Source organism: Cyrtonyx montezumae, unplaced genomic scaffold (assembly GCF_038088225.1).
Source record: "Cyrtonyx montezumae isolate F1298 unplaced genomic scaffold, pur_monq_1.0 scaffold_2, whole genome shotgun sequence".
Taxonomy (NCBI): domain Eukaryota; kingdom Metazoa; phylum Chordata; class Aves; order Galliformes; family Odontophoridae; genus Cyrtonyx; species Cyrtonyx montezumae.
Window position 1 is genome coordinate 1,142,248 of NW_027071936.1, and position 144,179 is coordinate 1,286,426.

Below are 144,179 nucleotides of genomic sequence, written 5' to 3' on the forward strand. Positions count from 1 at the left end.
GAAGGACTGCTGTTGGGCTGTTAGAAGGCATCACTGCTTGCTACTGTTCCAGATCCATCATAATGTAGGAATGATATAAAATCCTTCGTTGATTTTGAATTGTGTGCCAAAGCAAGAGGAGTCGTGAGTTTTAGAAAGCAAACACAAGGATGTGGCACACAGGCCTGCTCTGTTGCAGCAAGGAATCTGGGAGATTGTATTCCTGAGGGATCAGAGGTGCATATGGGAACGTACAGCAGAAGAGCTACTGCTTCTATCTTTTGCATTTTCAGAACAACGGGGAGCATCTCTGTAAGGCAAAAGCTGTCTCAGTGAGACATGAACACGTGCGTCTTGGTGGGATCTTTTAGCACTTTGTATTTGGAGCACACCAGAGACCACAGCAGTTATAATGTGCTGTCTCTTAGAGAACTAGGTATGCAAAGTGGAGCCCAGGGTTTTCGTGCAGCAGGATTGCTGCGTGTGTTATCTCCCCGTCCTGTAACACAAAAAACACTCCCTTACTTTTCTCATTCTTTCAGCGTGATTCTGATTCACGTGGGGACCTCTTCATTCCTTTCTGTTTTCAGACTGTTCAGCTTTCACAAAAATTTTCATTGCTTCTTTTCTTGATTATTCAATATCACTTGATGAAATTGGTCTCTGCTGCCCTATTTCTTTTTAGCTTCAGCCTGGCTGAGTTCCAGATACCTCCAATTCCTGTTGCGCTCTCGTGCAAAGATTTCCTTTACCCTGCAGAATGTTGATGATATCTCCTTGGAGTATTTTACATCGTTTCCAAGATAGCTGTATTAAAAGAAATAACTTTATTTCTTGTGATAGTGCTTACGCTCCTATTTGTGTTGAGTGTCCGTGCTTCATTTATCCGTCCTCTAATTTGAGATTTCCCTGTTCCTATTTCTCGTCTGGTGTACAGGTTGCTCAGGCTAACCTGAGGGCACGGGGAGCCTGGCTTGGCACAGAGGGAGCTCTGAGTCTCAGCCTGTGCACCTGCTTTCCCCTGTGAGCATCCTGGTGAGCCCTCCTCCTGCGCTGGTGTCCTGGTACCTAGTGGTGCTCTTAGCTGCTCAGCATCCTGCTCGTGGAGGATGGAGAAAGTGCCAGTACTTTGTTTATCATAGTGCTCCTCTTGCAGATGCTGAGAAAATCAATACGTTGTTATGTCCTGGAATGATCTCCTTGAATTAAGCCAATGCATAACATGGGTAGTATCTGTGACTTGGGATAGAGAAGAGACGGTTCCAATTTTGCTTTATATTTACTGATTTCAGGATTTTGCCCTGCAAAAGGGGAAGCTAAGCCATCCGACAGCCTCCTGAGGTTTTTATTGTGGTAGCAGCACCCATCTGGAATTTGTTTTGTCTCTTTGTGTATGGCTGCTGCATTTGGGGCATACCCTTGCTTGCTGCAGCCTAGGACTTTACTACTATACTGTCATTGTGCTTTCCATTGCAGTGTAGCGTTACGCAGGCCGAGGCAATGAAAACCACGATGTTTAAAATGAAGATTGTGATAAATGCAGCTCAGAATAATGACTAAGTGCTTTTCTTCAAGCTTGATAGAGGTTTCTTTGCTCAGTGAGGAAGGTTATCGGCCGTGCTATGTAACAGTCATGACAGGAGGTTCTTTAAACTCAATACCCTGCGATGCACAAAGTGAAAAAGCAGACTGTCGATTGTCTTACCAAATTCTACTATAAGCTTCTGGTTTTGTTCAGTGCTGTCAAACACAGAAGAAGCAGAGAAGGATCTTTCTTGTACTTCCATTTTTGTTGTCAGATGTGAAATGTAAGCAGCTGTACATAAAGCTGTTCTGTTGACTGGTGTATATAAATGCTAATGTGATCATAATAACCCACCTGGTTTAATATTTCAAGGGCATCGTACGAAATGCCCTCTTCAGAAACAAAGACTCAAGCAGTATGTGATGACTTCAGGCTGTATGAACCTAAACAATCCAGCAACTCCTGATGAAGCCAGCTCTTTAAACTGAAATTCCATGTGGCAAGATCTCTAGGGGCATAATCTTAACAGTTCAGAGCTCTGTAAGTGTACTAATGTTCAGAAGAGTTTGACAGCTCTAATTTTTTTTGTGGGTTCTCTGTGGTCTACGAGCAAGGTGATTCATAAAACAAATCAGCTGCAGTCAGGATTAGTAATATCTAGGCTCTTTTTCGATCACTTTATATAGAGGCAGATTTGCTATTGCATTTTAGGGGATACTCTTCTCAAGATACATGCTCCGCTACGCTGTAGACTGTTAAATCAGAGGACTCTGATTTATCACGTTTCACAATGTAATAGAATTTATACTGGAATGTTGTTTTATCTCAGGGCAAGCTGGCAGTTTCTTCAGCCCTAAAGAAGTGCATGGGACCGGATTAGAAAGATTGAGGTCGTGTCATTTCACAGCTTCTCGATGGACTGTTAAGAACTCCTTTTTACTTAGTATTTAGGGTCTTATTTTGCAAATAGAAGTCTGTACTGCTCTGTAGTTTCTTCATAATTCCATTCAGCATTTGGGTAAATGATAAATTATGAAAATAATGTCTCACTTGGGGTAAAACAAACTGTGCAAGACTGAGTTATAGTCTCCTCTTTCAATCAGAATGTTGTCTTTTTTGCTTGTAGCATGAAATTCAGGATCAATTCATTTGTGTGTAGCTGTGTGAGAGATTCAGGGAATGGCTATTGGTCTTGAGATGGGATTGTTAAAAACTTAAACTTAGGACTCTCAGTTTCTTAATGTATTCTGTATTTCTGGAAGTTTTTACGTTTCACAAGTTAGGCCACTGCTGTGACATTGTTATACGTGGCTGTTGCGCAAAGGAGGAATGCTGAATGTCTGATTGTATTATATTGGGTACTCTGGCCTTACGAATAGTCGTTGAGAAGTTAATTTCACAATATTCAATAAAGATCTTTTTTCTCTCATAAAATGAAGGCAGCCTTTCTTTGCTTGCCCTCCTGCCCTCAGGACCCCTGCATAGCTTTCCAATAAACATTGTGAGATTCATTTACTGGTCGTTAAACAGGGACGTTAATTTTGTACGTACAAAGCATGGTTGTAAACCATCATCGGGACAGTGACGGGCTGTCTAACCAGGATGGGATACCACGTTGGCCACTGGCAGCTGCTGTAAAACTTGAAAGAATAGAATACAGGTGGAAGTGAAATATTGTGGGAATGATAAAGTGTGGCATGAAAGAAAAAAATACAGTAGGCTATTAAATTGGAATAGACCCAGCTCTGCTAGAACTGCAGCCCTGCACCAGGTTCAGTGTACGGTTGGAGATGAAGGTAGTCTGTGGATGTACTTACAAGGGATCGTTTAATTTGAAAACTTAGATTCATCGTACTAAATAAAAAAGCAAACAAGATATATTATTCTTGTGGTTTCTGCACGAATTATCCATCAAGATACACCCAGTAACGACAGAAAGATCTGGTTCGTTTTTCCAATGCTGGGATAGGGTAATGAACTAGTTTTTATAGAAATAAATCACAGAAGACTATTGCCATGAAAGCATCCTTTAGTAACAATTATCTTATTCAGTCAGAAATTTAATAGCATTATTAATAGGATTTAAACTTTAATCGCTCCTACTCCACCTACAAAATGGCTCTTTTGAAATATCATTGTATATAAATACTGTGCTGCTGTAATGCCACCCCATATTAATTCTAGTTAAGGAAGCATAAAGGGCTTTCGTGTCTCCGTATTAATTATGTGTGTATGGGAAATTGGTGAAGGAGAAAAAAAGATGTGTGGCCTTTCCAACTGACTGATATTTCCCATGGAAAGGTGGTAGTAACCGTGAAACTGCAAGATGAACTCACGAGGTTTTTTAGCTGCTGTACAAACAAAAGTAACTGCTCATCAGAAGTGGGTTCTGAAGAGTGTAGCTAACCTAGCAGTGTCCATTTAATTTAGCTTCAATCATACAGCAGGCTTGATTAATAGCTAACCAACAGGACAGCCTTTACTGTGTTGTTTCTGCGTGAACAAGAAAAATATATCCCTAGATCTTACTCTTCAGTTAGACTTTGTTTCTATCTGGTATGACTAAATTCTCTGTGAAACGGATAAGAAAATATTAAAAAAGAAACCAAATAAAAATACAATGAAAATAATGAATAATTAATTTATTGTGAGATCTCGATGGCTTTACACTCAGAACTTTTTTTTTTTAATTCTGGTTTGCTAGGGGAAAAAAGCACACAGTGTAAGGTTGAGCAGTATTCTTATTGACTAGAAAACCTGACTATCTGTTTAATATTAATACGTGCATTGACTTCATAGTGAGTTCCAAAACGGAAACATCTCAGTTCATACTTTGAGCACAAGGCCAGTTCGCAGTCTGTAAATGTAGGTGTGTCAAATGAGGAAGGAGAAAATTAAACCAAATCTGGAGGTTAAACTGGCTAGCAGCGTTTATGCTGGCCTTAAGCTATTTCCAAATGCTGTATGGAAAATGGAGATAATGAAAACTTGCTGGTATGAGGAGACAGATTTTGCTTAAATATGACATGGCGGTTTTTATTCTGTTTTATATCTGTTTCATATCTGTTTCTTCTGATGGAAAATCCATAGCTGTTCTAAACGGTGCCAGACCAATCCTGACCAAACCGATCCAATCCTACGTGATCCGGGCGTCTCCCATCAGCCCCACGGTCTCTTGGCTTTGCTGTTTGCGCTCATTCTGTTCTCAAAGGCAGATCCTGCACAGTCACTTGTGCCCCCATCTTTGTTTCATGAGTAGCAGGCGTAGTTCTGAAAGCACTGGTACCTTGCCAGTGAGAAACGTGATGGCAATGGAAGTACGCAGCTGTTTAAGATAGTCGGGATGCTTGAAAACTGGTTCAGCACCCTGGGAAACAGAACTGCTAGACGTCTGAAAAATGGTTTGGCTGTGTTAGGACGTAGATACGATGCGGCTGATAGCGTGCACACAACTGTGAGGTAGTCAGCCTCCCTCAACGAAGGCAAAAATATGCTGGGAGACAGTGCAAGTATGGGAACTGAGATTTAGAGCTGCAGGCTGTTACTACAGCCTGACCGAGCTCAGGCAAAGGAAATATGACTCTCAGGGGTCGCTAGGGGGCACTGCTCTCCTAAATACATTGGGAAAAACGATCCTGAAGCGCAATCCCATCAGATTTTCTTGGTGACAGGGACATGGGTCTGGGTCTGCCTAAAGTTTTCTGTTTCTTAAGGTAAATGCTATAAGATAGAAGACATTGATAACTGCCCGTGTGCTGCATTTTTCTGTTTGAACTGATTACTTTCAGTTTAAAAACTGATTCTGGGGATTCTGGTTTCTATTTAAAAACAGAATTTTTTTCTGTTTCTTGAGGAAAGAGGACATTTAATATCTTTCTGATTTCTTGTCAGTCCTAGAAGGTGATTATTAAACATGTTATTCCTGCTCATCGCTCAGTGATGCCTCGCTACGTCTGTCACGTTCTTAAACTTCTTTGTCAGATGGAATAATTAGTTTAATATTAGTCCATCATTCTCTTATTCATTAAGTAATACTGTGATGTAGTATCATTTGTCTTAAAGAAACAAAATACAAAAGTTTTCCAAGTATTTTGTGTACGTTCATTGCTAACTCTTAGAACTCTTCATATCTTAACTCCAACGTGTTTTAATTCTCCGCAGGGACCTTGGCACTCTTTGTAGGACAAAATGTACTTAATTTACAGTCCGTAAAGCTAATTGGTAAGGCAATTCACATAGGGTTAGGGGAAGGGAGGAGTGAAGAAGAGGAAAAAAGGGGGACTGATTTCACTGTAAAACATGGAGCAATATTGTTAAGTCAGAAGTTGATTGCAGTGTTTGCATTTCAGTTTAGTTTGCTGTCACCTCTTAGCACAACTCATCCCATAATACGGCATGGCCTTAGAACAATGATCATGTTCATCAATACACACGTGTGGTTTTTAAGGCTGGGAAAAGCACGGAGAACAAGTTGTATTTGAACCACCAAGTTCTGTGAAGGGAAAAGCATGGACTGCATGTTCTGTGACTGCCTGTCTCTTTAGAGCTGCTCTCACACGGCCTAGGATCAGGGGTAATCAGATTCAAGCAATTTCAGGGGCTGGATTCTCAGAGACACAGACAATTATTAAGCTCCTGTGTTCATAATTCTTCCTCCTGCTATGAGTCAGAATGGCATGTGAAAACTGAATATCCACAGAGAGTCTGGAGCTGTGCTTGTTACCAGTGAAAAAACCTGGGAGGATCATCCTTGCTCTTCCTTGTCTTTTAGTTCCATTCTAACTTCTGGGATTTGGAGAGACTAGGCTGAATATTCTGAGTTTCTGAAACACCAGCAGCCTCATGGAGATGCACGTGGAGCTCAGGGGAGGCGCCGTATGTTACTGCTTTTAACCTATGGCATCGGGAAGTTCTGTGGCCTGTGCCTTGTCTGAAGGCAGGAGGAAGTCTGAGATCCTTGGTGATGTGAAATACTGAAATCTAAGGAACAAAAAATCCACAGATAATATTGAGAGATCAGCCTTGCTTGCTATTGTACTTTCATAGCTCCATATGGTGGCATGATGCACGTTGATACAGAAAAAGCATAAATTTTTACAGACAAATGTCTTTAATCCACGTTTTCAAACGACGCATTTAACAAGCGTGTTCAAGAACTGCGTGTGCTATTTGGTGTGGTATAGGTCTGCTTTAAGATGTGGTTTTCTAGAATCTGATTTAAATCTTCTAGAATGGGAAAGCCACCATCTTAGAGGAATGTAGATGTGAGTTTGGATTTATTTAGTCCTCCCCATATGTAGTATCTTGTGCCCTTTGAGCCATGCTGTCCTGAAGGAAAATCAACATGATGTGAAGGGCATGCAAGTTTCTTAACAGGTTTACAAACTGCTTTTCAGGCTTCTCATTATGTGTAAGGAATGACAAGTTTTTCACATTTTATTTCTTGCGTAATCTACCCTGAAAGTCTGTCCTGTCACTTTGTAGGAATTTCCATGTCTCTGGGCAGGCTCTGTGGCTGAACTATGGCTTCTGCAGTCCATCACGATCTCCTTTGAGGTTTGGACATACACCTGGGTCACAGAGACCGGGAATCTGATTAATTTTGTCTTTGAAATACAGCAACTACATATTGCAGCCAATTAGTTCTGACCAACCTGGAAACTTCCTGCTCAGTTAATTTTTGACAAAATTCAATCTTTCAGTTTGGTTAATTAAAGCGACTTTTGTTATGCTGTGTAAAAATCCACACTACGTAAGCAGATCTAGCATCCCGTAGGGGGGAAAAAAAGAGATTTTACAGGAAGAAACTAAGAACATCTATCAGAATTGTCTGTAGTGGGACCTGTAGCTAGGTCACCCTGTCCTAAATTCCTTCAGTATGTTTTATTTTTCTTTGTATGTTTTTCTTCTTTGGACCATCATGTTTTGAATTTTTCCATGTATTGAAGGAGCCAAAAAAATGGAAAGAAGAGAATGACCATATAGCAAAATATTACTTTAGTTCCTAATAAGTGTCTGATAAAAACACTAATAATTGTGAAACACTGCTGCCTATTCAAGATGAGGAAATGACAGCTCGATACAGATAGATCTGGCTGTATGCTGCAGTAATTTACAAACTGGTACCTGTTTGTTCTTCCCTATGGTTTCATCAGCCCCGGTCATCTGCAAGGAGAGACATAGTCTACAGCATTGTTTGTGCCGTGTCCTTCTTGTTTCACAGCAATTTCCCACTTCTGAAACAGATGAAACGTGATCAATTATGCATTGAGGTAAAGACACAGCCAAAGCAGTCAGCTGAGAAAAGTTGAGAGGAAGAAAGGATGGAAAGATCTAAATAAATAAAAGAACAACCAGGTGCTTGTGTCCTAGAATCACAGGGAGGGCAATGAGTTGGAAGGAAGTGACTCGGAAGGACGGAAAGAGGCAAAGATGAGAAAGGTTTAGGTGGTTTGAGTACATGATATTTCAGTGAGCAGGGCCCGTGAGGCAATACGTAATTGAAAGGTTCTGTCCTACAGCAAATTGTCCTCTTTTAAAATCGGGTGCAGGCGTCCAGAATTCTCTGAGTTATACCATAAAAATCCCACCTTAATTTTTGCTAGCTTTACGATCCATTTCGTTTAAAATCGTGCAGCAAGTTAAACAGTTGCAGCACATACCTGTTAAATAAATGAAATAGTTTCAAAGAGCTAGACTTGACATCTAGGCTATTTGTACAGGAATTGCACATAATAGCCCTGTCCTGACTCTAAATGATTTAGTAACAAGCTAAGATGTACAGCATGTGCAGTAGTGCCTGCAGCACCAAAACATAATAATGCCATGGACTCCAATGTGTGCTGACAATGAAATGGACTTGGCTCCAACTGAAGATGTGGTTCTGAAGAAGAAAACTATGGCAGTAAACTAAAACCATGTAAATACCAAATATCTTATGAAAGTATAGAAACAAAACCAAAGAATAGATGTGGTTTGTGAACAGACTGTGAAAGTCAGATCCATCTTCCTCTGTTGCAGTACAAGCTCCTTTAATGCTTACACTTGCTCTTAAATAAAACATAATGATGAAAATCATCATTTTCTTTTAAAATGCGGTCGTAGTAATAAATCTTTCTAATAGCATTCTCTAAATCCCAGTAAATTTCAGAGCAAACCTCTCTTGAATGCATGCAGTCCCTAGCGCTGTTCAAGAAGCGTTTAGATGAGGTGCTAAGGGATTTGATTTAGTAGTTGGGTAGGGATAGTTATAGGAGGATGGTTGGACTAGATGATCTTGTAGGTCCTTTACAACCTTATGAACCTATGAACCAATCCTCTAGACTTACATCAAGGTAAAGATCTGTTTTTAGTGGATGATGCATAGTGGCTTCACCCAGACTGGGAACTGCATCACTGTTGCTAATTCCACAGTTTAATTAATCAGCCTACAGTCAGTCAAATAAAGCATTTCAGTCAACCCATCGTCTCTGCAAGATACAGGATGCTTGTTGGGGAAGGTCTTTGTTCTCTTGCTAGCACAAGGAAATGTGCTTACGTTTGATCAACTAAGGTTTTGCTTCTCTTTTAATTCCCTTAAGTCTGATGTTACTCAAATTTGGGAAGGATTTCCTTCTTTCACAGGCACCAAGCCATGCCAGATTAGTAACTATTTTTTGTAGCTGCTCATTTTTGTTCTCCAAAAAGATATTCCTCGTGCATCTTAACTTTTATTTCATGAATAGAATTGTGCAGAATGTTGAAAAAAAGCAAAACGTTGTGATGTTAGAACTTTATCTGGCGTTAAATCAAAGCGTTGTTTGCCATCTCGTGCATAGGCCCCGGGCCATTGTTAAGAGAGACATTTAAGAATTTTAAGAACCCGATCTCCTCAAAATAAGATGTAAAAGCAGACAATGGCTCGTGGTCAGGGAGAGTAAACATGAGAGAGGAGATTAATTAGCATGCCAAAAGATCTTTGCGAGAATGAGGAGGCTACAATGGGGCTGAATGTCTCCAGCTGCGAGGAGCTATCAGGAAGGAGGAAAAAGTAGTAAATGCAGAATCAAAAAGGTCCCCCACCTGTTTGATCAGCCGCAATGATTAGAGTAATTCATGGATTGGGCCACGAGCAGGCATTTCTTACCGGATGCTAGTGAGCTCCGTTGTAAGGAAGAACCGGGAAGGTTGTTGTGCAGTAGATCAGAGGAGAGAAAACGGGGGGGAAGTCTTCTCTGGGTATGTCACATGAATTTTTCCTTTCTGCTTTCACTGATATTCTAAATCAGGAAGACCTAGCTTGCGCAGTACCTCCCTGGCGTGGGATTTGTCAGGAAGTGTTTCATTATATACTTTATCCTCATGTTTCGCTTGGAATGGTAAGCAAGCGGATGTGCAGCAGCGTAGCTCAACTCCACACCCCTTTTTCTAGCAGTTTTATAATGTATTTCAGACCCACTGCATCACAATTGGACTTCTTTTTTTAAGGAATCTGTTAACAATTAATTCTTCATGTCGTAGTTTCACCTACAGTATCTCTTCCTGAATGTAATTCCAATTATTGTTTCCTACCTCTGTGTAGAAAAGGAATCTGTTTTTTATAGCGTTGCTGGAATGGACAGGTGAGAAGTCTTTTCAGTTTATAATTAACAAACATCACCAAAACAAATCTGGCATGCGGACATGCAGGATCATTCTTGCCAGCAGGCCACAATCTATTATCATGCTCTTAATTTTAAAACACTGTAAGTTGTTTGCTGGATATGAAGAGCATTTTACACTCCTGGATATCTGGAAATACAAAATTTTGTTAGACTTTTTCCTATTGGTTTAACCTTAGCATTCACTGACAGTAACTGAAAATACTCGGTAGTTAAAGTAGAAAATGAAGACCCAAAGAAGATATTATCTTGAATAGGCTGATGTTGATGTAGAAATTAATGGGTAAATGTATGCAGTTTGTATTATCTATAAAGTCAGATCCTTCTGTGTTTAAAAGCCATGGATGATGAATTCAAACGTGTAAAACTGTGTGTGTGGAAGCTCGAGTTCCAGCACGCAGCTGTGTGAGCCACTGGTTCTTCCACTGCTGGGGCTGTACAGAGTTGCAGAGTGATGACATGAGATGCCAGGCAGGGATGTCGCATCAGTGAGCAGCTCCTCCCTTCTCCAGTTCTAAACATGGGAGGAATTAACTCGGCCCTGTGTCATGATGGTCTTGTGCCCCTACCCTGGATAAGCCCATCCATCAGTGCCTCATTCTGATGGCTACATAAACTGCCAGTAATATTGTATGGATGTGTACTTTGTGCTCATCGCCTGAGTTCTTGTGGTCTGTGGCTCCTCGTTTGTGCTTTCTGGCTTTTTGACAGTAGTTGTGTCAGTAGGGATGCACAGATGGTTAGCAATCCAATTATATTCCTGAAGAATGGGATCTGCGAGCATCTCAGAGCATTTACTCAAAAAAGGTAAATATGAAGGATTAGTTTGCAATAAACAGAATAGGGGAAGTCATGGAAGACTAGATGTGTTAAATTCTCGAGGTCCGTATCAGTCTGAAACTGAAGATGTAAGTCAGAGGATATTATTACTAGAGATGAATATTTCAAAGCACAGTTCAAGACAAGGGTCAGAAGCCAAGGTGAAGCTGAGATGTAGCCTGTAAAAGGTATTAAGGTTGGTGAGAAATCCTTAGGAACATTGTGTTGGTGGAAAGAGGGCAAGAGAGTGGGAGGTGGCCTTAGTGCAGAAGGAATGTAGCGAGCAGAAAACTGAAGGAACAAGTACTTAAAACCTGCGCACCAAAGGTCGGTGCTGGTTAGCAGTGACAAGGAAGAAGGAGTTTAAATGAGGCTTTGTAACAGTTCCGGGTTACAATTTTTGATGAAATTTTGATGAATGATGAAAAGAGCTATAACTCAGGGTTATAACTCTGTGATCGTGGCTTAGAATTATGTCACTGTTACCATTAGCACGATTCTCTTATCGCTGCCGCGGTTCTGAGCTCCCTGTCATATCTTAAAGATACCATTGTTAGGCACATCAGTGTGTAACGACGCAGATAGCTTTTCTGTGAGGAATGTACTTACATTTGAAGTACAGGAAGGAATAACTCTCCAGATACAAAAATTAGATCTTTGAAGAGTGGTGAAATTATTGAGAAAGAAGCAAACTTTGTAGTTGTGCATCTTCAAAATGCCATTTCAATCAAGCATCATTTTTTGTGCGCTTGAAGAAATGGAATTACCAGCTCGTGTGAAGTCCTTGATTGGAATGAGGCTCTTAAACCAATTATGTGGAGATCAGAGTGCTTAAAATTATGAGGAATACGTTTAGAATTATTAAAGGCTTCAAGTAGCTTGGTTCAGGCAAAATGACATATAACTGATCATTCAGAATGTCGGCAGGAGAAACTGCAGGCATAGGTGTGGGGGATCTCCTAGACAAACCGCAGCCAAACTTTGGTAGAACCCAGACCGTGCCTGGGCTTCCTTTGCTAAGAGTTTGTACTGCAGATAAATCCCAGCCGCTTTTATTCCTGCTCTGTGACCGCGGAAAGATGCACCAGAAGCTGAGGGACTGAGTAGCATTACCTTATCTGATCCAGAGAATCGTTAGGATTAGAGAAACTTCTTCTTGGGCAAAAGGGACTTGGAGGAAATTAACATTAAGATTGACAAACGCAAACTTGCATTGTCAGAAAATGATTGTGTAAGGGCCTGACTCCGTAACCCCACTAAGAGGACTGTTTTATTGATTCTTACTTAGCCTCTGTCCAGTCCTTCCATCCCTTATGCTTTGAGTTTTATGATTCATTTATTAGAAAATAGAATATTATTCTGGGTGGGTTGCATTTTCAGGCCGGCTCATAAATCGTAATCTTGCGATCATCCTCTGCATCTCTCTGGTGATAAGATTCTCATTGATTTTAGCGACTCAGGTTTGGGAACAGAATGGTGTGCATTGTGTAGGGTAAGATGCAGTGTGGATCCAATTCATGCTTCAGTACTGGATGAGGAGCAAAGAAAAGCTTGCTAGGATCAATCCCAATCTCACAGTCGTCTCTCTTCAGGTGAAGCGGCGTTATTTGTGCTTATCACATCTAAGAACGTCTCGACGGGTCTGGGAAAGTAGCTGGTGTTACTGTGCACCGCAGAACCGCAGCGGTTGGAAGGGACTGCTGGAGGTCACCGAGCCCAACCCCTGCCAAAGGAGGTCACTCATGGCTTCTCCTCACGGAGACGAGAAAGCGGGGGCGGGGCCGGGGAGCGGGGGCGGGGCCTGGGGTGGAGCGCGCGGCGCGGCGCGGGGCTGCGGACGGCGGCGCGGGCACGGAGCGGAGCGGAGCGGAGCGGGGCCGCCTTTTCGGCCGCGGCGAGGAGCGCGGTTGCGGGGCTCGCAGCAAGGTGATGCCGGGCGGCCGCCGCCGCTTCTCCCTCCGGCTTTCTCCCCCCCCCCACCCCGTCCTTCCCGAGGCCCCCTTTCCCGCTCCCCCTCCCGCGGGTGGGTAACCGCTCCTCGTGTCTCCTCTCGCCCAGATGCTGAAGGCGGCGGCCCTGGTGTGCGTGTGCGTGTGCGCGGCAGCCCGCTGCGGCTCGGCGCTGGCGGCGGCCGCGGGCAGAGCGGCCAACGGCAATTTTCTGGACGATAAACAATGGCTCACCACCGTCTCGCAGTACGACAAGGAGGTCGGGCAGTGGAACAAATTCCGAGACGTAAGTTCGACCTTGGCTGGGGGCGAGCGCGGCTCCGGCCCCGCCGCGCTCTTTGAGCCTTGAGTGCCCGGCGATGCCGGCGGGAGGAGGCGGCTCCGGCCGCGCTGCCGCCGCCGGGCTGCACCGTGCGGGGCTCCCAACGCCGCCTGCCCCGCTCCGGCTCGCTGGAAACCCGCGTTCCGGGCAGGAGGGCCGATGCCGTCCTCGGCATCGCTGCGTTGCTGGCTGGGATCCTCGCGTTTGCTCGGCAACTTCGGTGTCAACAGGTTCCCCGCGCTGCGGGTGCCGGGTTGGCTGCGGGGAATGAAGGCTCCGTGCGGGTGCGAGGCGAGCGTGGCCGGTATCGCTGGGGATGCGGGCAAGGAGAGCTGCCCTCGGAGCTGCAGGAGACCTGTTGCCGCGATGCTTCCCCTTACACGCAGTAATTCCGCCGTTTGACAACGCTCGCGTTAGCGGTCTGGTGTTTCTGTTTGACGTAGGTCTAAAACGCACGTGGAAGGTGCTTAGCGCGGTCTATTTGGGAAGGGGAAAAAACACAGCACGCAGTGCTGCGTAAACGCTTCAGGACGAAACGCTGCTGCCGAAAAGCACCGAAATAAGTACCCGAGTTAGGCTTTATAATCGGCAGGAGGCATTTAAATGCAAGGGCTGCCCTGCAAAGCTGGAGAGGCTAAGTGCTGTCTAACGCCTGTCTCCTGGGAGCCCGCTGGCACACACCGTGGTGCTGGATATTAGCCAGATAATTTATTCCGTGACAGGTAGGTGTCCCCAAGGGCTTCAGGAGTGACTGCTCTGACAGAGCACCGCGTGCTGGTCCTCCTGGAGCCACTTGCAGACGGGCTGCCTCGTTTCTTTCGGCGCTGGGCAACTTTAGTGAGGCCGGTACTTGTACTGCTTAAGCAGAATGCTTGCATCCCATTGATCGCTACTTGGGATGCAGCGATCCTCGCACTCCGCAAGGTTATCCCTTTTTGCAGCGTGGATGATTTGCAACAGCTCATGGCTGGAAAAAAATAAATAAGGGAATGAAAGCTATGAGCTAATCTGCATGCATAAGCGTTTGCTCTGGAAAAATGAATTTAAAGATGTGCCGGTCACGTTATCATCCCTAGATATGACGTGGTGGAGACGGTTTATTAACGTTCTGCAGTTTCAGATAGTTAGTAAATCTACACGTATGAGTGTGATCTGCTGGTTTTGAACTTGCTGGGAAGTAGCTGCCTTGCAGAGTTAAAATAGCTGCGTTAGTAATTTTATTCTCTGTTCCCTGAACGCTGTGACGTTTTGTGGGCTTTAAGGACCTACAGATGCCGGGGTGAGATGGAATTCTGGTGTGAAAAGAAGTGTTTAACGGCTTAACTTCAGACTTAACTGACAAGACTGATTAATGCGGGAGATAATGACCCTGACTTCTGGCTCATTGGCTCAGTTTCTTAAGAGTTTTAGGTCACGGTGAGAAAGAATATAGTTGTTGAGAAGGGGAACCCCTACGAAGCCTGAGCCAAAGTATAATACTTATTATTTTAAATTTAGAGCAAAACTAAAACCCGACAACCTTAACGTTCAATACTGTATGCCAGGGAACTTCGGCGTTAACAGGATGCTAATATTAGCAGACATCTTTTCAGTACTTTGTTCAGGCAAAACTGTGATGACTCTTTAGCTCTCTTGAAAGCTCCTGATCGTTCCTGCAAGTCTTTTGAAAATAATGAAGCCAATCTAGGCAAGGATTGGCTTGGCTTTGCTGGATGTGGATCAGTGGGAAGCTGGGTGCTCCGGGTTCTGAGTTTTGTTTCTTTTTTGCCCATAGATGCTGGGAAGGAAGGTATTTTAACCCTGTCTGCTTGGTCCTGCAGTGCAGTTGTTGAGTACCAGCAGCTCTGTGGTCTGTCACTAAATGAAGTCTCAGAGTTGATGGATTTTCTGTATGGCTTTTCAGACTGCCTGGTTAGGCTGCTTCCCCCACCAGTAGGATGTCCTAGCTCCTGTCTTTACGTTCCTTGTTGGGATTTGAAGTTCTTGGATAAATGCTGTGTTGAGAGGGTCTTATTTCACATTTTATTATATTGATAATGCTGCGTGCTAGTGGTCTCATCTATGAAGGCTGGACTAAATATATTTAATATTGAAAAACTGCCATTTTTCTAAAGTGGAGATTGTTCCTTCTCAAAATAGAATCGGTTCATGGTGTTGCACGTCCCTGTTCATGTTCTCTTTAGGAAGGCTGTGTCATAAGTGCCTCAGCTGCTAAGTTTCACTTGCTGCTGAAGGGGATTGTTCTTTTTTACTTGTCTGGTTTATTGGTGATTTTTAGTTGTTCATTTCAGCGAGGTAATAATTTAAACTTGTGAATCAAGGATGTGTTAGGTATTACGAAGGAAGACCTGCTTGTCATGTATAAACACACTCCAGATAACTCCACCATGGCACGGTTGCACAGGGTGACTGGTAGGTGCAGTGTTCTTTATTTGACCAGTGAAAACTGAAAGCTAACTTACATTGACCGCTTAAAGAAGCTGCTTTTCTTATAGTAGTAATGAATGAGGAAAAACTTCTTAAGGAATTTCTATTGGGTTCTTGTGGCTGTAGTGAAATATTTTTCTCCTGTGTAGTCCAGAAGGCTTCAGTCTGCCTGAATGCTGGCCCTCGCTTTTCTTTTACTGTGGGCAGTATTTACTGTTACTTACATATTACTTAGTGATTATGTAATATATTACTTGTGAGTGTAGGCTTCATTTGCATTGTGTCCTTTGGTCCAGGTCTGCTTTTTGTCTGTGACTTATTTTTTTTTCTTATTGCTTCTGTTGATGTTCTCCAGTCTGTCTGAGAAGATAATGGTCTTTTGATGCCAGTATGCAATTAATGCAGAAGGTGGTTATGTCATCAGATAAAAATGTTAGTTTCTTTAAAGGTACGTAGTGCTGAGCTTAGTTGTGAAACTAGCTGGTGCACAGTGTGCTCAGTGATAGACTAGGGTGAGAAGCTTTCTTCTTTTTCCATTTAAAGTAGATCTCAGAAAGTAGTTCTGCTGCTCCTGTCATCCAGGACGAAAATATAGCCAGCAGCCAGTTGTGATCTTAAAGCGAGCTTTTGCTTGAGAATAAAAGGATTGCATCTAGTTATGTAGGTCGCTAACATGCACATGATAGGAGGGAAAGGAGTGAACAAAGGATCATGAAAGTATTTCAGAGAAAGTCAGTCTTCAGGATTGGGTAGTACAGCACTCTCCAGTCTTTCGCTGCTAATGTTAACTCATTCATTAGCTGATGAAATTCGTTCACGAGGCTTATTTGTCCTGTCTTGTGGTTCGGGGTAAATGGAACATATCTCCTTCCCTGTTAGTGGGAGGTTGGCTCTTATACTACATCTTATTATGTATGTTTATAGAAGCACGGAACAGAAATGAGTTGCAGAGCAGGTATGATGAACTTTTCCATTAAGCTGCCATAGACACAAATTAGAGCAAGAGTAAAAGGATGAGCAGCAAAGCATTTCACGTTCCTTTTTTGTGTGAGGACACTGAGTCTCAATACCTAATTTTTCCACAAGTCAGTTGGTGATTTGACTACTGGTCGTCAGCTGTTCCGAAACGGTATCGGTCTTTGTGGGGTTTCCTGTATTTGCTTGTTTGCTTTCTCCTTGATTTTACTTTGCATAATCTTTTGTTTCTAATAACGTGGTAAAGGAGGAAAAACTTTTATCAACCTTGGAGATCTGAAAGGAAGAATGAGTGTTTCATACCTTCAGAAGTAATAACTACTTTTGAATGAGGCTCGTGGAGTAAGACTTGTCCATGGTTCTCTAATCTGTAAAATACAGGAACGTATTAGAAACTTGCACTAAAATTGAGGACATTTTAAGAAGCTTTTTAATTGTTTGGCACTTGTTAACTGAACTTGAGAAGCTGTTTTGGAAATCTTAACTTTTCATTCCTTCTGCACTTTAGAGAAAGGCTTCTGATTATTATACGTGTAGCTTTTGCTTGTTCTCAAATACGGATTTGATTTTTCCTGTTACCTTTTCTCTTTTTTGCTGCTTATTATTTGTCCGTAGAGTTTGCTAACCTCAAACTGTTATTCCTACTGAACTCGGTCTCTTGGAAGGCATTAGCTTGGAAGCTCTTTATATAGCTAACATTGAGGAGTTAAGTAAACTGTAATGTGCTTTTCCTTAGAGTGGCCTCATAATCTAAGGCAAAGCTGATAACATCGTTTCATCTTATCTTATCTCCTTTCTGTGAAGAATAATCTTTCTTTTATTTGCGGTAGGTTGTTTAGTGGCTATGGATACCCACTGTTCTCTTGTCTTAAATCTTATTGGCATTGACTGTATCCATCTGCGCTTATTATAGCGTAGTATAAATAGATTTGTAATGCACTAATAGGTTGTAACAGTAATAGCAACTGCATGCACTGCCTTTGCTTTATAATCAGAATGGAAGGACGGCTGGAGCAAGGGGTGTTCTGTTAGGGGAAGATGAATGTAGGGAACCACAGAATCAAAGTGCAATTGGAGCATCTTTGCTTTTAGAAACCACCTATTTTTTTTTTATTTCCCTATCCTCTGTTACTTCATGGTCTATGAAGCATTGGATACAACTAGCTATGGAAGGGAAAAGTCATTGTTCGGTTCGGTTTCTTTGCGGCTCCTGGCCAATTTTCTTGTTTAACTCTTTCCTTTACATAGGTAATTAAATTGAAGCTTACACCCACCAAGAGCAGCTGAGTGCCTACAGTGCCCATTCATTAAATAAGGAAAGCAATCTTCCTCCTGTTAGTGGCTGGCTATTTTTTTTCATGAGTACTTTTAGTGCAACTCCTGAATTTTCAAGCATAAGGAGACTTTTATTCTAACCAATGTGCTTGTTTCCTTTTCCTATCAGTACGTGAAGGGCACTTTCTTGTTAAATAGCTTCAATTATGCTTTATGGATGTCTTTCTAATGTAGGTATTCTTTAAAAATATTGAGTTTACAGTCAGGTTTGTACTGTTATTTAGTCATATATTTGAATCTGATATAACCGTCCTCCTCAGAGATATTCAGGAGCTGCCTGGATGTGGGCCTGCTTGAGCAGGGTTTGGCTCCAGTGACTTCCAGAGGGCCCTGCCAACCTCAGCTGCTGTGTGATTCAGTGATACCTGAGTGCATTAGTAGCCACAGATGAGCAGCTTGCATTTTTCTACATTATGGAAACACTTCTCTTAATATGTTGTGTACTAAAGGCTATCCAGGCCTTGTTTGTTTTTCTGCAGAAACTTCTCCCTAGTTAGCTGTTTCTTTTCTCAAGTAATCACTGACTCCCAGTAGACCGTCCACTCTCAGTCTGTTCAGCGCCTGCCCAAAAAGGTCTGCAAGTCATCAAATAATTCTGTATCTTGCACTTATTCCTCAAGCCTGCCCACAGCTGAAAATAAACTCCTTTGACATTTGCTAAGTTTGCACTGATGACAAAATCCATTCTGTTGTTAGACCTGCGTAGCTGTGATAAGGGCAGAACTTATTCCTCTGTAGATGCTTTTGCGGGTGTAAAATACCTCGTGTTTTGACAGCTATTTATTGAAACTGGAGAATCTGATTAATATGCAAAGTGTAGGAGGTGTATTTATTGATGCTTGTCTCTTTGAGGATTGGGTGGCAGTGAGTTCACTGTTGCAGAAAACCCAAACAATGGTTCTTGTAAACAGAATTAGCCCATTGGTATGCAAAGCAGGAATCCCTTGTGTAGTGTGCCCTTCCAGCCTCAGGCAGAAGGATACCTTAGGCAGTTGGGTCACATTTAGGAAGCCAGTGTGAAACGCCGAGAACTCTTTTCATTGATAACATTTAGGGCCAAAAGTTGGGAGTGGGAAGTTAGGGCCTTGGGAGTGATTATATACTTATGCCTGAATACAGCATCTCCATTAACTTACATCCAGACGTTGTATTAAACCTGGAAATTCTAGTTGGGCAAAAGTATTCCAGGCTTTGGGAGGCTGTGCGTTGCTGGCGTAGATGAAGAAAGCCTTGACTTGGAAGGCCTGCAGTGTCAGGGCAGTAGTGATCTAAGCAGCATGCCTATGACCTTTTGCAGCAGGATGAGGGAGAGTGCCATTTAAACTCATGCCAGCCTGATCTGACCTTGTGTGTGTGCGTGTGCCCTCACAGGAGCTCCTAGGCTGGGTTGGTGACCGGGGATAGGAATTTTACTCTGTCTCTCATGTTGCTGAGCACAGTACTCAATATTAGAAGTGTTTCCTGCATCCAACCTCATTGTGACTGCTAATCTTACTTTACTCTCAAGCATTTGTCTGCTGTATACTGAGAACGATGTTTATTTATGTTTGTGAAGTGCAGAATAAAATGGTAATTATCAGTTAATAATTCTGTGAGGCAGTTGTCTGAAGTAGCTTAGTAGTTGGCCAGAAGAAGTACCTTATTTCTGTACGTGTCGGTATGTATCGCATAAGAACATGACAAGTATGGCTATAAATATCTATAAAAGGTAGTAGGAGGTACCAAGTAGGCTTTGGTGAAATTCATTCAATTATTCTGTGATGCAAAACTGCACTTGGACACCAGCAGTGCTTGTCTGTTGTGAAGCGTGGTACTGTCCTACGTAGTTCGTGTCCTGAAATAATGTGGCTTGCTGTGGAGGCTGGCTTTTAACTTGAATGTGAAAGAACCTAGAAGTTTTAGGAAGAGTCAGACTGGCTTCCCATCCGTGTTTGACTGTAGCTGGACAATTCAACAGCATGAGTGTTAGGAGGCATTTCCTTACAACATGGCAAGCTACTGTCAAACATTAATAGTAAAAAAGCTCAGCGTGTGAATAACACCTTTATAGGATTTATTTGCTTGACTATTTCCACTTTAAAACCTTTATTTTAGTGCAGGCAAAGGATAGTAATTTGCACTCATTTAAAGGTCTGAAATGTTCTAGTGCCAGTAGCTCCAAGTCCCATGGATGTAAAAATTACGTACATGATTTATACAACTGACTTTGAAATATATCAGTGTTCAGCTTACGCTGGCATAAAGCATAACTAAGCTTGAAAATCACATAGATGTGTTTTCAGTTTTGACAGCTGAATTTTTCCAGTTGCTTTAGTTAGGTAGCTCTAGCCAAACAGCTTGCTCATTAGACCAAAAAACCTGCCAAGAGTAATCAAGCATGGGGATGAAACAAAAGACATTGTGATTTACTGTTTTGTGCTTGGCGTTTATAAGGACAAGTGCTTGAATGAAGGGAAGAAAAAAAGTGGAAAGAAAAAGATCTTCATAATGCGGAATTAATGACTGTGATAAAGTCTGAGTGCCTCAGTGATGTGCAGTCAGCTAACCCTGTAGTGCCTGAAGTGTTGTTGGAAGTCTTTCCAGCAGCGTCTTTTCAAGGAATTTGGCAGCGTGAGTCACGGTGAAGTTATTTTTCCTGCTTCTCTCAAGCCTTCATCGTGTATTTCACTGGGATAACGTCCCATTAAGTTGGACTACAAACCAGTTTTGGACATTGTACAGTGTGCTCTGCTTTACCCCTCTGGCTGAATCACACGTTGTGGTGTGCGACACACTGCTGAGGTTCAGTTCAGTGACAGGATGGCAATTTCTAAGGAAAAGGAAAATCAGACACTCTTAAACAAACAAAAACTCTGCTATGCATCACAAGATAATATTACTGAGACTAGATTTTCAGGCTGGGTTAGGAAGGCCATTTATATAGATAATATTAATAAAACTGAAGCTGAAGAACCTATTTTGTGAGAGGTATTATTTGCTGCATGGCTTAATCTGTGGCAAATTAGGAGAGTTCGTGGTGAAGCTCAGCAGTGGGAAGGATTTACCTACTTCTTTCTTAATCTGAAACGGATTTGAATTTTCCGGACTGGGTTAATCACTTGATAAAGTAATTCTGAGACGTCTGAAGTAAGGCACAAAGCTGTCGGCAGTGCTTTATTGACAAGTGTAGTACTTTCTGTGTCAAAAGTCTCACATTGACAAACAGCAGTGTACCACGAAATCAGAGGTCAAGATTCAAGGTAAGAAACACCGTGCTGTAATTCCAAGGGTTAGCATCCCAGAAACATGAAGCCTACTTCCTGTTCTTACGATGATGCACACTACATACTTCACTTAATTTCTGTTACACTTGTCCCCAGTTTATGTTCTTGCAAAGTAATTGGGTCTCTTGATGTCGTGTGGTTTAAACTTCAAGGAGGAATTCAGTTCTGGAGTATTCTTCTCTGCTGTAGCAGTAGCAAGCATGATGTTGAGGTCTTGTTTCTTCCCTTCTGCGAATTTAAGTTCCTTAAAGCAGGATTTGAATGAACGCTGTGCTTGTTTAAGTTAAGGTAACAAAAAGGTGGTGTTTTCCTTTGCCTGTGTGTGTGTGTAGGACTTTGTGGAAGGATTAGCACTTCCTGCTTTTCAGAACACTGTTGCTGTTCTGTGTTTGTGTTGTTTTCTTTTTAGGATTTACAATGTTATGAATTTCTGTTACAATCTATTACAGTACGGGGAAAACATCCTAAGGACAGCACAGGTTGTTCAGTGGGAAAAGAGTTTGAGCTGATCCTGTTATATGAGATTAAGAAAAGGTTAAGGGCTCTGCTCCAGCGGTGTGAAATTAGCTAAGGACATAATAGTATGATTTAGCTGTGTGATGTTTAAGTGATTTTGGCTTGAACAGTGGAAATGACTGGCATTACTGCTGCCACTAGATGTATGTGGCCAGGGAGAGTCCTGAGATGGTCTGCCAACACCGTGTTTTATTGTATGTATTATATGCACAGCTACGTTGCATCCTTAACTACAAAGGAGGAAGAGATCTAGCTGATGGTTAATATAGTATTTATACATTAAGATCCATCTGTAGTCCAATCTCACTGATCGATAGAATTGGCATCAATAGTAGAGGGCTTCTGCCACTTGGTTTCTGAGATGAGCCAGTCCATCAGTGTAATTGTGCCCAGTTACTTGCTAGGTGCAATTTGAGTGTGTAGGTATTTCTACACTATGAATGTGAATTTCTCATGTGCTGAGTACTCTGTTCTCTAGTCAGCAAAAGGATGAGGCTTATGGTTACCGTGAGGTGTAGAGTTTGAAGTCAAATGCTCTGATTCCTTTTCACTGAGATGTGTTGTCTGACCGGTGTGTGTGGGGGTTGTTGGTTTTCTTTCCTGTTCATTCAAATGATTATTTTTAGAGATAATTGTTGACTTCATTTGCTTTTGGTATAGATAAAGCTGCTGTTGGTGATCTTCAAATTTATATCTAATTTCCCTCTGTAAAAGCTTTAATAGAATCAATTCATTTCAAGATAAATGACACTCTAAATTATACTTTTTTTTTAAGTGCCAACATATTATGAGAATTCACGTGAGTTTTTGCACGTGCTGTTGCAGAAAGATGTACTGCAGTGTTATTTGGGTCTTTGTTCAGTCACTAACCACCTTTCTTAAGACTTCGTTGTGAATCCTGTGTTTGGAAGCTGGAAAGAAGATAGCATTGCATAGTCAACAGAGGATTAAACTTACAGTTCTCCCGTTGGCATTCTTAAGGTTTTGCTGGTTTTGGCAGTGTTTAAATGGTATTCTCCTCTTCTAGCCAAGGATTCATCTGTTAGGTGTTCTGGTGATGCTACCACACAGAGTAAGGTATCTGAAGTCTTGAAACTTCATGTGTTCAGTGAAATCCAACCTTCTTATTTTTTTGTTTGGGTTAAAATACATCCTTTATTTTGGTCAGTGGTTAGCAGAGCTCTGTTATAAATGCCATATAACTGTCCCAAACACAGAATTTGTGGAGGAATTTGCTGTATAGCTTTTTTGCCCTAGTGCTTGGTAATATGAGATCAGCTGTTTATAAAGTAGCAGATTAATTTATAGGTAACTGTGGATATACTCATCCTGGACAAATGGTGAATATTCAATACTTCTAGCTTTATTCAAGAGGATTATACAAAACCCAACTGAAAACACATGCCTTTCCACTAGTTGACACGGGTCATCTTATTAGGAACCAGCATAAGCAGTTATTTCTTTAGCTAGAGGTTCTTTGGATAGCATTAGCTGTCCATTACCATGTATGTAGAGGGCAGACATTCCTTGGCTGGAAGAGCTCACTACTGATACAACAAAAGTGCACAAAACCAACCATTTGGGAGAAGTGTTAAAGTGGTGTTAAAAATGTGGGCCTCCTTTGAAAGAAAATTCTTTGTTTAGGGAAACTGCTTTGAAAGGACAGAATTAGAGACACGCAGAAATATTTGAATTAATAGATCATTTTCATATGGCAGTATTTTTCTGCTTAGCTTGCAGCATTTTAAGAGAAGATAATCAAACAAAGTGACGTCAGGGAACCGTTCTTGGTGACATGGTTGCTGACTTGTATTTGCAAGGTGTGAAAGGAGGGCTGAGCTAGTTGTAGCATTGTACTTTCTAAAATGAATCCGTCCAGAAATGAAACAGCAAGAACGAGGTGCATAAGAGGGAAGTATTCAAATGAAAATTAGTTGGAAGAGACGGCTTCACAGTAATAATGCTCACCCAGAGAGATCACAGACTGCACCTGGGCCCATCCAGAAACTGCACTTTCACTGAAGGTGAGATGTTGTGGAACATGGATAATTGAGTGACATTAGGGAGTTGTGCTCTGAATGCAGTCCTGCAAGCTGCTGCCATCTGGAAGAAGAAATGGCCGTGGTTACATAAACCCTTTCAGTTTCTCTCTTTGTTTTCCTGCAAAAGATGTTAAGGATACAGAAGTGGTACAAATACAATGCAAAGACAAATTTGACACCTCTACAAAACCTTTTTTTCCAAAGCAGTCAAAGCAGAAACAGTGCAAACAACGCTTGCTAAAGGTAGTCATTAATCTAATAAGAGCCAGTCAGTCTTTTTATTTATGTATTTATCAATCTACTTATTTATTTTAGCATGGGTATGTCTATCTCAACATGAATGCTGTATTTTGAAGACCAGTAAAATGCTGTGTGAGTTTTTGAACTCATATATTCACCATGTGTTAAACTCAGTTTTGCTTTTCTAAAGGTAGATTGTTCCCATTTCGATGAAAAAAACATCGGTTATGAATGAAGAGGTGGTGAACACTTCAGAGCTGTCTGAATGCTTATGAATACCAGAGAAAGCCCATGGAGGTCACTGGCTCTGTTCTCAAACACTGTTGATAAATCAGCTGTGCTGCTGTCACATTTCTGTTGTTTCAGCTGAGACTCAATTCAGGACTCCCAAGGTTTGGGAGTGATTTTTATTCTTGTTTCTCTTTGAATTAGTTTGAGGTGGAGAAATAAAAGAATATGTAGATTGAGACATGAGAGTGATTCAAACAAACCAAGGAGAAGCATTGTGTTGAGATGCTAGTTACACATGCAGTGTATAAGTAATTTATCTGTTCAACAGCAAAGAGAGTGAGAGAAGCCTCTTCCCATCAGTATGCTGCTTCAAGGTTTTCAAATAAAAAAGGCAATCTCTAGGAAATAAAGACATCATGCTGATGTGGAAAAGCACGTCACTGGACATTGCTATCGCTGTTGTGTGACAGCTGTATGTAAATATTTAAGGCAAATGACAGGTTCCTTAGGTATGTTCATAATACTTCAATGGAATTGGTATTATAATAGGAATTACTCATCAATGTTGGAGTGACCTTTCTATTTTGTTAAAAATGCTCCTGGATGTTACTCTTTTCTGTTTTGTTTTTTTTTTTCCCCACTGTGAAACTAGCTGGAAACAGAGAAATTAAGACAGACATTTATCTTCTAAGCCTTTCAGCTTTGAATAATGTGATAGTTGAAAAGGGAGATAATTTTGCAAACGTTTCTATCTCCTGAAAGGTCGTCCCTTTTCTATGTGATTTGAGTTGTAATTAGAAGCAAGAATTATTTAAAAGGAGAATGAGCTTCTTGATTAAAAGGGCAAATCTGCTATCAGTACAAATTCTGCTCCCCAAGTGTCTCAGCTTCCTTTTCAAGAGACCTTTTCTCTCCCCTCCCCCCATTTGAGCCTGTTAGAAACCTGTGTAAGTTGCTTTTCACTCCAAATGAGAATACAGTCCAGGCAGGGGTAAATTGATAACACGGTCGTCCGAGGAATGAGAAGCCTTCAAGCTGTGTAGACTGTGTTGGTTTTGCTGACTGGCTGTTTCTGTGTCTGTCCTAGCTCAGAAGCTGTGGTTTTTGCAAGGTCTGTAGTAACAGAATTGTGTGAAGAATATCCAGCCTGAATAATTGCAGGCAATGTTTCCTGCAGTTCCACTGTAGATTGTTATTATAGTGCCAGTGTTGCCTTTCTTCATCCTAGTTGTTTTCTGTGGCTAGATTTTTCTTGGATCTAAACCTCAAGTGCTTGAGAACTTCGTTACGTGCCTCTGTGTTAGGAAGAAAGTGCCCAGTGGTAGGGCAACAGATTTCCTTTGTGGACATCAGGAAAGATACCTTGTTATGGCTCATGGCACTGTAGATCTGTCACCCTAAAAATCGGACAGTAGTGGAAAATCTTAGAGAGAGTCTTGTACATGCCGTGTATCTTTATGTGCTCGTTTTTATTCCTTTACTGAGCGAGAGACAAAGCTAGAGCATGATTTCCATGGCTTTGACTAGATTGGGAAGACCTTGTAATGCCAGAGCATTTATTGTGATTCTTTTAACTATCAGAAATTTCTTTCCCATTATTTCCCTTACCTAATTCCTTGCATTACATTTCTGATGTTTCTCTTCTCTAAGGCTTCTAAAAGGAGTGATATTTACACCAGACGATTGAAAAATAAATCTCTAATGTAAGATTTGAGACTAGACATGTAAACTGCCTTTCCTTAGGAATCGACAGGGAATTTAAATCAGGTATTGCCATATTGTAAGTGGAAATATTGATGCCTTTTGCCTCGATCACTCTTGTTTAAAACAACCTGTGACCAACACAGAGGTTACAGAAGTTTTGCACAAGCAGAGGTAGAAGCAGCTTTTATTTTTAGTGAATTGAGGCTGTAATCACCTGTAGAGCCTGCATGCCTATAGACTACTTTATATATTTCAACGATGCTTGGTGTTTTAGGGGAAAATATAAAAGCCTGGTATGTCACGTTACTGTGCAGTTAGCTGACCTTTCTGTAAAAGCTGGTATTCCTACAATCTGCTGAGGCACGACCTTTGTATGTCTGTACTTTTATGCTGTTCCACTTCAGTGTAAGGTTATTCCCTATGAATAAGAGAAAGTTTAAAAGTTGTGCCCTGCAGGGATGTTTCCAGAATGGCATTTCTTTTCTATCCTTTAACCGTGGCAAGATTATTGGTTAATTGGTACTCTTTTGTGACAACACTTGCGTTGGAGAACACGCATTGTATGCTTCCGACTTTCTAATTTTTTCTAATGATTTACTAATTTGCATATTCAAATGTGGAATGTTGCACGCTATTTTCTGTTTGGTGTAGAATTGATAGGACAGCATTGCTTGAAATTCTTGGAAGTCTGTGGAGTGCTTCAGTGAGCTTTAGCCTGGACCTCGCGAATGAAGTTCTGCTCAGTGCTTGCAGTTGGTCAGATGTTGATCGGAGTAACAAACTGCAAGATCAGTAGTAAATTCTATAGCAGATGAGGAAATGGAAGCAGATCATGAAGGAAAACGTCCTGGCTGTAGGATCCTACCTAAAATACTTGGTCGTGGTTTCAGGCATTGGTGACACAACGCCTGAAACTTCCGGACGTTCTTTATCCATCATCCAAAGAGAAGAGGCAGCTCTCTCTCTCTGAGTGTAACTGAGCTCTCATGCCGACACACATTGATGGAATTTGTTTCTTCTAGCAAGTCAGAAAGTGTTTTGTTATGCACGATGGGAACCTGCCTTCACTGTAGGCCACAGGGTAGGTTCGGGAAAGTGCTCTAGAAATAAGGAGTCAACACTAGATGGGTTTATATGAATGGTCTGTGTGAAATACCTTTTAAAAATCGTTTAAATGCATTCAACAGGAGCTCTAATTTAATATTTAATGAAATATTTAACACAAGGGAAGAAATGTTGAGCAGCTGAGTGCTGGTGAGAACTGACAGCGTCGCTCTGCTCTGTGCAGTTCTGTTCTGAAGACTTATGGAAGTAACGTTCTTCTATCTAGAGTGCTCATATCCTCTTATCAGCAACCTGGAAATTGAACTCTACTTCGTTAACGTGGGAAGTTTTCCTTTCTTTCTGTATACTGAATAGAAACTGCCTTTGTGCCTTTGTGTGTTTCTGTTTGGTCTCCTCCTGTTTGATGAAAAACATATCCTGTATCCTCATTACAGCCAGAAGTCTGGTATGGTTGTATGGTTACTTTGCTGCTCATGAAGGCTTTGTTCAAATTAAGCCACTTAGTGCCAGTCTTTTCTTTGCTTTTCTAGGGAGCCTCTTGTTGAGGCAATATAATTATGCAGAAAGGACGCTAATGACTGGGCTGCTATAAAACTATTAAAGGACAGCCTCAACTTTCTAAACGATCATAAACAGGACTAATTCCCTAATTATTCTAGGCATAATTACTCCTCTGTACTACAGACCTAAATTATTTCTCTTGTTTGTAAATATTTCAACTGTTGCTCCTTATAAAGAACAAAAGAGTTCTGAAATATTCCCAGTTTTACTGACACAGATGAGAAGTTTAACGGTTAAAGACATGCAGCGTGCCTGTTTTGTTTACAACTGTTTCATTACATTGAGGGCTTTTTTTTTGGCAAACAATCCTTGTGCCCATGCAGTAGTTCATCAAAGTAAGATCTTGCTGGCATTAGTGGCTGTGTTTGTTGTTAAATAGGACTATTTACTTCTACGTACCAGAATTGAGAGTGCTCCAACCAAGTCAGTATAATTTGTTCATGTTGCCTTAAAGTACTGCACAGGAGTTTTCTATAGGGGGAAAAAAGCCTCTGAAATAAATACCTGGAAAAAGTGCCTCTTCAGGGAAAATTGACAGTAACTGGGGACTTGTTACTTGGCACTCTTCTCTAAAATATATGCAGATAATCAGTAATGCCAGCGTGAACTCAGGGCCACTTTTGTATCTCACGTCACTGGCCCATTTATTATTCCGTAGCGTTGTAGATGAAGATGAATGCTGAAGGAGAGAACAGATGACTTTTGGCTCTGTGTGGAGGTTTCCTTTTCTTCAGAAGTTTGCTTCTATTCTGAAAGAGAACTTTATTTTATTTGAAGAACATCACAAACTCCTCCACAGAGGAACTGCTGGATTTCTCTTGAAGCCAGAGCAGTGTTTTGATCATTTTAACAAGCAGTTTAAAGAATAATATTATTTTGATGCCAGAATTCATGGCACGTTCAAAGAAACTTTCAGGATTAATAGAACAGCTTGTCCACTGATCATCAGTTTACAGTATGGACCTCTCTGAAGAGGGAGTTGGTAGTGTTTTGTTTATTTATTTTGGTTGTTGGCTGTCTGTTTGTCAGTTTTTCTTTCCAGTAGCTCTTATATATTTATTTTTACTACATGCAAACAAGATGTGTTTTATATATAAAAAATATTATGTGGAAAAAGAAGGCTCTGTCAAACTTTGATATCAGAAATCTGTTTTTCTTATGACGAAGGTTTGTTCATTCACTCCAGCGTATGCTAGAGTACCAAAGCTTCTCAAGATAGAAATGCAAATGCCACAAGGGCAATTATGCTGTCATTTCAAAAGAAGAAAACGTCATTTAAGCACAGCAGCTTATGTTACACCTTCATAAACATTTTACTATACAAATTAAAATGTTTGGCTACTGACAAAAGTGATACAGGTCCAAAGATGCCATTCATCTCTGATACAGTTGAAATGCCTGCAGCTAAAGGTAATTAGTCCATTGCTGTACTGACAGTTCCCCAATTCATCTATGAGGCACGTTGGGGAGGACCTTGTAGTTTTGGCAGCGTGCTCATTGCAGGCTGTGCTAACTAAGTAATTGGCTCAGTGCAGTACTAGTCCTGTTGTACTTAAGTCACTGCATGTACTTAAGTTCACTTAGTTGCATGTAAAGTCCCTTTCCTTGGCTATATTATAATGAATATGACTGGCAAATCTTGAGAATTATTACTTCAGTTGGTAAGTGAGGATTAGAGGGAAACAGACATCCTCATATTGCTTTTAGTCTTTTTCAAAAGCTCAGGCAGCTACCTCTGTGTGTTTGCTTTGTGTGCCAGGAAGAATTGGCAGCTCGAGTGTTTGCAGACAGAATACTTTTGTCAGACATGGAAATAATAGGGCTGTGGGATTGCTAGAGCATTCGCTGGATAAACTGCTAGGGTTAATGCCATTTACTAAAAAGGCAAGCTTTATTTGCTGACTCTTGAGTCCTCTGTTGTGAGTCCTTTCCAGTACTGCGATACTTGGAACTCTGTGCTGAAGAAAGCTCCTTTGAGACTTTGTCCGTGTAATTGGCCTCAAAAAGCAGTGGCATGCTCGTGGGTTTGATGATTAGTTACCTTGGTTCATCACGTGGCCACAGTAATCTGAAAGAACCACTCTGAAACAGCAAATAATTGTTTGTTCCCATTTTATATTCTTCCTTGGAAACTAGGTGCTCATCTTACTGCTGGCGTATGCAATCAAACCCATAATGTTTTACTTACCTTTTAAGGAGACAATTGATTAGTGTAGACACTGTTTAGTAGCTTAAATTGCTTTCTGTCATACTGTATTAGCACGTGTTTTAATTTTTCAGTTAAAGAGGTTTTCCTTTAAAGACTTCCCTTCCTATTTAACATAATTTTCTGGCTGATAGATCAAATATATATGTAATTAAGTGCATTTAACGTTGGAATGGAAATTTACAGTGACATATGGTTTTCTGTGTACCTGTTATTTGAAGTAGGAATTTGTCATCAGGTTACGTCCCTGTTTTAGGATAGGTGAGTGTATATCCTTTCTGCGATTGCTCTGGTTTATAACAAATCAAAACTGCCTTGAACATAACGTTGACAACTTGACCCTCAGTGACTTGGGATGTCTATTTTTTTCTCTGTGGGAAAAATAATCTTTTAAAAACATGATATTTTCAGATGATTCTGAACTATTTATTCTTCTGTCATTGTGAACATATGTTCGTGTGACACGGCATTTCTTCTGAAGGCAATTCTGTTTGTTTAACAAGCTGTCTTTGTTCAGTGTTTTCATTTTGGAAACACGCAGTCAGTGAGTTGCGGGCTGCACTTTGATGAATAGTTCTCTCGGGGAAAAGTGTCTTCATCCGCTCTGTAACTGCCTTTTGCTTCTGAATGGAATCAAATCTGCACTTGCACCTGTTCAGCTGTTGTCTCTCTCCAGTCTTCAAAGTGGGTCATTTTATATAAAACCCAGTTGGCCTATTTGATCTTTTAGAGCCCGCGGGGATTTAAAGTGTCAGGTGTTACAGAAGGAAAGAAATCTCCTCGCCGGAGGACGAATGCACGCGCAGGGCTGCCTGTTACTGTCACAGTGCTGGCTGTTGGCACACTGCTCTGGAGTCTTTCAGGAGTCACTTGCATCCATCTGACCTCCCAATAAAATGCAATTGCGCCTGATACCTCTGCAGAATGGTAGCTACAGTATCTGTCGTCTTTGGAAAACTTTCTCTCGAAGCAGCAGAGTTGAGTGAGGATGAGAGATTAATTTTGTGTCCAACCTTATTTTTGCCTGTCAAAGAAAGATATTCAGTCCTTGTACCAAACATTCTGTCTATACGTAATGTTGAGATTCTCATCAGATTGCTTGCAAGCTTTTTTGTATTTTGGTTTCTTTCAGTATATTCTTTGTCTTATAACCAAACTGTTAACAGTCACAAGAGGAATCAGATAAGAGACACGAAGGTAAAGTATATGACTTAACGTATGTCGTATTGAAGGGCTCGGGAAGCACAGCAGTACAAGACATCAGTGTTGGAAAACGGCTTTAATGTTCTTGACATTCATGATGTTCACATGACATTTTTAATAAGGGAAGCAGCAGGTGAGAAGTTGTAAGAGCAAATTAAATTGCAGTGGGAAATCTGAATATCATCTGTGCTTCTGTATCTAATGCCAAGCGTACAGACTGTATTAAAAAACTAATATTTCTTCATTAGGATGTTCTGAGTTGAAGTTTCTTGTGTTTTAGGATGCTGTCAACTTGTAGTCTGTGGCTCAACTTATAACCTTCACTGGTCTGTTAGAGAGTTTGCATGAGCATTTAATAGCCATCAAAGGTCTTTCTCCTTCCACAGTCCTCAAAGTAAACTCCTGGTATCAATGGTATGAAACAAATAATGGATCTTGTGTTACTGCTTTGCTGTGCTTGTGGAATTTTGCCTTTTTTATCAATGGACTCCTGCGTGTCAAGACTGCTAGTTCTGCTGTTCTAATTACAAATGAACAAGTTATGGGAAGACCTCTGTCCTACAGTGTAGTCTCCTTCTGATATATTCACTGATAACTATCCTGTTTGAATAGAGCAGCACTTCTTGTTGTAGGCTCATGGCTTTGCTTGTGACTTGATTGAACTAGACCCTGTCTGTTTGCACTCTGTGTACACAACTTCCATCTCTGTGGGTGTGCATCACTGACTTGTATTCTGCATTACTTCTTTCTTAATCTTGCTTCAGCTTTTTGCTTTGTTTGTTTATAGATATTGAAAAGACAGTAACTGTTTATGGGAACGTAATATCCGTAATATCTTACAAAGAAATAAATTGGATGACTTCCTGAATATAATTCTGTTTCTATATCAGGACTTTATTTTCAGACTAATACTGTCTGCTCTGCCACTTTCGTTCTACTGCAGTACCTCAATTAAAAGTCTGTTTCTTGTATCCTGTACATTGTAATAATTCAGATGTATGAAAAATGTAGAAATGATACACAAGCCAAGCTAAATGTTTGACTATCTCAGCACCTTATGACAGAAGGTGTGTGGAACAGCAGTTAAGTGCACAGAAGTAGTTGAAGATCCCTGAAATATCTTTTCCATTCTCCGATTCATAAATTCTTTAAAAAATATTAATTTTTAAAAATCTATATTGTTGTGGTATCTTTTCTATATTTGTGTATCATAATACAGCTGCTTTTATGAATGCTTAAAGAAAGCCACGTGGATTGCAGTAGACTGGATGTGGTGTTTATTAAATGTCTCTTTTGTACTTTCTCTTGGTATCAAGCTTTTTTGAATTGCTGTATTAGTGCTGCATTGATCAGGCTAAAGACAGTTTTTGAAACGTTGAGTCATTTCTTGTCTTGTTTCTTCCATGTGTGCTTCCACAACAAACTGCTAGGAAACCTGCTGCGAGAGGCAAGACCTTCATTCTGTCTGCAAGAGCACTTTTCAAACTTGGATTTGCTGCTGCAACCATACGTTGTTCCTGAGTGACTGAAGTCAAAGATCGTTCTTTTCAGGCTCCAGTTTAGCTTCTGATCTATAAGAATTAGATGATGAATTAGTGCTGAGTTGTTCCCCTGCGTGTGTATTCCTTTCTTAAAATGAAAACGTCTGAGTCATGTTTTGAATCCTGATGTGTCAAGATATGTAGGAAACACTGTGAAATAGTTATTTCTATACAGACACGTGCTGAATACTTGGAAGATGTCGAATTGAGAATGGTTGACTAAACTCTTCAAGAGGTTTGGAAATTATGCTGTTGGATAAGACATGAAGGTTTTTTCTTTTTTTTTAATTAAGATATCATCATAGCACATGTCCAGTCAGATTTTAACACTCTTTACAGCACAGCAAGGAAACGTCAGGGTACGTGCAGTACTCGGTGGATTCTTGCTTTACACCAACTTTGCCATTACAGAACAGACACTGGGAAACTTTCCCCATGAGGAATGGCATGTTGCAGTCATGTGTCTGACCAGCTTCAAGAACTTGTCCTTGCCATGTTCTTGTCTGTTAAGGTTGCTGTGTACCCTGATTCTTTTACCAGGAGTGCAATCCTACTAAAGTTGCAGTATTGGAGACTTGATTCTTTTCATTGTTAGCTGTGAGTTTTATTTATTTACTTATTTGGTTGGTTTTGCTGCTATGTATTCATAGTTCTAGTTTCAGCCGCTGCCTGTCAATGAACTGAAAGCACTGGAGATTCAAGGCTATGGTTTATAACTGCAGTTATAATATAGTGCTGTTGAATTTACATTTGAGCATTCTCAATAAATACATCTTGTATTTATGCTCTTTTTTTCTCTTGGCTATAACCTTGTGGGAGAATGCCACTGAGTGGAGGAGTGAGAGCAAAATAATGGCTCTGCTTCTTCCTGTGACTCAAATTTCAGTTCATTTTGTTGAACAGTGGTTTGGTTTTTGTTGTTTGTTTGTTTCCTGCAAGTCATCCATTAATTTGGAAAGTAACTTGTCTGAAAGCTATGATCTTTTTAGAAAGTAACTGTAGATACCATCAGCCTGTTTTCATTTTCTTTCCTTTAACAAAAAATCAAAAACACAGAACTTTGTGACAGAGAAGACATTAGTCTTTCAAGGACAAAGTGAAACTAGCTTTTGGTGAAGAGCCTGTTGAATAGAATGTGCTGCTGGAGAGAAAAGTTTTAGGTTTTTTTTTTCCTCCACTTTTGTAGATTAGTAGTCCTGCTCCAAGGAACAGAAGAGTAAAAGCTGCTCAGCCAACTGTGACTTTCACACTGGGCAGGCGTCTTCCAAAACAAATGGATTGAGACTACTATGAAAATTGCATATTAGTTTACGTCTTAAATGTTGGCTGACAAGTAAGAAAAAGGAAAATATGTCAAATTTTATGTTAGCAATGATTAAAAAGCAGTAGAAAAGAAATTGAAAGACATAGCTCCTGCTTAATTCTACTTAGTACCTTGTTCGTATTGTCACTCTTCTTCCTCCCTGTTGTTAAGATATAGTAGAAAGAGAAGAAATACTAAGAACAGAAGAATTAGTATGAAAAAAATGTGGATTCTCATAAGAAGCTGCTTAATGTTATAGGACTCTCCATCTGTAGGAAGAAATGGTGAAGAACAATCACTGGTCTGCTTTTTTTCCCCCTTTAAAAATTTCTGAGTATGTATGTATCTGCATAACTGTTCTTGGGGCTGATTGGAGATGGAGCCAGAAAAATATGATTTATAAGGGTGTGTTTTTGACGTTTATTGTTGTAGTCTTTATTTTTTAGTAAGTTATCCTCTGTAGGAGCATGATCAGCTTCCAGTGCAAAGCATGCCCATTTTGCCCTTGCAAGAAGTACTTTGCCTGAGGAAGTTTGACCGAAGGCCCACTGCTGTCAGATATGACAGTAAGCTGACTTTACAAAATCCAGGTTGGATGGCAGAAAGGAGCTCAGTGCACGCAGTGGTGATGAGTTCTTCATTTAGCAGTCATTTACTGGTACTGAATAAAATATAACCTTTGTTGTGGCTGTGAGAATTCCACAATCAACGGCTTACGTTAAAAAATAATTATACAAATTAAGATGCATATCCTATAATTATTTAGGGTGGAAAAGACCCATAAGGTCGTCAAGTGCAAACATCATCTGCCCATACCAAGTCCACCACTGGAACGTGTTTATAGATGCCACATCTACACAGCACTTAAATAACTCCAGGGATGTGGTCTGCACCTCTTCCCTGTGCAGCCTGTTTCAATGTCTGACATCTCTTTCTATGAAGAAATTCTTCGTGACGTCTAATCCAAACCTCTCCTGCTGTGACTCCAGGCCATTTCCTGAAATGAGAAGTCTTTAATATTTCTGGCATCCTGATTTGTATCTGTTAGATGGTATATAGGAGAGTTGATACTGTTCCATCATGTTGGGGATGGAGTGGACATTTTGGAGCCTATTGGCTGATATATTTTTGGCCTTGTTTCTTACTGTTTACTTTCTGAAGCATTATCCTTCTGTTATTCTGATCTTCCTCTGGTAAAACTGCAGAAAAGCAGTTGTGAATGAGGGCAGTGAAATATTTAGCATGCATTTTGTGCTGGTTTGTCATGGTAACTAAGATTGCGTCATATTGTAGCGGTGCTAGGTAGGCTCATGGTAAAAGCACAAGGATTTGTTTTGTAATGCTGACAGGCAACTAGTTTATTGCAGAATGTAAGTGACAGAGAAAGAAATTGTGTGTTATTTTCAGAGGTTAATTTTATGGTAGATGAAAATGCACTGTGAAATACCATCAGCATTGTGCTTCTGCTGCATTAAGCCATCATTTTCTACAATGATAGCAGTTTTTACTACTGAAATCCTGTCGTATCTTCTTTGTAATCGATAGCTGTGAAAACTGTGCTGCTTGTGAGACAAATCAGAATCAAATATTGTCAACGTTTGCAGGGAAGGTCACACTGAGAGAGCCTGATTCCTTTTCCATGCATGCAATGTAGCTCTTTTAGAATCAGAGTGGAGTTAAACAAATATAACGAGTTATCCATATTTATTTTTTTTCCTCTGAAACTTTTAGTTATCTCCATTTGTAGCTGTGAGGCTGTAGCTGGTTTCTGCATGAGCAGTCTTCCCAGTTCTGAGCTTTCCTTGGGCAGGGATTCTAGATTTGTACTGGCAGTCAAACGTATGATATCTTATTGAATTTGATGTGTCATTTTTTTATATAAGTTGGTTAGAAAAATGCTTCGTTTCAATAGTGAAAGCATTATAGAATGGAAAGCAAAGGAAGTGTCCTTTTACTGATACAAGTATAACCTAATTCTAAACTTCTAATAAAACAAATTTCCTGAAGAATTAAGCTCTAGGTACAGAAGGTCTGTGGTACACCGTATCTATCCTGTTTCCTGTAGTAAAAGATGAGGAACTTTTTGTGTTAAAATTCAGGATTATATGGAAGATATAACTAAACTTACACTGAACGTGTGAAAAGCAGCTTGTTATAATTAGTTACTTTCAGAGTCTCTTTTCCTGCTTATATTGAGTGCAACCATTTATATTACTTTATTTTCTAATATGAAAACTGATGAAGTCTAGTCCGAAGGTCAGGAGATCCTTTGGAAATCCTTTCCTTGGCTTTAGCATAATGCTCTAGAGGTACTTAGAGTAATAGATATGTGATAAATGTAGAGATTGGTTTATAGGTACTAAAAAAAGTACATTTAATTTAGTCTGATTTCCCTTTAGCTCAGCTTACGCTTTAAAATAAGCTTCAGTAAAATGCTACAGAATACTTCAGAACAGGAAAGAGAAAACTGCTTGGGAAGGAAGAGTAGACAGCATAGAGCACTTTGAAACAGGGCTTGATTCTGAAGCTAATGGAGTGAAAGAAAGGCTAAGACGGCTGATGTTCACAACCTGCCCTCTATTTGGAAGGGAACCAAAATCCATTGCACTGTGTGCTGTACAGCTGAAATGATCCCATTCTCAGACAGAATATGGCAGGTTTTAGTGCTCGTTCTATTTTAAGGCAAACTGAAGGTACTGACTGTATTTGAAACGCAGGGGAATCTCCAGAATACAAAATGTAATTTCCTAATTGAACATCAAAAAAACGAATCTTCCATTTTTATATGGAAAGAGTTATGTCAGTTGTAATTACAGCTACCAAGAGTTTAGTCAAACAGTCAGGCCTTCGGTATTAAGTCCCATAGAAGAGAAAAGGCTTCTAGCAGCACAGTCCTTTCTAATACACAATTTCAGCACAAGTTCAACGCTGACTTTGTGTGTCACGTACTCGAGCATCAGCAGTTTCCTGCAGCAGCTGGCATTATCCTTCGTCAGGCATCCTGGCACAGACCAAATCTCCTCAGTTTGAGATTAAAGGCAGTAGTAACCCACCACAGGGCCTGAGAAACTGAGATAACAGAATGCTTTTGTGGGTTGGAAAGTGATGATGTTAGGGTGCAGTAAGGTTGTGATATTCAAGACCCTCCTGGGCACCTTCCAGTGCAGCCTGCTGTAAGGGGCCTGCTTTGGCAGGGGGTTTGGACTCTATGGTCTATGGAGGTCACAAGAAAGACACTTGACAAGTATTTCTTAAGGGATGAGTAAAAGCAATTAAATGAAGGTCACGCTACCATTAGTGCTTGAGAATCTGAACAGCCAGACAACTTTTTGAGATGGAAAAATGTATCTCAATAATGAATTAATTAGTTAGCTGATGCAGAACTTTTATTGGGAAGAAAGCTGATGAGGCAAAGTTTATAGTAGGGCAAGTCATTATTGCTGGTATGAGTTTGGGATTTCGTTTTCACATTAAATATAAATTGAAAGATCAAATCCAAACCTTACTGGTGTTTGTTGAAAGAGTGGCACATTCTTAAGGCTGTAGCTGTGAAGTGCATTTCCCGTGGAGATGAACTAAAGCCTATATTTCTTGTTTGGCACAGGGGACATAGTTAAGCTTGCAATTATTTTTCTAAGGAATGGACTCTGGCTGCGTTTTCCTCAAACAAACACAAAGAAAGATGTGAAATTCCTTTTTGGCTGCAGAGTAGCTATTTCTTTTCCATGAAGAAGCTTATCTCCAAACTCACCTAGCCAAACAATGGAAGCCAATTCCAGTGGTGATGTGCAAGGTTAGAATACTGCTGTACAGTGTACACTGCTCAAATTCAGCTTTCTTAAACTGTGTGGTAAATGATTTTTATTGTACTGAGTAAAATGCAACTCATGTCGATCGTACCACGTTATCTAAATTTGCTAATCATTATTTTTTAGGGGTGCTAAATTTGTCATTCTCTCATTGGCAAGGAGTGTGAGAAAGCTGTCTGTGTCTCACAAATCAAAAGGGATGACTGAGTTGTTTAAAACACAGCTCTTGCCTTCTTACCAACATCAAGTGAGGCGCTGGCACAGGTTGTCTGGGGAGGTGGTGGATACCCCATCCTTGGAGATTCGTGAGGTCAGGCTGGATGGTGCTCTGAGCATCCTGACGTAGCTGCAGGCATCCCTGTTCACTGCAGGGGAGTTGGACTAGGTGGCCTTTAAATCTACTGATGAATGTGTTCTTAGTAATTAAAACAATTATAATATCAGAACGAGCGTAATATTTATATTGTATGTATAAAGACTATTTAATGTGTTTATATAAATATATTTGTGTTATTAATACAAAGCTATATACATCATATATAATATATGTGTATGTATATAGCTTTATATTATATATATAAAGAAATAAAGCAACAGATCATACCAAATATTCTTGTGACTAGTTATATCATCCTTGCGAACAAGTTTGATTGTGTTAAAATTTTGCCCATAGTGTACAGAAATAAGCAGTGATGTTTACTCTGAAACTCGGCAATGTGTATGTTCTAATTCCAATAAAATCAATATTTCTTTCTGATAACTGAAGGTTAGCTTAACACAGAGGTGATACATTCTGAGAAAGTAAGCAAAGTGCAGCTTTGGACAGCAGGAGAAAAACCATGTCTCATAGATGAGACAAAACAGTCAAGAAATAGCATAGTAACTGCATCAAAATCAGGTAGTCCACCAAGTGATAGCATCAAAACTGAGGGGAAACTGTATGACAACGAACTTCTTAGATCTCTACAGACACCTGTAGGCATGCTTCACTTTGAGGAGCACACTACTGGCTGTGTTTCAGCCGGAGATTAAAAATCCGTTTGGTGCTGAGGTTGTGATGGCTGCCACCAGGCTGTGCAGGTCTAACGAGTTCCCCCATTCTCTCCAAAATACACTCAACTAATTTGCCTCTTAACACTTGGTGCTGCAGGAGCAGTCCTTTGTCAGTCAGGCCCATCACCAGCTTGGATGCTCCTCGCTAACTTAGTGCTAAAAATTGCAAAGCCTCTGAAGAAAGCTTCATCTCCCCTCCACCCTCGCTTATGCCCAACAAACCTCTCTTTCTGAGCATAGATTTCCACTTGATAACTGAAGTGCTCTTAAAAATACCAAGCACGTGACTTTTGGTTGTGTAAGGTTTTCATTTATAACTGAAAATGGCTTTTTTTCCCTTGCCTCACTAGTTCAGTCCTGCGGAGAAGGTTCTTCCGTTATCGAGATTCAGTGTTTTTCCATCTTCTATAGCATGCGGTAGGAACAGTGAACTGTGATAATAAACTGCCCCTTCACAGGAGGTCTTCTATGAAAAGCAGGTTATAATAGATCAGGAATATTTATGAGTACACATTTAGTGTAGGAATCTGGCTTCATGCATGTACTCTCTCATTTTTTACCCTTTCTTAGACGTGCTTGATGCTACAAAACCTTGGCAAGACCTTTTTCTTACAGACACTGGGATATGCCAAACTGAAAACAACATTTAATCCTTGCACAGTTTTTATGACAGTATCAGTGCTGGTCAGGAGCTGGATCTTTATAAGTTTTGGTCTGACAGTTTCTGCTTCAATGGTGCAGTTAAATAGGGCTTACCTGAAGGTAGCATTTCTTATCTGCAGGGTAGTGACAGCAATAAAAAGATTCGTAATGCAAATATACGTATACATATATATATTTATTTATAGCCTTCAGTATCTTGTTATAGCCTTCAGTATCTGTTCTTGTACTTACAAGTGCTCTTCCATATTTTTCTTGTCCTTTCTGGGGGTCCTGGTGCAACCCTTCTTGTTTTTTACAGCAGCCTTCAAGCTGTGGTTTTCTAATCATCGAACTAATTCCAATTAACATGTCTTATTTACTTGTGTAGCTAAGTTCTAGAGTTGCTGGTTATTCCACTCTACAGAAGTGGTGATCTATTGGAAGATACCTATACATCACTCTAAAAACATACTTTGAGATATTACACGTAGAATGCTTTGCTAAATACTTACTAATTTATTTGTATTTTAACTTATGCCAACATCATTGGTAGGCTATCAAAATTGCTTAATAAAAATATGTTTCAGTTTTTACGGTCTTAAAAGTGATTGCAATTTCTTTCAAAATTGAGGTGCTTATGTGATGCATGTCTACTTTAATGTAAGTGTATAAAATTACTTAATTTTTCAGATGTTTCTAAATAGTGATAATCAATCTCCTCCAGTGTGCAAAATAGACTTTTTTTCCCCCCTTCTTTTACTGCCCATACTACTTTGCAGTAAAAGCAAACAAATATTAATCCAAGAGCTTTATGCTCGTGTTCCAGGTGTCAGTCAGTTCCTAACTACATTACAGCATTGTGTACCTTGGAGGCAACCCTTCTTTCTCACTGAGAGCTCAAAAGATCTCCGTGTTTGAGCCTGTGAACTTAATAATACAAAGGGATGGAGGGAGGTCTTAATGCAGACTGCAACTATTGACATACGTTCAGCCTTCAACCCATTACTCAACCTGTTCAGGGTGTTCATCTCTGTATCATTTGGGAACAGTAGCTGTTACTTAATGACTATGGTTGTCACTCACCATATTAAACCTTATTTTATGACTCACTGCAAAGGATGTCTTTCTCCCTGTTCTGGCCTTTTTCTGCTAACACCATTCTGCTGCTGCTAGAAAAATACTTTTCAGCCCAGAAGAAAACAAGTTATTCATCAGACAATCAAAATTTAGTCTCATGCCTCTGAAATGCATGTACTTTATATGAGTGGCTCTGATTTGGGAAAATAAATGTGTATTTCTCAAGTCTTCAGCTTCATGCTGAGAGTAGTACGAGATACATTAACTGAACTTATTATTTCCCCTTACAGCCTAAGAAAAATCTTTCTAATTCCTGGTGATCTCTGTCCCACACACTGATGAGGGAAGGACCTTACAAAGAACTAGCTTTTTCCTCTAAGTACAAACAGATGAGATCTACCTGAGTGATGTTGTTGAGGTTAGAACAGCAAAGCTGAGACTTTACTTCCTGCAAAACTCTTTTAAATGAGAGCTTAATTACTGCCCAGTGTTCATCTGTTTGCTTTAATGGAAGCCGTGTCCTTACAGTTTCTGGTGCTTTTCATTGTACTTGCACATTCTATGCTGTCTTAGGTCTGAACGTTTTGATTAGGAGCGGTGTCCTGATCTTTGAGTAATACCTAATATAATGACATTCTGTCTTGATTTGAGTCCTAAGGAGAAAAATAAATTTGTTTCTAAACACTGATTCATTTTAGTCCATCTTAATTAAATTCTCCTCTCTGGACCCGTTTCTCTCTGGGCTGTAGTTATCAGCCCAGTGAGCTGCCAGCAGGATTCTGTTGACTAGCAGCAACTGGAATCATTGGGTTCTAGCAAAATTGGCTTGCTCTTTTGATTTCCTTTTATTGTGGGATCTATTAATCAGTTAAAACCGGGCAAATGGTCTTCTTCATTCTTTCTGTGGTTATTTGTTGTATCAGTATGTTCACTCTGCTTCCTTAGTTCTAGTGGAGAATGCTGCATCTTGTTTCTTTCACAGAATGAGATGAAATAACACAGGTTGCTGTCATTGGGGATGCTTTATTTTAGATAAGGCAATCCATAGATAAACCTACCAGGAAACACAGATTGGATTCTGTCAGGGAATATATGTTCTTCCTCATAGACAGAAGTATCTGCCAGAAGAGTTTTGAGGGAGCTTTTCCATTTTTATTAACGTTGGTAGGAAGATTGGGAGTAGCAGCATGCTTGACATCATAGCTAACACAATTCAATTTAAAAATGCTCCAGCTCAGCCTTCTTATTCTATCTCAATGTGAATTACAAGCAGAAAAATTACAAGCTCTAGTTAAAGCTATAGAATGGAGATAGGCTTACAGTTGTTCTTGCCCTGTTGCCAAATCATTATCCTGCTGTCACTGTATTGGTTTTGTTGGAGATTAAGATACCGCTTCTAAAATGCACGTGCAGAATTTTTGCACTCAGCGTTCGCTGCAGATACACTTAGAGATTGTTTCTAAAACAGCAAAGTATTAGAGGTAAATAATTGAGTAACAGTGATCTGTGAATAAAACAGGATTGGGAAAATGTTAAATAGCATGTTTTGAAAAAGCCAGTACCAGTACAGCTCTGTGTTATTCTGATATCAGCAACTTCACTGTAAAATAATGAAATGCCATGTTTAACATATAGTTCTTGGTATATTAGCTGTGTAGACATATATACATTATAACAGTCCTGAGGTTGTTTTTTTTTGCTTTACTCTACTTAATGACTACATTGAAACTCTGATATCTGAGTTTCTAGGTCATGGGATTACGGGTTTGGAGCTCAAAGGTGTTAACAGTGCAAAACATCTTTCCACAGTGTTCTGGAGCTCTGTTATCTGATCCTCTTGAATTCCTTGCTTTTTTACATGTACAGCTATGCCTGTCAGGAGCAGTTTCTCTTATTTAGTTAGAAAATAAATTTGTTTCTTCAGTAACAAGGAGATAATGCAAAATAATAATAATAATAATGAGAGGAAAATGGTTCAGTAAGAAAGAGGCGGACACATTAATGAACAAAAATTTCTTTATATTGTGAATTCCAAGCTCTGTTAAAGAGAAAAGAAAAATGTAAAAGACAACGACATGCCTTCCTTCGTACTGAAATATGGAACCGTACTTCATGTAGGGCTTGGATACTCTTTACCATCAAGTCTTAAGTGTGTATGTACTTACATAGAGAAGCTAACTATTCAGTTACCCTTTGCATCTACTCCTCCACATAAAACCATGACAGCGGGTCAACTTTGGGGATGCTGAAGTGGAGCGTACTTATTTTTGGCACAGCCTTAGCATCTCAGGATGAGCAGTGGCCTGCAGACAGAGCTGTGTACTTCCACCTGGCGTTTCACAGGTGGTGGATAAGTACCACACCGTACAAACTTTCAGTAAATGCAAACTTGTCCTTTCTTTGTTACCCACGATGAGCACTGGGACCTGATTGAGTATAGTGTCAAAAGTTAAGAATGAGAATGAGGTGCTCAGATACCTCATTTTCTATTAGGCTGATTGGGTAATTTTTTACACTTAGATGTTAGAAGACAAAATGATCTTCCCAAAGACTTGGGGAAGGTGTTTGTCCTTTAAACAAGATGCATCAGAGTCAGTGCCTCTAGAATACCTACAGTAACGTTTTTCAATAACTGGAATAAGATAATTTAAGGATTATAATGGTATTTCAGCCATCAAATTCTTGTTGTGGTATGTCATTAATCAAAATTTATTATCATGTGTCTGATAATCTCGTGAAATGAGTTTATGTTCTTAGAATTCCCAGTGCACCTGCGGATTTTGCTTTTTTCCTTTTTCATTTCTGTTTATTAAAAAATACCTTCTTAATCTTTTATCTGGCATAAAATTCTGTTCTTATACATCTTATAAACCTACTGCCAAAAGAATCAGTAAAGCATATTAATAGCTTGCATCAGAAAATACATCGTTTCTGTGTTAGTAGTTTGATTACATTAAAACAGTGACATTTAATGGCAATTGAAGACAGTGCATGTCAAATGCTTATACTGTTTTTCATAGTCAGTGCTTTTTCTACACTTTTTAATTTGAATCTTATGTCAGCATCCTTGCTGATTTATGATATTCTTAAGCTTTTGTATTATTGACCATGTCTTTATGTAACTTAATTGCAAGTGGACCAGTAGGGGCAAGAGGGCATAAAAAGGCTTTGAACTTGATGGTTTTATTGATAAATTAAAATTACCTTCTTACATTTCATTTTTTAATAAACAAGATTTTTCAGTTTTCTGGAGAGCACCCTGATGTGGTTCATCATAGGTGAGAGCCTCACAGTAATGTTGGCCGTTTCTTACAGAACAGTTGTGTGAGTTGTCTCCACTCTAACAGAAGTGATAGGAGCACTCTGTAGTCTGTTATTTATTGTTCCACCACCCTTCTCTTCTTCAGACTACGTGCAATGCTCAGAAAGTAAGTTTTTGCTCCTGTTACCAATGGTTTGTACATGAGTGAATAGGCATCTGTGTAATCTGCTTTTGTCTCAACTGTGAACTTTACTCTTGTAGTACAATTAATCTGATTTAAGGACCTCCTCGTGTGTTGAATCCTGACATCATAACAGGAGTGTAACTGATTTTTTTTTTTATTTGTTTTCTGGGAAAAAGGTGGTTCTTATTTTTTTTTAATGTTATGTATAATAATCTCTGGATAATGCACTTTTAAAGCAACAGTGTTCTGTGATTTTTATAGGAATTTAGCAGATTCAGCTTTAGTATTAATTCATTCCTCTCCAAAAAGTTTTCCACTATTCTCTCAGTATTTATATGGCATTTTATATGGCATTCGGGGTTTTCTACATGTTACCGTGCCCCATGGTACATAGCTATTTATTAGTGCAATGGGTATGCTTTAGATTGAGGCTTCAATGAGTTTCATACAGTTTCAAGAAGAGCAGTAAGGATGAATTCTCTGTTTAGAATACCTAGATATCTTTACATAGCTAACACTGGAAAAGCATTGTGGTTATTCTGACAAGTGTGTGACATTCTTCCACTTTGCTTCAGTACCTTCAGCCCCTCGAATGTGCCCAGAACAAATCTAAGAGAGTCCCTGAAGAAAATAGTGAGTTAGACACCTTCTGAGAGGTTTCTTTTTGTGTTTATAGAGGGTTCAAGGATTGGCTAGATGCTGTAACACTATTTACCCTTCAGTGTCAACCGTGTATTTGTTCATTCAGTTTTCAATCCTGTTCTTACATTAAAATAATGAAAAATGAGGCTTTGTACATTCCTATTATTCTCGTGATGATATCCTGAAGAGCATACTGAATATTTTAAGAGTCAGCATTTTATTTACTGAAGGTCAGGAAAGTTCTGAATGTAACAGGAGGCCACATCTTTAAGGCTTGAGTAGCTTTAGGAATAGTTGTAAAAGCATCATACTGCCAGATATGGAACCGAGGGCCTTGAATGAGACTCAGTTAACTACTTTCCCTGTTTTAAAGAGCCGTGTGAAGATTTTGTTTTAAGTAGTCAGCAGCAGGCTTTGTTTTAGTCATGGGTGATGTGAAAACATAACTGTTCAGGAAAATCTGTAGAGATACGTGATGTTTTTGTGTAGCATACTGCGGTTTGTGTTGACGTTTTATTCAGTGTATTAAAAAAGACTTCAGATTTTGAAATAGAAGCTGCTAAGAAAAAAAGTTTATGAAGAAAAAGCAATGAAAATGGTGTATGTTACTGTTTTAATAGCACTGCCTTGTAACTTCTTTTTAAAAGGTACACGCATTCGAAATGTATCTGCTTTTGTTACTCCAGTATTTGCTAGAGTGTATGTAACGTAACAGAAAGCCTTTTCTTCATAGAAAATCCTGATCCATTTGATGTAACAGAGAGGGGACTACGCATAACCATTTTGGGGAAAACTTGAGCTCCAGAGAATAGAAGTTAAAGTGAAAAATTATGACTAGCTGCCTTGGGGAAACACAGGAAGAAGCTAACAGAAAACAGGATTTTCTGTTCATACCCTATATCCCTATACAAGGCAACCGAAGTGGGATGCCATAGCATCCTACAATACGTGTTTGAAATAAAATGAAAAAGAAATTGAGCAGTGCCCTGTAATAACATTCACATATTGTGCTTTTTGCAAGCACTGAAAGTTATACAGCACGGTATGATTCATGAAAGAGCATTACATTAGAGCTGCTTCAAAGCTGTTCAGACTACCCCTGTAGGAGTAACATCTCCATATTTACTATTAGGAGGAATGTAATTGGCAAACACTGTCGCAGTGGTGATTTCTGCTCATCTTGCAGTGTTTTAAACTCGTGTGACTTGCAGTATGTATTTATGTAGTAATCAGAAAGGCAGTTAGCATTGTTAATCTGTGTGGCATTGAGTAAAAGAATGTATACGTATGTGTTCATGGCTGTGATTCTCATCTGTACTTCCAGATTGTGCTCATTTATGTCTTCATGTTCCAAAGGAGACACTCCCATCAAAACAGCTTTTACTAATAAAACATAATCAGTGAAAGTTCAGGATGCAGCCGCTATTTCCCCATCTTTGAAGTAAAATTATTGTCCTACTAAAGGCCAGTGTACGTTTTGTTCTTGCAGATGTGTTTGGTCTTTGATCATACTTTTAGTTGTGATTATGTGGCTTCGACAGCTGGACGGGGCTCACATTTTCCCAATAGTTTTACTTTTCTATAAATTGAGGTTTCTTGGTGATCTTTCATCCTTTTGGGTCGAACTGCTGGATGTGATAAAACACTCTGTGATCGCTGTACTTAGTGAACCTAGATTTATTCACAAATTAAAATGACTACAGTCTTGATTAATTAAGAGGATATTTGATGTTTAGGAAGCTGATTTGTAGAAAATTGAGCTACTTAGAATTATTTAATTCCAGATTTTACAGTTGAAAACTGCAAAACAGAATATCTTTCTAAAATTTATATATGATTCTTTAGGATTTCATTATATTTATTTAACAGTGACATTGGAGCTTTGACTTTGAAAAATTAATAGCGGAAGACATAATTAAATGTTTCAATATCTTAGATGCAGCAAAACTACTGTGATATTTTAAAAGCAGAACTAGAAGCATAGCCTCTGTCAGTACTTTGAGAAATAACTTCATTGTCAGTGTTAGTGAGTGATACTCTTTGTGTAGCCTTTCTACGTGATGAGTACAGATGACCTCTGAAAAACAGTTTTATTCTGTATGTGTGATTTGTCCCATTACGATGACTGTAATCTTTTTCTCATTTGTTTTTCACTGCTTACCTTTTCTAGGAAGTAGAGGTTGGTATTTATCTTCTGTCTTTTATGATCAAATGACTTTTGCATGTACACTGATTTGTGATGTTTTACTAAATGTAGGTTGTTTCTCCCACAGGATGATTATTTTCGCACGTGGAGTCCGGGTAAACCGTTTGATCAAGGTAAGATTCTGCTACTGTTGGTTTTTCTGTATGGGTTAAGATTAAAATATTTATAAACGTGTTTCTGTTTTAGAATAACTCTGAAACTGTGAGTTTGTTATCTTCTCTCTCATCAAATGATTGATATCGTAAGGGTCCAGAAGTTGACTTGTAGCCTAATTGCTTTACATATGTGACTTCTGCAAGCTTTTATTGATCAGAGGCAGAAAGAGGGCAGTAGCAAAGTAGCTTCAGGTTTCTCTTACCCAAACAAGTTAATGAATTTTGGGTCTTGTTTTGTTTTACACGTATACTTAAAGGTAGCTGCCCCTCTTCTGATGGAGCCCAGGATACCATTGGCCCTCTGAGCTGCAAGTGCACACTGCTGGCTCATCCACGAGGACCCCCAGGTCCTTCTTTACAGAGCTACTCTCAAGGAGTTCTTCTCCCAGTCTATAAATATCTGGGATTACTCCAACCCAAGTGCAAAACCTTGCACTTTGCTATGTTGAACCTCATTAGGTTCACACAGGTCCACCTTTTGAGTTAGTTGAGGTCCCTCTGGATGGCATCCCTTTGTTGTAATGTGTCAACCACACCACTCAGCTTGGTGCCGTGGGCAAACTTGCTGAGGGTGCTCTCAAGCCCATCATCCTTGTCGCTGATGAAGATGTTGAAGAGCATGGGTCCCATTTTGCTTGCTCCACCCTAGGAGAGCCTCACTGTGTCCCTTTCCCCCTTCCTATCTAGTTTAAAGGTCCTGCAGTGGCACCAACCTTTCAGCCACTTATTCATTACCTGGGGTCTTGCAGCCTGTTCCGTATCCCTTTCCCTCTCAATTTATAATGAGAATTAGAACCAAGAAGCCAACAATAAAATCAAAACAACTGAATAATTTGGCTTTCTGAAATGAGAAGAATACTGCTACATAAGGTGATTATGATATATAATAGCAGGTATTGTAAAGAAACTTCCTAGTGGCTGCTTATTTCACAAACTATACTTCTCTCTTCATTGTATGCTAATACATTAGGATTGTTCTTGATTTTGGTCCTCCGACTGCTCAAAGAAAGACTGGCTTCCTCTTGATCAATGACTGCATTTTACTGAAGGCCCTTCATCTCAGAAACAAGCTTCTCACTTCACTAGAAAGTACCTTAGTCCCTTCTTCTTTGGCTTCTGATAGGGAGATGTGGTGTGTAAATTTGCTTTTTGTGTAAGAACAGTAATAAGTTATACTTTGATTAACGATTTAATGGTGTCAGAGTCATTAAGTAGAATGCAGTGTAAATGTTGGTGCTGATATGTTATCATGTATCTGCTGCTCTTATTTTCTTTTCCAACTGTCTGTTGGTTTTGCTGAAGATAGTGAAGACTGAAACTTCTCACGCTTAGGCTTGTGTTCCTCTGAGTTCTTTGTGAATCCTGATGCTAATGCTTCTTGAATGCTTTCCTGAGTTCAGAAACAAGCCAACTAAGAAAATGTGTTAAGGTTATTTTCTATACTTCGTTAGCAAAATGTACTACTGGGTAGACAGTATTTTAAAAGCATGCCTATGGATTTCAAATCTCTATTTTCACAGACCTGTTAACTGAAAATTAACGCTAAAGAGCAAAATGCAACTGCTGAGTGGTTCTTTTATCCACGTTTTACTGCCTGATTTATAACTGAATAACGAGTATTGCTAGCTGGGGACACTTCTTAATAATAATAGTTATGCCAAAATTCTGATACATATGCAGTTTTGTCTTAATTATTCAACCTTTTGCATAAAGATTATCAGCTATTTTTACCTACCAGCGCAGAGCTTTTCCATTTTAATAATATAATAGCTCCCCTACAGTCGTTGTCAGTGAATTAACCTCAGCAGGAAACACTTAGCGTGATTTTAGCAATTATATTGAGCTGAGCTATACGTCAAAAGATTTGCAGTTTCTCACAGTTTTCTATACTCCGATTGTCACACAGATATTCTTTATAAACAGAGGTTTGTGTGCTGCTGGTTGTTGTTTTGTTTGTTTTGAGAGTGCATGGATAATACCATGCCCTCGAGTAGAACTGGGAATAGTACTGGAAGGTGGGAGGTTTCACAGCCAGTATCTTGTTCTCATTCTTCATCTTGTCAGAATTGGCTTCCCCTTACTTTTAGAAGTGATTTCTGGAAACACAGCAAAACGTAGAAAATAAAATATACACTTATTCTCTCTTCAGATGAGAGAAGTGGTGTGGTACTTTGTGGGAAGAGCCGTTCGTACTACGTAGGTGGGGGAACCTTATGGGACAGGAGTGAATGCGATGTTTATGGCTTGCTGAAGAAATCATGTCCTTTTGGATTCTCTGTCATACAGTCGTGATGTTCCCAGCACATTTCTTTGACCTGAGATAAGGAGAAGCTTTTGTAGTCTACCAACACTCACTTCTTCCTAACTATTATTCCAAGCCTGAGCTCTAAACAAGGCTCCTCTTGTCTAAAGTTCAGAGTTGACAGAGTTCAAAGTCAAATGAGATCTAACTGTAAATTCTCTTTCTTCAACCTCAAGAAGCATACATGGAGGCTTGGGATTTTTTCATCTTTTCTGTTTGATTTCTTATAACCAAGATGAGAAAGCAGTAGATGGGACACAGTGAGTGCCTGCTGAGGCACTGTGCTCTGCTGGGGCTTGCTGCAAGCCATGCAGAGTGTGTTAGAGCATCTTCACAAGGCCTTCCCCTCGTTCTGTTACTGCTGTGCAATTTTCTGCTACTCTCCATCAAGTGAGAGTATTCCATTAGAAAAGCATTTTCCCAAGTGAAAGCATGAAGCTCCTGAGTGCAGGATCATTTTTAATGTAAACTTGCAGCAGGAGACTAGGATTGCAATAAAAAGCCAGGTCTAAATAGGAGCAGCAGCAATCTCCCAAATCTGCTGCATCACAGATGTAATATACTGATGGAGGTAGGAGATATGGGCCACGTGTCAACAAGTTTTGGGCAAAGAGGTTCTCTGAGGTTAGAAATAGTTAGCTAACTTCTTCTGTTTTTGTTGTTGTTGTTTGTTCGTTTTGTTTGTTTAATATTTGCTTCTTTTCATTGTATTTGTTGTATCAGTGTTTGGCTTTTCAGAAACTTGTCTGTGGATGTGTGAAAGTATGGGATAAGCACATCTTGAAATTCAGCCTCTGAACTCCAGCTCTGCTCAGGCAGAGGATTTTTCTCCTTCCTATTTTCTATGGGGGAAAAAATGGATTACAGGCACTACCGGTGCTTTTACAGAAATATTCCGCTTTTTGCTGCCTTAAGTTTTAGCAATTTTACACAAAGAAATTACAAATCAAATTCAGTAATTTAAAAACCTAGACATGAAGAGCTACGAAGACTTTCAGCTGCATAAGCCCCAGCTGCCTATATGCCATACAAATGTGTTATTAGTCACTCACCATGTTGTGTGTTCTTATGAACACTGACACAGTGACATAGGAGGCGTCACATTGGGAGCAGCCCTTCTATGCTTGCACTCCATACATTGCTGTTTTTCTTCTGAGATCCCTATGATTCTTAAAAACTTTTCTAAAATGCCCGTAGACTTCTGGGGTACAGATAATATGTCTCCACAGGTGGTTTTTTTTCAGAACACATCCTTAATCTGAGCTGAAATTTCAACGTTAATACGTTAGGACATTTAAAGGGACGTGGTTAAGAAGATCCAAACAACAATACAAACCAACGATACCTTCAGGGTGTCCACTCCCCATGGAAATGTCATCCCATGTTTCATCCACTATGTGAAAATTCTCCGCTGTCCCTACCAGGTGCTTCTGTGGAGCAAAGGAAAGCATCATCTGCACTTATATATATATATATAAAGAATATTTATATACATATATATATACACACACACACACACACTAGTGTCTTTGTGTATGCAACTTTACTCATTAACTTCACCCTAAAAGCCACTTATATCTGCAGTCTAAAAATAAAATGTACTAGAAGTATGTCGTATTTTTATCAGATGTAAGGGTAGAAAATGAAGAAAATATGGTTTATTAATTTTGCTGAAACGTACGTTAAAGACACTCAAAATATTCAACTTCTAGCAGTCCAAAGAACACAAATCATACTAACCACCTTTTCTATAACAATTTTAAGGACAAAGTGTACCTATGAGTAGCAACGCAATGTGATTCATGAAAAACTCAGATTTTTGTCAAAAATAATAGCTGTTCTGTATTATTTTCTAAAGTAATGTTATATTTTTGTATTCATATAAATATTTTTATGAGATACAGAATTGAAACATTTACTGAAATGCATCTATATGCATACATATATAATCAGAAGAGTTCAGTGGGAGCAAGTATTCTTTGGATAAATGTCAAATAGCATTGTAAGGAAAGGCATCGGTGGATTGAAATGCAGCTAATAACATTCCTCCCATCTTTTACTATAACTTAAGATTCTGCAGCAAAACCAATTAAGTATCACTGTACCTTTTCAGAGCAAGAGGCCCTGCAGTGTTTGGATACTTCCAATCATCACTTATTAATATCCACAAAATTACACAGATCTGTCTGCTTGTACAGATCTGACATCTTAAATTGTATTAACATAAGAATGCCTTTCAGTATATACCAAATTACAAAAGAATGAGTTCCAGCACTGCTAAGGCAGCCAGAAGTAAAAAGTGGTCAAGTCTGCTCTCTTTGGAGTGGCAGCTTCTGGTTTGTGAACCTCAGCAGGAGCTCCTTTGTTCCCATCTTCTGGGCCTTGCCAGCAGATCAGAGGGAGAAGGGAGGTGCCCAGTTGTATACTGCCTTCACTGGATACAGTGGTATCACCCCCAGTCTCCCATAGCAAGCTGGAGCTATTTGCTCACAGGACAGATTGGCCACCAGTAAATACTCCTGGTCTTTCAAATATGAGGTTGTCCACACAGTGATTGCTACACAATGACACCCACCACTCACCTCCTAGATAAGTCAGAAATGCCTCAAAGTGAGCTTCCAGCCAAGAAAGAAGGGTTCAGACAGTAGTTTTTCAAAGCAGTTAATATGAATCAATCCAGTTTAGATGTTGGTTTGCCTAGGGTTGTAGCTTAGGCATATGACTAATTATTGATATTCCAGTTGATTTTTAGTTTTCTCTCCTACCTCTTAAACTAGTGGAATTAAACCACTCAGTGGATGCTCAAAACGTCTCTTAGGTTTTGGCAAGTTGAGCATGAAGCCCAGTTCTTTTTCCACCAATCATAAATGAAACTTGAACTTTAGAGGAGAATAAAATTTCAGTGTGAAAACTCTGCCCTTTAACGTTTTTTCCCCATTTGTTCTTGCTAGGTATGGAAAACGCCATATCTCTGATTGCAAAATACTACTCCTTTACTGTCATTTCTACCACAGAGCTTCTGTCAAGAGGATTGCTATGCTGTCTTGCTTTCACTCTATTTCCTATTATATTCCCAATAAAAATGATCTGGCTAATGTCAGTTTCTGGGACTGCTAGCTGGAAATTGACTTAAAGAACAGATTACGAGAAGCTTTCCTGCGTTGCTGTTCCAAATTTGAATGATAAATAAATAGACCCATTAGTAATAACTGAATCAGTTCTTATGAGTATTCATTGCTTCCTTAGGATGTGAGGATAACAAATCCATGTCTGTCTGTAAGAAGTCACCTAAGTGAAGAAATGAACCTAATTCCATTCCAAATGTGGAGATTGCTTTTAATTAACAATGCGAGTTCTTAAAGGAAGATTGGATGGTAGAAATCATTTTTTACTTAATTCTTTATATAACTCCAATATAAATTTTTCTGCTTAGTTATATTTAAGTAGCACTACACTTTGGTGTTACTTTGGGGAAATACATGTTTAATAGAATCATAGAGTGGTTTGGTTTGGAAGGGCCCCTTATTCACCGAGTCCCAACCCCCTGCTCCAGGCAGGGACACCTGCCTCTAGACCAGGTTGCCCACAGCCCCGTGCAACCTGGACTAAATAACCTATAGCAAGCACTTGGCTTTTTTTTGTGCATTATGAGCTAAATCGAGTTGGATATTGTGTTAACAAAGCTAAGATCAGGCTTTTGTCTTTAGAAGTTGTTTGAATCTGACTTTCTAGGAAGTCAGCTGATATATTATAGGGCACTGATAAATGATTTCTTGAAAGCCAATTTCCAGTAAGAACATAGTACTGTTTTGTAGCTGCCTATTGTAGCAGAAAGTGAAAGCAGTGTGATTTGTTGCCAATGAAAGGTTGCATGCTCAGAATGGGGGTAACACAGGCGTGTTTAAACACTGTTCACTAGAAAAAGCAGTGAAGAATGAGATTCAGTTCTGTATCTTTCCTGAGTTAGCCTGTCTGAGTTATAGACTTAGATTACATCAGTTATACTTTCCTTGGAAACAAGGCTCAGTCAGGTAAGTCCCTGCAGTGTAAGGAGAGTCTGGTTCTTCTAGAGCATGAAAAACTGTTGATTTAGGAATGTTTTTTCCTTGTGATATAGAATTTGCTCTGCAGTTTGCATGAGAACTGACCGTGTGTGCTTCATCAGCTCCAGGCACAAAGAAATAAAGTTTATTTTACTATTCTTTTTAAATAAAGTTCCCTTGTTTTTATAAACTTCTGATTTCTTTTAGTCTTTTAGATTTTCTTTTAGCTAATGGTGGTGTCTGTGCTGAAAGACAGCATTTTGTAGCTGAGAATTTGTTCTATCAGGCACTGTTACTGCGCCCTTTGTATCTGTTGTAGTTTCCATGAAAACAAATAGGAAGCATTATTTCAGAGCATTGTTATGTATGTAGAGATATATTTCTGCTCAAAATAAAATGGTGTATAAAAATATGTAAAAGAACGAGAAGTAGTTAAAGGTTTTAACATATCAATTATGTATTCCTCCAAATGAAGTATTAATCTGTTCTCTGATTATACACCTTATATAATCTGATACTTGCTACGTATATGTATTGTATGTGAACTGTTGAACCATGGTCTGAAGCACTGATGGATCAGGTGAGGTGAGCACTGAGTCAGCTGCAGGAGCACAGGTGAAGGCAATGCACCTGTGTGACCAGAAGGGGTGGCTCCACCTCTCCCATATCCCATTTAAGGGCTGACCAGGGCTGGGGAAGGATCTCTTGTTGGATCTTGTTGATCTTGTTGGATCAAAAAGTTGAGGTCCCTTTATCACTGCTCGCAGTCAAGAAAAAGAATTAAATGCAAAGATGCCTAATCCTGTGTGCATGTAAGCACACAAATTTGCCCCTAGGATGAGTTTATCACATTTACTGTCATAGTTAGGGATCTTTTACAAGATCAAAATAAAATCAAGCTCTGTAAACACAAAATAGAGTTCAGATATGCCATTCTAATTTGCATGCTGTTTATTTGGTACAGATTAGGTTTTAGGTTTTTGACACTTAGAAGATGTAATCGGGATCAGTGTGTGAGCTGTCTGGATTTGAATCTGATTTTCTGAATATCTGAAATAGATTGCAAATGTTACAATAATTGGGAATCACTTTTGTTGGTCACTTTTGTTGTTGCTACCTGGATTTCTAGGATGTTCGTGTCATCTTAAACTACTTAAAACCAGTCAGTCAATGATGTTATCATTGGATGACAGTGATATTTGTCTATTTAATATTCAGAAAGGTACTGATTTAAGAAACCAGGATTACTCACGGGGAACAACAGGTTGGAGGCCAAAAAACAAAAATAGCTCAGAATCACAGAATCACTTTAACCTTTCCTGGTGTGATTATTCTGTGTGTGAAACAGTGTGTGCTACCATCATTTTGAGATACGTCTCATCGAACATATCAGACATCAAAAAGCGGAGAAATCTGTACAGAATGAGACAAATGGGAAGAGGGAAAATATGAAATATACAGAATGTATGTTTTGTGAAGGTACATTTTCCTGGGTAAGGCACCTTTGTTTCACCTTACTATTGAAATTCCTGCACTTTATGCTGATGGAGATCAGAACCTTTCGTTTCGGTGAGCTGTGAAAAGGACAGGCCAGCCCTCCCCCACGCTGGTGGGTTTTGTGCGTGCTGTGTTTTATTTTTGTTTAATTTGCATGTTTCTTGATAATGGCTAATGACTTTCTAAAATTATTTTTAGCTTTAGATCCGGCTAAAGACCCGTGTTTAAAGATGAAATGTAGTCGGCATAAGGTCTGTGTTGCTCAGGATCAGCAGACTGCTGTTTGCATTAGTCACCGAAGGCTTACACACAGGTAAATACTTTAAAGTTCATCCTGGAGACGCTTCCAATAGTGTTCATGACTGACTGTAAACCAAAAGTATAGTATAATTAATTTAGTTATGTAACAACATATAAGCAGTGGATGTTAGAAGTAATTATGCGTGCATAATTTGATTAGACTGTTTAATATTTGATTTTTTTAATAGGCTGTTAAGCTAGAGGGCGTACATACTTAGAATAACACAAGCTGATGATACAACTGCATTTAAGGAAATACCAACCATACCAGTACCAAAGAAATCTAATGACTGTGATAATGTCCTGCTGCTACACACGCATCACTCCTTATATGAAATATCTTTCTTTATCTTTTTCTTTCTTTTTTAATTGATCTTTTTCTTGGAAACAATTCCAGGCCCTCTATTTATGTAGGTCTCAGTGTGGCAAAATGTTAATGTTCTGCTCTGGCTTGATTTGGGGAAGGCAGTGTATTAGGTATGGGGCATGAAACTTTCCCTTAGCTGGATCATGAGATTATCATCTGCTCAGGAGCTGGAGTCAAGTGGCACTTTCGGTCTGGAGTAGTTGCAGTTCATTGTGGGAAACCTAGCATAGGAGAAAGGCCCACTGAACTTCAGTAACGGGACTGAATTCAGGATTTGATAATGTTTCTTGTTCAGTAGGGGCAGAAAAGAGTAAGAAAAAAAGACATGTAATGTAAAAGGATAATTTCAAGCTTGTAAGAGAGCCAGCACTGTGTAATGAATGGCATAAAGAGTGTTCTCAGCATCTAGTTACATTTAAACACATCCATCTGTATCCTTTTAAACAAGCTGAGTAGTACATAGTGAAAGAACAAGTTTAAACTGTTGAGATATGCAGCTGCAGCAAATGAATGAAAACTTATCTGTACAGGTATGCTGTTCATACCAAGTAATCTCAGGATACAGCTAACTATTTCAGTTTAATGAAATGTTGCACATAATAAGCTGAAAGAATTGTTTTCAGACAAATCCAGGGATGTTAATGTCATCTGTGTGAATTTTTTGGGAGTATGTCTGTGTTGATTGTAAGAACGCAGTTGTTAACAATTGTTAACGATTTCTGAATGTGGTACTCTCTGAACAATTTATAAAATTTAATCTCAGTGTTTTCCTTTTTTACTTCCTGTGTGTTTTTGCTGGTGGTGTTCTTCAAAGATTTGGTAATTTCAGTAATTCCTGATTTATTTATTCCTTTTTATTAAGAAGGGAAAAAAAAGGCAGTTGGGGACATCTTCTGGGAAATAATTGAGTCCTTTTTATGGGTTGCTGAGAACTCTTCATAAAGAGTGGGCAATTGGATGTACCTTGTAGATCTGTAGGTGTTCCAGAGATCATTCTCAAGACATCTGCACAGGGAAATTAACATGCGAACTAATAGAACGGCAAAGGTTACGTTCTAGGGACAGTAAAGAGGGGACAAATGAAAGGTTTGTAAGCACCTTTGGGCTACTTCAGGGAGGAGGCTGAGATGTGCTGGTATAGCAGAATAGATTATTCTGGAAAGTTATCTAGCTGACACTGTCTGACTTCCCTGTTATTAGAAGCACTGCATCCATGCAGCATTATTATTTTGTAGAGGAATTGGGGTATAAGGGTTTTACTGCCTCTTTGAGGCGATAGCATAGGCAGAGACACCTGCCAGTTCCCTCAGGACCCTTGAATGCATCTCATCAGATCCCACGGACTTGTGCATCTTCCAGTTCCTTAGATGGTCTCAAACCATCTACAGTGGATGGTTCTTCCTTTTTTCCCAGTCCCTGCCTTAGCCTACTGTGGCTAGAGCTCTTGGTGGTAAAAACTGAGGCAAAAAGAGTTGCTCAGCCTTCTCCGTGTCCTGACCAGTCAGATCTCCCTTCTGGAGGGGGCTCGCATTCTCTGAGCTCTTCATCACACTGACCCTTTAGAGATAAGCTTATCCTGTTGCCCTTCACATCCCTGGCCAGGTTTATTTCTACAGAGCTTTAGCTTTCCTGACTGCTTGCACAGTTTCTCTCTATTCCTCCCAGGCTATCTGTCCTTGCTTCTTCTCTTCCCCCAAACCATCTCTTAGGACCTATCTGGACATACAGAAACTTACTGTTCCCCCCCACACTTTCTTAAGTGGTGGTAGGTGATTTTTTTCAATGAATAGCTTCTGTGACTGAATTAGTAGTGTTAATCCAGGAGCATGCACCCCTTCAGAAAGTGTTTTATGAAGTCACGGGGTTTGGTGAGATCAAGAGATGATCATGGCATTCTTAATGATGTTATGCTCGTAAATTCAGTTTCCAAGTTTGTTCATTTCAGTTGTCCATGAGGTAATTCCTTTTTCTGGAGTTTAACGTTTTTATCAGATTCATAATATTAAATAGGATGACCACAGCACTAATTTCCCAGGGTATTTTTTATTTTAAAGGAAAATTTTCCTTATTGAAGATGCCTAAGGTGAGTTGCATGGATTCATAGGTACATTAGGTTGGAAAGGACCTACAAGATCATCTAGTCCAACCATCCTCCTATCACCATCCCTCCCCAACTACTAAATCAAATCCCTTAGCACCTCATCTAAACGCTTCTTGAACAGCGCTAGGGATGGTGCCTCACCCACCTCCCTAGGCAGGCCATCCCAGTGCCTGACCACTCTTTCAGAGACAAAATGTTTCCTCAGGTCTAATCTAAATCTTCCCTGAGTTACTTTAATTCTGCAGTGCTGGAGTATTCACATGCTGTGCCGATCATGATTAAACTGCCTGAGAAATTTTAGGGGTGATGTACATGTGGGGAGTTGAAAAGCTTTTTCCTGATACTGTTGAATATTACCTGTTGTGACGGTGCTTTTATTGCTACAGTATCTCTGAGGGAATGAGGCAGTCAGGGAAGAGAAACTTGTGCCAGATGAATAAGGCTTACTCTTTTTTTTTCTATAGAGTTCTTTTAGATTCTTCATTTTATTATTGTAATAGAACGTATGCGTATACTGACTTCTTGTTGTGATGAGTGTTTAATCACACAAAGAGCATTGGGGGAGCTATTTTTTTAACTCAAATGCCTGTATTTCACTATATAAAGCATTAAGATGAGCAATTTTTAATCTTCACTTAAATTTCATTCAAATTGGGGAAGAATACTTCAAGCATTTTGTTAAATATTTAATAATCGTTTTAATGAAATGACACAGAAATTAAGTGCAAGTATTACAGTTTCATATCTTAACTTATGTGTAATTGGAGTTTAATTATTCTTAATGACAAATCAAGATGTTAAATATATTATTTATATATAGTAAGGCTGGCCGAAGAAGTGGTTTTGCTCAAAGGCAAAAGAACAAATGTGTGAAGGGAAAATATTTTAAATTAGTGAAATTTTGATATAAAAGCTGGAATTGAAAAGTCTTCTCCACAAAGTTCAGAAATTTTTTAGTTCTCGAATTGCAGCTCACAGCAGTGTTCTTCTTCAGGCTTTCTTCCTCTACTGTCTTGGTTATGTATTTGCAAGTGTTACAGAAAAGCCTCAGTGTGGGCCTACAGAATTCACTTTCCTTAACTGGTGTGAGGGTTGGATGATGTTTGTTGAGATGTGATTGCCTTTGTAGGGCTTCAAAACCAACCACTGCATTTCCCTATCCCTTCCATGGGGTTGTGTGTGTGTTGGGTAAGCCTAGGTTTGCTATTCATTCTGTGGCAGCAGAGATCATGGTTTCCCCTCGGGGTTGTTTCCACGGTGGTGGCAAATTTTCTTCTAATGAGATTCTGCACTACATCATCATCTGACACAAAGACTTATTGTGCAGTGAAGATCGTGCAGTTTTGGCAAAAAAAGGGCAAAATACATGTTGTATACCATTCCTTATAAGAGTAGCTTGGAATATCAATGCTTTAGAAATTGTCAAGGCGTGATTAGAGTTGTCAGGAGTTTGCTGATGGCGTGTAATTCTGTTTGCCTATCGGCTGGTCACAACTGTATTGGAAGTGGTATGCTATGGTCTTGGCTGTATCCAACAGGGAAGAAAAATAAGGGAAATATTTCAAAGGGGAAAACATGCAGTGTATATGGTAATATATTCATTCAAATACTTCTGTGTGGATTGCTGCGCGAAAAGAGTAGCTGCCTGCCCTAGAATGCATGATAAGCAAATAATTCAGAATCTGATGTGGAGTTTTTCATTCATTCTTCGAATTGCTGGGGATGGGCATTAACTTCTTCCTTTTTGCTGGAGTGATGTTTTGCCATCCCTCTTTACTTTCACACTTAACTTTGTTGGCTAAATGATAAGCTTTACAGGAGGGAAAAGATAGAACGCCTGCAATAATGAAGTGCTTTGGAATGTACCTCATTCAGTTAGAAACCCAGCTGTAGAGTATCAGAGTGCAGTATTGCCAATACTGTGAGTACGGTAATGACAATGTTGTGGTTACAAGCAGGATTTTCATAATGCTAGTAGAAAGTTGCCTACTCATTCTAGTTTTCAATTACTTCAATTTAAGGAGATTGAAATATTTGAATCTGCTGTTGTGAGGACGGCTGGAAACCATGAGTTAAGCGCTCTGACCTTAGGAAAAGTAGTTACTTAAATATTCAACAAGAAGAGAGATGGGTAAAGTAAAGAAGTAAAAAGGATGTGTCAAAGTAGGAGGGCAGTAGGTGGTCATGGGTATTTCAGAATACCTGGAGTGGAATATGTGTTTGTTATTTACTCAGAGGAAAGGTGGCAAAGATAAATGCTTAAATCTTTAGATTCTTGAGGTTGCCCCACTGAGCAGGGAGAAGGGGCTTGTAATTGTATTGCAACGTATAGGAATGCACTGAGACCTTGGAAAGCTGATACCTATCTGGGCTCAGGGAAGCTGATAAGCTAGTCCAGTGGCACACTGTCATAGCTCTGCTGGTTCTGATAAATAGTCTGTTAACTTCACCATAGGTTTGGAAATGTGTTTGTAGCATCGTGCCATTTTTGCCAAGAATCCTGTGACTCATGGTCTATTGTACCACTGTACAGGCAGTGTATAAGCAAAGCTCTAAGCAAACAAGTTAGCTAATTGATTCTTTTTTGGTACTGAATGTCTGTCAGAATGTTTAAGCCTAGTGAAAGAAAGGAGGAAATACATATTACCTTCAAATGTTTCTCTGCTTTTATTTCAATTAAGCTTCAAGAGTCAATTTATGAGTGAGGTTAAGTCACTTGAGACCTAATCATTGCACAGCCAGGATTGCCTTTTCATAAGAGCGTGCAGGTTTTTGGATCTCTTAGAATAACAGATAACCAACAAATACGAATGCAGTGATAGATTCTCATCTTTCAATTCAGGTTGTTTTTAAAGCTTGGTTGGTTTATAGTCAAGACTGCTGGCAATTCATTGCTCGTGGGTAGAGAGTTGTAACAAGTAAGCATTTAAAAAGGCTAAGCCAAAAAATTATAGCTGCTCTCCCTGCAGACTCAACCTCGGTAAAACTGGGATCTTGACAGGAGATGAGTGGTATAGAAGGCCTGATGCAGTTCATGTTCCAAAAATTAAGGGGAGAGCAGCGAGTGCCATTTGGGTCTAACACTTCCCCTAGTGCTCCGATAAGAGTTCTAAGAAGTGAGATGAGCTTTAGGGAGAATCATTCCCTATCCCCAAGCTTTTGGAAGGTGGGACCCTGGATGTAGTGGTTAGCAGAAGTTTTCCAGTATGCCTACCTGCTGTGCTTTCACTGTTAACGTGTATTAAAGAATATCACTTTATTATAGACTCACAGAAGCTAATAGTATTAAGAAAATTTTTATCACTTAATCTGATTTACTAAGTCAAGGCAGTTGGACAGACTGATAGATTTCGTGCTAACACTTAATCTTATTACAACTTCCTTTAGGCTTTTGACGTAAATGACGTTTCCAAGTGCTGATTCAGTTCAAGTCCATTCTCTTGCCTTGGACTCCTGCCCTCTTGCAGTATTTTTGAAGAATATTGTAAGTGGGGAAGACGAAAATTCATTCCAACTTCTTCTTTAAATGAGTTGGATCACCCAAAGTTTGTCTTCCTTGGCTGTGCTCACCTTAATGTTATAACATGAGGAAAATGTTCTTTCTCGACTTACGAGTGATGAGCGTTGGGCCCTGAAGCATGAGATTGGTTAACCTTTCCCTGCGATGAATGGTGTGACAGAAGCCCAGAGTAAATTTCAGTGCTGCAGAACTGTAACACCAATTCTGCTGCGAAAGTGGAACTTCTGTTTCCACGCTGTGGTGCTGCGCGGCTGAGAGTTCTGCCCCAGGAATAAAAAATGAGTCCAAGTAGGAGGGATGCCCTTTTTGGAAGAAGAATGTGTGTGCTTACAGGCATGTATACGCACACAGACATGAAACGGTTTAACCATCAGATGGGAGTCCATCTTTTTGAAAACAGCAAGTCCTCCTGAAGACCAGTACACCGTGTTTTATATTACACTTGCAGTATTTGGGTCATGTATAATGACACTGGTATTCTTGCAGTAAGTATTCTCTCTGGAGGTGTTTTCTGTCCCCTCATAAAACTGCAAGTGCATTAAATGGTGAAGAGACTGCGTGTTACACTGAGAGCTTCTCTGAAGAAGGAATTCTTTCTGCTGTTTCGTTGGTGTGGGCTGATAACCTTTGTTAGCCCGTAACAGTTCCTGTAGATACTAACTTAACAGAAGGGAGGTTTGAGCTTAGATGTACAGAGTTTGGGATTGTAAAGGAATAGCTGTAATTCAAATCCATAGTTGTTTCAGGCCTGTCTGGAAGAGCACGCTAGGACTGATGAGGAAGATGCTGATGGGGAGGGGTTTTATTTTTATTTTTTTCAAACTACTACTTGGAACAGCTCGGCTCTCTTAGAAATGGGAGAAAAAAATAAGAAAAAAATAAAAATAAAAAGACAAAAAGCTAACACAACATAGAATAAGGAACAGTGCAGCCTTGAAGCTGCAGCATTTCTTTATGACGGTTAAAAAAAGGTCTAAAAAAGCCTGAAGGATTTGCTTTAGGCACATCGTGCAAAAGCTGCAACGCTTTTAGGATGTCATCATTTTACATTATAATGTTGCTGAAGAAAGCCAGCTGGTGCAGTTAAGTCTCTTATTGGAAATTTTAGCCTGATTCATTACTGTGATTTGTGGTTTTACACAGAAACACTTCATCATTTTCATGCGCCAAGCTCTGTTGAATCTGCCGAAGATTTTCTGTTTCTTTGCATAATTCGAGTTGCCAGTCTGCCAGCTTGGCAGTGCTTCAAGCCTGCTGTGTTACCTGTGTTGGTTTTGTCAGGAAGAGGTGCTGCACGGAGGATGAATCCGCAGTAATTCTTTTGTAATGGGTTAATGAGCAACACTACTTCATTCACAATGCTAACATTACGTACACAAAACAGCACTCTACAGATGTGAAAGGATATACGCTTTGTAGGAGATCAAAGAGCTTGAAATAAAGGAGGTGAAGACAGAACTTATTTTCTTTACTAGGATAAGATTACCTTCTCAGAACAGTTTTCCCTTTCAAAAATCTGTCATACGCCTATTTTTAAGGAAAATGCAGAGTCTGACTCCAGGATGGTGCAGATGGACTTTAATTTAGTAAGTCCTAAGCCTACTCATGTTGTACCTGCTCCTTTAATCTTGTTCACATTCTCTGCCTGTGGGGGCATTGGATAATCAGAATGATGAGGTTTTCAGGCAACAGGAGTGTCCTACTTTCCACTTCTGCGTTGAGATTATAAATTAGGAATTTTTTTTTTCGCTGACATCTTGCTGACGGTCATTGAAGGCACCACGTCCTAAAAGGCAATAAATGAAGATGCTTTTCTTCAAAAGATAGGAATGTGAGGTTTGACCTAGAAAAGCATTACTGTTGTACTGTACATTATCAACTGTAAAATGTCTGCAGTAAATATTTCATGATCTATCAGTGCCTAATTTGGGATTTTTCTTTTCCTTTGGTGATATTGCAGTACCTTGTTATAGTGGTGAAGAACAAAATGCAGATGATAGCAAAGGGTTCTGTGAGAGGTTTAAATATTTTCTCATGGGTTTGGAACTGAGTATACTTAGGTACACTTATTACAGTCTAGCATCACTAATAATGCATTTCATTTCACTTAAAGGTCTTCGTAGGTTGTGTGTTTATAAGCTCTGAGGTGAAAATGTGCTCAGTGTTTGAAATTGAGAAGGGAAAGCTGTGTTCAGAGAACAGAAACCATTCACTAATTTCCATTTGAGTAAAACAGTACTTCTAAGATTCCCAGTGGTTAAAAATGAATTAAAGCAGGAAGTGTTTGTCATCATAGTGTGGTGTGTGTACAAATACTGGTGTTCTACATTGAAAAATATACTACTGCTTTTGGAAACCCAACAATTCAACCTACTTTATGATAAAACAAAAGCATGTCGTGAGCTACTAAGTGTTTGTGTTCAGTTTTTTTTGTTTTTTTCATTTAAAAAACAACCTTGAGCTATTCCATGTGTCCAGGTTGTCAAAACTATGCTCTACTTATAGTCTCCTAGTAGAGAACTTAGTATTAATCTGACTGATAATGGCTCCTTAATATTAATAAATGCATATTAATAGCAACTTTGGCGTATATGTTTCAAATTACAAATATATGGAAGAAGCATGCTATATCAGAGAGGAGTAAACTGCTCAAAAGCAACTTAAATAAGCTTGTAGTATGACAATGGGATCTGAAATGCTAATGCCAAAGAGAGCTAGTGAGTGGGGGAATGCAATAATCTTGAATTAAGGGTGTGACAGTTGTTCTATTAAAGCACTATCACAACACTGTCCCATTAAAATACCCACGAATCAGGCAAAATATTGAGAATTGGGAATCGGAAAAGAACTGAAAGAATAGCTGAATGTTAGAAAACATCTTATGAAAGGCAGGGGAGGGTCATGTATATTTGTTTTCCACAGAGAGGAGGAAGGTAGGCTTCATAGTCTGCAAGGTTCTGGGTGTTAGGAGTGGACTGTGATGGTAAAGATCAGTTTTGTGACAGTCAGTGTTTTGAGCCTATAGGGAAATCAGCTATTTTCTAGTTAAAAAAAAAAAATATATATATATATATATATATATATAGTTCTCTTGTGCTTGCTGACTGGAATAGTTCTGTGCTGTGCTGTGATTAAGGTCTACATTTAATACTGCTAATTTACCATCAAATGTCTTAATGATCTTTTGAAATCCTTCTCTCGTTGCTATGGAAGTTTGGCATTCTGGACTGTAGTTGTGACATGTGAAGTCTAACACAAAGATAACAAATTGTTATTGCTGGCAGTCAACAGTTGTCCAAATGAATTCAATGAGAAAATTATTTAATCTAGTCTGTAAAACTTAGTTTCCATGCAGCTGTTAGGTATGTGACATCTTAACTTTGTTCTGCGAGAACTCTTGGATGGTTGTAGTGTAGAATCAGTACAGTAAGAAATTTGTATGTGATCACAGAATGGCTTGAGATGGAGGTGACCTTAAAGACCATTTGGTTCCAACCCACCTGCCATGGGCAGGGACACCTTCTGTTAGATGAGCTGCCCTCCAGCCAGACCTTCGGCACCTCCAGGTGTGTGACACCCACGTCTTCTATGGGCATTCTGTTGCAGTGCTTCACCACCCTCAGAGTAAAGAATTTCCTCCCAACATCTAAACTTAATATCTCTTGTTTTATCTTTCAACCATCTCCCTTTTAGTATCATTCACTCCCTGATAAAGAGCCACTCCCCATCTTTCCTGTAGGGCTCCCCTTTGGGTACTGCAGTGAGGTCTCCCCAGAGCCTTTCTTCTTAAGGCTGGTCTACCTGAACTCTCTCCTTGTAGGAGAGGTGTTCCAGCCTTCTGGTCCCCTTTATGATCCTCCTCTGGGACCCCCTCTACTAGGTTCATGTACTTACTGAGATTAGGGCTCCAGAGCTGAATGCAGAGTGGAATAAAGGCCCTGCTGGCCATACTTTTGTTGTTATCATCTTGGGAATCAGGAAATCAGCTTGTCTAGGAAATCAGCTTATCTGCCAACATTTTTTTGTGTGTGTAATAGTCGTTGCTTAATAACGATCTGGGATAAGGAGGTTTCTTATTGTGGCCCCTAGATGGCAGAGTGATTTGGACATAGTGTAAATTCCTAACATATCAAATGGATGCCTGAGTAGAATATAGCTTCTACTGAAGTGAGGTCCTTTACTGTGGAAAAAGAAAAGGAAAATCTGATGATTCCTACTGCAGTGTTCTATAGATGCAAGTTATTACATTTGAAAATGAGAACCTTTTAAGCCTAAGGAATTGGCTTTCAGGAAAACATTCTCCTTGTAGCTCCAGTGTGTGTCCTGCATCTATTTATTTTATGAGAAGTAAGGTTATTTCTCGATATCCTCTCAACTATGTGTAGAATCTGCAACTGTCAGTACTGTTACTGCAGTACTTAAGAGGGAAGTTGAAAGAAGTGAGGGATGCAACAAAGCACGCTCAAAAGATCTGTAAAAAATAGAGAAATATTCTTCAGATTGACAGTACATAGTTTAACTGCCCTCTGGGGTGATGGTGGTTTGTACACTGTAGAAGAATTTGTCACACCAATGTTAATCCTTTAACAAGACTACCTTCTATTACTGTCTCTAGGTAATATATCAGCCTCTTCCTTCTGTCTTTGATCTTTCTGCTAAAAAAAACCCAAACAAACAAAACCACAGCTGTTAATCAGAGCTTTTAAAAGACTAACTACACTTGGGATGGGAGATTGAGACGTGTTGCAACTCAGAAGAGCTGCCATCTCTTACGGTTTGGAAAAGATATTTAGAACTTTTTTACAGAGGTCGGTTTTTCCCTTTTTCCCTGATTTGCAATAGGTTCTCTCACTAAGGACTAGCTTTCTTAATGCAGCATGTACATGCAACCTACCATCTGGAAATTAGGGCCTCTGGTGAAATTTATTGATAGGTTTTAGTCTCCACGTCAGGTTTTTCTCTTTGTTTTTCTGCTTTTTGCTCATTACATTCTCATTTTTCCTCTTCATTTTGATAATGTAGGTGTTCGTTATTATTTTCTGTGTATGTGTATCTCCAGAGAAATCTGGCCATGTAATAGTGGTGATCAGAAAACTAGCATAACATGTAATGTTTGTGACTCAAGTCTTTTTAATATTGTTGCTTCTTTGTAAATCATATTTTAGTGGAGTGGTAGAAAAATACATGCTGATCAGTGCCTGGCTGTGTAAATTACACATGAGGAAGATAGGGAGGTTCTAAGAGGTAAATTAGTACTATCTGTAAATAGGGTCTTTGCATGCTTCAACATCTGAAATTGTGGTATTTTGTCCATATAAGAGTCTTTAAAACAAGCTTCTAAGCTTCTGGTACTGTACGTAATCACGTGTAACATATTGCAGCTAGAAACACCTGTATTGTTTGAGTGGGGAAGAAAAAAAGTTCGGTGCAAATTCTTCATTCAGGTGTTAGTATATTAAAATTCCTCTTACTACTCATGCAGCTGCAGTTAAATAATGAGAACACATTTCCATGCTGCTGTGCATTCGGTGCTTTTCCATGTCATTAAAATGCTATGCTAGATAACTTCAGTCAAAGTGGCACCGATAGACGCAGGGTGAATTTCAGCAGTGTTACTTATTACTGTTTTAATACGACTTTTTTCTAAGGTTTTAATTTTCTTTATATGAGGGCTGCTCCAAAAGGAGTGCCTCCTATTTTACCATACTGGTTCGTGACACCAGAGGCAGATGTTGTTGGGAAATATCAGCTTCTACAGCCATACCAATCTGTTCTGTTGCCACGTGACAGATGGCATCTGATGTGGAAGTGTCTGAAGCAAAGGTGTGCCACTGAAATCCTCCAACCAGAAAAAGTGGCACCCGTTGATATTCATCAACACTTGCTGAATGTTGATGGAGACCAAGCAGTGGATGTAAGCACAATGGGGTGCTGAGTGGTGCGTGCCAGCAGTGTGACAGTGACGTGAAAGACGAGCCATGTTCCAGACAGCCGTGCATAGCTGTGGCACCATGAAATGATCAGCTCATCCACTCACATCAGCAGATTATGGCCTGGTTACTGCGTACGGAGCTGCACGTTGGTTTCAGTGCATGGGGAATGATGGTGGCAACACTGGAACATCACAGAGTTTGCGCCAGATGGGTCCCACAGGTGTTGCCACAGGAACAGAAGGAAGACTGTGCAAGCTTGCTAGTACCTACTGAACCAGTAGGAGGCTGAAGGTAATAGTTTCATGGATCACATCTTTACCTGTGATGAGTCGGGGTGTCACTACTGGAGCCCAAGTGTCAGTCCATGAAGGAGCAGCATGTGAATTCCTCATCGATGAAGGTCAAGACTCTGCCTTCAGCAGGTAAAGTGATGTTTTGGGATAGGAAAGGGGTGATCCTTCTGGATTTCTTGGAACACGGATAGAACATCGACTCCGATCACTACGGTGTGACTTCCATAGTCAGGCTGGAGCAGATGGCAGTGTTTCCCTTGCAGCACAATAGCACTTGGCTTTGTACTAGCTGCAAGACCATGGAGCTGGACTCTCTGATCAAACCCACTGTATAGTCTGGATTTGGCACCTTCTGACTTCTGTCTGTTCAGACCAATGAGAGATGGACTGAATGGGCAACGTTTTCCTGGCAACGATGCTGGTGCAGGTTTTTATGAGCCCACCACGCAGGCTCCTGTTTATTACTGGCAAAAATGCATAGCTAATCATGTTGACTATGTTGAAAAATAGTCGTAGTTGAGAATTTGCTCTATCAAATGGTGATTTTGTACTCTTTCATATTCATATGAAAGATTTATTATTTATTTCTATATTTAATTTTTTTTTATTTATATTTTTCATAAACACATCTTGTTATTACAAGTATTTGGAAAGAGATCATAAGAATTGAGAAGAATTCTTCTTGCATGCGTTACAAATAATGCAAAATAACCAAAAAGTCAAATTAATGTAGCGACACAAACACAAGACATGACATGTGTTCTGATTTTGCCTTGGAGAGAGTTAATTTTCTTCATTGCATTTATTAGCACATTGCATTTTGGACTTAGGAGGAAAACAGTGTTGATAACACATTGATGTTTTAGTTGTTGCTGAGCAGGTGATGCACAGAGCTGAGGTTATTTCAGCTGCCATTGAGGGGTTGGGGGTACACAGGGAGCTGAGAGGGGACAGAACAGCACCTGACCCAAACTGGACAGGAGGATATGCCATACCATATGGCATCATGTGGCACGATAAAACTGTGGTGTTGGCTGGGACCATCTCGGCCTCAGTGAGTGGGCGACGAGCGATTGTGTTGTGCAGCACTTGTTTTCTGTGCTGTTTTGTCATTAATATTTGTCCTTCCATTTGTGTCCTATGGAACTGCCTCTATCCTAGCCCATGAGTTTTGCTAGTTTTCCAGTTCCCCCCTTCATCCCTCTGTGGGGAACGATTGTGCCCACAACTCATCACACCATATCATCTTGGTTGCTTTTGTCACTTGAGAGAAACATTGAGAGCTGTAGTTTTATTTTAGGATGCTTCCGCATGAGAAAGGAATTTCGAAGGAAACATAGTCAAGTCTAACAAACTAGATTTGGCAAAGCAAATACTTTTTCTAATTAAGTTAATCTGACATAGCCTGACTGTGCCTCCCAAAGGCCACAGCAAAAAGTCTCAAAATGAAAGTATTAATCAGATTTCTAAGAATGTCTAAGTAATTCAAGTATGGCTAGCAGAGGAAAATGGCAAGAGTTCCTTGTAACATTAGTTCTTTACTAACGCAAATGCATTGCTATCAGTCTGCGTTTGAAAACCTGTGTTTGAGGATTCTCAAGTCTAGCATTTAACTATCAAGTTCATTCAAGTGAACTGGACACCAGTGCATTTTATATGTCATTTAAAAAGCCACGTTACGAGTCGGTGGCTTGCAGCTAAATATTCCAAGAGTTATTTTAAGCATTCGTGAAGTGGTTGGAGGCATGATCACTGTATATACAGAGAGGTGGGTTTATGTATGCAAACAGGTACACAGGCTACAGTAATTGAGCAGATTGCCTAATTATGTTTCCAGACATGCAGTTCAGTATGCAGACTAAAAGCAGTTGTGTAATTTGGTGTATGCAAATTAATGTAATCACAAGTGTGGCTGGTGAATTAAAGCCCACAGATTTCATATGATGGTTCAGGTGTCAGCAGTGTCAGAGGGGGTGGAGCTTTTGTATTTACCACTAGTCATTTCATTTCTAGGGATTGATCTCCAAACCCTATTTCAGGAAATTGAGAAGTGCAAAATCTGCGAGTGGAAGAGATTGACTTGTGTATGGCTTCTTATTTTTATTGTGGCAAAATACTAACCAGGGACAAGCAGCTTTTTGGTGACTGTTGTGGTAAATGGCAGAATATTAGTAATTTCAAGTTGTGATGATCTGGATGTTCTTGCTTATCAAATGGAAAAAAACAACAGTGAGGAAAGGAGGGTGTTTTCTTACAGGGACGTAACTGATTTATTAGTTTACTAGTTATTTTCCTCTAACCTTTTAAAATATAAAAATGTATTGCTTTAAATGCATAGTCAAGTTGCAATTGGCATTGTTTGTTTTGTCAGCAAGCAGTCTTTCTGTATCCTTACATGGTGGTCAGCAGCAGCAGGGATTTATAATTCAGGATGATTTTTATCATTAGAATCATTTCTATTGTAAGCAGTTTGCATGTATCATCATTGCCTTGTTGGGGGGGAAAAAACCCACGCTGTGGGAAACACCAGTGAAAGCACTGACAAACTGTTAAGGGAAACAAACGTGATGGAATTAAATAGGCAAGAAATGAAATGTTAGGATATTTAAATGTGAGTCAATACTAAGAGAGTTTATGAAGTGTGTGTACCACAGCTGCTATCCAAAATATTATTTCCTTATTTTCTTGCCAGCACATCAACAGGCAGTCAGAAAAATAAAAACAGAAAGAAGCTTTGAGCAGCTATACTGCAGAGTCTTTTCTTACTGAAGCTTCTGAACGTGTGCCTGTCTAAAGCATTTATATGACTCGGAATCTCTGGACTAACATGATTTATAGTTTATTACGTCATTTATTCTGAGTTTGGAAAATGCAGATATTTCTGTTTTATAGAGGAGTTACTCTGGTTACATGGAAAACAAGATCTTGAGGGTGATTTGCCGAAGATCTCAGGGGAGCTGTTTGCAGAGGAGGAAACTTGACTTTTTGGCCTTGGACGAATGGCCTGGCATAGCTTGCATTTAAAAGCTTGGGTCTGAGGCTGGTTGAGAGAGGGTGATCTTTCTATGTTGTTTTCACCACTCTGGTTGACGTGCGATTTGTTTCCTCTGCTTGTCCTGGTGTGCAGCCCTGTTGTGATCTTTTCTGAGACATCATTCTCTTTCCTTCCTTTAGATGATTTTACTCACCCTTTTTTCTCAGTCTGGACGTGCCTTCTTCCCACCCCATTCCCATCTTTATTTGTCTGTAAACCCCACTGGGGGGGTAGATTATTTAGCAGTGAGGACAGGTAAACTAAAAATCCACAATCTCTGCTAGTCTTGAGAATAAGTACACAACAGCCTGAGTATCTCAGAAGTCCTGTTTCCAATCTTTACTTCTCTCAGAATTCTTTCTGTTGATGTCTGGGATTTGTGCAGTTGCTTATAACCAAAAGGACTGTTCGTTTGTACCTTTCTTTAGTTGAAATGAAATGGTTTGTGTTTAGCCTTCAAATGATGCAGTCCAGCAGAAAGTACTGTAATTTATTTTTAGTTAGTGGTATATCTTTGAGTTCTCTCCCCTGCTTGTTCTTTCCATCCAGATATTTTACCTCTCATTACACTACATAGAATTGTGAATCAGCTCAGAATACAGTCACAACATAATATGAATGTAAACATGTGTATGTAAATTACATGATCTTCTTAAAGACTTAATTACAGCTGTAAATAACGATTCAGAGCAACCAGGAGAAAACATTTTTCTCTTTGGTATGGCCATATGATATGAGCTACTGAAGTGTAGAAGAATACTTTGAGGAAGTGCCACAACTTTGTTCTTATTTTAGTCATTCGACGGATCAGTATAGCATTTGTCTGGGTTAAAATGTGGCTTTGTGTGTTTGCACACAGGTGAATGCGTGCATGCAAGCTTACATATGCACACGTGTATATAAATCTGTGTTCCAGCAAGCTGCTTCTGTTTACCTTTGAACTCTGCTTTTGGTGGTGGAGTCTGAATTTTGAGAGGTGCAGTCTGTGAAAGACAGTGGTCAAAGGAAGCTGACCAGTACTCTGAAGGACCGTTTCAATTGAATTTCTTATGGTAACGTTTAGTAATACTGAAGTGTTAACTCTTTAAACTCCAGGTATAATAATAGCTCTATTCATATTATTTAACAAGAAAAAAAATAAGCAAATACAACACAAGTCATATATCTTTCACTGATCAGTAAATGGAACAGTCACCAAAGAATCATCTTGGTTGTCTTTTTCTACCAAGATATCTTAGAAATTATATGCAGGTATTGGGTATAGCTCCAGTGAGTATGGATTGATAGCAAACAAGCATATAGCTGAGAGTAAAGACTGCCAGTGCTTTGCTTAATGGCTGAAACAGTGTGTGGCTTACTGTTTGTAAAGGCTCATTAAAATGCCCTGATTGTGTTCTATTTTTACTACTGCTTATCAGAATTACATACTTTTTGTTTACTTACAGTATGAAAGAGGCTGGTTTAGGCCATAAACAGTGGAGGGGTGGTCCCATTTCATCAAACTGCAAGCAGTGTCCAGTAGTTTATACCAATCCTGTTTGTGGATCAGATGGTCACACATATTCTTCTCAGGTAAGAATTAAATGCAGTTCTTTCAATGTTCACTTCAATTCCAGCTCTTAGAAAGTAAAACACTGTGTTGTTATGCAAATGAACGTTTGTTTGTTTTAACTAATGTATATTCACGACTGCAACCAACAGCAACACTAGCATATCTTAAGGCACAAAATAAAGGTGGAGGCAAATCCCAAACAGCACGCTGGGCACAGCAGTACCCAAAAGCACAATGTAGCACAACTCCAACAAAATGTGTTTGCTACAGACACCAAGGTGTGGTTTAGAAGAGGAGAAGTCTCGTGTGTCCTCAGTCTGGTGTCAGGTCAACCTCAGAAATCAGATATTCCTGTTGACTGTTGACAAGATGCTTCATATTCCAAGCACAGAGGCACAGATGTAAAATATCCAGAGGTGATGTAAATAATTGTTGCCTCAGCACTTACTCTATTTTAAGAATTTTCTGTCATACTTATTTGGAGACAGGATAATAGCAAAAACAGTATTGTCAGTCTTCCTAGCCTTCTGTAGAGAAAAGCTTTTGATCACACTGAAGTCCAAAAGACCACGAGCCCACATTAGTACAGTGCTCAGCTCAAGCTTGCAGATGCCACTGGGAAACTGGGAGACTTTAAAGTGCTGAAACCAAATCGATTGCTTTAGCATCTTCCTTAAAGCTTTCAGTAGGAAGAAAAAAAGACAGAATATAATGACAAATTTCTCTGCCTTGACCATTCCTGTGCCTTTATCCTGAACTTCATATTAGAAAATATTGTTCTTAGAAAACCACAACCCTTAGAGAACAGTGCACAAGAATCTTAGTTAGAATTCTTAGTGAAAACTCTCAGCACAAGGTATCTCTGCCTTTACAGGTGTTCTGGCTTTCCAGGGTCAGTGTGAATTAAAGGTTTAATTTCAATGTTTGAAAATGATTTTCACCTTTATTGTGTAGTCTTGTGTGTTACCAGTTCTCTATCTCACAGGGACCTTTGAGAACACAAGACAAGATTGGAAGCAGACGTCAGTTATAGTAATGTCCTGGGCTTCCTTGTCCTCACCTCTGGAAGTGACATGTTGTCCAGAGGAGGGAACAAAGCAATTCTTTGTAACCTCTCTCAAACCACTATGCTGAAGCACAAGCAGTTGCTGCTTGCTTTGTGTGCCTCTATTTCTCTTAATTGCAGAATGAGCTTCTCTAGTTGTATTTACTGTATGAGAGCGAGAGGAGAAGCCAGCAGCTCTGTATTTGCACACAGACTGTCTCTATAGCCCTGAAGCAACTTGCACTCATTTTTAGGATCAGTCTATTGCCCATAGTAAATTCTGAGATGTGCAGTGTCTCATACTGTTAAACTGTGCGTGAACAAACTCACTCTGAGTCACTCACACTCACTCACACTAACAGCAGACCTCAGAATTAATTCATTTTTTGTGGAAACGTGGGAATAACTGATCAGGAACATTCGATCTGTTTAGAATCAGGTAACTTTAATTAACATTGTATTCATAACAGTCCTGGGAGTGAAAGTAAACCCTGATGGCTTCTCTGTGTCCAGTCTTGAAGGAGATACACAGAAATCTATAAATAATGAGTTGCAGATACTTTAACTAATGTACTGAAGATAAGGTGAGGATGCGTTGCTTAAACAGAATGATAAGAATGGAGTAAGTAGATACACTCTGCTTCCTTTCCAGTGCACTGTTAGAGCTGCAGTCGTTCTAGTAGCACATGTTATTTTACCTCTGTGCCCTTGAAATGGATGTCATACAAGGGTAACGTGGCAGCAGAGTGCATGTCTTTTGTCTTTTGTAATTCACTACCTCTTAACGGTAGATTCTAAATTTATAACAGGAGAATGCTTGAACAAAAATAAATAGTTAATGACCATAGTTATGTATTACTATACACATATAAGGTGTTTTTCAGAGATGTTATGATTTGAAATTCAGTGGTGGAGTTGCATCGAAATAGAGGTCTCTGCAAGGTTATTTCAAGAGCAGTCATTTTTAAAACTGATGTAACTACGTATGCTTGTATTCCTTTACTCCAGGCCAAGTTTATTTTTGTTGTGTCATCAAGCTCCAGCAGGAGTTTATATAGCAATTTTCTTTTGCTTAGAATGCATTTATCAGTGACTGTGCCAAAGTGTGCAATGCATTTTCTGGAAATCAGTCAGTAAATAGTAAAGTCAACCAGCAACCTGCACTTATGTGAGGGACACTGTTCTTGTATGATCCCCCTTTTCTGACCAAACCCATGCAAATGTTTTTATAAAATTATACAGCTATAGATATGTCATTATTTATTTATTTTTCTTTGGAAATTAAAAGGAGACTATAATGGGTAGGCACTGTAGGTAAATAAGGTTAACTTCAGGGTCAGGCGAGGTTGCTGTGTTTTACACTGATCTTTAACAGGCCACGTTAAGGCTTTCTGTGCTCTCAGCCCACGGTTGTTCACCAGTAGTCAGTATCAAGGAAAAGCACTAAGTAGGAAACATTAATTATTAACAGCACAGGAATGTTGGAATAAAGCTATTGTGTGCTAAAATGTTATACAAGTGAACTTTAATTATTATGTAAGAAGAAATTCAGCATAAAGAGATCCTACAGTTTTCTTGCCAGGGTGGCATTAACACACAGCTTTTAGATAATACACGTTTTAAGTTCCATTAGTCTAGTTTTATATTCTGCATTTCTCTTTTCACGCCTTGAATGAAGATGGTGTATCCGTGGGTAGGATGACAACTGAGGTGCTTGAAACGCTTCACGAATATTGCAGTATACTATCAGCATGTTATTTCTTAGGGCAAGGGTGATCCTTAAATACCTGTAAGCAATGGTTTGAGTATTTTGAAAGGAAAACATTGCCGAAGTGATTTCATTTGAATACACGTGTTGCTCTGTGATTTTATTCTAGAGCCATCTTGGCAGCGTGCTCTAGATCCTCTAGCCACAATTTGCTTCAGTTATTTTCATATTCACAATGAATTGATGACATATTTTTTTTCTCCTTTAAATGAAGACTTCATATTCTCAGCAATGATGCTATAGGCACAAGTAGCTTCCACGTTACTCCCACTTGTTATCTTATGTGCTCAGATCAGAATGCTGTCTCAGGGGCAGTCAGCTATTTCAGTGACGGATCTGATTTGTAATGGAAAACTGAAGTAATCACAAACCTGAATGTCCATCAGACTTTGTAAACTGGGCTAATCTAGTACACCATTTATTTCTTATCTGCATGGTGACTCAGCTGTAGACTTAAATGAAACATAGCCAAAAACAATAGGTTTTAAACTTTGCCTGCTTAAAACAAAATAATGTAATGTGAAATAAATCTCTTCATATTTTACTGGCCCGCAGACATGCAGCTGGAAGAAGAGAAGAAACAGACAATCTTTTCATTGTGGTTCACTGCTAGTCAGCAAGGCAAAAGGAGTATTGCTTGATTGATGCACGAAATAAGCTGTATGAGGATAGGCTGATTGTCACAGAAATGCTGGAAGCTCCTTGTTGATTATTTTAACCTTTTAAAGAAAGACTCGTGCTTTTTTGGTGTGTGTTTGTGTTTGCTTTTGTAATCAGTGCACTTTGCCAGTATTGCTTGAAGTTTTGTTTGGGACCAGAAGTGATGGGATATGATATTCCAGCAAAGTCAAGCAGGGAAGGGTTTACTTATTTCTTTAGTCAGTTTTTCCAAATAGTCTCAAGTACTAAAAATCTCAAATTACATATTAACTGGTATCTTTCTGTCAGCTTCATTCAAACTATCATGCTGCTAAAGCTGCACGAAACTGAGACAGTAGCTTAGATGACAAAGTTTCCTAGAACTTCTAATTAAATTTAGTAGTCAAACAGAACTAAACGTTCAGCTTATATTAAAAAAATAATTATGCACACTGATTGTGTAGGGTCACGCTAACACTTAACAAGAAACTGAAATAACTACATGTTAAATAGTAACTTCAGACAACATAAGCAAAATTTAGACCAGCAGTGCTATCAACAAGTCCTGCTGTCTCAGAGCAAAGACTCAGTCCTACCAATTTAGTGTCTCACTGAAATACAGCGTCCATAACAGAACCAAGAGAGAAGGGAAATTCATAGATCACTGTAGAATCATTGGAGGAGTGTGTTGGCTTAGAAAGATTTGCTACTCCGTCCCTTCATTTGGAGGATGACTTACAGCTCCGTGTCCCAATTTTAATTAGTATATTTGATAAATTTAGAACATGGAAAACTTTGCATATTATTTATAAATGAAGTACTGACAGCAAGAAGTAGAAAGATTTAGGTACACTTCTGTGTGGCTTTATGTAATAAATGAACATTATGGAGTTTTATAAAGGAATTTCTCTTAATGGTAGCATTTGGAACCTAGTATTTCAGGCTAAAGAAAAGATCTTTTTCTATTGACACTGTGTAGTTTAAATGGCTTAGACTTGGACAATATAGCCTTGCATAGATTAGTCAAGTCTGTATATGTTAATTTAATTTTATTTCCTGTAATTGAAGACTAATGAGCATACTCTTCAGATGGTATTTTAGCTCACATATAATCTTATAAATATTTCAGCGTAGATATAATTAGATAAATTCAACTTGTTTAATTAGTAATGTAATCAGCCAGCATAGTAGGAGAGTATATGATATTAAAAGTACAGTGATTATGCATGCTAATAAACCATAAGCAGATTTTTTAATTAAAAAAAAAAAAACCAACATGCTTTTGCAAGCTGTTTGTATCTTACTATAGGCAGTCAGTCAAGAAACTTTCTCCAAGTTAGAAAATTGTGAATGTCAGAAAGAAGGCAGACCAAGGGCCTTGTGAGCTCAGAGCTGAGTGAGATTCTGTGGATCTGTAGCTTGTGGCTGCTAAGAGTTAGGAAGAGTTTTCAAAAGTGGAGCTTGTTTAAATGCTGGAATTTGAGCAAATAACGTGGACAGAGGCCCTGAATGAGAGACAATTCGGATTGGAGATTTAAGTAGATACGTGCATGCTTCAGAAAGAGAAATTCCCTATATGAAAGATGCTTACAGTAAGCTATTCATCTACTTTTAATCTGTCAGTGATTACACTTGGGAGTAAGCCAAGAACAGAACTAAAAATATAGGTGGGAGGGGGAATAACACAGCTGACTAATTTTGCCCCTTTTGTTAATCATTAAAAAACACCCAACACATCTCTTAAATATTTTTAAATACATATTTGAAGAATCTTGCCTTTTACAGAACTTATCTTCGGGGAATATTGGATAATATGAAAATTAGGTAATAAATTGTTTTAGACCAGAAATGAATAAAATTGTAATGAATTCTAATAAAACCTTTAAATATATTAATTTACTGGAAACAGCATGTTTCAAATAGGGATATTGGGCAGTTTTGGTTTTTAGCATGAAGCAAACTTTATCTGTTTCTTCCAAAATATAAAATGAGCCCACTTGATTGAACATAGAAAACCAGGTGGCGAGGTATGCGTTGGAGTGCTCTGAAAATAATGCCTCCTACTTTTATTAAGTTGGCCCACAACGTCAGGGACAGATGTTGGTTGTATGGCAGTAAAGGCTGAACCTTCCCAACAGCATCCCATTATATTTTGTTGCCATGAGACAGATGGTAGGAGAGGGGCAGTCTGACAGAATGGCTTCGGACCTGGAAGTGCACATGAAACAAAGGTGTGTCATTTAAAAAGCAGATATGTGCATGAAAGGATTTTCAGAAGCTCCTAAACAGCACATATCTAAAAAGCATCTGTTAAAGCCAAGACAGGTAGGTATCTAACTTTAAATAATCACAGTAGGCATCTGTCTGCTCCTTTCTGTGAATTAATACTTTAAAGGGTGTCCAAAAAAAAAAAAGTTTAAGTAGTCAGTTAACTTGTTTGTAGTCTTTTTATGCTGTTGCACTGTACAGTGCTGTAGAAAACAGGCAAGAGCTACGGAGGCACAAAGGAAGAAAACTATAAACAGATTTTCATTTTGTCATCTAAATGGCTTTTTCTAGTTCATAGCTTTATAAGCAGTGTATCCACAGTGCTTTCAAACATAGACTTGCTTTGCTCAGGGTCTTGTTTCAATAAGTGTTTGCCCTTTGGTTCCCCAGTGAAAATAACTAATTGCATGTTTTTATTACTGGTGTTTTTCATGTTATTTTCATTTAAACAGTAGTTTGTTTGCGGAGGAGGTTTTTACCCAAGCTCCTATTACTTGGGTAAGTATTACACGTAATTAACATCCTCTTATAGAAAGATCAGCTGTTGCCAAAATAATTTTAAAGCGTTTTTAGGTCTGTGTGACACTTCACAAATTAGTTTACAGGTTAGCTTTTAGTTTCTAAAGCTTGAATTGCTTGAAAGGACTGTACTTGGCATCACGTTGAGCTGATTGCTTTTAGTTTGAAGCGGTATATTGCAATTACTTGTGTCTTCTCAGCTGCTCTTTGTAAAGAATTGCAGATCTGCATAGCAGCTTCCATGTTAGGCCTACCATAGTACTGTCATAAAATCTGGACGTGTTTTTACTGAAATGTTAAACTAATCTGTTGTGATACCACAAAAAAAGAAGCAGTGTCAACCATTGCTTTGTACCTGCCACTTGAGTATTGAAGTCCTTTACCTCTCTTCCAGATTTCATATCAAGCAATACTTTGTGTTGAACTGGATCTGGAACATTACCAGATTAGCATGCACTTGTTTTTATCCCCCTCAACTTGTGATAGCAATGACAAACCCAGTTATAATATATTGTAGTTTCATACCTATTTTGCTTCAGGACATTGAAATCTGAGGCCATAATTCCACATAGTGATTTGCACAAAATTCTGAGGATTTTTCTTTTACTGTAAGCATATGTATGTAGTCTTTCTGAAATGGAGATAAAAGTGGGAAAATAGGGAACACGGGGGTGAAAAGCTGCATGAAATGAAGTTGCAATCCTGCAGTACTGATTACTGGTGGAGAGTAATTATCTGCTCAGCTGTCAGGGGTATCAGGTTCTAAAAAAGGAGAGAAAACAGTTCGCTATAGATGGATTAACGTGGAGTTCTGGGAGAGAGATTTCTATGAGGAGGAGATATAACGCTGGAAGAAACGTTTAACATTTCAGTCTTTTCTTCAGCAGCTTTCTTTGCTGTACTCCAGCAAGAGATCCTGTTAACTGCATGGGTACTAAAATCCCCTACCACCCATCTATGTTCCTCTAGAAAACAAGTGAAGAAGAACTGCAATGTGCAAATATTCAAATTCATCCTTCTTAGCCACTCTGTGTCACAGAATTGCACAACCTATTTAATTTTAAATACACAGAAAAGCCAGGGACATCTAAAGAGCTCTCATTATTCGTATAAGGTACAATTACAAGTGACAGTTATCTTTCAAAGGTGAGACGTTTTTACAGAAGTGTGAGTTACATGCTGTCTAAAAGGTAATTCACTAAGTGCTCAGCATTTAATGGAATAGTGTTCTAGAAAGCCTTTTTATAAGTTTTATATGCCTCAGTGCATCAAAGAAAGATTTGATATCCCATCCTACACTGCAAATTTATGTTCTAGAAGGGGTGTGTTGACATATCTAACCTAACTTCAAATTTTCAGCACTAAGGACTAATAGCAGTGCTGCCATGGCTTGAGGCGTGTGATGGATGCAATAAGTGTAGGTGACCGAGATGAATGCTGTGGCAGATCACGTCAGTGATTTGTATACTAGTGTGTCAGATCTGTCTCAGCTGCCCACCATGCAGAAGGTGAAGAAAAGGAGGAGTTGGTGGGAGTATCTGCAGACTGCTCTAGTGCATGAGCTGCTGTTCCTTACTTGCCAGAGAAGTTGCATGTGTTTTTCAGTAGTTGGCTTTAATGAGTTGGTTTAAAAGCTGATAGGTATTTCTAACAAAACAATATTGTTGCAGAAGAATACATCATCGTGTCACTGAGTATTCTCAAAATGGATAGAATTAAGTCTGTGAGAAAACTCCAGTTGATAGACTGGGAAATGCCAAACCTTGTGTGCAAGCACTGTTTTCCTTCTTAAATAGGCATATAATGCAATCTTGCCTTATGTTTCTACTGCTTCTTTTTCAAGCCTTTCCCTCACTTAAAACAAAGAAGAAGCTTGTATCTCGTCATCTAGTCAGTCATTTTTTGTCTCTGCTTTGTTCAGCACAGTCTGACATCTCCTCTTATGCAGTAGTTACACAGTTAAACTACGTTCCTCTTATTAAAAGCATTTCTCTATCCTCTAGTCTTTGAGAGGTCTGCAAATAGTAACCAGTTTACATTGTCTCATCATAGTCCCTCTGCGTGATAGGAAGGTGCTTTACAGATAGAGGACTTGCAGATAACTGAAAGCCATTATTCATAAGATTTGGCTGTCCAATTAAAGAATCATTTTCATGTTTTGCATCAGTAAGAATTTACGTACCATCTTGTTTCGTTGGATCGAAAATATTTAGTGTGTTCTCAAATCATATTTGGTTTTTAAGAGCCCAGAAAAGCAAAAGTACAGACTTAGTGCAGTTTTGCTGAATTAAATTGTCAAACCTCCTTGGACCAGGATAAATATCAGTTTCATTTAGTTTTATGCAGTCTCCGTGCTTGTTTCCTTCTTTCTTTGCATTGTGCAGGTCTCTTGACACTGAGACCAGAGCTGTCCTGTGCTTTCTCATACAGTAAGCATTGTCTGGTTGACCCATTTTCTCAAGGCAAGATAAACTACTCAGGTGCCATCCATCCCTGACAGACTTACCTAATCCTGGTTGTAAAGATTCTAAGATTCAATAAACATTTCCAGCAATTCATTTTACTATCTCACCACTTTATTATCAGAAAGTCTTCCTGGTATCTAATCTAAAACTCGCCTGCATCTATTTGAGGCAATTACTTGTAACCTTTTTATTGCAGTACTCTTTTCAAATACCTTCAGATACTTTCTATTTGACAGCTATTACATGAATCCTCTTCTCTCAAGACTGAATGTCTTCACTGCTTGAGCTGGTTTCCCATTTAATGTTTTTTTTCCTATGTTTTGTGGGCTGCAGTCCTGTTTGTTTATACTTTAGTGCAGTTGTTTAACACGATCACTTGGTTCTTTTTTTTTTAACCATTTGGAAAGGAATTCTAGCCACTTTCTCTTAACATTCAAACAGTGTCCTCTTGAAAGAGGAACAGCAATTTTCTTATTGAATTACACTGTATTTTCAGCCTTTTTCTAGAGCATGAGTCTTTTTATTATGTTCATGTCTTCTCAAGTTATTCCAATGTATTAACATGTTTTGTAAGATATCTTCTGAGCTGTTAATGAAAGAATAGATAGTTCTATGTACATGATGCACTCTTGTGACAATCTACTTCCAGTGCAGCCTTAAAAGACTGCAAGTCACTGACTGCTCTTATCTGAAAACCACCTGGAACTGGTTCTGCCATCATCTTACAGCGTGGTTATACAAAAAGTGACTGTACTTTCTGGTGTGGCTTACAGGGTTTATATGTGATATTCATGCTGACGTAATACTCCTTTCTGTAGAGACTTCCTGCATTCTTTCAGTCCAAAAGCTGTCCCAAGTCACAGGTTTTATCACAGCCCTCCACACGTATGTGCATACGTAGTGTCATTCACACGTGAAAATTACAGTTGGTCGCAGGAAATTGACTTGGGGATATTGTAAAGGTAAGTATGTTTGTGTGGAAGTACGTGATATCTCCGTGGAACTTTGTTTACATACAAATACGAGAGGAGGTGGGATTCTTAGGTTCATAGGTTCATAAGGTTGGAAAGGACCTACAAGATCATCTAGTCCAACCATCCTCCTCTTTGCAAACTCACTGTAAAAAATGTATACTGCTCTTTTATTTGTAACAGTTCAATTTCCCCTAAATATCCATTATTACGCCGCAGATAAGAAAATACTGCTTTTTTTCTTCTTGGGGCAAAACTAGGTTTTTTTTACATAGAATAAACTGAGATCGGTTTGGCAGTTGCTGACAGGTAGCTCTTCAGATTGGAAGGTAGCACAGCTTAATGAAACATACTGCTGTCATTTAATCTTTCCAGCTAGGTAAGAGTAGTTACAAGAACAGAGCTTATGTGCATCAAAATAATGTACATAATAATTGTTCCAGAAATGTAACTGCTCTCATCTTTACTGTAAGATCAGTAAAGCTGCCTGAGCTGAGAGACAGTGTACATTCTGTTCTTCCCATGGATTCTAATTGCTTGTCTCAAGTTCACCAAACAACTGCTTAAGGCAAATGTTGGAGAACCTTGGGTCCGTTTAATACAGAACAGGTTTTCCAACAGGCAGATTATAAGTAAACAGATTGCATCTTTCAATGGGGAACTTGACAGTACAGAAGTGAGGAACTTTTCTTCCTGAAGCTCACTGCCAGGAGACCCTGACCTGGTACTTACACTCCATCTGTTCTCAAAGCATTATGCTGCACAGTGCTTACAAATAAGAAATAGCTGTTATTCTGTCTTGAAACAGGATATGCAAGATCTCAAACAGCTGAAACGACCCTAAAATCAGACATACAAATGAGATGTACTGAAACCCCAGTGCAGAGAATCAAGGCCAGAAAATGAAAAGCTAGATATGCTCAGATGTAAAATGGATTTTTTTTCATGCATATAAAGAATTGTGGAGAAAATAGCACAAATAGTCAACTGTTGATAAAAGCAGGTAAAATAAGGAATACTACAAAAGATGAATTCCCTTAAGGATGCACAGTAGTATATTTTGCCTATATAGAAAGTCAATATTAGGGATGAATAAATTAAAATTATTTTGTTTCTATTAGAAATATTGAGCTTCATAGTTATGTTCCTGTGTTTTTCTGCTGTTTCATATATTCAGATCTTTCCCCCCCAAGACCACAAAATGAATGACTTCGTCGTGTTTCCAACACTTTCTCTACTAGTAATGAACATCTCTTTTTCATTTTGTCTTCATATTCTGTGTGCCATAAATTTCTGGGATGTTTTAAGTGTGTTACTTGCTCTGCTGCCAATTTATTGAGTTGAACTTTGAGGGATATCTAGCCTGCCTTTACTGAGCTGTCTTTGTAATATCCCAGTGCACTGTTGATTTAGAGAACAAACACAAGAGTTTAGAATGAGAATTAAACTCGTGTTGTCATTAGCTGCTGCTATGAAATTGTTGGAAAAGCCAGCTGATTTATTTCTGACTTGTGCAAGCTCTGTGATTTTGCTGTGTTACTGGAGATGAAGAGTGTACTGCATGCTTGTCCATTGAGTTCAGTGCACGTGGAATTCTAGCAGACCTGTGAATGGGAATACTGAGTTGGAACTGTCGTTTCCCAACCTTCCACTTATTTACTCAGTTATCAGCATCCATGACAGGTGCCAGGCATTGTTTTTCATCACACTGCACCCTGTCTTACGAGGGCATCGTTCATTGTACTTGAAAGCAAGTGGATGCCTTTAAAGAAAATTGGCTGCTAAACTCATACTTCAACCTATGATGTTGGCAGGAGGAACTTTTGAAGTGTGTATTCGTTTCTTCAGCAGCATTTGGGTGAAGCAAAGTGGAAGTACTGAAATCTTAAACAAAAAAAAAAGCATCAACATACGTTTCTCTGTTTTATGCTCCTCATGTTTGATTGCCAGCATTTTAAATAATCTAAGAGTCAGTTCCCATAAGGAAGGCAGTGGTATTTATACAGCTTTCAATTGGAAGAGATCTGTGTTAGTGTTCTGTTTCTTTGGCCAAATTCAAGATTATTTTAGCCACGCTGTCCTTGAAGCATGGCTTTTGTTGAGTGAAGGTAGCACATTCAGAACTGAGCTGTGATCGTGGCTTTATATAAGCACGCAACATTGGAGATGCTCACACTCTTCTAATATGATATTGGAAATGGTGCCAGAAGGTATTTCGGAGTGGTGAAGTTCAGGTGGGGATCTGCACGACAGTGGGACAAGGTTATACAAGTGCAGCAGTGTTAAAGGTTGATACAGTCCTATAGTATCACAGGGCTGAACTGTGCTTAAGTCATTCCATATGCATATTAGTGGAAACTTCATCAGGCCTCTCAGCAGCATCTTCTGTCGAGTTACAGGGTGTGCCCCAACCCTTCCTCATTTTTAGGCAAAACTTCAGGATTTGCCAGAAATCCTGTTCATTTCACGATGTAATTGCATTAAGCTGGTGTTACGTACTCACACAGAATATGTGACAGTGAATGTAAGTCACAAATTCTCAGTTTTCTTTCCTGAAATTGTGTGGTGCATAAAAAAGAAAAAATTCATATTTATATTAGTCACCTGAAATGTTTTTCTGACTCCTACAATTTTTGGTTATCTGTCCTTTATCAGACTAACGAGGCACCTTCAGTCCTTTGTTCAAGGATAAAGCATTGTACATGAGCACCTTGCTCTTTTCCTTTCCCTATCCATGAACACTGTCAAATAGTTAACCTTTTTTTGTTTTGGTTTGTATGTTTCTTGACAGTGTGCTTGTTTTGGAAAGACCAACAAAATACGATAATATTTTCTGTGTGTGTGATCTTTACTAGCTTTATGTATTTGAGGAAATTCTATTTCCTGGTTAGATTTAATTAATTTTTGCAAGGTTTGTGAATCGAAGCTGTAGATACACAGGTCAGAGCCATACAGATAATCCTGTTTCTATATCAGAAAACTTTCTGCTAGAACTGAATCAGCCACAACTTTCTATTTTACTTGTTACTGTTTTTTCCTAGGCTACTGCTATCTTAAAAGTAGAAAATAAGACATAAATCCTGTAATAGCTCCCTCTTAATCCCTTCCTAAGGACTGAGGATATTGATGCCTTATTTATGTTATATGCACGACTAAACAAAACCAGTGCAGTCTAATTCAATTGTGTTTCTGTACACAAATCTGTAGTTACAGGAAGAAGGCATGCCCACCTGTTTGTGAGGAACTAGGTACACAGGAAAGAACTCCAAGAGGAGGGATCTCCAATGAGCTCCTTCCTCAATGGCGATCAGCCCTCAAGTGAGGTCTAAAATCAGAAGTGCATTAATGTCTGAATTGTGTTTGAAACCGTGGGCAGGTCAGCGAGCAAAGCCTTTACACGTTTATCCAATCAGACTCTTGACTGCAGACATTTTTCCTTGTACCTGTGTCTTCAATAATTGAAGTACCCTATAAAGATTCCTTCAAGATACTTAAGGAGCTGTAATTTTCACTGTAAAAGACAGTTCACGTTAATGGCATTCATTCTCTCTTCTTGCAGTGTAAGTTAGAATATCAAGCTTGTGTCTCAGGAAAACAAATCTTGGTGAAATGTGAAGGACGTTGCCCTTGCCCTTCTGACAAATCCACAAACACAGGCAGAAACGACAGGAGAGGTGAGTGATGCTACTTGGTAACTGCTCGTTTCTAGAAAGAAATAAGGATTTCCTCATAGAAGAGCTCAGTGATCACAATCATTGTGTATTTTTTAACAAGAACAGTTTTGTTTTATTTGGCGGCCTTTTTATTTTCTTTTGAAACTGTATTTCACTGCACCGCTGTAATTATCAAACAGCTATTTTAGTGTGTTATTGCTCTTTTGGTACTTGTTAATATTCCACACGATATCTGTGGCAGTACTTAAGATGAAGAAAAAATTCTCTGCTCCTTAATGTTTTCAACTGAATTCATAAGAGAAGGTAGCATGATGGAGGAAAAAAAAGCAACTTCAAGTCCTCGTTAGAGCTTATTGCAAATAGCAACTGGAATTTCTGGTGAAGACTGCCATGTAAAAATGAGTTATTTGAAAAGTGGGTGGGAGTTTATCTACTTTTTGAATCATGTGTGAGATCAGGTTGTGGAAACGTTTGGTCGCTTTGCTCTGCTGCTGCTCAGCCACTGATGGAGCTGAGGGAAGAAGTTGTGGAGTATTTTAGTGACTCCCAGGTGACTTTGGAATGTTGCTGTTAAACAAAACAAAATGTACTTATCTTTCAAGGACAGCCATCATAGCACGGTGTGTTCGGCTGCCCCGGGTCTGAATTTGCCAAGAGCAAGACTGGAGGTCAGCACTGATCTTTGCTAGGTGTATTTATTTTTTCTTCCTTACGTTTAGTCACACATCTGTGAGGCACAGGTATCCTGTATCCCAACTGGATGAGCACCAGAATTCATTTTTGAAGACGTTTTTTTTTCTGATAGCGATCTTTTAAATACAGAAGAACTGTATTTCAAGCTTACATTAACACTATTCTTTTTATTATGCTAAACTCTTAAGCCTGATGCACCATTGGATCGAGCAGTGGTTATCAGTTCCTTTACAAGCTGTAGCTGCTGCCAGCAAATTGATTTTTATCCTCCTACTTTAAATAAATGGACGTTCTTTGAGCAAGGAAAGAAGGCGTGAGGACTGTGAGCATTGGGCTGGGTACAGTCAGCATGCCGATCAAATACCTCCCCTGAAACATCTCTTTAGGCCTCTCGTGGCATTCTGTACTATCACTGATTGTGTAATTAAATAATATTAAGTACTTCTAATTAAATTTTGCCTGTGCTGTAAACTCTGAACAAATGACGTGGCCTTGGGATTTTTTTTAATGCCTTTCTAATAAAATTTCATGAAGCGATGGTGAAAAATAAGGTAATCTGTTATTTGCTGCCAGCACAAATTAAAACCCCGTGGAAGAGGCAGTCAGATGTAGTCAGTGTGACCCTGTGGGGTGTAGCATTAGTACAATTTGCACTAGCAGCCATTTCTGGCTTTCCAGCACACGTGTAAGGATATTTACAGCGAGTATGAAGTGAAGTTTAGACAATCAGCTGAGGAATATCTCTGTGAGTAACAGGCCTGCCATGCTCCATGTTAGTTGTTGAACTTATCGCTGCCCTTCATCTAAATAAAGTAATAAAGTCATTGCTGCCTCTGCTTTAAACAGTTTCACCCGATGCTGGGTTTTGTTTGTATATTAGTTTATCTTGAGCAGACTATTTTTTGTACTCCTCTACATAAACATAGAAAGCAACCTGTTTTGTTTGTAATTAGTACTGGTAGGAATGAACTCTTCTCGAAGATTTATACTGCCAAGGGAACGAGATTACTTATGCTTAGTTATGTAAAAGAGAAAGTAGGAAGAGCCTGTGTGAGTATAGGAATTAGCACTAATCCTGTCCTGACAGATTGTCAAGGGCAAGCAAAATTGGGGCTGTTCTACATGCTGTGTTTTACCAGAACATTGAAATTGGAATATAATTTCTTTACAAGGCCAAGGGCCAGGAGGCATGAGAAATACTAAAGTGAGCTGACTATCACTGCTGACATTTCAGCCACTATTGTAACTTGAATACAAATTTGGTTTTAAGTGCTGAAAGAGAATCCAATTATTTTCTTTAAACTGAATTCCATTAAGCGTAAGCTGGAGGTGCACCGGTGAATGGCTTGGAAATTTGACATAGCAGAAGAGACAGAGCAAGATTAGTGCTCCAGTTTCAGACATAATTTAAAGGGAGACATCCTCAAATATATCCCCATCCAAAGCATTTTTTTCATTTATTCCTATTGAGAAGTTCTGATCTATTTATTTTTTTTTCCTTCCGCTTTGTGTATATCTACAAAGTTACCCAATATAGTCTTGATATGAAGTGCCATTCTCCTTTGGGAAACAAAATGAAATCAGTATTCAGAAAAAAAAAAATCATTTTTCAATGTGTGTACGAATCTAATCATAAAATCATACCAAACCCTTAAGTTGAATGGGAACTCTGAAGTTTATGTAGTCTCTCTCTCTGCTCAATGTATGAGGCAAGTGAGGGCATGCAAGCTTTTCTGAAAGCTTGGTCTATGGCCTTGAGAGTGGGGAAAATGTGAAGAGCTCTTGAAGTGGTGTTAGAGGAAAGGGTCACACAGAGAAATAAAGGAAGATGTGAGATACAGAATAGTGGAGTGTGTTAGGGAGCCAAGAAAGAAAGGAAAACCAGAATCAAAGAGTGAAAGGATGGAGTGCCATCACTTAGTGACAGAGGTGTTAATCAAGAGAAGGAAGGAAGAATTTGCAGGGCTCAATCTTTTCCAGGCTGATCCTTCTCCACACGTCCCACTTTCACCCTGATCCTGTTGAAATATGTGCCAGGATTTGGGGCTCTCAGGTCACAGTGGCTTGTGCAGATGTGCACGTAGGGGTTTCACTGTGTTGGAATCTCCTGGTCTTCATTTCTGCAAGTTCCTCAGAAGTTTTTTTTCCCCCCAGTGTTTAAACACAGCCAGAAAACAGGAAGTGCTCTTTGACAAGCACTCTCTGCTTTTTATATGTCCGAGGAAGTTTCCTCTTGGCAGTATCTAGGCCCTATTTTTGGCTCAAGATGCTTCCTATGATTTTTTTACTCTGAGGCAGTTCGAGGCCTTTCCTTTACTCATTATGGAAGACAGTGTTTTTGCTAGACCTTCAGTCCAATGGATGAGAACAATGGCCACTATCTTGATACAGAAATACCTCCTTTTGTCATTCTAAATTGTCACTAAGGAAGTGGAAGATGGCAAGAACAATAAGTTGTTTGTGTCCTTTTGGTTTTGCTATTTGAGATTTTTGATGAAATGCAAAATCTATCTCTTTACAGCAGCATACTCATATTCTCAGGCAGTATTTATTCAATGAACAGGACAAATGGAGTTGAAGCCCATTACATTTTCTGTTTTTAGAGCATGTGTTGAAATGGTTCTCATTAGGAGGCAGCTGACGTGATGCTACACTTTTTATTACATGTAATTGAAAAACTGCAGTGAGACGTTCTAACAAACCAAGATATTCTTAGGAGCATGCTTCTCAATGAAATCTTCTAGGACCATAATGGAGTGTTTAGTTTTTCTTCTCTCATGTAGCATGAGTTAAAAAGGAAAGCCAAAAAGCTTCTGTAAAAATGGCACAAATTTGTCTACCTTGGTAGTTCAGCTTTGTTTAGTGACTTAGTTAACTCCTTAATCTCTGCTTTTCACTAGCTGCCCTTGAAAGTTAAAAATAAGGTGTTTTTATTGGCTGTTCTTCTTTAGCATTAACACCAAGCTATCAATAGAATCAAATCTGTATCCACAACACTGTATTTTGGACCAGTTAGGCCTCATACTATCAGTGCTCAGTTATAAGTAGCCAGGAGAAGCCATTGGTAAAAGACAGTAAGCAGAATGGCCTTCAGAAAGGTGAAGAAGTTCATGCCGCGTGGTCAGGATTCAAATTTCACTACCAAAGTTCACATGTGAGAAAAATGCCTGTTCAGATAAATGGCTGAGAGGCTGGTGAGGCATTGTAATACTTTTTACTGCTATGTTGTAGTGGTTGGGATTTGCTTAGAAATAAATCAGTACGTTTTAAAGTATTTCTAGTTTTAGCATCAAACTAAACACTGCCTTACCTGTTCCAGAAAATACAAAAGGAATTTTATTTCCTATGAAAAGAAGTACTGGAGTGTGCTGTTCGTAATGGAGAAATTGCTCTCAGTTTTTAACTGCCTGGGAAGAATTTGCACAATAAATGGGAGGAGTCTTTCTTACCAGTTTTGGGTATACACAGTGGCAACAGTTCAGACACATGAGTTAAATTTGCTTGAGGTGCTCTGTTCACCCTGGGGGTCTTTGAGATCGTGGATACAAACAGCATGTATGTTCTGGATGGGCTTTGGCAAAAGATGTGTTTGTTTGAGGACGCAAGCATTGCTTGAGTTACCTTGTGACCTTGTCCACCACAGGGAGTGATTTTGGACCCGAACTTCACCTTATTTGAGAGTATTTGTCTCATTCCAAATAGGTAAGTGAGAGTGAGCTAACACACTTCGAGTGCACAGAGCACGTGGGGCTTAGCATTTATTGCCTCGGTTTTTTTTTTTGTGGCTGATGAGACAGAACCATTTAGGCACTCTAATCCTTCTGAGGTCAAGACTTATTATGTCCAAGATGAGTAATTAGTCATGCTTGCCTTCTTTCAGTGCTCCATTCATACACTTTTCACAAAGGAAAACATCTCTATAGGTTGCTTTAAACTGATCTATGGGGAAAGTCTGGTTTATTTATTATATTTTTAGCATTTTTAAACTTTCCTCTTTTTTCACAGTATAAATTAAAAAGGGAAATCTCGTGGTGAATATGTCTTTGAAAAAGGTGAAAGTTTTGACTTTGTTATGCTGTGGGTTTGTAACCAAGTGCACTGTTTGTATGTGCTGCTGCAATTTTAAGAAAGAGACAGACAAGCCATCACAATGTAAGAGGATATTAATGCTGCTTAATTTTCTGTTTGATAATTATTAACTGTTATGTAGGTCATTAAGCATTTGATGAGCAATCTCAGTATTAGAGGTCCCCCAAACGTGTCCAGATTGTTAGGGAAGTTTAGCCTGTGCTGCACAATCTCTATTAAATTATTTTCAGCAGTCATAAGCTTTATTTAGGATATGTTCCTTATCTTCTTTTTTTGCTCTATGCCAGCCAGCATTGATGGATTATAGAACTAGAAGCTTCAATGTGGTTCAGACCATTAATATGGTGTTGCATTTAATGATAGTGGCTATAATTGCCTCAATTATGCAAATGAAGGGGCGGTGTCAGTCTTAAGATACATTAAAGGCTTTAGAAGCGTGTCACAATAATTCTATTGAGAATAAATAACCAAAGAGATGTGGATCATATGCTAAGTATCTGGATCAGCATTATCTTTCTGTTCATGCAGTGCATGAATAAACTAACAACGTGCTGCAGTGTTTGTGCCTCAATTACTGATGTGATTCTAATGTTTTCTCACCGATACTATTTTTATACCATCAATGTGCAGTTGCTTTTAAAAGTGATTCATTGCATATCAATGGGAAACAACTGCCAGAAAAATACTTTCTCTACAAGATAGTTATTTTAAACTAGGTTATTTGCCCCTCCCGCTTTTTTTAGGAAGCTGAAACTCAGGGTGCCAGTTGTGCAGCCTACTGCCAAGCTGTTGTGTGCTGTCATCACGACTGAGCTTATTGGGTGATCAGGAGATCGATAGGAAACTCATGGGGTGGTGGTTCAATGGTGTTCTGAGTGAGGATAGCAATATTGATTTTGTAATTAAAGTATGGCTGCTGAAGTGCTTAAATATTAATATTTCATTACTAAGAAGGGAACAGAATGCCATAAAAATGACTTGAGTCTGAATCAGACGGAAAGCAGCAAGGTGCTACATGCAGCTCTCCCTTAAGTGCTTTGAAAACTTTTGTCTAAACAGCTTAGTGTAAAACTGAGATCTTCTAATATATTTCAAGTGAGGTTTGCAATTAAACATTCTGCTTTTAATAGTAATATCTGCTTTAGAGAGCGTGCTTGTCTAAGTCGTCTAAATCTGCTTCGATATGTGTTTTTATATCCTCATCAGTTTCACAGTCATGAAGGCAAATTTTCTTTTTGGAAAAGGGAAAGATAAAAATGGTGTGTTGTGATGAATCAGCACGATGAAAACATGCACTAACAAAACAGTTAGATATTCTGTGGCTTGATTATTGTAATTACCCAACTGTGATGCTTTTTTTTCTGCTTCATGAGTTACAGTATGACTTTTATTTTTCTGTCCTGCTATCTTAACTTTATATCCCAGATAGAGACTACCTCACGTATCAGGAACCCACTAAATAAAACATCACAGACTTCATGAAAAGCAAAAAAGCTGGTTTCAGCCCTGAAGGCACACAGATCCATGTTATTAACTGCACTGTGTGTTTTAACTCTTGTTCCTGCTGATAGTGCAGGATCAGGAGCTGTAGTCACTTTCTGTGCAAGCGTCAGCACTTGCTCAGTTGTATGAAACCATAAGCTTTGGCTCATTAGCACGGTGACACCGTTAGGATGCTACTAATAAATGTATGATGAATACTAATGAGGAGCACTCAGCATTAAAACATAACTACCCCCTAAAATCAAGTGGCTTTGGAAAGTACTAGGATTTGTTAGAGTTGAAATGTGGTTTGTAGAAGAAAAGAATTGTGTGTTTGCCATTGGTTAAAAAGGTCACAGAAATCCTGTGTTTATACGTATATATTAATAATAATAGTCCCCATCAAAGATGTTAGCGTTACTTGTCTTGTTTATAGTAGAGATGTACTGTAAATTCCTGTTTTATTAAACATTTTATTTCCTGTTTTATTAAACATTTCTCCTTTGAAATCACCTAGCTTTTGGTGGGAAGTGGGCTTTTTCTGTTGTGACTTTTCAATGGCATTGTCACCGTAGCTGAGTTCAGATGGAGATGGAAGTTTGTAACGGTTTACCCCGTCCTAAAGGGATTATCACCACATCACAGAATTGTAGAGCTTGGGAAGCCTACAATTGTAGAGCCTCTATAGATCATAGAGTCCAACTATTGCTTTTTTTTCCCTGTATGTTCTTTTCTGAAGTTAATTTTGAAGTATTTTTACATGCACAGTGAAAGAATGTTAAAAGATACCTCAAGAGACCATTAATGTACTGTTATTGAGTTAACTTCTTCCTGAAGAGTTAACCACAGAAGTGGGAGGACTGAAAGCAGGTTGTTTGGCAAGGGAGTAGGGTATCGTGGTAGCTCAGAAAAACTACATCAGAAAGCACACTCCACTCTTTTATTTTTAAATGAAGCAAGCAGAGGAAAAGTGCACCAGTTTGTGCCAAACTATGGCACAAGGCCATCTTGCTGCTAATATTTTTGTCACTGGCAAATCTAAGAAAGGTTTGACACGAGAGGAAAAATACCCTTTGACCTCACACTTTTAGGGTCATGAACTGAGAAATATGTGGCTTAGCGTGTAACATCAAATGTGACTTAAAGCTCAAAGTGTATTACAGAAAAATTGCTTGTCATCTTTAAATGGCCATGTACACATGCAGCTTTGCTAGAAAGCTTGCTATTTATGGAATTAAAGTCTTTCTGGGCTTTTGCTGGATACAAAAATTCCTATCTCCCATAAGAAAGCCCTTATGTACAAGTGGTTAGAGATGAGGTAAATGTTACGTGCTCAGTGTGTTGTACTGAGCTAGATAAACCTGTGATGTCACGTACTGCCATCACTGTTACTGTCTTTCATAACCCACACAGCCTAGATCTTGTTGAAGTTGAAAAGAGTGCCTTAATATGTAAATACCATGTGTTACTGCTGTTTTTCCTGCACTTGGAAGTGGTCACTGTATTTAAATTTGAGCAGACTTTAAAACCGTGAGGAAACAAAAATGTAAGTTTTATTTTCTGAAATTGCAATTTAATTGAAATCGTTTTAAATTTTATGAGACATTAATCATGAGCAGAATGTCTGTATGGAACATTAATTTGAGGCCCTAGGAATAAGCAGCTGCAGTTCCCTGATACGGTATCTGAAGCATTTATATTAATTATCTCATAACACAGGCTAACTGAAGTAGAAAATTCATTATGTTGAGTTAAATAGTAAGGAAATCAGAATGCCTTTATTCGTTAGTTTCAAGGTATCTTCTTAAATCGTGGGCCCTAGAGGTAACAGATGGCTAATAACCTCCATCGTCTTTTAAAAACAGAGAGGTATATGAAGTTTTTCAGTCTACAACGTTTTTTGGTAAAGTTCTGGTTATATACATGGGACTGTGAGGTGTTCTGTTCTTCAAATTGACTTTGTAACCAAGGTAAGCTGCTGAAAATGCAGGTGGAAGTGCATCTTCCTAAAGGAAATGGAGGTATGAGTTCTGTCTCCAACGTCATGGTGCCATGTCCTGTTGTGAATGATGCCAGTAATGTGGGGTGTATCTATCATATTTTTCATCCGCATTGCTTTTTGACCCTTAACAGAAGTTTATCCATAATCCAGCAAAATTTCAGTGTGAATTTTTCAATATGACAGTGATTTATGTTTGTTGAATTACAGAAAATCTTGTATACGTGTGTCTATCTATTCATTTACACACTGTTAAAATACCTTATTCTCTGCTGTGTCAGAAGGCTTAAATCTGGTTTAACTATGTTAGGGATTTCAATTCACTGCTTTAGTCCTAAAATGTGTTCTGCGTGTGTTTATAGCTCTCGTTAGCACTGGTTTTAATTCTTCAGCAGTTGGCTTGAGTTGAAGGCAGTGAAAGAAAGTATTTTCAGATATTCAAGTTCCAATCAGTAAATTATGTTCAGATGCCCACACAAATTTACTGTATGTGAAAACAAATGGAACAGCTGGTTCCACGTAACATTTAAAGAATACTCATTACAAAGATATTTCTGCACTGAGTACCTTGAAAGTTTTCAGATCCCTTCATGGTTTTGCTTAGATATGTAAGTTGTTTTTAAAATTCAGTCAGTTTTTAATACTTCAGATGACAGGAGACTCCGGTAGTCCCTGAGTTGGTGGCTTCATTTTACCTCATACTAATTCTCTTAGTGGCTGCTAGGATTGACTGTAATAGCAGGAATGCCTTGCATTGACATTAGGCAAAAACAGAAGTACCTCCTGGTAGGTTCCTGAGTGAATCTGTGTGATTTAATATGCATTTTCTGATTGCTGTCTAACCTTCTACAACCTCTGCTGTCTGTCTTTCACCATTAAAGATTGGTTTCCCCAGTCTATCAGGTGAAATAATAGTCTGCATAAATCTGAATTACCTCATCTTGACCTGTTTTAAATCAGCACGTGCCATTGCACACAATGATTTCAGCAGTATGTATCTTTGGAAGTGGATCACCGGGACAGAAAGTCTTCCTCTAGAATGCATTGATGAGAGCTCTTCATCATGTAGCCTAACCTTGAGCAAGCCCATTTCATTGCAGTGTTTCAGTGAACAAAGCATTAGGCCGATCCTCCCTCCTAGAGAGAGCAAAGTTCATTCACGATAATCCTCACGATTAAGTTGGAGTACTGTGACTGTACTGTACTGAGACAGGATGCAAATAAAAACCAAAAGCACTGTAGACGTTTTCAGTAACTGTACCTGATTTGTATTTGATTTCTTTTCCAACTTAAAGATTTTAAATAAGCATTGCTTAGGGTTATTTTGGGCAGCCCAAGTGCTGTGAAAAAGAGTTGCATTTGTGATAAATGTCTTGATGTTCTCAAGACCTACAGAAAGCTACTTCATTGACTCTTCTTTTTGTAAGTCTCTCTCTTTTAACAATGTTCTTGGAAAGCTGAAGAAAACACTGATTTGATTTTGAGTGGGAGTCTTAGAATGGTTCTTATGTAGAACCTTAAGACATAGAAATGGGAACGGCGATTTGAAATGTGACTAAGTGCTTTTAGAAATTAGTAAGAACCTTCAATTTGTCCGTGCCTGTATGGCTGATACTCTTTCCCCCAAAGGGACATGAAAATCTCCAATTACAGAAGTCGCTGCCCTACTCTAAGGATCTGTTTTCTTCAACTACTACACTGTGTTGGATCTGATGGTCTTTTGAGGTCTCTTCCAACCTGGGCTATTCTATTAGTTAGTCTTGGCCTTTAATTTCCCCCAGTTAGCATGATATAAAAATATATATTATTTTTAAAAGATTGTTTTATATTTCTGAAACGCTTTGCTCTTCTTCTGAGATGTTAATTAATGTTTGTTAATAAAAAGCTGTGATAATCAAATACTAAAATGAGATCTTTTGATAAAATCCTTTAAATCCTTAATAAGAGCATGGTATGTCCATGTGAATTATTAATTGTCCATAGCACTGTAGCCCTGCTGCATCTCTCATGGACATTTCTCTTACAGAAGACATCTGCTTTTACTTGACTTATTAGAAGTGTTATAAACTGAAAATTCACTCTGCATTTAAATTGATAATAGGGTAAATGTGATTACCTGCCGTGTTTGAGAGCTGACTCCAGCACTTGAGTAGCTGTGGGGTGTAAAATAATCAGATGACAGTTTATAATCAGCTTGTTTTGCATTGCCTTGATTTCTGACGATGATCAGTTCCTATCATCAGGATACCAGGATCTGCAAAATTAACCACAACAAGATTATAATTTTCTCATTCTTTATTTTGATCAGGAACTATATGGAATAGTTCTGTTGGGATGGACCTACAAAGATCGTGAGGTCAAACTGTCTGCTGCAGGGCTACCCCAGCATTAAAGCGTGTTATTGAGGGCATTGTCCAGTGTCTCGTGGCCACTAACAGGCCAGTCTGCTGCCTACCTCTTGCTGTCTGCTGCGCTGCTCTTGTTGCTTCAGATGGTCTCTTTAGTCTCGTGTGCTTTCTTTGTCATTGCACTTTCTGATCAAAGTGTAGGAAAGCGAGGGGAGTGTTGCTGCATTCTCTCTGTACATCTCCGACATGTACTGCTCATGTATTGCTCACTAACATAGAAATGAACCTCTGTAAGACTGTCCTGGGCCTGTCATGCAGTTATTTGCAGTAATTTACAAATGGTTTTGTCAGCTCCTAGGTGTGTTTCCCATGTCTTTACACGTCAATATTTTTACACACAATAAATAACCATTTTATTTCCCTGAACCCTAGTTGGGTTTTGAAGGCCAAGCTAAGTAATGGAAGTGAGTTTTATGGGGGAAAGCAAACTCTGGAACATATGTGTTGGTACTGTTTTCCATGCTCAGGATTAAAAAACAAAGCAAACAGTTTAACGTTTTGCATTTTGTTTTTCAGTTTGCAGTGACCTGGAATTCAGGGAGGTTGCAAACAGGTTGAGAGACTGGTTTAAGGCACTTCATGAGAGTGGAATTCAGAATAAGAAGACTAGGATTGTTCAAAGGCCTGAAAGAACCAGTAAGAGATTTGTGCTTACATTATTTGATGTTCTCTGTGATGTTGGGGTTTTTTTTGTTGTTTTTTTTCATAGTAAATCCCTTTTACTTGCGTGCTTTAAACAGGCACGTGTACAAAGCTGTAACTTTGTGCTTTTATGAAGTTAGTTTCTCATTTATGAAGCAGAGTGGTGTTGCTTTATACAAACATATGTTGCTCACTTTGAACTTGAAAACTGTTTGGCAGTATTTTTATATATAAGAATAATAACATCTATTTTCAGTAGCAACTAAACGTGCAGTAGTAGTTTTATGGTTGATGTCCTACTGTGGAGGAGAGTCAAATTACGTTTTTTAAGCCTTAAAATTCTACTTTAATATGAAGAGCAAACTTGCTTGCACAGAGCCAAAACATTTCTCCTCAGGCTGCACTGCCAACATGGGGCTGGGGAGGGCACACGGAGCTGCTAAGGGACAAAATCTGCACAGCTGAACCTGACTTGTCAAAGGGATGACCCATTATCATGTGGTGCCATGTTCAGCTGTAAAGGCTGGGGTGAAAAAAGAGGAGGGGGAATGCTGAGAATGATGGCATTTGTCTTCCCAGGAAACTGCTATACGTGACCAGTTCTGATTTTCTGTGTCTGAAGTGGTTGGTTTGTTTTTGAAATCAAGTGGTCACCTAATATTTTAGAAGAAAATATTGGGTCTCCCTCTCCCTGTAGAAACACAAGTAAGAAAGTAATATCCTTTTTGATGCCACTAAGAAATTCTTACACCTGCTCATCAAGAGGTAAGCTCTGGATAAGCTCTAATCAGGTCTTTCCAAAGCTGGTCTCCAAAGTCGTAGTAGGTCCGAAATATCAGGCATCTTAATTCCTAATGATGTCAGGATTAAACAGTCCAGCCCCTATTTTAGGGGTGTGTGACAGCTACGTGTAGAAACAAATCATGCAAAGAACTGACTAATCGTGCATTAGAGACCTTACACTTATTGCACGAGGGAAGGAACTATACATATCAACAGCCACAAAACAGCAAAAAGAAACAGCTACCTGAATGCAGCCTCCCCATTCGTAGTCCTGAGTGTTTAGCAGAACCCTGGACTTGTTCATCACCACTGGGGAGTTAAAAATCTCTCATGGCACCCTTCCCCTCAGGCCTGTTCAGACTTATTTCAGCTCTTGAATAGTTCACATTGATGGTTACATTCACGATTACTTCTTTGTGACAGCTCAAGCTAGGGCTTGAATTAACAAGGTGAAGTACCCACAATGCTGTGTTTGTACCAGCAGTTACAGTTGTTTCTTTTTTAATCTGCATCTTATTAGTTATGCAAGCTGGAATGTTTCTAGTAATTGATAGAATTTTATTTCCAAAATGCCTTTTGTGCTCAAAGGCACTCAGATTGTGTGTCCCTACCAGTATTGTTTCTATAAGTGCTGCGTAGGAATTTAAAGTTTCCCTTTTCCCTTTTGCTGTTTACAATTTAGCTAGATGGCATAAGTAGGATCAGACTGATAATTTACCCTTATTCCACTGTAATACTCTTTCTGATATTCCCTTGGGGATGGGGAGGCAAGTAGCTGAGAAATTAGGTGAGATTTTACTCATCTATTTCAAGATTTAATCTGTTTCTGTATTAATTTTGTGTGATAAAACTCTATGGAATTAATGGATCAAATGTAAAGCGTTAAAAACCAAAACCCATAGTCCCATAAATATTTCTGTTAGCAGACAGTCTATTTCTAATATGTATATATAACTGAAAGAGCAGAGGCCAGATAATAGAGGACATTCTGAGTGCTTGGTAATTACTTTGGTTATTTAGATTCAAATAACTTTGTAAGTAGCAGCAGCAAAAAAGAAAGGAAATTAGGCTCATCTGTAGCTAGCATGGAGAGATATTATTGCACTACAACTGCCAAATACTCTAAAAGCTCAAAGCAAGAGCTGACTAATTTCATATAGAAAATCACAAATAAAATCCACCATTTCAGATACCTGCTTGGAGGTATCTGTGCTCTGTCTCTTTTCCATCCACGTTTTGATGTAAAATGAGTCAGTTATCCCAGGTACATCAGGTGTCTTTGGTACCTTCCCAGTTGTCCTACTTGAATCCTGGCTCTGCTCCCACCTGTGTAATTGCAGTCATTGGGAATATATTACCTTTTAGGCTACAGAGAGCGTGTGCCTAATGCTGTCTCTTGGTGCCAGGTGAGTCTCAGCTAGCTCAGCATGTTTGTGAACAGCAGATGTGACAGAAAGCCTTCTCATCTGCCCTGCTTCCCCTAAACTTAGTCCTTGCTCACGTATGTTCCAGTAACACTACGCTGGGAAGGAAAACTTGTGGCCAGCTTGGTGCAGTGTAGGTCTCAGCTGTGAGATAATGTGAAGTCCTCTGCTAACCTGTATGTGATACACAACCATCAGCAGTGCCAAGAATCACGCCTTCTCCTTCCCTTGGCACATACAAACAACTTCACGTAGCACTCTGTGTGAGCCTAATAACCAAGCAAATAATATTTTGACATTGAAAAGCTGTTTATGATTATTGCGAGTTTTCTCCTGAAAAATGATCAGAAACACAGGATCATTTTTGTTGGTTCCTTTCTATATAATGGCTTAAACATTAGCATCCAAAACATGAGTGAGGTATGTTTCTCAATAATATTTTCCCCAGGATTGTTTTGGCTGGGAAAAGGAGCTTATGCTGGTACTTCACATTTTTCTAAATCAAGTTCTTTAGCAGTATATGCATTAGATGAAATAAAGCTAATCCCTTAATACTTCTTTTGTTCACTTTTACTAGATTTACACAATGTTCAGAAATAGCTACATAAAAGCCCACTTCATTATCATATATGGAAATAGATTTCAAATAAATGCTTAAAACGAGAGAGTTTTTCCACTAATTCAGACATCTGAGCAGCAATTTTGCTCTCCTCAGTATGCTATTCTGGAGCATCAACAGGAATAAATTAATATCCTTTCACTGTGCTAATTCTTCCTCTTTGCTTTCTTCACTTTGCTTTGTGTCACAACTGCAGAAACTGTGTAAGAATGGCATTCCAGTTGGCTCTCACAGTGATAACGTGTGTAGTCTGTGATTCGGAGCAATTTATGCCTTAGTTCTGGGTCACTTAGTGGTAATGCTCCTTCCGTCAAACCACATCAGCAGGTGTTTCACTCTGGGTGTTCTTAAGTGCTTTGCTGACTGTTTTCTGAAGTCTGCCAGCTTTGAGAATGAGAGATGTTTAAATTTCTCAGCGCTGTAGAGGAGGAACATGACTGCAGTACGAAAGCTCTTCTGAGCATCTTAAGTTTTCCCAGTTGCTTGAAGGGTCTTAAGCACTGAACCAAGAGTTTGGCATCAACATAGTAATAATCTTTGAGAGCAGGTGTTATGGACTTGAAACTTGGGTAATGATCTCTGTGTGGTGTAATGACTCTGGAGTAGGTGGGCAGCTTGTTTTCAACTTTTTTTCAGGCTCTGAATTAACCTAAGAAGTTAGATGCACAGAATCTTCTTGGAAAGCTAAAGGGACATCACTACTGGACACTTTATTAAAATATAAATGAGAGAAAATATAGGAGAGAGAAAATTTTGAGGAGTTGGAGCAGAGGAGGAACTGAAATTGCTTGTTAATGGAAAAAAACTCCAGAATATAATCTTTTTTTCCTTAGAAGATTTAATTACATACGTAACGCTTGCTTCTAGTATCCTAGAAGACAGTATCCTTAAGGTGTACTTCAGTGGATTTATTCTTCTGGTGTGGACCACGTGTACGGTGTCCCAGACCTGAAAGTGATACCTCTTTCACTAGATTGATGCTTCACATCCCACATACTGATGTACATTTCTGCATGGTTATTCATCCTTGATTGGAGTGACTGTTGTCTCCCCACCACATTCTAGCTAGCATCTTATTCTGTCTCCTCCTCGTGGTTGCTCTTTTTCTGTAACTGTTCTTACAGTCTGGTGAGCTTGTGAGAATGCCAAAATCAGACAACTTTTAAGAGCACAAAGAACAATTCCTCCCTCACACGGGTACACAAAGGGCAGGATAGGAAATGGTATGTTTCTTATATGGTTGGACGTGATCTGAGAGGCCTGTCAGTGCATGAATTTCCCCTCCCTATGCAAGTCTGCTTGTACTGTACAGCTGGTAGAGTACATGAAATCTGAGATCTGGCTGCAGGAATAATTAATTCAGCCTCTTCCTGATGGCCTTGTTACCAAGGAGAAGTTTAAGGAAGCTGTACAGGAAGATCTTATACTGGAAACAGGCTGCTCTTACAAGTCCCCTTTTGCATGGCCTCCCTGAGATGTACAGTGCATCAGATCAAGCTAGGATGTCATTACTTTCTAGGCACTGCTGAGACAGTATGAGGTTCCTTTTTCATTCAGCTGAATGTATGTTATAGGAAGTAACAGATGTGCTCCAGTAAGTTGCTTGCTGTTTATTCTTTCCTTAGTTTTGCAAACTTTGCAAGCCACTTCAGCTTTGCTTCACTCTCCTGATGTATAGCATCACTAAAATTCCTCCACAAGTATTTTTTTCCAGGAAATCATGCTAGTTGGTTCATTACTGTGCACACTGCACGTGCTATAGGTGCTGTATTTGACAAGAAGGCTGATATTTCTAACGGCTTTGACGTTGATGATGGGATTTATGTTAAGTGGATTAAGTTAGTGGCTTTTTAAATGAAGGAACGGAATACACTGCTTACGTACTGTATCTTTGTACTGCTGGAGCAGTTTCCATGCTTCAGCATGCTGTTGTGGTGGCTGAACTCAGCAACTGCTTTGCCCCTCCTGTTATCTGATTTTTTCTTTCTTTTTGGCTCCTAGGATTTGATACCAGCATTTTGCCCATTTGCAAAGACTCCCTGGGCTGGATGTTTAACAGGCTTGATACGAACTACGACCTGTTGCTGGACCAGTCAGAACTTGGAAGCATTTACCTTGACAAGAATGAGCCATGCACAAGGGCGTTCTTCAATTCCTGTGACACGTACAAGGATAGCTTGATATCTAACAATGAGTGGTGCTACTGCTTTCAGCGACAGCAAGGTAAAAGATGAGAACAACCTGCATGTGTGTAGGACTGATCTTTCTGTTGTGCTCCATCTTTTCTTTTAGCATAGGAAGATTATAACAGTGAACTGCAAGCTCTTCAAAATGCCATACGGCGAATACCTAAAGAAGAAGGGGGGAAAAAAAAGCTACATTGAGAAGTTTGATGGATATTCAAGGATAAAGTACAGAACAGTGGCAGGAGCTTTTACGTAAATACTGTTTTATGTTCCAACTTCCAGTAATTACGCAGAGGAAGCAGACCAAAATAAAGAGCAGAATCACTTACATTAGTTCTTTCCCTATCTACTTTGTCTACATTGCATTTTATTGCTAAACAAGGGCATCTTAATGTTTTACTTTGTAAGCCTATTACAATAACTGAATTAACATAACAGATAAAGCTTTTTTCAGTCATTTGAACCTGAAGCAAGTTGATTTTCTCTGCCTGGAAGAATCTCTTTATCTCTTTTTAATGTCCTGATGTGATTTGTTTAAACCAATAAACACAGCATGTAAGTATTGCTTTTTTGACTATCATGCAACAGTTTTGGTTGAGTCATCACATAAGTTGTATGTTCAAACGAGTAGTGAGGCATTTCAGAGTTTACTCAGTAAATGTTGGCTGAAACTGGGCAGAATTGCCCATTCCATTCTCTTACCAACACGATGGAGATTAGTTATACAGTTATATACAGTGTTCAAATCTCATGTCTTGCTCAGAAAAAGATCGTCCTGTAAAAGCTGTCCCTCTTTGCTGCTTAATTTCTTAATAGGGTGCAGTGCATATTGCATTTTTTCTTGGCCTTATCCCACTGTAAGTACGTTTTAGCATTTCTGCTGTACTTGGAAATCTGTATTTCTGCAGTGCACTGCAATCTTCCCACCTGTTTTACTCCTTCTTGCCCTCTGGTTTCAACTACAATTGGTGCAAGTGCTTCAGAACTTTATTTTCATAGGTCCTTGACGCTAATTTAACGCTTCTGTTCTTGTCTGAATGCTGTTGGCCTTTTAACAGGTTGGTTATTTCTTCTAGTGCTTTATTATTATTACAGTGTTGGTGTTTTTGTTTTTTGCATTGCTGCTTGAAAATAGAGTAGGAGAGTACCCATTTTGACTGGGAATATTAATGCTTGGAACATAAGCATTTCTTTACTACAGGCCTCTGTGCGGGTCTATTAGTCCAGCATTTATCTTGGGTGTCTTTTTCCTACAGGCTCTTCTCCCTGTCAGAAATAAAATACTACTTTGTGGCCTTAAAACTAGTTTATCTTGCAGAATGGTGATAAATATTGTGATCTTTATTTGTTGCATCAATGTCGGGAGACTGCAGGGTATTAAATATGATTATAGGTGGTTCTAGAGAAAGATATAATGTGGACTATATAAATGAGGCCCCCAGAAAGCTTTCTGGAAGTGCAGTATTGACCACTTCAAATCTCCATACCTCAGTTGTCCTTGAGCAGTCATGTACACTTGACTGCAAGGACAGGCAAGACGCAACGTAGCAACTTTAGTGTCAAAAACGAGGGGCTCTGCACCATGTTATCCACTTGATACATGGAAAATCTCGGTTTTGTAATTGATAAAGATGTCCTGAGAAGCACAGCTTAAATGTGTGTCTTGAAGACCTAGCCTCTACTAAGTATTTTGGGTGAGTAACTTTCTCATACTGCCTTGTTTCCTTTTGATTGGTGGTATTTTTTTTTATTCATTGTACCACTGAAGTTCTGTAGCTGTTTTTGTAGTGTTAACTACAAAAAAACCCAACCCTTACCCAAAAAACCCCAAACTGAAGAGTTTTTGTAGGCATAGCCCATCATTTTTATGTTTGCCTGTTAGTGACCATAAATGCAACTCCACATTACTCACGTAGGATTTTTTTTTCCATAGAACACAATAGATTCCTGTTAGAATAGTTCCCATCTTCTTTCTTAGATCCTTCTAGTCTGTGGGACTTCTTTGTGTGAGTGACTGTAATTATTTGATTATAGAATAATAGATAAAAGGTCATTATAATAGTATCAAAGGCCTACTGGTATATCCAGGCAATGCCAGCCATGAGACTCTACTCTGACCATAAATTTTGATCCACAGTTACTCTATACATAATCACTAGTGTTTGAGCATTCTCACTAAGAAGTTATCTTCGGGTATTATATTTTTGTCCTGCACCCTTTTGTGTATCCCAGCTGCATCCCAAATTCTTTGTGCATTGTCTGTGTGGTGAGAATTCTTGTTTTCCCATGGTGGTTTTCAGGAAAGGTTGCTTTGGACTTCAACCACTCTAGTATTTGGGTTTTTTTTCCTTTTTTCCTTGCATAGTGACCTGTTTGTCATTACAGGGTGTCCTCTGCTAGTGTATCTAAAGCTAAGCCAGTCTTACTGATTTTGAAAGTAACTTAGTCCTTATTTTCTGTGTGCATGGACAGAAGTAGTTTGGTGAGGAAGCCTTGAGTAAATGACATCACTGAGATGTATTGCAGATAAGCAGGGAGTCTTACCATGGAAAATGAACTTAATAGCATGTGAGATCTTAGTGGAGATGGTATCAGAATACGGGCTGGGAGCACTTTAAGTTAAAGACACATGTGAGTAAACCCACTAACATTACTACTGATTCAGAATGAGAAATACTTTTGTGCTAGTGGTGTAACACAGTATGCAATATCAGAGTTCAAAGGTCAGCACTTTGCTGGTTTAGCTTCGCTCATTTATTCAGCAGCGATGGATATGTATTTGTTTCTTATTTCCTTCCCGTTCATGGGATGTACTCCCTGACTGTACAGAGTAGAAAATTAAATGATTCAGAACTGTAGCTCTGAACCATGGAAAACTTATTACCTCTTCCGCCTCACAGAAATCTGAAGTGTGGCCACAGTTTTAAATTAGATTGCTAAACAGGGAACTTTGTACCCACGGGATTCTGCCTTTAATTGTTGCAGCAGAACACCAATCTTGCAAATTGCAGTGAAGAAAATTCTTATTTAGTTAATGTCATAAGTGAAGTACAAAACTGGAACATGACTTTCAATCAGAGACAAAAGGGTAAGAATTAAGAGCCATCCTGTTTCTAAACCAATGCTTTTGGCAAGCTTCGCAGTCACACTGATTTCTCTGGAGTGATGAAGTGGGGTCTGATAGAGCTACTGCTTCATTACAACGTTGTTTGATGCTCGGTACTAGTGACCAGGTGCTCACTTAGGGATGGGTTAACTGGTGGTTGCTTTCTGTACAAAATCACGTTCATTTTCCTAATTCCAGGGCTGTGGCAAGCTGGATTAATGCTTTTCTTTCAGAGTTTAGAACGTGACTACTAATGCAGGATCTGTATGTTTTCAAGATCAGCAGTTAGAGAATGTAGCGAACTATGAAAACAGTCATATGCTTTCCTTCCTGGAGACAGCGTAACATGTTCAACGTTTTTCTTGTCATTTTAGACCCACCTTGCCAGACAGAACTCAGCAATATTCAGAAGCAGCAAGGAGGAAAGAAGCTCCTAGGTGAGCATAGATCACTTTTATGAAGTTTTTATTGCTTACATGAATAATCCTAGTGAAACAGCAACATAAAATCAATATTCATCCAACAAAGAGAGACTACTGTAAATTTTAGTAACGAGACTCAGGAAGTTTTTGAAAGCTATTAGTTTTATTACCACTCCTACCAAAAGATATAATGTCTGTTCTGTTATCCCAATAGAAAGTATGTTCATACTGTTATAGAGAGTCTGAGGTGCTCCTAAATTAGTGTCTCTGCTGATCCTGTACTTTTAATCTTATTTAAGTAGTTGAAATCTTTGTTGTTAATCAGTTTATACTGTATTAAGATCACTAAGATGGGCGATCTTTGTTTTACCCTTATCCTCAGTGTGCAAGCTGCAGTAAAAGGCTGGTATGCACTGTTTTATATCAGTCAGTACTGCTTAACTGAATGGGATAGTTGAAAGTGAGCTGGTCAGCGGAGAATCTGGAATGAGGAAATAGCAAGAGGTAGTTATTTTCTGCTGTAATCATTGCTTTGATCAAGGGGCATTTATTTATTAATGTCCATCTTCAATATCTCTATCTTCCAGGGCAGTACGTCCCTTTGTGTGATGAGGATGGGTATTACAAACCAAGTCAGTGCCATGGAAGCGTCGGGCAGTGTTGGTGCGTTGACAGATACGGCAATGAGGTAACGGGATCCAGAACAAACGGCGCAGCAGAATGTGGTGAGTTCAGAAACTTCTAGGGACTTTGTTAAGAGATGTTATGTGCTTTGATTGCCAACCACGCTACATTTCCTCACAGAGAGCAGGCATGGGATGCAACTACGTGGATTTTGATGTGATTTTTGGTTTTTGTTACTTAGGGAAACCTAGGGAAAATGAGTTACGCGCCCCAGAATGCTTGGTGACATCTCCTTGGGCAGTCAGCACACTAGATTTTTCACTTTGTTGGAAGGAATTCCCAAAAGTTTTTAGCACGTTACTTCTTCTCTTTTCTCCCCTAAAATGCCCTGTAACTTCCAGGATTTCCCATGTCACCTTTGTTTGGCATCCCAGACATCCCAAATGGCGATTAAGAAAAATAAAGCCTCGCTTTTCTCCTTTTTCCTTCCTTTACAGAAGAGCATAGCCTAAAATAACTAGTCCATTAAACACATACCAGTGTCAAAGCAACTGATGTACATGTCTGAATATTTTATATCTCTTTTGAATGCATCTGAATATTGCACTATAGATATGGTACATCTTATTCTAAGAACAGATGATGTCGTTTGTCTCCTGTATAACTGTTGTGCCTTTTTAGCTATTGATTTAGAGACATCAGGTGATTTTGCTTCTGGTGATATCCATGACTGGACAGATGACGAAGATGATGATGATGAAATAATGAACGATGAAGATGAAATGGATGATGATGATGATGAAGATGAAGGAGATGATGATGTGGATGATGACGATGATCATGATGGATATATTTGATGATATGAGGAGGGTCAATGAATTGTACCTTTCCAAAATTCACAGTATGACATTTCATAAAATCCCTTTGCTCTTCAGGATCAAAAGGATTCTAACAAATGTGTATATTTTGTATGATTATTTCAAACATTGCAGCTGGAGTCATAGACTTTTTTTGTTTAAATAAGAATAATTATATTATGTGCTTTTGAGTTTTTAAATGCCTTTGCGCTGAAGAAAACACATTGGAAGTGTAGCCTGAAGAAGAAAATGTTACGTGCTACTGAACAGATAAATGTGGAAAATACATTATAAAACCAGACCGTTTAAAACTCTTGTGCAAAGTTATTTGCCCTTACCTGGAGCTGTACATGTCCTCTTCAGGACACCTACTGTATCTCTGCTTTAGTTCTGTCAGGCACAGCAGGCTTTGCAAGTTGCCCATTTAAGAACACAAAAACAGTAGAGGAGAAAAACGTTGGTGCAGAAGTAGCATCTTTCCAGCCTTTAATTAACCAAAGGTAAGGAGAACAATTTACAGGAGGGAAAAGTGAAGCCAAGTCCTCATTTGTGTTTGCATTTGGAGTTACGTTTTGCAATAGGAAATGGCTAGGTTCTTGAAAGGACTTTTCAAAAGCAGTCTCGTGGACGAGCACTAATTCTCTAAGTGCAACAAAGCATTTTCTTGACCTACCTTTTTTGTTTTGTTTGTTTTTGTCACGTCAGGGTTGTCTAGGCTTTATGGTCATTTGCTGGAACATTACTTTGCCCTTTGTTGTTTTTCTGTATTTCTCTCTAATCAGATTTCCGTAAAATACTTGGGGAAGAATTTGTGTAAAACTGTGTTACCTTTATACATGACTGCATTTCAGAGTACTGATGGTTGCCCCAACACAGTTTTTAAGAAGTACATAATTACACCTTTTACTTTCTTAATTCAGGAAATAGTTTTGCATCTCTATCTTAATTCCTGTTGTTTTCTGTTCCTCGTGCAGAAACTTAGCGGAAGTATTGTAAAGGTGCCTTGCAAAATAGAGATAGAGAGATTTTAGCATGCATACCAGTATAGGTTGTTAGGCAATAGCTAAGCACACCCAATTACCAAATTAATGCCAGTATAGGTACTGCTGCTGGAATGAAGAAAATGGATTATTTTTTTTTTCCTATTGTTATGTAACTACCACGTGGATTAGGTCATAATTATTGTGTAGAGTAGCATTTAAGATTTGACTGTAGAGAAAATTTCTTTAATCACTGTATTTATGTTAGCATGTTAATTAATTGTGTAGACATTTTGGGACTCCACCATCTTCGCATCACATCTATTGCTTTCGGCCCACAATAAAGTTGACTTGACCTGTATAATGTGATACTACAGGTTGTATGATTTCAAAACTGGATTACTGGTTTCCCATCAGTAATGAAAAGGAAAATCAGTTTATTATTTGAATTAATTTTTACACATGAAATACTAAATTTAATGTTTATCCAATGTGATATTGAAAAGTATATTGCATTTTCTTTTCTACTGTTCCTGTATAGTTTGCAAAATAAAGACTCTTGTAACCAACTTTTTTGCCAGCATAGCCCATCATTTTGACTTTTTGCATAGTTTGAAATTTTGAAACGGAAAATTCACGTTTCAGGTACGTTTCATCTACAAAAACATGTATTTATTTATATTAAAAGCATTTTTTATTATTTTATTTCCAGTAAATAATTTTGGATAGAGGCAAAACCCATAAGGAACTTCTATTTTTCTGTATTTTTTCTGAATTTTCTATAGATTTGCTATATACTTTTGTGACATTGTGTTCATTATATAGTAAAGAGAGACATACTTTTGTTTAAACTCCATCGTAATTTGTGGGGCATAGTTGTATTATTTTCTTAAATAAAAGTAGCTAAGGGTTTGCCAGTCCCAATACAGATGGGATTTTATCAGAGTACAAGTTTCTTATGGATGAAATTAACTGATATATAAATTGATTTTAAATAAAGAAGCTAAAGATCAATTGTTGTCATTATTGGCTGATGTAGTAAATCCTGTTATGTCTGTTGCTGGTGGTGGTGGTGGTGGTTTTTTTCCTGATATGACAGATCTCCATTAGATGCAAAGGAAAAATCATTTCTTGAAATCCTGTGATTCGGGGAACTGAAGTATGAAAAGAAGAAAAGAAAATTCATAATTTATTCAGCTAATGAAATTACAGTACGAGGTCTGGACGTGAGCTGTCGCAGAGGAGAGGATGAATGAAGGCAGTTTGTTCTTTGAGAGAAATTCTGCATTGAAATGGACGAAGAGGAGATCAGCTTGGATTTTAGTCCTTGAGTGTCACAGCTACCTGTTGTAAAAGCTGTTAGGAGTGCAACTTGGTCACTACGTGTGCTGAAGGACGGTGGAGATTCGGGGTAATTCTTAAGAATTCTTGAGGTCCAAAAATAAAGCATTAGCAACAGATATCTGAGTTGCTTCTCATCCATGTGGAAAAACTACTTGAGCCTTTCTTTAGAAGCATCCTTCCTTTTGGGGAAAAAAAGAAGGTAAGTGAGTTTATGAGTGAATGTTGTGATGTTGCATTTGCTTTCATGAATTGTAACCTCCCATACTGCATCACGGAAGAACTGCATGAAATCAAGAGCAGGTATAACACATGAAGGCAAAGGGTGAAAATACTGAAGCTTCAGATGAACATGCCATTCAAAAGCTGCTTCTTTCTATCATATCCAAGCAGTATATCCCTCCAAGTACAGTCAGGCAGAAACGGGGAGCTTGGTTTTAAAACTTCGTAAATGATTTTTATAGGATCGTTGCCATTTTGTTCTGTTTTTTTTCCTAATTGTGCACATTTTTATGTACTTACAAATACATATGCATACATTAATGTGCAGATTTTTTGGACGGTGATTAATCCTTGAGCTTTTCTAACAATGTGTGAAAAATGTTATTCCTGTATTCGTTCAAAAGGAATACTGAGTTCAGTTAAATTATGGCATAATCTCTCGAGAATATTATTTTTTCAGGTCAAGCTTAGTTTAGAAGCAAGGGAATTACTGTCATTAATTCACCTGTATGAAACTAGATTACCGTGCAAGACTGAGAAGATGAACTGTAATGATAGTAGGAAATTTTTTACAAGAGCTGGGTTGCTTTTGTAATTATTAAAGAATCGAGTGTCGTGGTAGAATAATGAAATTAGAAAGTTATTTCACATTTCATAGGAAATATTAAAAATATTTGTATCTGCAGGGTTTCTACGCTGTAATAATACAATTTTTTCTTATTATTACTAAATGCTGTTGAAAATTGGATTCAGAGCTGTGGTGGCACAACGTTACTTGAAATACAGTAATCATTTTCACTGTTCTACAGTGTAGGTGCAGTTTGCCAACTTGTTAGTTCAGCTACTGAACTGGCAGTAGAAACAGGTGACTATTTGAGACTAAGGACCCAGAGCAAGAAGAGGGAGCATTCTTGCTTAACACTAATGTTGAAACCTCACCTTGAAATTTTTGTTGTGTTCCAGATGCGAATTGAACCTACATCCTGAAGAGAAGAGGACTACGCACCGTCTGTCTGGCACCTCAAAGGTGAGTTTTACCAACGAAATGTGTGTTGCCTACTTTAAAAAAGAATCTTGTTGCCTTATTAGCTATTTAAAGCAGTTTTACATCTCTTCACCAGTTTCCCATATGACCCCCTAGAAAATTGTGATCAAAACTTCAGAGAGCGGTATCCACAAAGTTGTCACGTTTTAATTACCTGCCTGAAAGTAGGGCACGTTAATTATTTTTCCCCAGATAGCTGAAAAGCCAATAGCACGTCCTGCTACTGTACCATTCATCAGGCAAATACGATTTTAAAAGATCTGGCTATACCCATCAAGACACTGAGGGTGTGCAGTATAGGTCTCTTTATTAGCAGGAGATACCTCTTCTTAGGAGTACTCTCAAACTCCTTTCCTGTTTCGTTGTTTACCTCACCCGCTTATATAAGGACAGGTTTGGGGGAAATTGCATTGCCTACTGGTCTTAATCCATGTGAAGCAGAGAGTTCTTGATCTCTTTCATGGCTCTGTGGCACTCAAGATGAGTTTCCAGGTGCCTGATGGGGCTGAAGGGCCAAGCTACAATTTATCCAGTTTTAAGTAGTATTGAAGTAGTGCTGAACAGAATATTTTACTGCTTTTGTTCCCAAGCTAGCAAACAGAATCTGGCAGTAAAGCAGTAGCTATAGTAAGAGTACAGTTTTGCAGCCATAGTGCTGGTTTTTTTTTTCCTTATTGGTGTGGTTATTTGAAAGCACACTGATTAAGAATCAGTTTCCTTGAAGTACTACGCAAAACTTGGTGCTCGCTCGGTTTTACACTTAACTTTGTATTCCTTAGTGCTCCCAGCAGATGAGAGGGGTGGTATTTTGCAAGGATACATCCTAACAGCTTCTTCACTTTTAAAATGTTCTTGGCCCACCTGTTAGAAAAAGGGGGGAAAAAGATTGCATCAAAGGGGAGAAAAACCAAGGCAGAAATCTGAAAAATCAAAGATAACAGTAATTATTGGGCTTCTCCTTTGCCTTATCAAAGACTGTAAAAACAGCCAATAAGTAAGAGACGTGACATCTAGGCAGTGCTATCTAGCAGGTAGTACCTTGCAAATACTAAAGAAGGAAACAAATAAGAATGATTAATTACTATGCAAATAGTTCATTTTCCTGTTGGTCTGGTGCAGCAGCACGTTATCCTGTCAGTGGTCTAATTTTGGTGGTAATTTGAGCCCTCCTCTCTGAATCTTTGTTTTTAGAAAAGATTCTGTCCTTTTATTCCCTAAACAGAGTTCAGAAGGTCAATACATTGGACTACAAACATCAAAAAATATGCATATTGAAAACTAACAACCAAACAATAGCAGCAAAAGGAGGCTACTAATGACAGTTAACATTTCTGCCTCTTTTTGCAGAAAATGAATACGTATAGCTATGCTTCTGGACACCAATTAGGTGTCTTGCACTAGTTAACAGCTTCCAATCTTTGAGCTATATAAGCTTATAGTAGATGCTGTCTGTTCCCCTTGCTCGTGCACATCCTTTCTCTGCTAGGAGTCATCCTTTGGGTGGCACCTTCTCAGCAGGCTGGGGAAGCCACGCACACGTCCTCTGAAGCAACAGTCTTGGCTACAGAGAGAGCAGGCACGACTTTCAGCTATATCTCCCCTAACTATACCAAACTGTAACACGTTTTTCCTCCTTCAGAAAGTGACTTTACAGATGAGATTTATCTTTCATGGTAAAGACTATGCACTGTGGTTCTGCTCCCTGGAGTTATTATTCCTCATAACTTCTAGTCATCTACAGTACAAGTGAATGTTACACGCTCTGGGTTCTGCTTCCTCCCTTTCTCCCTATTACATCTATTTTTCCACTCCATACTTTGGATTTTCAAAGAATTACTTCTGCATTCAGCAAACTCCTACGTTATTCTTGGTCTCATTCTTTGTATGCACAACATATCTCTTTCTGCACTTCCCATGAGACCCTTTGCTCACGATTTGAGCTTCATCTTCAATAGGAACTTGCAACTGAGTCAGAAAGTGTGTGTTCCTACAGACACTTCACACCATGTATTTTTACCTCTTTCTCCATCTCTGTTTGCTATCCTGCTTGCTCCTCTGGCTTGTTTCTTGAAAGTAGGCTTCCCTTGTGAAATCTGTCAGACGTCCAAATGATCAGCTCTTGCCATTGTTGACCCTCACTGCAAATTCTTGGAAGTCAAACACAGAGTTGGACAAGATCTCCTGGGAGGGTTCCTTGACCTTTTCTTTCATTGTTTGAATATTAGGGCTGAAGAGCCACATCTGGATTAAGGGGGGGAGGGGGGAGAAAAAGAACAGCATGACCTATTGGCTGAAATTTGTATTCAGTGTAAAATCTTACATTAGGATGGCACCCAATAGTATTAAAAACTGAAAAAAAATTGTAAGCTTTCCTTTCACCAAGTCATATGATATGAATAGCACTTGACAGACAGAGGAATCAATGGTGATTTGCTCTTTCTTGCTTATGAAGAACAAAGCCTTGATAGTTGTTCAGATGCGATATATTCTTTTCATGAGTAATCCTTTATGTCCCACTCCTTTCAAAATCTGGATTTTTATTTCAGTCTCATTTATAACTGTTAGGTTGGCTTTTTATTACTAGGGAAAAGAAAGTAATTAATTAAAGGCTTTTTAGCTAAAGCCATCTTAAAAGATTGTATTGCTTTCTCTTTCTGCCACTTATTTTCCCCCCAATAACAAAAATAAAATGATCCTTAATTTTTTAACGTTGTTAAACCTGTGGGTAACTGCACTTGCCACCATCTGCCACAGTGGAGGAAGTATAACACCATAGAGACTTGTACTGGCAATGTTAGAAATAACTTCAGTTTCTTGTTAGCCTTTCTTATAGTAGGAAGCACTGCAAATTTGCAGTAAATAAACATGAGTAATTAATGACAAATTAATAGCAGTGCACAATGAACTCCTCGTAGGTTTGAAGCTCCTATGCAAGGTGACTGTAAAATTCAGCTCATCCCCCCCCCCCCACACACAAGAAATATTGAGTTCCCACATTTTTACATCTGTGTTCCTGTTTAAAAAACCAACAAGCAAACAAAAGCCACCAGAAAGCGACCCAGAAAGGATTTTGAAATCGCTATTCTCTATTTGGAAACGCCGTGTGATTCGGTCACTGGCAAAGGAATCTGTGCTGGGCATTAATATGTGTACATATATACATACAGAGAAGCAATGGATATCCATTGCAGGAAGATTTATAATCAGTCCTGCTGTGTAGCAAAGTGGCTGTGCTGGAAAACTGTATTACAAAAATGAACATTAACACGCGTGATCCACGTCTGTTAGTGCACACCACTTCTGGAGCCCATGGGCACCCTGTGACCCTGCAGTGATGAATCAGCACTGTGCCTGTCCTCAGCTGCAGGTAGTTAACAGGGCTCATTGTGTTTTAATCCCCCACACTGCCATTTCCATTTCACTGGAATTTTTTTTCTTAAAAGAACAACCTGACCTTGGCATTTCTGGGCTTACCACGTAGTTTCTTTGATGGTCTCAGTAAAAAGTTTCTAAACTTATTTTCTAGTGGACAGTCAGTACTCCTCACTCAGATTTACTGTGGAGTTCAATCAGAGTGCTGCTTTCTGCTTAGCTTCCTCCTGTGACTGATTTGCTAGGGAGCTGCATTCATAATACCCTGCTGTCTCAGCTTGACAGGCTTAGCACCTTTTTCTCTTCCTCTGAACTTCCTTAACTGCCGTTCTGGCATATTTCAGGCTTAGATACTTATAACTCATTTTAAAGGCAAACTTAGAATGACGTCCTGGGAAGAATAGTTCTCAGCAGAATTGTCGGAGCTGGTGGCTGGGAAAATATATGGATCCTTTTAGTAACAGGAGAGATGGCATCAATCTGAATGGGGCTGACAGGGATACGAATGAGTTCCACACGGAGCACTCTGCCCTCGGATTCACAAGTGCTTTTCTCCAGATCTGTACCTTGGCACTGATTTGTTACTGATCAGAACTGTCCACTATCGATGGCCCCGATCCTCAAGGGCTTCACCTTGGCTCAAAGTATACTTCTTCCTGCTGTATAAGAGAAAACACAGAGGAGCACATGGGAAGTCAAACTGAACCTTCATCTTACCGTGGTCCCTTACATTGTGGGTTACTGCATTGCTGGTGCAGACCCTTTAAAATTGTTGTAGAGAGATGTAACAACAGAACAATTGCCAGGCTGACCCTGGGTGCTGTTTTAAGTGCCAGCTAAAGGGGGGAATAATGAAAGTGGAGCCTTTAGCAAACAATTTTTTCACTAGCTTTTGTGTTCCACGTACAAAGCAAAAAGCATTTAGTTACTGTCACAATTTCTACTTCTTTTCTATTCTACACACGTTATTGGCAGAAACTGAAAGCAGAATATTTACAGTAATGAAATCTGTCCATAATGCTAACAGTTGAACAAAGCCTTGGAGACCAGCTCCTAACATTTAGAGGCATATGATTGCACGCACTCATCAAAACCAAATGCTGTTTGTGTGCCCTAGGGTGAGGCTCTACCTTTGCACACAGGTGAAGAAGGTGAGGCATCAACAATGTCAGTAACTTCTTAAATAGTGTCAGCCTGAAAAGTCATCTGCTGCAGAAAGTGATCTATCTGGGTGCTGTCTGGAGTGATCCAGGTCAGAGTTACACACAACATGGAATGAAAGAAAAGATGATGTATTTGGGATCATACTTTGGAAGTCGGGGAGGTACCAAAATGTAATTACTGGAAAGTGGACCTTTTTTTTTGGTGTATCACTTGTGTGGTGGTCATCAGCTGACAGCTGGTTTTGTGCATCATGAGTAGCTTTTCCTCCTTTTTTTTCATCTAAAGAATAGAAGATGATGTTCTATGACTAAATCTTAATTTAAACCACTGTAGTTAAGGAGTTGATGGATCCAAGAAAAGCGAATTGATGTTTTAATTGATAAACTATCATTTACTGTATGGCTTTCAGAACAATACTCAAAATACATTGGTACAATTTCAAATGTTACCTTCTACAAAGTCATTGATCGCTGAGAGGCTGAAATGGATTTGGAAGACAGCTAGACCATTTTCTTTAGAAGCACAACGTTATCACATTCTGCTAACAAAGAAGTGAGTGGATTTAAACAGAAGAGTAATCAATTTTAGCCCAATGTTTTAGGTTTTTTTCCTCTGAAAATAATTTGTGATCTGCAGTATACTTCAAACTTTGGGTGACAGACAGTGAGAAGAGAGGCAAAAAGTCATTTGCAAATATCTTACATTTGTTTTGTTATTTATAATGTGCCTCCTGTCATACTTTAAAGGTTGAATCAATTGTCCCTGCAGGCTGAAGTCAGCTGCTGCACTTCTCCACAGGAGTCAGCCTACCTTTCCTCAGCTAGATGAGGCATGTAATTGGTGATGGGTTTTATCACAAACTGTGGAGCTTGTTCATTTGAGAATAGGCCCTGAATTTTATTTCTATTGCTGGCTCATGGCAGGACAGTGTCTGAATGTCAAAACGAGGAGTTTCCTGCATTAGCAGGCCCTTTTTTTTTTCAGCTTTCCATATGCAGGCATAAAAACAAAGGGGACCTTTCAGAAGCTTCAGACCTCCTGGAGTATTTACTACTCAAATTTGGAATATCTCTGACCCAGGAAGAGGCAAGAAGAAGTTATGTTTTCTGTGCCTGGACTGTGAACAATCCGTTTAAGGAGTTGCTCATTCAGAATAAACCCAGCTGCATGGAAAACTCAACTCTCTTTACAGGGTCTTGTTAACTCCACTTGATCTTCCTTCCTTGGGTATTTATGGATTCCAGATATTATGATATCATAACGTGCATCCTTGAGAGCATCGTGAAGTCCTAACATGGCAACTTCAGCTCCAGATCTTTCCACATTGCTCTTCTCTCTCTTTCTTAACAATCAGCTGTACAGGTTACTCTTCTCTAACAACCTTTCACTTGCTAAATGATTTTTTTGTGTTTGCATGCCCGGAAAGGAAGCGTTATATTCTGCTACCATCACATTATTTTTTTATTGGCCAGCGTTGAGCGTCTTGCATCTTCAAATAAAACCTCTTTCAAATACCATTTTGTTCAGCATTTGTGTTCAGTTATATCCTTGCTACTTTCACGTTTTCCTGATTTATCTAAAAATCTTGCATTTTTAAATGTTCCATTTGCTGGTTTTGTTGTTGGTTTGTGTTGTCGGCCGTGGTTCGGTTGTATTGTTTTGATTCTCTTTTGTTGCATTCTGCATTCCTCTTCCACTTTAGCTTAATCCTCATATATCATTCTGTGCAGCTGGTTACCTTATTGCGATGATTAATGAAGATGGAGACCTACACAATACTCTGTATTGATCTCTGTAAACTATCCTTTCCTATCTAGATTAACTAGCTCATCACGCGGCCTTTATTTGTGAGTATCAATCTGGAAGACTTTTGTTCAAGTCAGAGCCTTTCATTCACAAATCAGTCTGTTAGTGCTAGTCAGCTTACTATGGGAATAGAACATTTAGAGGTAGTAAAAAGAAGAAGAAAGATGGAAGCATACTCTTTAGCTGTATAACACTCTTCCGGGAGGTAGACTGAATGGCTTTTCTCTTATTCAGTTCATTTCTCTTACTTAATACTTCGTTTTAATGAGTCCATTAAGGTGACCAAAATGGTCATGTGCTGTTTGTTGTCTTCCAAGAAGAGAAACTGGCTTCAGTGGTTGATGCAGAAAATTCTGTTTCCGTAGTCTCACATACTATTACAGCCTCTTGATAACACTACTTCCCAACCCCTACATAACTTACTGATTTCCACCAACCTTAAATACCACTGTCAAGCCACTCCATAAAGTACTGCAAAATAGCCAAACGACTCAAGGAGAATTTAAGCAAAGAAAGCAGAATATATAAGGTGAAAAAAATGATTATTCTTACATAACACAAGATCTTTGTCTTATCACCTAGAGAAAAGACCCAGGACCTGAAAATCCTGATGTGTTCTTAGTGGGCCTTTAACATGTCACAGCAACCCTACAAGACTGAATCTGTTAGGAAGCTGTTCAGAATAATCAAATTAGCATACTGGTTACATGTTTTTTGATGTCTCATTAAAATGTGAACTCCGTGGTGCATTAGAAACTGGAAATAACCTCGCTCTGCTCTTTTCTGTTTCACTAAAGGATGATCAATTTGTCTGTGTGATAGAACGTTCTAGATATTTGTAGATATCTTCATGTTAACTGCATACCACCATTTTTTCCCTGTCTGTATGGCACTTTTCTACACTTACTGCTTCTGGGAGCTTAAAGCCAGTGAGCAAGAAAGGTGACGTTTTGCCTATCAGGTAGCTGACATTTCTGGCAAAGCAAACGGAGGACTTTTAACAGATTTTACACGTAACTCAAAATCATGTGTGATGAATGCAGTGTACTGCAGAGGTAAAGGTTACGTTCCAGTCTGTACTACCAATATTGATAATCACGTTATCGTCCGTGCATCTGAAATCCTGTTGACATTTTGCCATTTCTAACTTTACTCATTTCCTTATGGTGTTTCACATTTGTTTTATAAACAGCATATGTGCAAAGCTACGCCATATTCTAGAAGAAAGAGGGGGGGTTGGTTGGGGAAATCTAATATTAAGCCCCAAAGGCATCTGTTCAGTAACCTGTATCTGAGAGTAAGGCAACCATGCTGCCATCTGTTATATTTTCTGTGTGATGGCTGTTGCCCTCATTGTAGGTAATTGCAGGTCTCAGAGGGCTACGCTCACTTTGCCTTTGAGCTATTTTCTGGAAAATAAAAAATCTCTTGCATTTTCTCCTGTCACTGCACAAGCTCTACTGTAAAGATTGCTTCAATTACCAGATCACTTATGTTATTTCTAAGCAGAATTGATTTTGTTTTCATGTTATATAGATGAAAGTGAGCCCTGTAAAAGGCTTTTAAAGTGCTGTGTTCTTGTACTTTCAAGCACTGGAATGCTGTGCGTGACTTTGCATAATGGTAATGATACTATTTACTATTTATTTCAGATATTTAGTAAGAAAAAAATTCTGAGAAACCATCTGCCATCTGTGTACAACAAAAGGAAGACATTCCTTAGAGCTGAAAACTCCAAAACCAAAACATAATGCAACATATATAGCTATATTTGTCTCTGTTCTCTTCCAGCTGCTAATCTTTGTCAAAGTCAGTCAGGCGAAGGAAAAAGTGACTCTGCAGTCGGTGTGCTCGTGGTTGTCCTGAGCGTGAAAGGTGTGATGCACTGCTGAGATCTTTCTCAGATTGTCACTTGGTTTCTTTGCCAAAACTAACAGGTAAAAAAAGAACCCGACACCTTTTCACCGGCCAGTATGTGGACTTAAAGCTTTGGCTTTTCTCTGCAGTGGAATTTTCCTCTCTTAAAAACATCGTAGATCTGCAAGTGCTTGACTCTGTTTTCAAGGAAAGAAAGAGCACTGTCTTCCCAGATCTTTTCCATGGCCCCTTGCTCATCAGTAGCAACAAAGATGTCATCTTTCTTCCCAATGCCCCCCCTTTTTAGTTTATCTTTAAGAGAAAAAAATCACTTTTTTTTTCCTCCAACATCAAAGATTTATCAAAACTAACAGATATTTGGGAAATAATATATATCAAATAGATCAAATAATAGCATTGAAAGAAGCTGGGGTTGGAATACAGTTGTGAGGGCTTTTTTTTTAACAACAAATGGATTCCTGCAACAGTGACAGCGTTTTGAAACATCATCTTATGAATGTACTCACTGCACTTAGCATCTGTTAATGAAGCCTAACAGATGAAAACAGAGAGGTTGATCAACATCCTGTTAGTGTTTGGCAGACTGGATTTATATATGATAAAACTGGAAAATGCTCTCTGAACTGCAGCTTGCTACCAAGTAATGCAGGCCATCTCCTTGCATATTTTTCTTGATCCCCCCACTTGAAGGAATGAGTTGCAAATATGTTATGATAGTTCCTGTTGCTTGAGTATGATTAAACGAAAGCAATTGCAGTAAAGCCTGGCATTTCTTTAACACAGATACGTGGTTCCTGTGAGGTGAACAATAGATGAGATTAACCAGTGTCTCATTCCAGGCACAACCCTTATCTCTCGCCATTTCATCTGTTGTAAATGCTTTCCTGTAATTTAAAATCATCTTTCAGGATTCATCTCTGCGAAGGGCAAAGGAAAGGAAGAAGACTGTTTGGAGTGGGAAAAGAAAGTGGCAGATCCTGTGGTAGGGTTTTGAAAAGAGGTGATCTGGGAGCAATTAAGGTGAACCAGCCGCCAGTGTGCTTAGTCTCCGTAAACCTACAAAGTGTTGCACTTCTAATTAGCTGTAGCTTTGAGTTACAGTAGTTATAAAGGCTGGTCCCTTCTGGGACGAAACGGTGCAAAACTATGCACATCTAGATGTATTTAAAAATACATAGTTAAGAAGGAGGGTCTCCATCACTTGAACGAGCAAGGAATGAACTTGGTTTCTGAGATATTTCCCTGTGAAAAAATGGTAGATTTACATTCCAGTTCCATCTTAGCAAATTGTTTGGTTGAATCTTAATGTATCAGGATTTCCTTTACATCAAGAAATGATCTGTTGGTTCTAAGACTAGTATTTAAATATTTACAGCCTCCTAGGGCCTTCAGTATTTTTATTCGTGGTTGTACAACTCATTACCTAATATACCGAATTTCTTTCTTGCTCACCCTGTCTTCTTTCATTTTAACAGAGGCAGGAGAGCACATCCATACTATGTTTGGAAAAATACTCTTGGCAAGGCTTCCACTCAAGAACAGGGGTTTCTAGGTGGCAGCTGCCACATGCTATCAAACCATGTCCACCTTCTGTCCCGTTTTATGTGTAAAAAAGAAAAATGTGTGCTGAGCGCTGCTGGATAAGATATAGAAGCCACTGTATTACTGTAAAATGGCAGAGGAAGGAACAAAGTTTTGTTAAAGTTTGCTTTAAAAATATAAAGCGCTGTCTTCTGCACTGCTGGCATCTTTTCCCCTCTGTTAAGCAAAGTCTGTCTACAATGAAGTTCTTGAAAATGGCTGAGTAATTCTGATCTAAGTCTTCCAACTCCATGTTTGTTCGTTGCTTTATTGTAACTGTCCATCTGTTTATCCCCTAACTCATCTTTTAATGTATTCCTTCTCCTTTAGCCTCTTAGATTTTGCTTCTAGAAATCTTTCCTCCTGGCCCTTTTTGCTAAGCCTACACTCTTTGGGAATTTTCTCCTCTCTTTATCCACTTGTGTTTTCCTCATTTTGCAGAAATGTCTGAGGCTGTTGCTCTGAAGAAGTGTCTTAGCACTGAGTCTGAAGAAGACATTTCCAAGGGATGGGAGACCCCAAAGAGTCATCGTAATCGTAGCAAGGGAGAGAGAGAGAAAGCTAGATGCTTGTGTCCTCTACTCTTCCTCTGAGTTCATAGAAGAAGCCTTTGGAATACGTTACTCCTCCTGTCCTGTGGTCTCACTGAAGACAAGGAATCTTCTGACCAGAGAATTACAAAAACCACAAACCCTTTGTGAAATGGGCTGTGCAAACTGGTTACTATGACAACTCAGAACAGGTGAATGGATGTATATCTCCGTGGTCATCGACGCAGTGTAGTTGCACACAATACACTGAAGTATCACCTGCCAGGGCTGTGACACCATTTGAATAGTTGCCACATTTACTATCCAAACCATCTGTCACTGGAAGATAAACTTGAGGATTTTTTTCCACCCCCAAGACAACAAAAAGCATCCAAAACTCAACCAACCTGAGTATTCAGTGCGACAAACATAATAAAAAGGTCTTGATTAATGATTAGGAGTTCAATACTGATAAGCAGAGCGTTGTGGCTGTCACTAGTGATATTCTTGTGTAATGTCTTTCTACCTAATGCTTTCTTGCACGCTCTCTTTATACGCCAGATATACTGCAGTGACATATCTTTCAGCAATTAGAATGGGAAAGTGACCTTGCTTTCCCACTTTATTTTTTCTTTTATTTTTTATTTTTTGCAACTCCTTGGATTCTTGTTTGATATTCAGTGACTGTACTCTAAGGCATTATGTTTGATGGCTGTTCGTTTGTTTCTTCAGTGATGACTCTCAAACTCAGGAGGTTTTAAGTGTCCCTAAAGCTCATAAAGAAAATCTTTCAAGAAGAAGTGAAGCAGTAACTGTTCAGGCAACCACATCTTGGCTGTAAGAAGTTGGAAAATACTGCAAATCCCAGTGAAGTTGGGGGAAATATTTTCACTCTTAAGTTTAAGATCAAGCAAATTAAAAGCTCTCAGACTCGAATTCTCTCCCTAGTAGCAGTAATACTCAATATCTGCTCACTGGGAACTACCTGTGTTTCTCTCTTCTCTGTGCTTTCTTCCAGATGCTGTGACGAGCACATGCTGTGTTTCTTCCCTCTGGTCCTGAAATGCTAACAGATCCCTACATAATACATGCTTTGACTCTGGGAGACTCCAAGGGATGCAGGAAAGCAGAGAACTTTGCATTTTTGAATTGCATTAAGATTAATTCTCATTTAACTGATTTTCCAAAATACTCCTTAATCCCATTACTGTGGCAAAAAAATTCGATTTTTTTTTTTTGTACCCGATTTTTTTTACCTGACCATGTTTAATTGTCTCATCTACAGAGGAAGAGAGTAGCAAATGCAACGGTAATTGCTGGAAATACATATGTACAGTAGTCAAATGAGATCGATTTTTCTGGTCTCTGATTTTGTTAGCTACAAAATGGAAAACTATGATAGTAAGGAAGGCCAGAAATCAACATGCTCTTCAAAACTCATTAAATATTTCACTAGTATACCTTGACTTGCTACTGCAAGTTTTACTGGGTTATGAAAAGATTTTACTTGAGCATTATGCTGCTTTGCTGACTTGGATGAAGCCTGATTTTTCATGCATCAAGATGTTCAGCTTTCCCATGCTAATAGGATGCTGTGAGCAGCATCACATGCTGCCTTTCCAGTCAGCCTAAGGGATCACATACTTCTGAAAAGAGGAATGTACAAGCAACATCAGAGGATCCTGTGGGCAAAAAACTGCTTGTGAGTCATAGCTGGGGAATCACAGATCTAAACCTGGCAACCATATTAATGTGATGTTGATCTGCTACTCTGAATTCAGGTGCTCTTTGATATCACTGTGCGTAACTTCCTTCATTGCAGGGATGAAGGTGCTGTAGAAGTCTGTGGCACTCTTTTCATTTGTAAAGCTAGTTAAAATAACCTGCATAATTGTAATCAGAAGTGACCTTTACTGAAAATTCTGGGACAAAATTGGCAGGCTAATCTGAAATTGGTTCATTTGGTTCAAACTATTTGACTTTCCCTGTCAGGAGTTAATCATCAGCAAAGACCTTGGATGAATATGGTATAAAAATAGTGCTCTCTCACCACGTACAGGAGGGAGAGTACTTTGTCTGGGATTGTTAATAAAGCTTAGTAAAAAAAACAACCATAACTAAATGGAAGGAAATGCTCCAGTCACCATATGACAGGTGACAAGCTGGGGGTTTTTTTGTTTGTTTTTTCTTTTGGACAGCAGTGCAACAGCGTGACTTCTTTTGCATTTTGGCATACATCAAAAGCCGTAGGTATTTTGTACAAATAGAGCTGAATGCATTTGTAAAGCCAGCCTCCCTCGTTGTGCTTAGAGATGAGGCTGAGATTAGATGCAGTATCTTTGCTCAGTTCAACCCAGAGCTAATACACAAACCACAAGGTTGGTTTAAGCAAAGACCACGAGTGAAGTGTCATAATTTCCCATTAAGAGCAAAGAAGCAAATGTCTGATCATTACATATTCTTCATTCCATCATGGTATGAAAACAAAGCCAAGATGGCTAACAGACGTCAAAGGTGCCACCTTGGGAAAAATCTGCATAAAACTCTTTCCTAAATCTGCCTCTTGTAACTCAAAGCAGCTAATGAATATTTCCCAAGGCATAATTCTTTATGCCCTTGATCAAATATCTATTACAGTAACTTGTGGTATTGCCACGATTCCAGTTATCTTACAAGTTTTATACAAAACTGCTCAAGGTGACAAACTCTTCCTTAAATTATCACTCTTGAATAATATCAAAACATTCTCAGGGCCCTTAGTGTATTTCTAGTCCACGAAGTGAGCATATTCTACTTCATTAAGCATCTAAAAGAAACTATTTCAAAGTCAAATTGTTCTTTTCTTCTGACTGCTCATGGAATAGTCAATGCAGGGTATTTATGGCTATGCCTTTAGACACCCTGTTATTTCATGATATTTAGGACTGAGAAAAATGCTTACAGGATTGCACAAGGCAGTCACCTGTGATAAAAGGTGACTGCATTAAGGCTGTCCCTCACCTAGCTCGTGTTTTGACGTTCTGTTGCCTGCTAGAGCTTAACTTAGGATTCTCCACACAAGCAGTGCGATAGAAACATTGGTTAGGCTGCTTCTGTCTGGAGCACATGGAGTAGGTCTCCTCAAATGGGAAATGCATAGGGAGGAAGGTTGAAGTGACTGGTTCTCGCTCTTCTACAGAGTGTGGAAAAAGTTGTCAGTGGAAATATTTCCTTCAGTCCCCAAAACTTGGTATCTATGCCTTTTTCATTTTTAGCATGGGAGCTTGGAGGTGGAGCTACCTTGCACATCACCAGGGAGCTGTGCTACAGCTGAAGCTGAAGGCAGCGTGAGGCACACGTGAACGAGGGCAAATGGAAAGGACTTGTCTCTGCCTCCCCGTGATGGAAACAAATGTAGGTTTGTGATGTCTTTACACTGTTGAGCAAGAACATTTCTCAGTTTCCAAACTCACACAAAAATGAAATGAATTTGCCAGCGGCAGAACACTGTATAACATGCAAACTAACATATTCCCATTGTGTAAACAGTTTTGCAGTCTGTCTTCCTCAGTAAGTCTTGCACAGGGGAAGCTTTCTTGAACAAGAAATCACAGCAGTGCAGCATGACTTCTGAGGTTGTTTACACTGTACACGTTACAGAAAAAATGCTACTGTTCCTGTCAAAGTATGCAGCTGTATTTTTAATAATGAGTACAACTCTCAGAGTGAAGTCCAGAAACAGATACTCTTCATCTCTTTTCTGATCTGAGACTTCATAGGCTCTATTTCTGAAACAGAGTTCTCCTCTAGTTTAAAAAGAGTGAAGTAGATTTACTCTGCAACTTATAGTTCTTAAAAATATGCACAGCATTTATTCTAACAGCTTGTACACCTGCCTCCTCTGATTTCTTCATAAAAGGTAATGTATGACAAGTTTGTAAGTAGAATAATTATTCAAGATTAAATATTTTCTTTAGTCTGTTAAGCAATTTTGTGATGGAAACACAAATCTAAGTCTTATTTTTTAAAAGCTTGGACTGTAGAAAGACCCTGGAATGCTATAATGGTTACAGTAAAATGACTTTTATGAGGCCAACATCTTACTTAAATGGGAGACCAACTTTACATCAACAGAGGCTGTCATGAGAAATGAGAAACAGAGAGTGCAGCTTGTCAGCAGACACTCAGCCAGCAGGACATGCTTTAGGAGGTGGAAGTTTTAAGAAGTTCCTATACATCACATCCTGAAGCTTGAAACTCTCCTGCACTGCAGAATTTGGAGAGGATGAATTTTATGGTAAGATCCTAAGGTGAGAAACAATTCTTCATTTGTTGTGAATAACGGAACTTGAAATTGCTCTGCATAATTTCATTAGTAAATATCAATATTAATCAGCAGCTTTAAGTCTCTTATATTCACGTGCAGTAAATACTTGCCTATAGAGTGCTAGAATTAGCTTTTTTTTTTCCCCAGAAAACAGTCACTCCTGAGAAATTTAGCGTGCAGTAGTTTTGTCTTGTACTGTGCGTGCCTTTTAATCAATAACTACATGCATGTGGACATTGTGTTACGAAGGGAAAGTAGAGTAGCATCCCTGGGAGCACTGTGCTACGAGTCAGAGTGTCAGGACAGTTTTTTCAGCAATGTAGTGCTCGGTGGTTATTAACCAAGCAATGCAATGCTGCAGGCAGTTCCACTCCTTATTTTTGTTTTTGTCATGTGTTTGCATTTCCCTCCAAAGATCTGTCCATCAGAGATGCTGACAAGAAGCACTAATCAGTGTATACCAAAAAGGACACGGTTATGGTTCTGATACGAAGCTTGGCTAACAACGCATAAGAGATACACCCAAGAAGGAAGGCCTGCACTAGCTAGTCGTTGGAGGCACTGAGACTTTTCTATAATGGACTGTCTGTTCCAGTAAACAGAAGTCAGTTCCATGTGTCTCTTCATTACTGCAGTTGCTAGACTGCAGGAAAATACATGGAGGTATTTGAATAGCAGACGGTGTGGTGGTCGGAAGCACCCGATCATTATTCTTCAGCAGAACAGGAAGATAACAAGGTGACATTCAGACTTAATGGCTTGTGCCATTAGCTTTGTGGAAGGCTAGCAATTTCAAGATCCATTATTCCCAATAAACAAAAAGGTATGAAATTATCTGAAATAGATTTTGTACATATTCTCCCTACAGATCTACAGCAGTTTTAAGTCAAAGTAATAATGTGTACATATCTGTTGCCTTACGTGCTTACAGCTGACAGCCTCTAACTGAACTGAAAGCAGGCTAAGCTTCCATGCTATGAATTTATGATACACCTGCTAATTCAATCTTTAAAAATAAAAAGCTAAGCTTCAGGCACGCTCCTTTGTATAAGACTATTGTTTGTATTATGCTTGCAATGTATGACGTGGACTGTGGCTCTTCCCTCTTTATACCAATGCTGTGCATACTGCTGTCTGGATGTGACTGTTTTAATTTCTGAACTTACATTGTAAAAGATTGATTTTATAGAAAGCTTTTTTTTTTTTAATGGAGGCTATAAAAAGGTGTATAATTTCTCTGCTTCGTCTGGATGACTGTTGTGATAAGAAACATCTGATTGCTCTTGACTTGTCATGTTTTGGATCTGTTTGATGATTTGCTTCAACGTAACAAAAAAGTTATGAGATGAAGGATAAGAAATGAGCCTGTACAGATGAAAACCTGATGAGAATGGATGATCTGAAATTATTTTCTAGGAACATCTTTCAGAGACTGAAGATGCGAGTTGCCCACAATGTTACTAAAAACTACTAGTACTGTCAGGCAAGATCAGCTAGAGCCCAGAGCTTTGCACATGAAGAAATAGAGCCAGAATAATATCTGAGAAATTCCAGCTCCTTTTTCTGCTGCATTATTGTGGGTGCTGGCTTTGGTGTCATGACACTCAGCTCGTCTGCTTGTATGCAGTGCCACGAGCAGCTCTCCCCTGGACTTAGCCCACAGCTCTTCACAGACACTTGCAGAACAATGAGAAATGACTGGTTCATTTTTTCTTTTACTTCATGCTATATTTCCTTTTTAATATGGTAGTTTTATAGGACATTTCCATGGAGTTCAGTTCCATGATCAGAGAGATGGCATACCGTTCTCCCAGTATGTTCTTGCCTCTCTTCTGTCTTTCACCCAACCACACTCTGCAGTTAGCAATGAACTGGGGACGTAGTTCTTAACCTCCTTAGCAAATGAAGCATTTGTATGTTTTATGCAACACAGGCATTGAATGCAAGTATTTTTTTGTCACTATAATGTACTGGACGCTCTGTTTGGCTATGCAGATATTCTCAGCTAATTTGGAAGGGTGTTAAATTATTCCCTACACAGTATTACAAGAAGAGGCAGAATGAATTCAAGTGGATGCATCTTTCTAAAGTAGAAAAAGTATTTCCTAGCATCCAGTCTGAATTTCCCCTGGCGCATCCTGAAGCCAGTTCCCTCTCATCCTATCACTACACAAGAGACCGACCTCCAGCTTACTACGGCCTCCCTTCAGGTATTTATACAGAGCAACAAGGTCCCCCTTCAGCCTCCTTTTCTCCAGACTGAGGATAGATTCTGATTTAAGTGGAGAGCCTGTTCCATACGCCGGCAGTTTTGAAAACTTCAGTGTCACTGTGGGAAAACTGATAGCTGAAGATTCCTTCCATTTCATGTCAGAACAGATATACCACTAGATATTAGACAAAGCGAACTAAATCGACGTTTTCCAACAAAGAAGTAGTGTCTTTGATTTTCCAAAGCCTTGTTAAAATTAATATTCAGGATCAGTGTTTTGAGGAAAACACCAAGATGGTGACAGGTTAAAGTTTTTATATCAGTATTCTGTATTTTATGGGAAACGTGACAGTTATTCCCACAAAATACTCCCTTGGAAAACAAGTGATACTGCAGTGCCAACAGTTTGACAGCTGCCTATTTTATCTATGCACATCGACTTCATACATGCAGTGACTGTACTCAGGTTTGTGACGAAGCTTGACACAGACTACTTCCAAGTTCCCACTTAAAACTTGGTTTCCTACTAGACTAAATGCTGAGAGTAGTTGGCAGTTTTGGAGATGGAGACTTTTATTGTGGTTTAGACAAAAGTTCTTGCAGACTCGCGCCAGCTCTCCGACCCAGATTTGTGTGGGAATACAAGAAGGTATATTCAGAGCAGAAGCTGTGGAGCAGGATAAACAGCACGAGGAAGGAAGGCTGAGAACCAAGGACAGTCCTGAAGAAAACAAGTTCAGGTAAGCTGCGTGATGGCAAATCCTGATGGGAAGAAGAGTGCTTGACTTGGAGAGACTCATGTCCCTCAAACTGCTTGCTCAAGGACTTTTGTTATGTAGATGATAATATGTTGCTTCAATCTACAGTTTACCTGCTAACTTGAGTTGAAAGTTTGAGTTATATTTGTCACTGTATATGTAACAGATGATAAAAATGGTACAAGAATGGAGTGAGTATCCTAAAATATTGAGTTTTTTTAAACTCAGACATCAATGGAGAGGTAGGTACAATTACCCTCTCACTGAATTTCCTCCTAAGCTGTAAACCTTTACAGTGATGCAAACAGATTTAGTAATGCTGCTCCCACTTAACACTAATAGGACTTTCGCAGATAATTTCCTGTGCACCAGCTGGAAAATCTGCCACTTAATATAACCTAAACATGTATTTATAGCTTAATTATTCTCTGCCATTAGGCGAAATGAAATATTACATAATTCTGTAACTTATTTTATATGATATTCTGTAATAATATGTAATTGCTATTCTTGGGAGGAAAAAAACCTAACCATTCAAAATGCAAGAAACACATGACTCCAGAGTTAGGAAAAATTATTTTGGAAACTGATAAGCAATTATGAAGCATAAGACTAAATTCGAACACATTGGACTCATAAAACATATAGAACTGTTACGCTTTTGGCATAAGTAGCAGAAGAGAGTAGACTGTGTCTGGAACAGCAGACCATCCCTGCTGTTTAAATGTACATCTATTCAAGTGATGTAAATACATCATCCCTACTTTTAACCTTGTTCAAAGAGGCTTTCCCTGAGTGATCGCTGTTTGAATTATGAAAAGCAGAAAGTTTCACAGCTGAGGTAAAGAAACAGGAGAGGTTTTTTTACCCCTGTCTTCCCCAGGGTATGCTTGATCAACCAAAGTCAAAGGAAGGAAAGAGGAAATAACAAACTCATGAAGTGGCCTTAAAAACTGAAAAGGTAAAAGGTAAAATACTGAGGCTGTGTTGAAGGCTATAAAAGCTCGTAAATGACTTAGAGGAAAAGCAGTATACAGGAATTCCCAGTTATTGTAAAACGGTTACATCTGGTGCAGTACACTGGCTTTCAGAGTACTTTCACACCAGAGGAAAAAAAGGTGATGCACAACTTGAGCAGTCACTGAGAAACTGCAGGCCTGTTATATTGCATATTACCACTGATCAGAAATGAAAGTTGCTATGAGCTGGTAGAGGTAGCTAAAGATAAGAATAATTTAACTAGGTTGAACTTTCTGTTGCTCAAAGAAATATGAATATCTCTGTAAGTCAGGACCTAAGAAGTGACCTTCCAAACATCATGTGGCGTGACTAGTAGTGTTAGGAATGCCAAATTAATTGGGTATCCATCTAGTACAAGCATTAGAAGAATGCGTACACTAAAACAACCAAGGAAATGACAATGAGAAACACATTCTAACACTGACAGGTCCGATGTTATTCAATGAATATGATTCATAAAGTTGATTAAATTTCTTTTTCTATACTCAAACATACTATAAGTACGTATTATGATAGCAAGAAAACTGGTTGGTTAGATGAATCCTTGGCGTTTTACTAAGTGCAATAGTGAGGCAACACCTTCAATGATACACATTGCTTAACACACTGCAAACGTTTCTAACAATGGCTGTTGAAGTCTGGTCATGTAAGCTTTTATACTTCCATTTGTGTATTTTAAGATTATTGCCTTCAAACGTGGTGTTTTCATTCAGATTTAAACAAATACTTTTTATGTTTTGGATTAATTACTCTTTTAATCAAAACTTTGACATTTCCTGTTTATTTTGCCACAAATTTGCACTGTAAGCAGATTAGCGCAGAGGTTTAGACCAACCCAAATCCTCCTTCCCTCTTCTTGAGGCTCTTTTCGTCTTGAATTTTCACAAACTGATGCATCAGAAGGGTAATTTTCTTCTCAGTCAAAGCTGTTTTGAATGCATTGTCTAGACATACTTGATAATGTCTACAAAATTGGCTAAAGAGTTCTAAAGCAAAACTTTGATGACTGCCACGCCTGAAGAAATAGGGATCTACTGCCTCTTGCAAATCAATTCTACCTCAAATAACGAGACCTCATACGATGACTTAAATCTAAATGCTTTTTTCAGTGCAACACTTGATTCTTTGTAGCTTATAGCATCCTTCATCAGGGAGAACTATGAAGGTTCAGTATTTATAGTACCAAAATCTTTATGTATTATCACTCTTACGTTCTAAAAGAAATCTTACTGAAATCAGACCTTATTTGCTTTGGTTCAGCCGCCCTATTCTGCATTTCACTGTTCTGTATCATTTACTTTGGCAGTTGAGAGATTTACACATAGAATCACACCTCAGAAAATAAATCTGTGAAGAAAAAAACATAACCACAAGAGTCCTCAAGTGTTGAGTTCTGTTGTCCATAAAAGACCAACACATAGAGCGTTACAGGGTCTGTTTGAAAGCCTTTCCCTCAGAAGGTAATCACACTTCCCTTAAAAGCATTTACAGATGAAATTTATCTTTGATTTCAGGATGCTTCTGGATCTTCTGTAAGATCAGCAAGCATTTAGGAATCTAAAGAAATATATTTAAAACAACTTTTGAGTTTAGTGTCTGGTAGTTTTCTAAGACATTCTGAATTAGATTATCTTCCTTTATTTTATTTTTTTTCTCCTAAACCTCATTGTATTTGAGGGTGACTATGACTTGTACAGCTGAATATATCTGTCTCAGTCTTAATGAAACACAGCTGATGGTATAACAAGGAAATAAAAATGGGCCTAGAGAGTTTCCACAGTAGATATGGGTAGAGGAGGCTAAGAGATCTGCCATAGTTAGGCAATTTTAAAACACTGCTTTGGTGTCTACAATTAATCTGACATTAGCTTCACTTAGGAGGTTGCAGTGGGGGGTGGGGAGAAAAAAGTCTATTACAAATACGAGTAATTAGAGTGCCATCTGCTTGAGGGACATAAACTTATAATACAGATAGTTAATATGCCTTAAAACAGAATGCCTGCCAAGAGAGGTTGATACTGTTTTTCTGGCAAAATACTGACTCCTAGAAATTTATCTTTATATTCTATTTATATAAGAGCTGCAACCTTCAGCATGCAAGGCTAATGAAGGTTGATTTGACTGCCCTTTTACTTCAGCATTGTAAAGGTGGCAGATTGCTAATCAAGAATCTTTGACACTTCGTCCAAACCTAGAGGTGAGAAACCTCTGTTTCACAGAAATGATAATTACACATAATTGCAGCCACAGACTCTTTAACTAGGAGTTACTGTTAAGCCATTCATCTTTTCCACACATCTTCCCTGCAAAATGAGATGACAATGTACTAAGCAGCATCTCATCACTCACAGGATAATTTCCTTTTTCATAGTTTTAGCTATGACACTGCATCAGTAGATGAAGTGAAGCTACAGATGGCAATAGTTCACAGTGACACTGTCTTTACATCTTTATGTACTAGATAAGATACTAGTTTATTTATTTATTTTTTTTAGCAAGCTTTCTCGTTTTTTTTATTATGTACTTTATATTCATACATGGTACTGAAGTGGTGTTTTGCACTTGGAGCTCAAGCTTCTAGATTCAGCTCATATCTGCTCCTCTGTTAAACGTGCATGTGATTTTCAGTAAACTGTTCACCCTTACTTATGTTACTCCGTTACTGCTCTGAAAAATATCACCTTTCGAATTTTTAAATCACAACTTCAATTCTGCATTGAGACGAAGGCAAGTTTTTCACTTCTTGAGTCGTGAACTTCAGCTGCAAATATGAAACCTGTTTTGGCTTGTACTACAGAGAGCTTTACTAAGGAAAGAATAACTGGTTTTTCACTTTCTAAATACAACACAGAAATTTAGGGCACGTGGCACAAAAATCCTTGAGTATAATGCATTTAAATTGGACTTACTATACTAGAGTGGCTTTATTCTTAAGCAAGTACTAAGTGTTCCTTTGCAATAAACTTCAAGTACCTCCAAAGATCAAGAACGATGTTATTTTTCTAAAAAGGAGTAAAGGAGAATGACTTTTTAACTTTTGAAGCTTCAGAATGCATTTACATAACTGTATTTTCCATTGAAGTGTTTACACAATTTACTTACTGAAATCACCATGAATGTTTCTCGCCCTTGATCGCCCAGATATTTTAAGAAAAATTCTGTGCCTTACTGATTTTGGTTTCCTTTCTTGAAATAACTCTACATATTGTTAAGAGCACTGAACTAAATCATTTTTTTGACTGAGATTAATCTTCCTGAGCTACACTGCTTGGATGATAATAATAAATACCTCAAATCACCAGGGAAAAAAAAAAAAAAAGGCCTGGGGGTGAATTGGCTGCAAGTTGTTGAGGACACAGTAACACTCAGTCTTCTAAATAAGTATGTATCTCTGACTGCAGGGTTGTTAACTGGTGCTACTACAGGTTCCAGTGGGGGAAACTGCTCACCATGCTCCAAAAACGTCAGAAAGCAACAGAACTTTTGTTTTATTTCATAATAGCAAATGATGGACAGTGAAGCAGATTCCTCAGGTGTGACCTTAAGTACAGAAAGGCATTTTGAGGGGTAAAATGGCCCTCAGGAACGTTTGCTGCCTGCTCACGGAACAAAGTAAAGCTCTTCATTGGTCCCTGACTGCTTGGGAATTAGCAGCTCCCTCTGTTGCCAGCTGTATGTTCTTTAATTAACTACTTCAATTATGTTCTGCTTAAACCCCTGTTGCTGAAGCACCCTGTGCTTTGCTTTGCACACACCTGTAGCCACACATTTCTATACTCCTTCAGTTCATAAAGTAGGCAGATGAGAAAAAGGATGATCATCCACTTTGTGTAGATGTGACAAGGAGGCATCGCAGTGCATATGGAAAACTGAAACGTTATTCAGTGTGGCCTTTTCAATGTCCATACTTCTCTAGGCTGTCAGTAAAGGAGTGTGTTACTGAATGTTCCCTGCACACAGATTGAGCAGCACAGTTGGAGCACTGGTAGTGTTCAAAGAGAGGTCAGCTCTTGTTTTTCATTTTGTTTTTCATGACTGTAGTGGCAATGCTCAGTCAGGGCCTGAAGCAGTGATGGAGCAGCTGGTGGGAAGGCAGGGAGGGCCAACCCAGGGGAGCTCAGGTGCATGCAATGTATCTGATCAACCAAAAGGGCTGGAGCCAGGATCCACCCCTTCCCAGCCCTCATTTCAGGGTTGGCCCTCGAGGAGGGGGTATTTTGCTAGAGATGTTTGCCCATCTGAGGCCTTCTAAAGGTAAGCAGCTTCTTTCCTTTGGTTCTGCATTTGTGGCTGCTGCTTCTGTGCTTGTCCTTATCTGCTGTGGCCAAAGATTCTGCTACCCCACTCTTACCCATGGTACTTTCCATTTGATTATAGCATTGCTAATAAGTCCAGCTGTGCCCAGGCTGCGTACCGTCAGTCTCTGAATCCTACTTTTCAATACTTTGATTTCACAGTACTGGAGGTGAGAATTTGCAGTGAATGTGACCAAGTGGGCTCTCTGGGTCTGATTTATTCTGGTTCTGCGCAGTGCAGAAATGATTAACCTTGTTCTGTATGTGGGGTGACCTGGACCCAGTGGAGTACATCTGCTGCACTGTACCTGCCCTAAGAAGCTCAGCTGATCTGAACTGGCTCTACACTGAGCCAGCAGTGACTCTTCCTATCCAGGGCATGATTAATCCACCTGGATTTGATTACAAATGGTTAATCCGCCCTGGATAAACCACGGATGATGGGAACTGACTTAAGCCCCAACTCCAAAAGAGATATTGTTATTCACTGACTGTAATAGCAGCTCGTGTGATCTAAATAGAATAGCTTGTTTTACCAGAAAAAAAAAAATAAACAACTAAAAAAAAATGAAATGGAATTGGGTTTTTATCTCATCCAAGGATTACATTTGGAGGGATTTTAAAAAGTGGATTTTAAAAGATTAATTTAAATTAATCTTTGCAGTTCAATGAGTTTTAAAATTGTATTAATTTATTTTAAAATATAGTTTAAGCCCTTTTTGAAAAGTAATTTTCTTTCTTTTTCTGTTGCATAACAAGTTACCTTCTGATTTTTATTGTGCTGCTAGCCTCACATTACGTGATAGATGCTAAATTTTCACTTTAATTAGTACTGATTCGTAACACTCTAATTGCCATTACAGTCACTCCTATAGCTAAATAAATGTGAAGTTTGAGGCAAAACCCCAAGTATCAGTTTCTGACCTGGGACTTGGTGTTTTCTATCTGATGGAATTAGAAGTCTGCCTTCACAAAGTTGTTTTTATATTACTTTTTGCAGTGAAAGAACTCAAAATGAGGTCATTTAAAATGCATTAAATAGTGAGAAAGGCTGTTTTGATTTAGTAGTCCTGTTATTTGAAGAAGAACACCAAAAATGTTTCAAATGAAGGTGTTCTTATGGTCATATTTGGTGATTACCCCTCCTGTGAGTCCAGAAATGTTCACAAAACGCACCTAAAGATGATAGCTGGAATAAAACGTAGGTAAGAATGCACTGTGGGCCATCTAAAGTCAGCTATCTTGAAGTGTTTCTTCTGAATGTGCTTAAGTGCTGAATGATCTCTTTGAACTTGGGAGTGTGCACTTGATATGATTTATATCAAGTTATCCACCTGTTTGATTTTGTTGTCTTTCTTTGATGTTAGGAAAAAAATGAAAGCCTTTGTCAGAGATGTAATTGGGGAGCAAACTATTAGGTAGAAAATTAAGTATGTTTCTGAATAAACTCAAAAATCACATCCATGGTGAGAAGACTCAGAAGATGTCCTTCTTTCATACAGGCAATTTAAGAAAATACACTTAGATGATGCGAAGTATCAGACCTGGCAAAATAATGATACCATATTTTATTCCCCTTACGTATTATCCAGGTGCAAAGCGTAACTGTAATATACAAAACTACGTTCTTAATCAGTGCAGAGAAGGTAATGAGAGTCCTGGCCTACTAGAGAGATATTTATTATTTTATTGTAGAGACAGAGAATTGCTCTGACTTGATGGTTACCACAACTTAAAGACCCACTAGATTGCTGGCTAGTTTAGATTCCACTCACACAGGCAGAAAACAGTTTATCCAACTCCAAGATATTTCAAATGCTCTCTCCAAACTCAGGTATTCTCTATATAAATATTGTAGAAGTGATGTTTTATATCAGGAGTCTCCATGTCATTGATGCAATTTTCTTTTTGTCCTTTTGTCTTGAAGTCCAGGTTACCACTGAAGTGGTGGGTAAAAATTGGTTTTGCTAAAGTTAAGCCTCCAATTCAATCTTCTGTATGACTCTGAAACCTTATATCTGGTGGTTTTCTTCAAAACAACACAAGTCCAAACCTGTAGATCACACATAGAAGCGAAATCCATATAAATTCTCTTTGTATGAAGCTTAAAAGATCTGGCCCATACTAATTGTGCCATTGCATATAGACAGGAAGGTACGTAACTGCATTTGATGAACAGCCGTTGCTTTTCATAAGTGATTAAGGAATCTCAGTCATGAGCTGTAGGGTGTAAATATATAAAGAGTAATGGTGTAATATACACCCCACCAAAGGGTATTTCTTTCCTAAATACCAACGATTTAAGTTCCTTAGCCTTTTTTTTTTTTTTCAGTTTCTTTGTTTTTTAATAGTGTACCGATTGCCAAATGGAAGTCTGAATTCACTAACTCTCTTAATAAGACTCGGTTTAGTAGGTTGAAACTGCAGCAAATCATAAACTAATCTTCATTTGTTTTAAATTATTCAAGAGGAAATGAGACCCGGTAGAGTGCTTCTGTCTTTGGAGCCTGGCATAAAGGCAATGAAAAAGCACTGTTTAGTTCAGAATGGTCTTGAAACTGATTTACGCTATCAAATAAAGTGTGCTTCTCATGTATTGTTGCCTAGATATTAACATATATCGTGAACGCGGCCACGTTTATATCTGCACAGATACACTCCATTCAACAACAGAAATAGACAGGCCTTTCTGTTGAAGTGTCAGAAAAAGTAACCTGCTACCACATAAAAATACACGCAGCACTCTGAATGCTTTACTTTAATGAATTTGTGCTGCTTATCCCAAGCTGTGAGGCAGACAGCGGTGATTTATAACTCACAGAGCTGTAGCCCTGATAGGGTGATGAAGGACTGCTTCTTCTCGTTATGCCAGCAGAGCTCCTTTTCATCTCTTCTCTTATTCTCTGTTCATTGTTTGCCCTTGGCATCATCAGTCAACAGACAGTACAGTTTACAAATACTGTTTTGGCTGACAGAAAATAAATGGTTTGGCCAATGATGTAAAATCTATCAAATTCTTACCAAGCAGCATCTTGAATGCCCCTGTTCAAGCTCTTGTCTGAGACTGATCCATAGCTTAGGTAACATTTTACTTCTAAGAGATGGATTATTTCCCTTCTCAGTTGTTACTCAGAGCAAGATGCACTCCCTTTAATCTTTCTGTAGACAAAGGCTGACCAACTTCTAAAAGCTGTCGGAGCTATGTCATTTGTCTCTGGAAGTTTTTGTTGTTTTTGTTTGATCTTTAGACTGCTACAACAGATTTATGGAGTAATAGCGTAGCAGTGTTAGTCACTGTCCAGCAAATATGAATGGCACCCAATGTGATAGTAAGAAGCTGGACTTTGCTGTTGAAAAGAAAACAAACTCTGCAGGACTGTGCTAGGGAAAGGTTTAGAAACGGTAACCATGTTTTGTGTTTATCTACCTGCCTTGCAACACTTGCACGAAGTCATCTAAAACAGAAAGCTGTGTCTGGATAGCTTTCTGTGACCCCTGTGCGAATTGGTTGGCTACAAACGAGGGAAGCTGCTGAATGGAGAACGATGTACCAATATTTTTGGTGTATTTTTTTAGACTAAATCTGGATTACAAATCTGAGCAATGTAATGTACACGCTCTGGTCCACTCTCCTCTAATCATCCAGCTATGTGAGAGTGGTGGTTACCACGGTGTGACTACAGGCAGTCTGGGATGCAGGAGTAAATAACAGAATTTGCCAAGTACAGGGCCTGAAGTAGAGGCATTTTTAGTGGCAGAAATACCCACATGTTTAACTGTTGGGTCAAGCACTTGAAATATATTTATTCTAAGTAATTACTAAGAACAATGGGCATTGCATACTGAGAAAATAATGCTGACAGTCTACTAAATCTGTATCTTAATGTTTATTCAAACATTAGGAAACACAAGATATCCTATCTTGACCTCTTTTTTTCCTGTAATAGCTCTCGTGAGATGATAAACTTGAAATTGCTAGTGGGAGTGAGTTTGGAGTTGAAAAAGTTTTGTTTTCACATTTATTTTTCGTGTTTACCTAGTCAATCCTGTTAACCAGATTTACTCTATTGCCCTTGTGGTTGTGACAGCGGAGAGAAAATCTTTTCCAGAATGAAACTGAGGAATAGAACAAGTATTTTTCAAGAGTTTTGTTACGGCTACATTTCTTGCAGGTATCACAACAATTATTCTTCATTAAGAATTGAAATAAAAATTCGCATTGAGTAGCCAGGAGTTAAGAGTTTCAAGCCTCTGAGCGTTTTAACCCTCTTAAGTGTGAAAGTATCATACTCTTGAGTGCCAGTGAAGAGTTTCACAGTTTGAGTTGCCTAGAAGTTGATTCAGTTGAGACGAGGCTCAGCCCCACCTCGCTCCAATTACTTCACGTGGTTTGCTTTCCAGAAATGCATCAGTAACCAATGTTTTTAGTCTGGTCTTACTTTCTATTACAACATGCATTCACAGAAGGAAAGCTGTGACAGTTTCTGGCCCTCAAAATTCAGGGTAAGAAGCACGCTGTTTGCCATAGGGGAAAAAGAAAATGGGTTAGTTTGTAATCCTGTTAAGTAACAAAGGAGGGAAGTATGCTTTAGTTCTGGTAAGTTTGATTAAGTGCCATATAGTATCTATCTCATCCCTTCACGTTTCAGTCATTGGACTGTCAGGGCTGTCACAAATCTGAACTATCAAACCAACTAAGGTATTTGTTTTAACAAACTTATTTGTGCCTTGGCAGCCTCCTTAAACACTGATGTTGGTGGATTTTTAAGTTGCTGATGCTTTCAAGACTGGCTGCTGATGTCCGTTCAATTTTTTTTATCTTTCTTAGAGCCCAGTAATTTTTACTGGGATCTTTAGCTCATTTATAAGGGAACTATATGAGCGCTTTTTGGTTTTCTTTGTGCTTTGAACCCATTCCAAGATCAGTAGCTCTGCAGATGAGTTTCTGGAAATGTTTGGAATTTATGTTATGGTTATGAGGGGTGAAGAGAGCACCTATGGATGGAGCACTCGTGGGATCCAGCAGTCAACCAAGTCAATATTGCTCAGCACTGTGTCTGAAGAAGGGCTGGTAAAGGGTCTGGAGCATTGGGACGCTTAAGGCTTGAGACATCCTTGGTTAGACCTAAGAAGGGAGGTGATTTTTTTTCCTCCTTTTCTCCTCCAAAAAAGATTGCATTTAGAAGTGCAATTTCTAAATGCTAATTCTCAGAAACATAATAAGTCCTTTACAATTAAATAACTGCAGCCTCTCTTCCCCAAAGATTTTACTCTGCCTAAGACATAACTTAAGATATTTAGTACCAAAGAGCTTGGAATTTCCATTACATTGCACTACTAGTGATCAATCATATATTTCCTAATGGATAAAAAACGCTAGCCTTAATTTTAGTTTGGAACTGTAATTTGGCAGCAGTCTACATGGAGTGAACAATTATAAATGCTGCAAATGTTAGCAGTATTGAGAATACTGCTTGTAATAGAGTTTAACTGGTAATAGAGAAATAATGAGCACACTGTGTTTCAGGAATGAATAAGGGACCACTAGAAGGGTCTACAGACTCCAGATTCGCCTCGGTGATTTCACAGGTAGAATGAAAATGAGCAACAAGCTTAATTGTTTTGAAGTAATGATGCCCTAGCAAACAGTTGATTCCATATAAGAAATTGTTTTCCTCTGATGAAGTAGAACTAATAATTTAGAAGCAAATATATACTTCTCCATTTTACATGAGGAAGCCTCTGTCCAACACGGATTTATATTTTCTCAAATACATCTATATGCACAGCATCATTCTCTGATCCTTCCTTTTTTTTTTTTAAAGTCAAGCACTCTGTCTTTAAGTTTTTAAAATTGATTATCAGAAACAAAATGTTTCCTTTCTAACCACCAGCAAAATCACTGTTGAAATTGAGGACTCTTCCTCTTCACCAAACCCTCGTCTGACATTTGAATTCAAATCCATTGAAACTTGGGATATTTCAAGTTTCAGACTATTTAATCTGTAGTTATAATGCTGAATACTCAGAAACAAACCAGAAGGGGGATGGCATTGTGATGCTGTGACATCACCTCTCTGAATGAGAATCTCTTGCATGGTCTCTTGCATTTCCAGGAAGTTGAATCTAGTCAACCATTTGTCATACTAGATTCTTCAGTTTGCAGTTTAGCTATTTTGCTTTATTGTTTTTTTTTTTATGAGTGCTGTATTCTTATCTGTGCTGAAAGGTAGAAATTCCCATATTTAAACAGCAGTGCACGCTTCCTTGGATTATTTTAACCTCTTCCCTTAAGATTTAAAACATTTAGCTAGGGTTTTGTTTAGGCCTTTAGGCCTTGTTTCTAAAGACCCCAGGAAGCCATTTATAAAAGGGCATTTTATGCCATAAATTTTCTGATAAATTTTATGGTTTACATGCTGCATTATGTTGGGAAGATAAGAGATAAGTTTATGGGAATAATAGATCCTCTCAACAATCTTATCTGTAAATAAAATAAAAGCCTAACAATAAAGGCAGCTTCAAAGTCAGATGCCCCTGGGTGCATCTTTCAATTATCTTTCCTAAGTGAGGAAATTAATATGCTAATGTCATCAGTCTGGTAGTGCTTGCCTATCCCTCTCCTGGGTGCTTAACCTCTTCCTTGTAGAGTGCTGGTACCCCTACCTGCCTACGTAGACTGTTAACACCAAGTGGCCTTTTCCTTTGCAAACGATGACACTTGCTCAGGATTGAGTTTTGTGAGTGCTTCATTTTTAAATGGAGCTGCCAGCAGATGCTTTATGTAGCAAGTCTAGTTCACACGCTCGCCATTAGATGTCTTCTAACAAGTGACTGAGAATCCACCTCTGAAAAGTTTCATCAGTGATCTGTTAAAACACCACATGATTAACTCTGGAAACTTAGCTACTGTGATGAGAGTTGTCAGTTTGAGTTCAGTTGTTTGCTTTTCTTGGTTTGGCTGGCAAAACCTATCTGTGTTTAAAATCAGGCCCCTGGAGCCATCTGCTTGTTTCACTCCGGCTTCACAGAAGCCATTCCCTCTTTTCAGAACCAGAATCAAATACTTCACACTTAATTGATAGAAGAAAGGATAGATAAGATTTTATTCCAGTAGCCTCACATAGTTTGCAGAAGTGTGTGATTTACCCTTTAGTTTATAGTGCTGGTGTAGATCTGTATCAGAAGCTAGGGAAGGCTTAGATGTGACTGACTCGAGACTGTCTTCTGTGAAGACAGTTTCAGAGATTTCTGGATCAAGTAATTTTGAATGAAGCTCTGTCCACGGTATTCTATGGGTGTTTGAGTTTATGATGATGTTCTGTATGAGGCAGAAATGAGAATTCCTGTGTGCTATGGAAGGAGCCGAAACTGATGCTGTGGCCCTTTTCAGGCCGTCCCTAGAGCACATTGCTGGCTTCAGAGTACAAGCAGAAGCCAAAGGGTAAACAGTTGTGTAGCAGGGTTGGTTTTTAGTCTAGTACATGAGATTGCTCCATTAATTTCCTTTTTTTTTTTTTTGGGTATGTCCATTCACAACACCTAGACTGAAGCTACAGTAGATGTCACCTTATGGATGCACAGTATTGCCAAAGTTCAGATACAGTTTGCACAAGCAAAACTGCACTTATCCTGCTGTAAAAATGGAACAAGGAGGCCATAATGGAATTAAACACTGAGGCACTTCCTCATCTTGCCTTTGCCTTACAGAGATATGTCGGTGAAAGGCTAAATCTGAAGTATTAACTGCTCAGCAGAATGCCCTCTTCACATCCCTTGAAAACAATTAAGATGCAATAATCTTATTTCTTTGTTAGGTTTATTTGATTCTCTTCTGTACTGTGTATCAGCTCTTTTAGTGGAGAGCCCGCAGGTGGAACAAAAGAAGATTATATGCACTTCAAGATCTGTGGGTATAAAAAGCTATTTCAATTCAGTACTTCCCATTTTATTTGATATCCAGAGATGTTTTGGAAAGTCCCTGCCATGCTTAGGGGTTGGGCTGGGTGATCTCTAGAGGTCCCTTCCAACCCTTATAATTCTGTGGAACTGATAGTGAATTGCCATGACGGAGAAAAAACAAAGATTTTGTTTGTTTGTTTCATGTTCTTCTCTAGCTTCAGATAGTCACTGCTAGGTAAAACAAAGTCCTGAAGCGTTTAATCATTGTTTATTCCATTAAAAGTTCATTTATTACCCAAAGATCTGTACAAGAAAGTTTTGTGGTGACTGGCATTTATGAGTATGTTCTAGTGTAAATATTTCATAATGCATCCTCTTGTGGGATATCTGGCCTGGTTTAATCCCATTCCACTACAGGCATACCCATTAAGTGTTCACACAGGAATTTATTATGAAATTCAAAACAATACTGATTTTTTTTTTCAGAAAGTTTTTATCATTAGAAAATAGAGATTTTATAGGTCAGATGTCCAAAAAGAATTATCTTTCTCAGGATTTCAATCGACAAAAATACCAAATTTAATAAGGTAAATCATTATGTTTTGGCAGAATTGTTTAAAATCTTATTTGAAATGATATGTATGCGTATTATGTGTATTTACTTTCTATCTTCAGGTTTTCCAGAACAGTAGTTAGGAACTGAAGTTTTTAGTTTTTACTGATTTCCCTGAATACCTTGGCCTTCCTTTTCCTTTCTTTATTTTTTTAAATACTTTTTTAAATTTATGAGTTTAAGGTTCTGCTGAAATCAGGTAATTAGAGGAGTTAACCTTCCAGCCCTCAAGCTTCTGAATTATTTTAAAAGTTAAAAATCTTTCCAAGCATTTGGTAATGAAATTGAATTCCTTGTGCTGAACGTGAGCATGCACACAAGTGTTTTTGCAGATTAGATTGCCCACTTGTGCCTCTAATACCTAAGGCTGCGATGATGAACTTGGTGCCTGGGTACTCAGAGGCACTCCTCAGCACTATGATGGCCAAGGAACTTGGTTTTTTTTTTAACTGATTACCTTGCTCAAATCCTGGTTTTAGTTTTTACCATTCTTCTCAGCAATGATGCCTGAAAAGTCCTTCCAAATATAGCTGAACAAGCTAAAAGACTGCATATCATCAATGAACAGAGAGGAAAAAAATTCTTTATTACCCCTAAGCAAATCTGGGTGTTAAATCAGCTAGACCCCCGACTGCTTTACATTTCTAACTTTTAAGAAATACAAATATGGTGCATGCTGAGAAGCTCTGACTGCAGGAAGCTGTTAAAATAATGAGCAATTTATTTTGAGGGATAATAAGAGTTTAGGTTTGACTATCTACAATGAGCAAAAACAAAAGTAATACAATTAAAGTATATGAAATTAGAGTGGAATTAGAGGTCTGTGTGAATGAGGTCAGGCAAAAAAAAGTCCAAATACATTTTCTGATGCAACTCTACTGAGTTGAATGTTTCAGGTAACACAAGCAGGCTTTATAATCATGCATTATATGAAGGCCAACTTATTCTATTGCTTTTCTACTGTTTGTGTTCCCCAGCTGTATTATGTTAATCCAAGGCCTGATTATTTAACTACTGTTATTCTTGAAATAGCCACCTCATTCTGACGGCACCATTACTACCTATAGGCTCACTGGGGTGGACAGTGTTTGAAGGGCTCATCCTTCAATTGGTAGGAGCTGTTTTAGGAATAAAAGTCTCAGGTTATAAATCATAGTTATACCTTTAGGGGTATATTAAAACAAAGCCCCTTCTCTTCCTAGTTACAATCAGTTTATGCAAGGCTTCAAATATAAATACTTCCACTTTAGTATGCGTTTAAAGTCTTGTACATCACAACAGCCACAAAGTTGGGTTTACCGAGAAGTTCTAGAAAGTGTTTTGTCATTCTATTATTCTGCAGAGAGCAAGGGATGAAAATACTGGACCAAAGTATCCTGCTTTTATCTAGAAGAAGGCTAAAAGTCACAGAAACCTACAATGTAGAAACCTGAACATTTGTCTTAGGTTTTGTCAGGTCACATTGGTGGCAACTTGTACTTCACTGTGTGATGTTCTGTCATGTCACCTCAGATAGAATGAGAAAGGATTTGGCACGGTGTCACCTGAGATCATTATGGCTAGGACAGACTAGCTTAGGGAAAAAAATGAAGGAGTGTTCTAGAAGTTTCTAGGGAGAAAAACCTCAGGTTTTGGTAATTCTCATTTGGAAATATTTGGAAGAGCATTCTAAAATAATTACAGTTCAATTAAGGCAATGCTTGCTGGCACGGTGTAGTTCACACCCTTCGTCAGAAAGTTGGAAGACATAGTTATATTTGTTAAGGAAGAAGCTTCAAAACCAGTGAAGATTCTCTTCTACAACATTTTGTCTGATGACGAGTAACCGTGTGTGTCTTCCCCAAAATGGTTATGAGATGCACAAAATTGAATTCTGCTCCTGTCTCCCAGCTTTGGAGATGCTGCTTGTACTGAATGTTCTAGATGGGGTATGCTGGTACGAGAACGTTGTTCTGGTGGTCTTGTTTTCACTTTCCTACCCTTCTCTAAGCTTTTATTAGCCTCTATCTTTTGGGATAGGAATCTGAGTTACGTTTTAAAATGCTTTGGCATTCATTTGTGTGTTTCTCTCATCCTGCATGGTACTCTAGGTGTGTAAGTCAAATGATGTGAGGTCCTGTGTTTCAGGTAATATAAATACAAAAACAAAAGTTGCTTTTGTCTAGGCAGCCGTTTTCAAGCTCATTGTAAACGAAATAACTTGGCAAAACCAACACTGTTGCAGTGGGCTGTTCTTACCAAATCAAACAAAGCTTGAAAATATCTGCTCCCAGGATGACAAAGAGCTGGATGATTTTCAGGTGCTTTTGACATTGTTCTGACTTCCATCCCATGTTGGTTTCTGGCAGAGAAAAGATAAAAGCACGCTAGGAAAGGGAATGGATTTTCCTCCTTATCTATTTTTACTAATACCAAATAAATCGCTTTTAGAGTGCCAGCAAATCCTGAAGTCTTGAGAAGAAAGTGACAAAAGCCTTTTTGGCTTTTCTTTTTTTTTTTTTTGCCTTTTTGCTGCACAGATGGTTCATGGCAAACACAGCAGGAGCAACAGTCAAACATTAATTTGTTCATTTTGAGAGATCTGCTGCTCTGCTGATAGTGTCACCAGCCGTAGTTACAGCTGAACAGGTAGAAGAGCTGAGACCTTCACATTC

The 144,179-nt window shown here is 38.9% G+C and overlaps 1 protein-coding gene across 1 annotated transcript; it reads left to right on the plus strand.

The window, feature by feature from the left end:
• The first annotated feature begins 12,826 nt into the window (after nt 1-12,826).
• On the plus strand, nt 12,827-108,494 carry SPOCK3 (SPARC (osteonectin), cwcv and kazal like domains proteoglycan 3). Its single transcript, XM_065736211.1, has 11 exons — nt 12,827-12,888; nt 13,021-13,197; nt 46,788-46,833; nt 54,916-55,030; nt 71,711-71,837; nt 85,052-85,166; nt 96,354-96,473; nt 101,307-101,528; nt 104,972-105,034; nt 105,607-105,744; nt 106,325-108,494. The coding sequence occupies exons 2-11, from the start codon at nt 13,021-13,023 to the stop codon at nt 106,498-106,500; spliced, it is 1,299 nt and encodes a 432-aa protein (XP_065592283.1). The 5' UTR covers nt 12,827-12,888; the 3' UTR covers nt 106,501-108,494.
• Nucleotides 108,495-144,179: the final 35,685 nt, after the last annotated feature.

Coding starts and splice junctions, on each gene's coding strand:
- SPOCK3 (XM_065736211.1), top strand. CDS start 13,021: ATGCTGAAGGCGGCGGCCCTGGTGTGCGTGTGCGTGTGCGCGGCAGCC. Junction 13,198..46,787: donor AGTGGAACAAATTCCGAGAC/GTAAGTTCGACC, acceptor TTTCTCCCACAG/GATGATTATTTTCGCACGTG. Junction 55,031..71,710: donor CACCGAAGGCTTACACACAG/GTAAATACTTTA, acceptor GTTTACTTACAG/TATGAAAGAGGCTGGTTTAG.